The sequence below is a fragment of the Equus przewalskii genome, chromosome 19 (genome assembly GCF_037783145.1).
Source record: "Equus przewalskii isolate Varuska chromosome 19, EquPr2, whole genome shotgun sequence".
Taxonomy (NCBI): domain Eukaryota; kingdom Metazoa; phylum Chordata; class Mammalia; order Perissodactyla; family Equidae; genus Equus; species Equus przewalskii.
The window spans coordinates 56,373,644-56,517,822 of record NC_091849.1 but is presented as its reverse complement, the minus strand read 5'-3'; the positions used below and the strand labels follow the sequence as shown (position 1 = coordinate 56,517,822).

Here is a 144,179-nt window from a genome sequence, read left to right as displayed (position 1 = left end):
TACATATGCAGAGTAACTTCACCTTTTTATAATGATAAAATAAAATTAGTCCCAGTATCATCTAATACGTTTAATGCTTTTCCAAGCTGCAAATGTTTCCCCCTCCTCACTTCTCATCTGCTACTTTTTCTGTTCTTCTTTGGGACTGGTAATTTTCACTTAATATCAAATTATTTCTTCATTTGTCTTAACTTTGTCTTTCTCTGGCCTGAGTCCCTTGAATGCAGGATTCATATCTGATTCATCTGTGCATCCATGGATCCACTTGGGCACTTAGAATTTCTGTGAATATTGAGAGTATTCAGTAAACATTTTTGAGGTATAAGAGATTACTTAAAACTCTTTTTATGATTTTTTTCTTATGAGGCAAGAACAAGTTGTCAGTCTGTTTGTACTGAGGAATTACTGAACGATATTGTGATCTTTCCTTAGTAAGAGAGGAAAGTAATACTTCTGTTGAAGGTGTTTAAATTTCGATATTATGTATGTTTGGGCATAAATATATATTTGAATTAGAGCTTAATTTGGTACAATTTAGTGAGATTTGGTTATAAAAATATTCTAATGTTAATTTTGATCATTATTTACTTGTTATCTGTAGCAAAATCAAGCAGTCGAGCTGATAAACTCTTGCTAGTAGAAGTGGATCTTAGAAGAAAACAAACTAATGAAAAATAAACTCATATTTCTGATACAACAAAATTGATAGGAAATTGCATAAAAAATCAGTGAGGGTTAGTTGTATGTTTGATTGAATGATGAGCAAGAGCAGAAGCAGACGGTACCACGAAGGCTTGAGGTTAATGGAAATCTTGTGTGCATGTTTTCCTGAGACCCAGTGCCTCTTCTTAGGCTTTCTTAACAAGAAACCTGGAGAGAATCTAAGAGTCAGCAAGAAGGTCCAAAAGGAGCCCTTAATTCCACAACAGACATCCATCCTGAGTGGGTAATGACCCACTTTGAGAGTATCCTGCCCTAGAACAGAGGCAGTGGGAACCTGGTGCCATTTGTATTCTTTGTAAGTAACTGGTGTTAAGTGCTCAGACTAGTCAGGTCACTAGGTGAATAAAATAGGTTGTTTTTGCTTTATCTGATTAATGTAGAAGCCATCTGCACTATTAAAATGAATGGACCTACCAATAAATGTAATTTTCAACATTAAAAATTTGTTACAATTTACTTAAAGATACATTAAAATGCTATATCATTTAGGATGCTTTTGGCTGCAAGTAAAATAAATCTTTACTATAATAGCATTTCTTATCTCACAGAGCAGGAAGTCTAGACGTAGGATGGGGTCCTGGCCTGATGCTGTCAGGACTCTGATTCCATTTCTCTGCTGCACAGCATTTCGCTCCTTTTGCCCTTGATTTCGACCTTGCTCTTGGTCAGAAGATAGCTGCCAGCACCTACTGGGCGACATGCGACTTGTTCACCTCCAGTAAGAAAGACAAACTCTCTTCTAGAAATGTAAGTCCTGATTGGTCTATATACCACCTCCCAGATCAATAACAGTCTCTAGAAGAATGTTATGTACCATTGGCTTACCTCTGACTTTCTGAAAAAATATTGCCAAAGATTAATATGATTGACTTAGAATAATCAGAATACAGATTTTTTTTTTAAAGGGGAAGGAAGGAATGACATTGGTTAGATCACCTCAGGATTTATGGAAAGAGGACATGGCTATTGGTAATATAATAAGCATAAGAGTAGAGACGTGAAAGACAAAAAAACCCAAAAGACCAAATGAATCGTTGATTTTTAATCTGTTTTTATGCATTGAAATATCACCTAATTTTATGTTACTGACTGCATTTGCCCATCAAAACTGAGAGAGTTAGAGTCATGAACTTTGGAGATTTCTTCAAATTTTGATAAAATCTGAAGGTTAAAATTGATAGTCTTTTTCTTAAAGGAAAGATTCAAGCAAAGTCTCATCTTATATTAAGTTAAGCTGTTCTTCAATGTTTAGTTTGAGATGATGAAAATTATATATGAAAGCTTCCATATATTAATTTAAATTTAGTTTGAAAATAATAATGCCAATGTTTTCATTAATTCACATATTCAGATATCTGCTTTTCAACAATCCCAGTAGGAAGAAAAGGAGAAAATTTTTAAAAAGATTTAGTTATTCAATACATTCAAAGAACAAATGCCATTTTAAAAATGCCATGGGCATTAATCTCGATGCTTTTTAAAATATGTGAGAAAACACCTGAAAAGACAGCAAGATAATCTTATTGTCTTCAGGTGAACCTAAAAGTTTGACAATGCTATTCTGAAAGTTACCCTCTGCTTATTCTTTTAAAACTCATAGCACCTTTCTCCAGATTTATACAATTTGCAATAAGAAAAGATATAATAGGTCAGATGTATAACTTACTAAAGAAGGTTGAAATATTTCAAGTGATTTTTTTTTTTAAATGGAGCTTTTTTAAGTGGCTCACGTTGTTTGGGGACTCTTAAATCTTACTAGAGCATCCTCTGGGGTAGAAAAATATCTACTGGAATTTTTCACAATTAGCAGAGGGTCTTACAGTCTAAATGCCTATTTATGTCTAAAACACTTAACCTAAATTGGCTCCTCTGTGCAAATATTTTGTGTATTACAGGTCAAAATGTGTACTTGGAACCACCAGGTGTAAATCTGATTTGATACATAACCGGTCTTAGCGTTCTTTTAGAAGTCGTTACTGATTCGCTTAAATCTCTCAGCGATCCGGGTGATCGCCCATCGCCCCGTGCCTGTGCTGCATTTCTCGCACTGTGCACAAATCTGCCTGTAGCTACGAGGAAATAAGGGCTAAGGCCTACCTTAGAGAAAGTGTGGGTAAAAAGAAATTTTCTTTAAAATAGAAGTGACCTCATTTGGTGCTTAATTCTTTCATAGACTAGGAATTTTGTTCTCTCTCTAAATTCCAAGCCACAGTCTATGGTAATGACTTATAGTTATTAGGAAGCTGGAGGCAGAAACTGAATCGCAAAAGGGAATGGGTACCTCATTTTAGCATCTCCCAAACATTCGTCCAATTTCTGCTTGGAAATTTAATAGGCACCAAGTGAACAGAAATGATTCCACAGCAAAGTCAATTTCTTAACCTGCCTCTAAAACTACTGTATCTCCCAGTACTCAAATGGAAATGAGTTGAATAGAAATAGATGACATATAGTAGACAACCTGAAAGATATCTCTTTTTAGGATCATGTAAGCCTTTTAAAATGGATGCTCATAATGTTTACCCATAAATATGTCAGAACAATTATTTAACTTGAATAGCAAGGAACTTTGAAACTGAACTAGAGTAGTTAAAATTAAATCAATGGCTATTGTTTCTTTTATAGGGACTTAAATCTTGAGGGAGTGAAAGTTGGCAACACTTTATTCTGTACTGGGAGCTCCACAGAAAATATCTGATGAAATGTGTGGAAGATGAATAACAAAGGGGCCAGTTAAATTCACATGGCTTAAGTCAGTGAAACGCATTGTCCTCACTGATACTAGTCAGATATCTCATAGCAGTAAAAATAAGTTCCATCAACTCTCAGTAGACATATGCTGGACCTTTAAACCAATTAAATGAGTTTTCAACAAAATGACTGGTTCTTCCCTATTACTTAGACAGTATTTATTTAATTCTGACACTTAGAGATAAAATGGTAATCATTTTAATTCTTTTGGGGACATCGTAACCTGTTATGTTATATGGCCATTAGCTACTATGTTAGTCTTCCTTATTGTTTCAAAGAGGGATTTATCAAATCTCCTACAAAACTTTATCTTTTTGGTGTATAAATTAATAAGATAAAGAATCTGCTTTTTTCAAGTATACCAGGAAGTTAAAACCTAAATCAAACTCAACAGAAAAAAACAAAAATCCTTGTAAAATAATTTGATAGTCTGTCTTATGAAACTCATTAGAAAAGAAAGTGGTGTACTCAGTAGACTTTTTTCCATGTTACTATTTTAAATGAGAATGACTATATGTATTTAATACATAAACAATTTTAATATATTAAATAATATATCAATGTACAGTGTTAGTAATATATTAAATGTATACTGAATATGTTTAAAAACTCTTCCTCAAAGTAAATGATTATTATATTCTTTTTCATGTCTCAGAAATTTGCAACTAGATTATGAAATAAACAAACCGATGACAATCCAGCTGTAATCTGCACAAAGAAGCAGCATCAAACACAAATACTTTTTGAAGGTACTAATTTGGAAAAATAAAAGTCTGTTTTCAAATTTGTATCCTATGGTACAAAAACAAATATAAATATTTAGAATTAGTGCTTTCAAAATAGGTTTGTACTCAGTATTTCTGATTGAAATCATACTTAAGATTACATTAGAAAATAACTATATACTTTTTTTTCTTGAATAAGGTTTCCCCCTTTTTTTTCTCAAAACAAGTGCAGTGCTCAGTCTGTTTCAGTGTATTAGGCTGGAGTATTTAATGCTCCTAGGTGAGTAAGAATTCATTCATAGCTTCTGGGAGTACTGATGAGTTTATACTAAAAAAGAAAAAAATTTGATGACTGATTCCAAAAAGAGCAAGTAAGAGAGGGAAAAATACATCCATATCAGCAGATGTTCAGGAAAAAGAATGCTCTGTGCTCTTCACCTGACCTTTGGAGGGCTTCAGCGCCAGTCCTGGGTGGCATTTGTAATGCCTTTGTGAAGAGAACAGTGTTACCCGAGTGGATGAATCAATAACTCAGGGTGAATGTACACACAGTTGTAGCGCTGAAAAGAACCAAGCAGTCAATTCTGTCATTCTCACCTAGAATCCACGCTGGGTTAAAATAGGGACAAACATGGAAGTGCCAATCTCTACAACTATTAAGACATTTGAACAAGTGTTTTCTCCACTTCCACGCCAGTGCAGAAACCACAGATATAGCCCTCAACAACCTCAGAGTATACCAGATATCAGCAAATGCAACTTAACTCTGAGGGAACATAAAGGAATTGACTCCCAACCAAACTGAATTTAATGATTTAGGTATTTGCCAGGATTGGCTATCTGCCAATTCCTTTGAACTCACCAAGAAAGTATCTCAGAATGGAAAATCTGATTTAATTAGAGAATTGTTTTTTGGATTTGATTGGTAAAATTACATGATGTAAATAATTTTGAGGCTAATGTGAGGATCATACTAAAAAGTATATTTAAAAACATTCTGTGGATGGTATTCTTAAATGTAAATTGAACACACAGTATTATATTATTGGCAAACCTAGACTTTTTTAACTCTCTAAACATTTTTTCTGTGTTTCAGTTCTACGAAGCTCATTCAATAAACATTTATGGATCATACATACAGAATGCCTGCCATGTGTCTACGTACATTGTGCAGAGTTTACCATCTAATGAGGAGTCACTCATACACAGCTAAGTCTAAAATTGTGACCCCTGGGGATAATGTTTGGAATTACTAAAAGGAAGTTTTCTTGCATAAAGACTTTCTTGTGGCTTCAAGATTTTCTTTACTGGTAGAATCAGTGGCCTTCGTTCCCATAGGGAAATGAAGGGTGTAACCACACCCACAGGAACCCTGTCCTCTGAGGCCTACAGGTGAAGACAGCAGGCGTCTTCTCAATGACCTCAGGCAACATCTATACCATTCAGATTCCCTGTAAGTCTATTCCTGAGTTACTCAGAAAGGCTTTGATCATCTTTGCATGACAAGGACCTTGAGATTATGTGATGTGCTACATTCTTCTAAGCCCTCTGATTAACTCTTGTGAATTCGTTTTCTTGTCCTCCACATTTAGCCTTAAATTCTAAAGCTGAATCCTTTTAAAATTGAAAGACCATAACAAAAAATATTGTTTCCCTTCAATTTTATAATATTGCAAATATAAAATGGGTTGGCTTTAGATTCTTGTATATGTTCTGACAAAAGAAATTCATTGAGAAGCTGGCCCACTGGTCTAGTGGTTTAAGTTCGCATACTCTACTTTGGTGGCCCAGGGTTCCTTGTTTTGGATCCCAGGTTCAGACCTATACATACTGGTCATCAACCATGCTGTGGTGGCATCCCACATACAAAATAGAGGAAGATTGGCACAGATGTTAGCTCAGGGCCAATCTTCCTCACCAAAAAAAAAAAAAAAAAAAAGTTCATTGAGCTTTTCAATATTCTAGGCAGCAATTTTGCTATTCCTAGGGTCAAAAAATGAGGGAGAACCTTTGGGCTAGTAAAAAACTGAAGATGGAAAAGAGGGACTTTCAGTTAAAACCTTTACATATTATCCCATTCCATAACAATTGCCATATTTCTCCAAATTTTGACCAAAATAGATATAGCTTGCCATAAGAATACCTTTCACACTTTGTGAACTTGTTAAATAGTTTATAGAGGAGAAATTTTAAAAGGAGAGCAAGTGAGAAGTCATTCAGTGGTTAGCTGGAAAGGGGAATCCTTTATCAACGGCATTAGTAGAAATCTCCCATTGCTCCTCATTACCTCTTAAAAATTTTGGCTTCAATTGTTTCTAATACTTAACAATGCATTGGGGATATGATGCTAAAACATTGGAAAAATGTTCAGGTGTGGACATAAGTCAAAGAAAATAGTAACAAAGTACATTAAAGTGAATGATTTATATTAGAAAATAAGGGTATCCCAGAATTTGGGTTCTGGATACAAATACAGTGCTCCTCTAGTTTAGACATTTACTTTAGAGCTGAGGCGGCTGATGCCCATGATGTGGGGTCGGTGAGCCGAGGAGTCGAAAGAAAGATTTCTTAGACTCTCAAGATCTGGCAGTAGTGCTCTTTTATTTAGAGAATAGTGTGGAATAGCATGGGGACAGGACCCATGGGCAGTCAGAGCTTCTGCTGCCGCCGCTTCTGCTGCCCCCGCTGGCATGGGGACAGAGCCCATGGGCAGGCAGAGCTGGTGCGTGGGGACAGGACCCACGGGCAGTCAGAGCTCCTGCTGCTGCTGCTTCTGCTGCCCCCGCTGGCATGGGGACAGGACCCATGGGCAGGCAGAGCTGGTGCGTGGGGACAGGACCCACGGGCAGTCAGAGCTCCTGCTGCTGCCCCGAGTTGAGGGTTAGGGCTAAATTTAAGGCATAGGTATATGATTCATCTCTTTACAAGACAAAAGAAAGAACATGAAAAAAAGTTAAAATGGTATCAGTGCGGGTGGGGTCTGGTCATTGGGTGATCCCATGACTTTTAGACAAGAATCAAATCGGATTAAGTAAAGGTTAGAAAGGTTAGACGCCACCACCCTAAACCAGTTACATGAGATTGCCAGACAGCAACCAATTTAAGTTCTTGCCTTCCCCATTAAGAGCTTCTAGAGATAAGACCATTCCCCCTTCTTCCTGGCACAGAGAGGGAGGCATCTTCACAGATAGAGGTTTCCCTTAGAAATGTAAATGTTTCCCAACAAAGGGGCAAAAAAATTCCACTCCTTGGAGCCTGAATCTCATCTGTAGTTTTAAAACTAACCAGCCTAAAAATTCTCATCATAAACCATTTTAAAATTAAGCAGCCTAAAAATCCTCATCACCCAGACTGGCCGAGTGACCAAGGCAGGGAAACACAATGTGTGTCCATATTAAACATAAAGCTGTTCCCTGTCCTTCTTTCCTGTGCTGGGGAAACATCCAGCCTCAGATGAAGAAGCCAGAGGAATAAATAATCAACTACTCATACTCTCCTCCTTTGCTCTGATCTGTTGTGAGGCTCCCTGTTAATCAAACGTGACCACAAGCCAGAGGGCAAGGAAGCCTTTTTCCTGGGTGATGATCCAGTCTGTTCAGGTCAGAGACAGAGAACAGGTGGATGAGGGTGAGAATAAATCTGGAGGGAAACAGAGATAGCCAGCATGCCAGGGTTTTTTTTTTTATCTTTAAGTTTTAATTTAGTTAAAAACACTTCATTGAATGTTGTATCGTTGTCACTATTCTCTTTTACACTTATATCATCTTTTAAGATGTAGAGGGAACAAATATATTTTTCTTCAGAAAACCAGATCAACCTATATTTTCCCCTATCACTCTTATCTGGTTTAAATGGTTTAAGACAAAGATGCTACGAATAATTATGAGACAGAGTGACATCAAACTACTAGAGAATTAAGAGTCATGTGGTAGAGTTCCATCTCACCATGCTGGTAAGGGTGGCCTTCACAACTAGTTTAGCTCACTTATTGTTGTGTTTAAGAGTAATTCTAAATGCGAGGAATTTTTTCCATATTCTGTAATGTACCCTTTGTGCTATTTATAAGTGGGTTTTTTCCTCCTAAAGGTGTGTTTATGCTTGAGAAGTTAACGCCACCACATCACACCCCAAAAAATCAAATGCTGAAGACAGAGGCAGAAGGGAAATCATTTCTGACCCATGTAGGTGAATGGTTTGCATCCTGAATATAAAGTTTTATCACCCATATCATTGTCCCAGCTTGAAAAATATTTATGAGTGGTCATAAAGTTAGCTCTCCTTCGAATATTCCACCTGCAGCGTGGATGCGGCTGACCTCCAGTGGAAGATACTGCCTTGGTAGACTATTTTATATGTCTTAAAAACCACTTCTTTTTATTGGCTTGAAATTTACCTCACTTTAATTTTATTAAGTTTTTCATATTTTTCACAATTTCATACTATGATAAAATTCAAGTTGAGTGCTTAACTAGTTTTCAACGTATCCTTCAAAATAGTTTCCAGCCAAATACATTTTCATGCTTAACTGTTTCACACAGCTAAACTTAATGGATGTACACATGTATACAGAGAAAAACAGAACTAATTTCGGAGTATTTTCTTAATAGGAAACTAATTTTACCCCTTAGCATCCTTACCCTTTCTGTAGAAAGAAAAGTTGCCTTCAATGAAGGTCTTAATATAGAATTTATATAACAGGGACTATGTCCTAAAAAATATAGTAAAACAGTTCAAAATTCTGTTGTAATTTGATTTAGGTTCATTATCCCAGGAAAGAGAAAAATCTACATAACAGAAGTGAAGTGTAAACACTATTGTGTTTCATTTTTAAGTGCTATAATTAGACTTGGTCCTTTAGAAATTGAAGCCTGAGGCAAGGATTAAAGGCTGCCACTTTCTTTGGTAAGCGCAGGTCCAGGGTGGTGAGGATGAAGAAGAAAGGATGTGAGGCCAAGAAGGATATGACCCTGGCCACTGCATCACAATTAGCAAAGTCAAATAGGACTTTGTTCAGGAAGCAGGCCCGTCCTCTGTGCATGTGAGACTTTCTTTGGAAGAATTATAAGACAAAAATCACACTTTAGAAAAGAGTATGAAAGGAAAAAGGGAAGGGAAATGCATGTGTTTGTCTCTCTTCCATCTCCCATTTCTTGTTGGTCAAGGATTATTCTACGGAAGGGGATTTCTTGAATTTCTGAGTTATGTCATCCTTTCATTTGACAACCACTCAGGACGCAATAGCTCACGCTCAACAGTGTCATTCTGTCTAAATAAGAAAATAGCAGAAGGGTGAGGGGCTCTGTGATTACAGGGCTGGGTGAGTAGGACTTGATGACCAGATAGGTGTGGAGCTTACATTTGGACACTGGCTAGTTAGGTGAGCTTGTCAAAGGGAGCTTTCTTTGGAAAGAAGGAATTAAGGGAAAGAATCTGAGAAGGCACAGTTTGTTCATAGGAAAAATAAATGAACTGAAATGATTTGAAATCAGTAATGACTTAAGAAAGAGGGAACATTGAATACTATGAAATATCTAATATTTACTGATAGTTATATCATATTAGAATTACATCATGCTTGTCTCTCCCATTGAATTGTGAATATTTGGACAGGAATTTTTTTCTCATTTAATTTTATAATCGTCATATGATTAGGCTTTATAATAAGTGGACACAAATAAATATATATGTATGTATATATATATGTTTTAACATATTTTTGTTACCAAGATAATTCAAATAATGGAGTTCCAAAAATGTTTTGGAACTTCTATAAATTTATAATCTCTAAAGGTGGTAATTTGGAGGGGATATTCTATTATTTGATTAAAATTTTAGATAATATTTGTAGAAAAATCTTATTGGAGAGCAGAACATCCGCAAGATAGAAAAAGTTGGAAATTTAAAGCAGTAAATAAAGAGGTATCATACACCATCTCATTTTACAAGGTCTTGGTTGGCTATTATTGAAAACTATGATTTATTTTATTCATTAAAAATTCATTTAGTAATGTTCATGAAATACCTACTGTATTCTATATCTTGTACCAGCACTGAAGATCTCAAAATGAGTAAGACAACATTCTTTCCAGAACCATAGAGTCTAATGAAGGGAACAGGCAACAAACAATTCATTATTCATTACAATAACTTTTAAGAGTTTCTTTAATGGGAAAATAATGAGCAAGGATTCCACAAGCCAGCTTTTTACAGCTGCAAAATTACTCTGGACTAGTTCCACCTAAAGTCATAGCAATGACAAATAGAAAATCAAAACGATCCTGAACATTTACAACACCTCCAACCTATTTAATGAAGTAAACAGAACAAAAATACTAGAATAAAATGTGGTGCATAGTATCAGCATTGCATAGTTGTAATTTAGTACACACAGACAGCTATCATTTTCTATCAGATAAAATTTCCCAACATCAGTAGAAACACAAACGTCTGTATATACAAGAAGCCCATATAATTTATTAAAGAAAAAAACCAAGTTTCTATTTTACATATCACGTGGTCATAAGTTTCTCGGAGGTATTTTGTCTTATATTTTGATTCTGATGCCCAACAGCAAGGCATGTACTTGAGCAAGGAGAAAAGAAGAAATGCTAAATTATAATTTTGATAATATGAGATTAAAACAGAATATACTTTCTCTTCTTTCTTTTTCCTTCTTCCCTCCCCCAAAAAGATTGAAGGCAACTTATAAAGGTAAATCAAATCAGAAATAAAATAAACCTATAAATGAAAGGTAAAGGAAAAATAGGGTGGTGAAAAATGTTATAAACAGATTATTTAAGTTATTTGGGTTAGTATATAGAGTGCTTGCCGGGAGTGGGGCACAAATGTGATGTTAAACTGTTTAGCACCTTTGTGTATGTCTGTGTGTGTGTGTGACAGAGACATTGCATGTCCTAAAATTTATTAGTTTATTAGAGTTTATTAGATAACACTGTTTTCTAAAGAGAAACATGATTATTCTTGATACTGAAGCTGAAGTTATTACCATAAACCCGGTGACATGTTTCATAGGGCAGTTTCTTAATATGAGTTGCTGGCATAATATCAACACACAAAAGCACATTTATACAAGGAAAGAAGAACAAAAGTAATGGGACTCAGGTATGTGGCTCTTTGATGCTCCAGCTTATTTCAGGCATAGATTTTAAATTATCAAAAGAATGAATGAATTGGATATCTTTCCTCTTTATTGCTTGAATAATGAATTGAATATTCGTTAACTCCATTTCTCTCTACTGAGCTTTTGAAAGCTTTCTATTGAGTGACAAAGCTTTTGAAGTTATGCTCCTTGACAGGTAGCTGGAGTACTTGTATTTTTTATAATTAAAGAAGGAGGAGAGAGTCTGCATATGATGCCATTCGGAGTGTTCACAGAAGTGAGCAGAAAGAGACCTAACTGGAGCCACTTTTCTGTTTCGGATGATTTTTAGTTTAATGACTATCCAAAGCGGGTAAAGAGGCAGTTTTGTTTTATTTTTTATCGAGATACAATTTACATAAGACATGCATGAAACTAAGGTGTACAACATGTTGATTTGATACATTTGTATATTACAATATCATTACCACCATAGTGTTAGCTAACACCTCCATCACGTCACGTCATAATTACCATTTCTTTTTTGGGGTGGGAACAATTAAGGTGTAGTCTCTTAGCAGCTTTAGAGTTTATAATACAGTACTGTTGACTACAGTCACTATGCTGTGCATTAGCTCTCCAGGACTCATCTACTGGTTGGAAGTTTGTACCCTTAAACAACCTCTCCCCAATCCCTCTACACCCCAGCCCATGGGAACCACCAGGGGTTTCTATGAGTTTGGCTTTTTTAGATTCCATGTATAAGTAATATCATGCAGTATTTGAAGAGACGGTTATTTTAGTTGTAAGAAAAGCCAAGACAAACACACTCACACACACACATACACACATGTATAAAGCACCTAACAAATACTGAGCTTGGAGCTATATAAGTTATTTATATACTTTCTAAGACAAATTAGTGTCAAAATGTACATGTGGAGTATCTTCTTAGTTTTATTTGCTAAATTTTTTAAAAAATCAAATTTTAAAGATATTTACACAAATGGCTTTGGTAATAATTATTTGGTCAGTAATATATATTCAGCACTGGTTTCTGATGATAATTAGATAGGAGAAGCATCTATCTACCACAATATTCCTAATTCCTGATAATAACCCACTTCATCGCTACTAAACAGATAAATTCATATAATACACATAATCGGCAAAGAGCTTGCATCAGACCATCCAACATGATATGAAATAATTAAGAAACAAGTGAAAAACACAAGTCCGTTTCCATCCCTTTTTAAGTGAATAGTGGGATAGTATTTTTGAAATATTGTTTTAAAATCCCAGTAATTCATATTGCTTGTCAGCTCTCTGCTTATTGAAATCGAGGCATTCTTTGTTTTAGGAAAAGGAGATACAGCCAGTGAAAAGGAACAAAGAAGTTATAGGCAGCTTTGATTTTCAAAAACAATTTTTAACACCCAGAGAAGGAAAAAAAGTAGTCTTGAAAGTGTGGATTTCTTTTGCAGAAGCCAGAATTTTGAAAGAATAAAGACCTGTGGTTCTCTAAGCCAGAGTAAAGAGAATGCAGAAAATGACCTTAAGGGAAGTTTTGTGGCATGCAGAGAAGATGATGGCTCCTTTTTAGGCTGCAAAAGAAGAATTGAGAGAGAAGATCCAGAGAGATAAATAGGCTTAGAAGTTAAAGGTCTCACAGATGGCCAGAACCCACTGCATCCCGGGGCTACAAATTAGACTTCCCCGTTTCCAGAAGCCTCTGAAAGAGGAGCCCTGCACACTAGAGAATTAATTGCTTCCCTGAGTGCCAGGAAGTGGAGGCATCAGCTAATTACAAGGGGATTCTGCAGCAGAGGAGCCCCCAGATCAGAGCCTGGCTGGAGGATGTGGCTTTGCCTCACAAGGCAGAGCTGCCATCACAGCTTGAAGAGGACAGAGCTGGAAGGTATGGAGTTTGAGGGCTTGGGTATGCCAGGGATCAGGGCAATGGGGCAGCAGAGGTGCTAACATTGTGCATAGATTGCAGTGAGGGAACAGAGCACGTCTTACACATATCACAATTACTAAATAGCAGGTGAAATGAAGACAGACAATACTGTCACTATAAAGCATCATACCAGTTGTACTTTATAAGAAATTATCTGATTCATGTGGATCTATTCCTTATGATGTTGACTTGTTAAAATTTTATTGTAGATTCAATAGGATCCTGGGTAGCCACAGATCTATAGTGAACTCATGGAGGCTGGGTCATAACTGATTTCTGTCCACGGTGTCAAGGAACAAAGGAAGGTCACTGAGAGCTGTTTACAATCCTATATTATTCACAACAGATTTCTTTACAAAGCTCTATGTAACGTAAGAGTGATCTTTAGCAGCATATTCATGCTTAAGGAGCATCTGCTACTTGCATTATCCATTGGCTTGAGAGATTGGCAATTTAACAAAAGCAAAGGTTCATTAAGGCTTATATTTTTACGTTTTATCATTTACTACAACTCCACATATTTATGTAGTTTTTAAATAAGCAGAAGACACAGGGTACAAATTTTAAAGGTGCAAAATGTATACAGTGAGCAATAATATTCCTACCTTCCTAATTTTCTAATTTTTTATCTGGTTTCTCTCCCCAATGACACCCTCTATTACCAGATTCTTGTGTCTCTTTCTACTCATTTGCCTTTCAAATTGACCTAATCCAATCTGGTTTCTGGACCTATCACTCCATAGAAAAAAATATCTTGGCTATGGTTACTCAACCGCTAACACCAGTAGATGTTTGAAGTCTACATGTCCCTGGACCTCTCAATAGCAATCGTTGCTGATTCTTGGTCTGCTTGGCACTCCCACCTGCTACTGTCTGGAGGAGGTTTGAAGTCCCGACGGCTTGGACTTCTACCCTCCCTTAGGTAAAATCATCCACATCTGCATGTTCAATTACTATCAGACATAGGTGACTCACATTTTTAACTTATGCTCAAGTCCATATCTCCAGCTGTTCACTGGATTCTTTCTCTTGGATGGCTTAAAGCCATCTTAAAATCATCGTGTACAGGACTGAACTCAGAGCCTTCTCCTCCAAACTGATCTTCCAGTTTTCACACCTCATTGAACGTCATCACATTCCAGAATCCTTAGAGCAATCTTGGATGTCTCTTTTTTTCGATTGTCTCATTATATCCAAATCTTTAGTAACGTTGAGTCCCTTTATCTCCTTAATATTAGTTGTGCTTCCCTTTTCTACATTCAACCACAATTACACTATCCATGCTCCTTACCTTTTACACCTGGATTACTGCAATAGCCTCTGAAGTATTCGACTTATGTATTCCTTGAGCTCTACTCATATTTAATATACACATTTCAAGGTGTTATTTTCCATGTTACAAACCTGACCATGTCACCCTACCTCCTTAAAAAATTTAATATGCTCTCGTCCTTAGAATGAAGCCAGCGTTCCCTAAACTGGCTTATGAGGCTCTGCGTGATTTAGCGTCTACCCACAAAATCACTTCCAGCTAATGTAGCACCTTTGTGCAAATCAGAGCAAGGTGCCTCTTCTGGGAGATGTGCTCCTCTGGCAGTTTCTAACTAAGGTTCAAGGTAGAATTTTTATTTGTTTTTCCCTGATAACATAATGCTTTCCTGAATATCATCTGATGCAGGGAGAGCTCGGCCATTACTGGCTTTCTTCACGGAGCTCTGTGCATTCAACGCGCTCCTCAAGGAGGACTGAACGCCGCAGACCCTGAGTATACACACACCTGCAAGTTCCCTGTGATTACCGAGGACCGACATCTTCACAGCTTCAGCTTTGAGGACCCTTCGTATTTTTGGCACTTGGAAATTTTATGCCTTTTCCTTCTAGAAATCGGCTATACATTTAAAAATATTTGATAATATTTTACACAGCATTTGTGTTATCAGTTAGAAGTCCATTGATAGATGTCTGGTGTGGAAACTTATCTTTCTGGATAAATTTTGCTTGGACATGATGCATCATTTACTTAACATAGTTTTTTATTTTGTTTTGAAATATTTCATTTAATATATTTCACTTAAAATGATAGATGTGATTAACCTATTTTTTAATTTAGTTTTTCTTATATATTTTTGGAATAAACATTGTGTTTGCCTTGTAGAGTTGGATAGTTTCCCTGTCCTCCTCTCCCATGCTCTAGAATAATTGACAGGAGTTGAAATATCGGTTCCTTGAGCTATAGAAGAGTTTGTGTTGTAGGGGTATCTCTTTCTTTAACTTTTTATAAAGCCATCTAGGCTTTCACATTTTGTTTGTACAGACTGTTGGCTATTAGTTCAATATGTACAGAGGTTATGACCTATTAATGTTACATAACTAAGGTTATCAACTATTAATGTTACATCCATTTTCAACCAAGATGGAGTGACAGGCATTGGATTTAGTCTCCAGTCTGAAAAACTAAAAAACTGAATGAAATACACGAAGCAATGCTTTTCAGATATTGAGTGTCAGGCAATAAAGGCAATGATCCTGAGAGAAGGGAAATAAATTTGGGAAAACTTATAATTAGTCACAATTTACTGCCAGAGTGAGTTTCCTGAGTCTAGCACATGCAGGGATAACCCAAGCCAGGCCAGGTGGTTGATCTGAGACAAGGAGAACGGGTTGGGACACCAGAGAGACAAGCATGACTAGAGTTCACAGGGAAGAGTACTGGCGACAGTTGCAGAGAGAGGTGACATCACTACAGATTCTGTAGATATTAAAAGGATAGTAAGGGAATATTATGAATAGTTTTATGCTAATCAATAAACTTAGACAAAATGGGTAAATTTCTTGAAAGACAATCTACAAAAGCTCAATGAAAAAATTGATAATCTGATTTGCCCTATATCTAGTAAAGAAATTTAATTTATAGTTTAAAAGTGTTCTATAATGAAAACTCCAACCCCATACAGCTTCACTGGTGAATTCTACAAAACACTGAAGGTGGAACTAGCAAATCTACACAATTGCTTCAGAAAAATTGAAGAGGAAAAGACATATTCTTGCTTACCCCATGAGGTCAGGTTGAGAAAGGTACTTTGCTGATTTAGGATGCGTTTTGGGATCTATTAGTATTGTATAATGATAATTACTACTGTAGAACTTTTCAGGCTCTAGTCTGCTATAGCCTTGTTTTTTTGTTTGTTTTATGATATGATGCTCTTAGGATTTTATTTTAAATAGACCAAGCGGTATTTCATTCGAGAATTTGCAATGGAGAATTGCATCTTGATAGATCTGAATTCGAAATTTCTTTTATTGTCCAAAGTGGTTTGAGTTTGTAAGACCTTTTAAAAATATATATAAGGGGCTGGCCTGGTGGCACAGTGGTTAAGTTCACACATTCCACTTCGGCGGCCCAAGGTTTGCCGGTTTGGATCCCAGGTGCAGACCTACACAGTGCTTGTCAAGCAATGCTGTGGTAGGCATCCCACATATAAAATAGAGGAAGATGGGCACAGATGTTAGCTCAGGGCCAGTCTTCCTCAGCAAAAAGAAGAGGATTGGCGGCAGATGTTAGCTCAGTTGGCTAATCTTCCTCAAAAAAAAATATATATATATATATATTTAAGTATTTTTATTATTTGTATAGACCTAGACTAAACTCTATACATTTTATTATTACAAAGGTAGGGAATATTGAAAAAAGTTAAAATTCTTTTCTTATTAATTTGTTTAAATCAATCATATAACAGTTATTATTTCTAATCTAGTTTGAAACTGTTAGATCTTTAGTTCTCATAAGTTTCTCACTTTTTTATAATCTTAAAATGTTCCATAAATATTAGTTTAAATACATAAAATAAGGTGACATTCTTCCATGTTATTGTCTTGCAAAATATTGTCATCTGAATTATAAATATAATAGTGAAATCAAGTAATTTTCTTTGATAATTTAGGAAGAGGATAGCCATATGGGTTATTCTCTTTCTATAAAAACAATCAAACAGCAAAAATATCAATATTTGTAGAAGTCTCTTTTGGATAATTCTAAGACATAATATTACAGGGAGAATGAGAAAATTTACAAAGACATACCAGTACTCATCAGAAAAATACTATTCATTATAAGAGTACAGTTTTATTATTCAGCTGCACAGTACTAAAGTTTAGTAATCACTCAATTTGATGTCATGCTTTTTTCACAAATTCTCGGTATAATAATTTGCATTTGGCATGAGATTTTTCTTACTCAGGTATAACTGATGAAATTGTAAGATATTTAAAGTGTATAACATGATGATTTGGTACACATATACATTGTGAAAGGATTTCTCCATCAAGTTAGTTAACACATCTATCATCTCACATATTTACTGGGTTTTTTTGGTGAGAACATTTAAGTCTTACTCTCTCAGCAAATTTCAATTGCACAGTACAGTATTATCAACTATAGTTATCATATTATACATTAGATCCTCAGACCTTACTCACCTTACAACTGAAAGTTTGTACCCTTTTACCAACCTCTCCCTATTTCACCGACGCCCTAGTCCCGGCAACCACTTTTCTATCCTCTGTTTCTATCGATTCAACTTTTTCATTTTAGATTTCCCGTATCAGTGATACCATGCAGTATTTGCCTTTCTCTGTCTAGCTTATTTCACTCAGCCTAACGCCCTCCAGTTTCATCCATGTTGTCACAATTGGCAGGATTTCCTTCTTTCTCATGGCTGAATAGTATTCCACTGAATGTGTGTATATATATATATATATATATATATATATATATATGTATATATATCACTTCTTCTTTATCCATTCGATGGATACTTAGGTTGTTTCCATACCTTGGCTATTGCGAATAATACTGCAATTGACATTGAAGTACAGATATCTCTTTGAGATAATGATTTCATTTCTGTTGGGTATATACCCAGAAGTGAGACTGCTGGATCACAAGGTAGTTCTACTTTTCATTTCTTGAAGACCCTCCATACTGTTTTACATAGTGGTTGTACCAGTTTACATTCCCACCAACAGTGCACAAGGGTTCCCTTTTCCCATCCTCTCCAACATTTATCTATTGTCTTTCTGGTAACAGCCATTCTAACAGTGTGAAGTCATATCCATTGTGGTTTTGATTTGCATTTCCTTGATTATCAGTGATGCTGAGCACCTTTTCATGTACCTGTTGGCCATTTGTATGTCTTCTTTGGAAAATGTCTGTTCACGTCCTTTAATCATTTTTTATTCAGGTTATTTGTTTTTTTGCTACTGAGTTATCTGAGTTCCTTGTATATTTTGGATATTAACTCCTTACTGGATATGTGGTTTGTAAATATTTTATCCCATTCCATAGGTTGTCTCCTATGCCAGAGGTTCACTTTGTTGATGGTTTCCTTTGCCAGACAGAAACTTTTTAGTTTGATGTGGTCCCACTTGTTTATTTTTACTTTTGTTGCCTTTGCTTCTGGTGTCAAATCCAAAAAACAATTGCCAAGACCAACGTCAAGGAGATTATCTCCTATGTTTTCGTCTAGGAGTTTTATGGTTTCAGGTCTTACATTCAAGTCTATAATCCATTTGAGTTGATTTTTGTGTATGGTGTAAGACAGGGGTCCAGTTTCATTCTTTTGCATGTGGCTGTCCAGTTTTCCCACCACCACTTATTGAAAAGACTATCCTGTCCCCATTGTATATTCTTGGTTCCTTTGTCATAAACTAATTGATCATATATGCATGGCATGTAACGTGAGATTTTAAGCACTGCTTAGGGAAATTTATTGGTATTTTATTCTTGATTTGACTTAAGTTTAATAGAGATAAGTCATATCCGAAATGTAAACTAATGATATAACTGATTGAAAGTTTGGGAAAGAAAGTTGTTTTTGGGAATGGTTGCTGGATAGAAATGTTTTTTACTTCTTCTTTTTAGCATAGAGTTTATCATATTTTTAAATACAGCCTTCAAGGCCTAATGTTCTAGTTTTTCCAATGTCCTAGTGAGCCAAGCTTTGAGGAAGCTTCATCGTCTTTAGAATTGGCATTTTTGAAATGAAGTAAGGAAACCAGGGTGCCTTTCCTGACCATTTTTCCTGGCATAAATCTTCCCTCCAGTGGTAGAGGTCTTTTTGAAATATAAGCACCATGTCTAGAGTGAATCAAATTAAATCAATTGTAATAATTAATCTGATTATTTTTCAAAGAAGCTAGAGCCAGATTTCAACGCTTCTTTATGTGAGGTCTCATGTAGAAATAATTGTTTTTTAGAAACCTATCTCATGACTCTAATCTTTTCTAGAAGTAATTATGTCTATATTTAATTTTCTAATTATTTATTTTACTCATCAAGATATAATTTAAATAAAAAATTTGGAGTTTAAAAACTACTTAACATTTAAACAATGTAAACAATCTTAAAAATTTGAAAGATTCTTCTCTGAAAGGAAATTTTGTTTTTTTTTTTCCTTTTTCTCCCCAAAGTGCCCCAGTACATAGATGTATATTCTTAGTTGTGGGTCCTTCTAGTTGTGGCACGTGGGATGCCACCTCAGCATGGCTTGATGAGCAGTGCCACGTCTGTGCCCAGGATTCGAACCGAGGAAACACTGGGCCGCCACAGTGGAGTGCGCGAACTTAACCGCTTGGCCACAGGGCTGGCCCCTGGGAAATTTTGTGTTTTTAAGAATCATTTATAACTTGTAATTTTTAGTTGAAATACTCATTCAGATTTTCAACATGAGTTTTTTTTTCTTTTGGTGAGGAAGATTGGCCTTAAGCTAACATCTGTTTCCAATCTTCCTCTTTATTTCTTCTTTTTCTCCCCAAAGTCTGAGTACATAGTTGTATATCATAGTTGTAAGCCCTTCTAGTTCTTCTAATGTGGGACACCACCACAGCATGGCTTGATGAGTGGTGAGTAGGGCTGCACCCAGGATCTGAACCTGCGAACCCTGGGCCGTCAAAGCGAAGTGTGTGAACTTAACCACTGTGCCACCAGCTGGCCGCTCAATGTGAATTTTTAAGAGGGAAACAAGGAAAAGAAATGGAAACAGAATTCTGTTCATGCTATTTCAAATATTTACATATTTTTAAAACCACAAGGAGATTTTCTTTTCAAGAAAACTACTAAAGTAGAAATAAATTGTTCTGCTAAAATTATTTACAGTCCAAGTCATCCCATCTATTAGAAAAAATAGTTTATTGTAATTCAGATGAGCATGTTTGCAATAAAAAATAGCAAATCTCTAAATACAGTCCACTACATACCATGGGTAAACACTATTCAAAATTATCAGTGATTCATGTAGAGAAATTATAAAGCACTTTTATGCAAATATGAAGAAAAAATACAGCTTAGAAAATATCCAAAATATTTGACTATCATGGCGCCATGTGATGAATCAAACCAGACAAATCAAAACCTCGAGTGTCATGAAATTGTTTTTAAACCATCAATACCAGGAAATCTAAAAGTGCTCTGCTTTATATTGTTAACTACACATCAGATACAACGAGAATAAAACCAATCACCCATCCAGAAACTCGTCTTTAGTGAGGACTCATTAGATTTCTGTTTAAAGTTTTTCCAACTCTATTATCTATAATGATTCTATGAAATAGCTAACGAATATGGGTTGTACATGTAATTTCACTTATAAACTGGATATTTTGCGTGTTTAGTAGTTTTATGTTTAGTATGTAGTTTAAAGAATCTTTTAAAAAGTGCTGAATTTTAATTGATGAGATATTTGCCAACGTTCTTTTGTACTAGCTTCATCCATACCATTTTGCTGATTAAAATCTTTTGTGCATTTAATTTGTAAGCACTTTTCTTCAAATTGGTAAGTAGTTTAAAGGACATATACGCTTATTGTATAGTAGGCATCTTTCATAACGTCAACACTTCAAAATCTCCTGAATAAGATTTTACACTTTACTTGAAGGTAAGTGTGTTGTATGGAAAAGAAGCACTTAATTTCAAGTTTTCATAAATGGAGAATAAGCAAAAAATGTGTTCTACTTAACCATTGCACATATTTGAAATTTTATCAATTTCACTTGTGTAGTCACTTATAAATGTCAAAATTTTGAATTATCACAATAAAATAGTATATTTTTACATGCATAAGTTTTTTGGAGGGAGTATTTCTGAGTACTTTTTCCTATTTGAGTTACTACTTCACATATTTTTTGTTCAAGAGATATTTTCTTTTATTTGTCTATAAGTTTTTTTAGAAAAATTAAATCCAGAGCAGTGTTTCAGCAGGAAGCAGGCAATACCAGCCAGACAGTGACAGCTCCCCAAAGAGGCCATCTTGTACATCAAGCAGATCAATACAGATTCATTGTATTTTGAAAACTAAGATAAATAAAACAACAGATAAACAAATGCAAGTGCAACAGTTTTGCAAATGAAAAGTTTGTTTTCATGACTGAGTCAGAAAATTTCATTAACAAAATGCACATTTAATTATGTATGTTGAACAATATTGTGCACAAAATGGAGAAAGAGTAAAACTCATTACTAGTCTACAGATGTTTTGTGTAATTTTTCAACTGTACACAAAAATTGATGGTGCTTCTTTGACTATAAACCATCTGGTCATATTTTATTAAGACATCTGTCTGTTCTTTGTAGAAAATATGGTGAAAGCAGAATAGATTTAACTTCAATGCAAACTGTAGAAATTGAGTGTGTAGTTATTCAAAGAAAAAACAATAAAATAAAATATACTTTGTCTTTATTGGCAGTGTACCTAAAAAGTTGACATAAAAATTTTAGGAACAGCACAAGGAAATGTAAATCTTTTACCCGGAATACATTTGTTCCTTTTCCTCACCAAATCTTTCCTTGCTCTGATCCTATATTACTCTGCCTCTGCATACTCAAAGGTACCGAATCACTACATTTTAAAATTTTAATATAACTCAGCTAGTAGGCAACTCCTAAAAGCTTGAGTGATATAGTTGCAGTGAAAAACTTTGGAAAATATAGCGGTTTATTGAGGGGGAAGCATTAATCATATGCTATGTGAAAAAAGAGCATTTAGCTGGAAGATCTCTTCTTTCACCCATCTGTTTCTGAGCTCAGATATAGGATATGGAGCCTCCTAATTCCCAGGAGTCATTTGATGCTGAAGCCCAAAGCAGTTGAAACTCTTGGTCTGTTTCCTCTGTTGCCTCTGATGGTCCCTCTCCCCAATCTGAACTATGGCTTTCTTGTGAACTGAATGTTGTGTCCTCTCAAAATTCATGTTGAAACACTACCCCCCAGTGTGGTGATATTAGTAGGCGAGGTCTTTGGAAGAGAATTAGGATTAGATGAAACTGTGAAGGTGAAGACCTCATGAATGGGGTTAATGCTTTTAGAAGAGTCACAAGTGAGCTTCCTTCCTTTCTCTGCTCTCTACCATGTGAGGATACAACGAGAAGTCTTCAACTCAGAAGAGGGCTCTCACCAGAACCTGATGGGCTGGTACCCTGATCTTGGACTTCCAGCCTCCAGAACTGTGAGAAATAAATTTCTGTTGTTTATAAGCCACCCAGTCTATGGTACTTTGTTATATCAGCCCAGACTAAGACAGAAATTGGTTCTGAGAGTGAGAGTGATGCTGTAACAAATGCCTAAAAATATGGAAGTGGCTTTGGAACTGGGTAACGGGCAAGTCTAGACGAGTTTTGAGATGCATGCTAGAGATGTAGATGTTAAGCATGATTTTGGTGAGGGCCCAGAAAGCAAAGAGGAGAGCTGTAGAGAAAGCCTCAACTTTTTTAGAGAATACATAAATAATCATGAACAGAATGTTGGTAGACACATGAATGGTAAAGATCATTATGATGAGGTCTCGGACAAAAACAAGGAACATATTATTGGAAACTAGAAGAAAGGACCTTTGTTATAAACTGACAAAGAACTTGGCTGAACTGTGTTTGTGTTCTAGTGTTTGTGGAAGATAGAACTTGGGAGCAATGAAACTGGATATTTAGCTGAAGAGATTTCCAAGCAGAGTTGAAAGTTCAGCTTGGTTCCTCCTGACTGCTTATAGTAAAATGCAGGAAGATAGAACTGACTTAAAGCTGGAATTGTTAAGCAAAAAGGAAGCGGAAGAGCTGTAGAGGCCTGGTAGAAAGTTGATGCAGGGCCATTCTGCCAAACCACAGGAGTGGCTTTGCCACCCCATTGGGCAGAACATGGAGTCAAAGAAGATTATTCTCCAGCTTTAAGATTTCACGGACTTTGCCTTGATAGTTTTTGGACTTGCTTGGCATCTGTTAGTCTTTCCCTCTTCCCTATTTCTCTCTTTAGGTATGTGAGTATCTATCCTACTCCTGTCCCACCGTTGTATTTTCAAAACACGTGACTTGTCTGGTTTCACAGGTTCACAGCTGGAGAGGAATTTTTCCTCTTGATCTTGAGTCTCACTCATGTTTGATTTAGATATTTAGATGAGACCTTGGACTTTAGACTTTAGAGTTGATGCTGGAATGAGTTAAGATTTTGGGGGTTTTGGGAATGGAATGAGTGTATTTTTCATGTAAGAAGGACATGAATTTTAAGGGGCCAGGGGCAGAATGTTATGGACTGAATGTTGGTGTCCCCTCCAAATTCATATGAAGCAACACCATACCTCAATGAAATGGTATTAAGAGGTGGGGCCTTTGGGAGATGATTAGAATTAGATGAGATCATGAAGGTGGAGAACTCATGAATGGGATTAGTGCTGTTTTAAGAGTCACAAGAGAGCTTGCTTCCCCTTTCATTCCACCATGTTAGAATACAATAAGATGTTAGAGTCTATAGTACGGAAGAGGGTCACACCATAACTGACCGTGATGCACCTTAATCTTGGACTTCCAGCTTTCAAAACTCTGAGAAATAAATTTTTGTTGTTTCTAAATCATCTAGTCTATGGTACATACTTTGTTATAGTAACCAGAACTAAGATAGTGTTTATCCAAATGCTCTTGTTGAACACACCAGATGAGGCAGCTGACTTGTGTGTATGATCAAAGGTAGTTCAGAAGTTTTTGGAAAATGATGAAAATAGACAGAAAGACTTGTTAGAAATATATGAGGAACAAATAAAATTCCAAAGGCACACGGCAAAGGATGTATCAATTGAGTAATCTGTGACTGAAGGCAAAAAGCCTGTGCCGTGAAAGACAGGAAGTATGTCTGCGTGGTATACCTCCAGGCTATCTCAAAGGACCAGCTGAGGTCTAACTCTGCTACTTGATTTGCTCTCTGGAGGGAGGCCAGACAGTGGTCAGATCAGTCCAAGAATAACTCATTCCACATAATCTCAGGAAGTTGCTTTCAGAAACCTGTGGGGTTCTATTATTAAGAAGGTCTCTATCTCTGTGACTGAGGGTTGTGGAAGGAAACAGCTAGCTTACATGCTTTCTATTATTGGCTGACACATCCCAAGTAATAGCCCTATGCTTTAAGAGCTTCTGATTTAAGTTTATCCCCAGTCAGAGAAGGAAAATATAAATGATGGTAGATATAAAGAAAAGTAATTTATCTCTTGAGAGACAGAATTAATCTTGGAAAGAGTTTATAGTTCAGTTTCCATTAACTGTAGTGGCAAGGAATGTTGCCCTTCATCAGTGGGCCAGTGGGTAAGGGGACCAAAGCAACGGTGCTGATTCTCATTTAACCAGACCTTCAAATAAAAATCCCCAAGCACATATGGAAAAATCATTATTTTACTTTTGGGCTGGACAGTTAAGATGGGAAATGGCTGATAAGATCCAGATTGTGTATCTAAACCCAATCCAAGCAAATGGGATTCAGAATAGGGGATAATCTCCCCCATTACAAAACTGGCCAGAAGTCAGGAAACCAAGCCCTCCTGTATCACCAAGGCTCATGACTGTGGAATTAGGAAGAGAGAGCGGCCAAGTGGTCATGGGCTGCTGGATACTGGCCTGATAGGAATAAATTTCACTCTAGAACCCACTTAGTAATTCCTAACATAGTTACAGGCTTGGTTAGGATCAGCTCAGACATTGGCGAGGTCATTTTTCATCTTATATTTAAAAACTAGAACAAATCTTAAATCTGTTTATACCAGCTCCAAATACAATTTGAGAAAGAGAAATGTTCTGATGTCCCCAGAACATCATAACAGCACAAATAAATATTTACTGCATCATCTTAAGCTTTTTTTATTGCTTAAGGATAGCATCTGACCAAGCTAAGTAAATGCCTGAAATGATTATGGTTTAGTTTAGTAAGAAGTTAAAAATTGGATGTCTAAATCCAACTCAGTCATTTGGAGAGTCTCAGTAGTTGAGTTGGATTTGTATATCACCCATTCTTTTAAAACATTTTTCCTAACTTTTTTTCCCTGTGGATTGTTCCCTTCCATGGGTACTCCTTACGTTTTAAAACCTGATTTGCACAGATATGTCGTACTAAAGGTTGGCTTTATTCATCTTGGTAAGTGGAGCTTGGAAGAGTTCTGTTGCCTGCAAACCAAATCCGTAACATACATGACCCATCTGTCTGAAGGTTTTGGCTTCCATCCTGGTTTCTGCTCCTCTGGGACAGAAGATTTTTCTTACTTCCACATAGCCTGCCCTCCCATTCCTGGCCCTCTCCTCCGGTTTTCACAGTTTTCTAAACTTGATTGGTGTATTAGTCAGGGTTCTCCAGAGAAACAGGATTGGATGGATAGATAGATAGATAGATAGATAGATAGATAGATAGATAGATAGAGTATAGAAAGAGATTTATTTTGAGGGATTGGCTGAAGTGATTATGGAGGCTGAGAAGTTCTATGATCTTCTGTCTGCAACCCTGCAACCCAGGAAAGCCAGTGGTATAGTTCCAGTTCAAATCTGAAGGCCTGAGAACCAGGGGTGTCAATGGTGTTAAGTCCGAGTCCGAAGGCCTGATTCAAATGCTAATCTTCCAGTAATACCCTCACAGACACACCCAGAAGTAATGTTTCACCAGGGCTCTGGGCATCCCTTAGCCCAAGCAAGTCGACATGTAAAATTAACCATCACAGGGGCTGACCCCATAGCCGAGGGAGCTGGCACCTCTGGCTCATCTTTCTTTCACTACGTGAATAATAAAAGTCTGAGTCTAAAAGTGGCTCGTTACATCTTTACCAGTCAAATCAGTTAGACTCTGCCTTGCCTTGTATGTGAGCTGACCAACTGCAGCCAACGTGCATCTCCTGGAAACTCAGAGAACAGGATCTTCAAGGATCTTGCAGCCCAGTAGTAAAGACATTTGATTAACTTTGTTCAACTCAGATTTCCTAATTTATTTAAACTCAAAGCTTTGTTTCTCCCACAAAATCCCTACTAAAACACACGTGGAACCCACTCAGAATCAGTGGACAAAATGATGCTTTGCACTTAGCGTTATTTCTTCTTTGGGGAGGTTTATAAGTATAAATTCCATTTCTCATTCATTTAAAAATGACAATTTTCTCTTTTGTTCTCCCAAGACTATCTTTACACATTCAAAGAGAGAACCCCTAATTCTTTAAAGTAAATATCTGCATTTAATTCACTCTCCAGAATTTTTGTAAACACTCAACAAAATTATATCCTCTAGAATAAAACGGCACAGGTTTTTTCCATCCACATTCCTAAGTCTCAGGTTCACAAGGCAAAACCTGATTCTTGGAGAGCTGGTGCTCACTGAAACTGAGGCACTTGCTATTTCTGCCCAAACTAGCCTTCCTTAGAGATACCTCACGAAGGAGTTGCCTTGCCAGGTTAGTGGAGGGAGGGTGGGACTGTTATTACTATGTAGACATATCTTATATCTCCAAACTCCTAAATTTTGTCCTCTAGTGCATGATTTAAAAACAGTGTCTATTTAATCTATACATTTGAAAATCAAATTATCTTTTTTGACTAGTTAGGGATCAACTGCATTTGATCAGGTCAAGGGATAACTTTGGATGATAAATGATGCCAAAGCTAGTGACAGTTCAAGAAAAACTGTATCTGGAAATATTTCCATTAATTAGCCCATAAATTCTAAAAAGCCAAATTTCAAAAGGTACTCTCCAGAATCTGGAAAATGATATGAGGAATATAGATTAATCTCATAATGGTAGGTTTATATTTTATTCTTATATGGAGAAGAGAAGGTAATATCAATGAAGTGATATTTCAATAGCTGATAGAGTGAGTGGGTTTCACAAAGGCACATTGACATTTCACTCGCTGACCAGATTAGTAAGGACTTTTGGTTGGTATCTTATTGGTGTATGGATATTAACCAATATAAAGCTATGAATACAATAATGGCTTATAATAAAAGCACAGGCATAGATTTTTAATTAGTTATTAAATGTTTAATTATTTAATCAGCATTTTATGGTTAAACTGATATTTAAGGACAAAAGCCTCAGGCCTTTAAAAATGGACATTATGGATATATATAGAGAGATATTTATGAGGACATATAATTTTAGAGAACTCAAAATTCTTAATAATTAATCAGATTTGATTTTATAATATGAAATTTATAGAGTACTTAGGCACTTCATAAGATATTTGTTAAATGAGTGGATGATTTTAATATTAGTATTCAATTCTTACAGGCTATTGAGTGGAATAAAATCATTTTAAGAAATAAAGAATTTATAATACTTCTGTCCACTAGATCTCTCACTCCCCTTCTCTTCCTCCCATGCCCCCACCACAAACACACTTTTCAAACACAAGCACATAAATCCTTGCACCTGAACAAATTTAAAAGTTGCTCTAATGAGACCTAGAGCTAATTGAAAACCTGAAAACTATTGTCTAGCCAACAGTTCCCATCCCTGGAGGGAGGAGGCAGTGAATACACTGGTCACTGAGTTTTAGTTGATGAGGTGAGAGCGATTTAGTATAGAATAAAATATTAACATTTTCGTGGTTTATTTCACTATAGGGAGAGAAAAAAAACTTCTAAAAGAAGAAATAAACAATGTGCTTCAAGTTCCTTGAGGAAGGAACCAGGGACCATGTACTGTTGAATCTCAGGTGCCCGCCAGTGCCCGCCAGAGGGGATGCTCAGTGCTGATTCCGAACCAAACTTACTTTCCTAGAAGAGTGAGTGTTGCAGGGCAGGGAAGGAAAAGATTCAGGCATCTGGCTGCCTGCGTTTAAATTCATCTTCCACCACTTACAACTAGGTGACCTTGGGCGATTTCCCCATTTAATGAAAGGAGAGGATAATATTGTCAAGATTAAATGAATGAATATATGTAAAATGCTTAAAATTATGCTGGCATGTTAAATGCTATATTAAGTTTTATATGTCTCTCTTTTTTTTGCAAGTAACAAGTAGTCCCTATAAACTCTATGGAAACTGATAATGAAATAGTAGCAAATTGATCTATTTTCTTTTTCTTAGATTATGTTATTAAATGTTGACTGAAACTGGACATATCAAAGAAAGTTAGTAATCAAATGTGGGACCTAAATCACGGGAAAATGTGGTAAATTATTCCCAAAACTTCTTGTTTCAGGACTAAAAAAGATCGTGAGCCAGCAAGTTAAAGGTACTCTCATCAGATATGTATACAAGTTTTATATAGACAATATGAATAATGCATAGAAGTTGTTTGACCTTAAAATTAATTCTAAATATTAGTAATAGAACTTTATAAGGGTAAGAACCAAGAGATTCTTGTATTCCTTTGTTTTCCAGAAGAAAACAAAGACTCAAGGGACGTAATTAATATTTCAAGTACACATAGCCACGAATCTGGAATAATTCTAGATCCTAATGCCTTTCCATTACAACACGCTACATTCAACCACAAATCCTTTTTCTTGACTAACATGTAGCACTTTCACAGGAAAAACATGTTGTTTTGAGCCACATAAATCTTACTTTCTAACTTTTTACAATAATTTTGTTAGTTATCTAAAAATTATTAATGTACTTATAACATTTCAAGCAGTATAGAAAAGTACAAAAAAAGTTCCTACACTAAACTCAAATCCTATACTCCAAAATAATAATAATTATTAGAAGATGAATATCCTTCCATACATCTTTCTAAGGACAACCACAAAAACAAAATCAAATAGTAAGATTCAGAGAAATTGTTTTATAGAAATAATATTTCTATATAGTTATATTAGTATATAGTTAGCATATATTTTTAAATCAAATTATTAAATATATTTAAATTTAATTTGAAAAACCAACTAATTTGAAACTAAAAGAATTGTTGAATTATAGCTGGCTTGTCAAAACTCAAGTTCTTAATTTTGATTTATGTTTTGGTTAACTGAATTTTATTATTGCATTATTGAGGGTTCTTGCTTGCAAACAATCAAAACTGACTGGATAACATAAGGAGAGAATGACTTTATTCTGATGGCCTTGAGTAGCTCAAAGACTTTACAGGATTGTTAGAGAACTAGGCTCAGGCAGGGGTCAAAGAAGGCAAGTAGTGGACAAGATGCTGCCATGTGACCAGTATCCTCAGCATTTAACCATTGGACAGTTGGACACTTGCCACTGCTTTGCTCGTTGACGTGATTGGACACACATTGCAAAGAGGATGGACTTTGCTACCTTTGCGTATTTCTTTCCAAGCTTTTGGACACTTATTGCCATACAACGATACACTTCTTCTTTGACCCCTGTGTCCATGAAAATAACTAAATATCCTTAAACTGTATATCACACTCAATATTGAATGGAAGCACCTTGGACACACTTATTGCACGTGTCACCAGTCCAGCTTCCAGGGCATGGGGAAAGGGAGCAACTAATACTTGTGTCTGTAGATGTGACCGGGGACAGATCCCACCTATCCGGGATTCCTTCAAGATAGGTAGCGGTTTCAGGTGCTAGACATCCAGATTGATAATTATCCATTAAGATAGTCAAGTTGCTTTTTTAAGCATTCAAAAATTCCAGTATTTTCTGAGTTCTTTTTTGCTTAAGGACTACTCTTTGCTGCCCTATTTTCCTAGTGCATTCCAAGTCGGCTATTTGTAAAATTCTTGATTTATACTTGCCCTACAGATTTTGAAGATATTGCTCCATTCTCATCTGTCATCAAGGATGACGCCAGTTCTTTTATCATAACTTCTCTATTCAAAGTGACTTGTTTCTTCTCCCTAAGTATTCTTTGTTTATCCTTGAAAACCAATAACATGATGAGAAAATGTTTTGGATACAATATGATCAACATTATGTGTCTTAAAACATACTGTACCCTTTCAGTGTGCAGATTTCATTTTTTCCTTTTAATCTGGATAAATATTCTCCACTGGGGGTGTGTGTAGTCCTTGTTGAAAGCCTTGGCTTTTTTCCTGGAATTTTGTGAAATATTCCATACCAGAGTTCAATATATCAAATTGGAAAATTACCTTAGATCATCCAATATATTTTCCATATTAATTTATTCTCAATTTTTATAAAATCCCAATGGCATCTTTTGCAAAAGTAAAAAAATCCTAAAATTCATGTGGAAACACAAAGGACACCAAATAGCCAAAGCAATCTTGAGAAAAAAAGAACAAAACTGGAGGCATCATACTTCCTCATTTAAAAATACATCACAAAGCTACAGTAATTAGGGCAGTATGGTATTAACATAAAGACAGACATATAGACCAATGGAATAGAAAAGAGAGCCCAGAATCAGCCCATGCATATACGATCAACTAATCTTTGACAAGTGTGCCAAGAATATACCATGAGGAAAGGATAGTCTCTTCAACAAAGTGTTGGGAAAATTAAATATTCACAGGCAAAAGAATGAATTTGGACCCTTATCATACATCACACACAAAAATAAACTCAAAATGGATTAAATTCTAAATAATTTCACTTGTAAGTGGAAGATAAAAACAACAACAAATAAACACACAGATATAGAGATTAGATTTGTGGTTACCAGATGGGAAGCATGGAGGGTGAAAGGAGTAAAAGGGCATGTGTCCAGTGACAGATGGTAATTAGTCTTTGGATGGTGAACACAATGTAGTCTACACAGAAATCAAAATAGAAAAAAAAACTCTTAAATGTAAGACCTGATACTGTAAAATTCTTAGAAGACTACATAAGGGAAATCTTCATGACATTGGTCTTGGCAACGATTTCTTGGATATGACTCCAAAAGTGCAGGCAACTAAAGCAAAAGTAGACAAATTGGATTATAGCAAACTAAAAAGCTTCTGCATGGCAAAGGAAACCATCAGCAGAGTGAAAGGGAAATCTACAGAATGGAAGAAAATACTTACAAACGATATATCTGATAAGGAGTTAATATACAAAATATATAAGGAAATTTTACAACTCAATAGCAAAGTAACAAATAACCTGGTTAAAAGACTGGGAAAGGAATGCGGGAGGGCAAAACAGGCAAAGAAGTACATATGTATAGTGACAGACAAAACTAGACTATCGGTGGTGAGCACAATGCAGTCTATACAGAAACTGAAACATAATAATGTACACTTGAAATTTACACAATGTTATAAGCCAAGATGACCTTGATAAATTAATAATTTTTTAAAAACTGGTGAAAGACTTGAATAGACTTTTCTCCAAAGAAATGGCCAACAGGTATATGAAAAGATGTTCAACATCACTAATCATCAGAGAAATGAAAATCAAAACCACAGTGAGATACCACTTCACATTTGTTAGGATGGCAATTATGAAAAACAAAGACAAAATTTAAAAAACCAAGATAAGCACTGATGAGGATACAGAATCTTTGAACACTGTTCATAGGAATGTAAAATAGTACAGTCACTACAGAAAACAGTAGGCAGGTTCCTCAAAAAATTAAAAATAGAACTCTCATGGGATCCAGCAATTCCTCACCTACACATTTATCGAAAAGAATTGAAATCAGGATCTTAAAGAGTTGTTTGCACTCCCACGTTCATTGCAGCATTATTCAAAATAGCCAAAATGTAGAAAAAACCTAAATGTTAACTGACGGATGAATGGATAAAGAAAATGTGGTATATACACACAATGGAATATTATTCAGCCTTTAAAAAGGAGGAGATTTTGACATATGTGACAACATGGATGAACCTTGAGGACATTATACTAAATGAAATAAGCCAGTGGCAGAAGGACAAATATTGTATGATTCCACTTATATGAGGTATCTGAAATAGTCAAACTCACAGAAGAAGAGAATAGAATGGAGTTACCAAGAGATGGAGGGAGGGGGAATGGGCTTTGCCATTCAATGGGCAGAAAGTTTCATTTATGTTACTTATAAGTTCTGGAGATCTGCTACACAACATTGTGCCTATAGTTAAAAATACTGTGTTGTACACTTGAAAATTCACTAAGCAGGTAGATATCATGCGAAGTATTCTTATCACAGTAAAAAAAAGTTTATCATGGAAAATGGCAAGTCGTATTGTTTTTTTCTCTTCTTTGTATAATTCTAGAGATTTTGTGAATCCTAGGCTAAACTCTATACCTTAATGATTTCCCTTTTGACTTTTCCCACCTTCTCACCCTCTGGCACTTCTTTTTTCTGGCTGTTCTGGAGGGTGTTACAGAGAATTGCCAGAATTTTGTCTCTCCAGCTAAAAGTCCTCCGCTGCCTGTGGACAACAGCTTTGATCTTTGCTTGAGGACTTCTGTTCTGCTGGTTGATCTGTGATCTCCCTTCCTGACCGCCTGCCCTGTGGGTTTTGGACTTGCTTAGCCACTTCCTGCAATTGCTTAAGCTAATTTCTTGTAATATATATCTTTGTATATCTCCTACTGGGTCTGCTTCTCTGGTTGATTCTCATTCTTACAATTATGATTTCTTCAGAAGTTCTGTGATATTGTCATAAGATGAAACAAACTATGTGCCAAAATTGAAACAAAAAGAAAAATATTAAGACAATAGAGTGGTCACTTTTGAAGCAGAATTTCAATGGCCATACCATCTGCTTGTTAAATGAAGTAGTAATTTTTAAAACTAATTCCAAAATAATAGTATTGCACATATTTTTAGAAGCAGAGTTTGGAGGCAGCATCTTGATCATATAATCCACTGATGTTCAAACCAAGCTCTGCAAATCCTAAGAGTATGGGGAGCCACTGCAGGTGCTAGTGAGGGGAAGGGGCTGCAAGGCTTGAGCTGCCTGGGGTCTGAGCCCCTTCCTGCTCTCCTCCAAATCAATCTGTATTTATCTAATTGACATATAGGTCTCCTAAGTATGATTTTATTTGAAGAAAAGAATTGGTTTAAAAATCACTGGTCTAGTTTAACACCATTTTTTGTGTATGAGCAACACAAGGCCAAGAACAATTAAGTGTTTGGCCCAAACCTCACATTTAGTAGAGGTGGAATTAGAACCCAGCTCTCTTGACTCCAGACCCGGAGCACTGTTCATTCATTCCCACATGCTGCTAGGAACTTTAAGAATAAATTCCCAGACATCAGGATCTCCATATTTTTCTTCTTAAATACACATTAGTCATTTTAAATTTAATTGCAGAGATAAGAAAGCCAGACAGATTCAAAACAGTACATGAATAATGCAGAAAATAAATACTACTAAATGTCATAAGAAGAAAAAGAAATCAGTGTGGCGTGCAAGAGTTCATGGACAGGATTGACCTTGTGCTGAGTCTTAAAGTTTTGCTAGCATTTTAATATACAGGGATCAAGAGACAGGAAATTATGCACAGAGACTTCTATAAGATCATTTTGGAAGAAATCATTCAAATTTTCCTTTTTTTAAGGAAGATTAGCCCTGAGCTAACTGAATCCAATCCTCCTCTTTTTGCTGAGGAAGACTGGCCCTGAGCTAACATTCGTGCCCATCTTCCTCCACTTTATATGTGGGACACCTGCCACAGCATGGCTTGTCAAGCAGTGCCATGTCTGCACCCAGGATCCAAACCAGTGAACCCCGGGCCACCAAAGCGGAACGTATGCACTTAACTGCAGCACCCCCGGGCCGGCCCCTCAAATTTTCCTTGTAACAAAGATGAATTTTGTTCTTCTTATGTCCAGGAGCTATTCATGGTGTGAAACGCACATTGATGGTGATTGTAACAAAGAAAAATCCCTACCCTAAGAAGTTTACATTCTAAAGATGTAATTGGTTCTATTTTTAATTTTTTGAGGAACCTCCATAGTATTCTCCATAGTGGCTGAACGAGTTTACAATCCCACCAATGGTGTACAAGTGTTCCTCAAAAATTTAAAAACAGAACTACCATAAGATTCAGCAATCCCACTTCAGGGCATATATCCAAAGGAAATTAAAACAGATTACAGAAGAGACGTATGCATTCCCATGTTTATTCCAGCATTATTTGCAATAGCCAAGATACTGAAACAACCTAAGTGTTCATCAGTGGGTGAATGGATAAAGAAGATGTGGAGTATGTATACAACGGAATACAATTCAGCCATGAGTAAAAAGGAAATTTTACCATTTGCAACAGTATGGATGGACCTTGAAGATGTTATGCTAAGTGAGATAAGTCAGACAGAGAATGACAAATACTGTATGATATCTCATATGTGGAATCTGAAAAACCAAAATCATCAAAGCAGAGTTAAACACTGGTTACCAGGGCCTGGGGGCTGGGGGAGTGGGAGAGATGTTGTTTAAGGGCACATACTTGCAACCAGTAGATACAAGTCCTGGAGACCTAATACACTCTACAGTGATTATAGACCACAAACCTGCATTATAAACATTAGACTGGCTAGAAGACTAGATTTTAATTGTTCCCAACACTAGAAGAATGTGACATGATAGAGATGTTCGCTAAAATGACGATGGCAATCTTATCATAATATAGATGTGTGAAATCAATACGTTGCACACCTTAAACTTGCACAATGCTGTATATCAAATATAAATCGAAAAAATAAACAGGCTGTAGGGGCCAAATATATATATATATAAAGATGTAATTAGTGAGTACATTGGCAGACTTTTGGGTTGGAATTAAGACGCTAAAGGAGTAAAGATAGAAAAAAGAGTATGAGTTAGATTGTGAAGGGTCTGGAACGCTAGACTGCAGCACCTGAAATACTACCCTGACAAGCAGGGAGAGACATGGAGACCAATCGAAGGCAATTGCAGTCCTGTAAAGGGGAGAAGATCAGTAGATAAATTGGCTTAAGTGGCAAATTCATTTTCTACTCTTGTAACAAACTACCATAAAATTAGTGGCTTAAAGCAACACAAATTGATTATCTTACAGTTGGGTAGGTCAGGAGTTTGACATGAGTCTCACTGGGCTAAAATCAAGATGTTGGCAAGGCTTCGATCGTTTCTGGAGGCTCTAGGGGAGAATCCGTGTCCTTGTCTTTTCTACCTTCTAGAGGCCACTCAGGATCAAGATTTTCCCCCACACGGCATTATCTGCTCCACACATTTGGGTTTTAGGTAATTTCCAAGCAGATTCCCACAGGTGGCCACACCTGAGCATCATGGAAGACCCAGGGCAGTAAATAAGACCTGAGACGTGCAAGCCTGATGCAAGGCACTCTCCGGCTGCACCTGTGTGAAGCTCATGGAAGCCTGCATGAAGTAGGTTGCTACAGCAGTGACTAGATTAATAGGTAGAGCAAGAGGATTTGATTTTGTCATGATTCTTAAATGATGTGCAATACACTCCATCTATTGCACCATTCAGATCCATTTGTACCATTCATTACGTCCGGCCTATCATCTAGAGTCTCATTCCAGCTGGTGGCCAGCAACCATATTCACAAATACTTGATGAAAGAAGATTAATAAAAAAAAAAGCTGCATTCCTCATTGCTATAACTCGTCCTGAGGCTAAAGGCTTTTAATCATCTCCCTCGTCCTCCACTGATGCTGGATATCTCTTACCTTCACACAGTTCTTGAGCCAGTAAGTGTTGCTGTCCTTGTGTGGAGACCCAGACCCTCAACCCTAAATGAGCTCTTAGTTGACTCACCTTTGTTGTGCCATGGTTTCTTTAATAGCCCTCTAACCGTTATCTCTGGGTACAGACGCATCAAGAATCACTCTCATGAAGACCTTGGATGCCATATTTACTCCTCCCTTCCCTCATTTTTAGCAGCCACTGTGGGTCCTCATCAAAGTCAGAATTGATTAGCCACCCAGTTTAATAATTCCTCTCTTTGTCTGTTGATTCAGTCAGGGATCCAGCTGATCCAGAGTCTGAGAACCACGACAAAGCCAGATAGAATATAAGGTTGCTAGGAAAGAAAGGAAAATTCAGCATTTGGGACACAGGAAGTAATGGTGAGAGATCCCAGTCCGACGATTTCCCCTTGGTTTTGGACCATGAATTCTAGGTGCCTGGGACACAGCACTATGTATCAGTGGCTGGTCCAAAGTACACATCTATCATGGAGGGCAGGGCTTAACCCTGCTGAGAGTTGTCTGTGAGCTGTCTCTTTAGCTGAGCCTTTAACAAAACATTCATAATTCTGTCACACAGGCTGCTGTGGGTGAAACGGTATGTAGTAAGACAAATAGACTCCAAAGATATGCACCTATTGTTGCCGCTCCTTTCTTTTAAAGCAAGTCCCTTAATCCAAGGCAATATGGTGACAGCTATCACAACAAGAAAGCAAGCATTCTGTAAACCCTCAGATGAGGATATTGGTGGGGGCCTTAGGGACAGGAAAGGCAAACCATAATTAGATTCATCTTTACTATAGATAAACAGTCATGCTATACAGAGTGGAAGGGTTCTGAAACAATCCACATGCCATAAAATGACTCTGGACTTTCTAGGAATTCACCATTCTGAGGGTTCACCGTCAGTCTTTGCTACCAACAGATTAGGCTTGAGTACTGACAGTAATTAGATTAGCCTTGGTGAGAGGAAGCGCAATTGTTGGGGCCATGACTTGATTCCCACTACTATGCCTTCTCCATCCTTTGACTATTGCATCGGCACTGGGTTGACTGAAGAGAAAGGCTGGCTGTCATCCATAGGACAAGTACTCCTGTCCTGCTAGTTGTTCAGGGACTTCTCTGTGTGCAATGGATGTTTTCTGATGAGCATTAACATGAGACACAAAGATCTCCAAGCTCTGTGTCCACTCCCATAGGTCCATCTCCATGTCTCTTTCCAAGAATTCCTTGTGACCTGTCTTCATGAAAATGTGGACTTCCTTTTCAGATAATTAATTTGTGCCTGTTGGAAACGTTCAGGTACAATTCCAAATGTACCTTTTCTCCTACAAAATGGATGGCTTCTGCAACTCCTTTTATGATTTTGCAGATCCTTTCAGGAAGCTCTAATCACACAGGTATTGATGTCTTGTAATCACATGCTCAGTAACATTCCAGGAAATGTTTTGCATATGGAAAGCAGCTTTCTTCTTAACAAGATAAAGTCTTGCTCCAGAATCTCAGGAGTGTGTCCCGTGACTAAGATTTACTTCCAAATACGATATACGCACTCACCAATATCCAAAGATATCCCCAAAGCGCAACTCTTTATTAATTGTAGGAAACTCAATTTGAAGCAATTTGTCCTTGCCTTAGAGTGTACGTCCTGGCATTTTCCAAATCACTGGGCACTTACAATCTTCACAGATGTTGTGTTACTCTGAATTGCTAGGGAGTTCACCTCCAATCTTTTGGAACACATGCATCTCATTGTCTGTTCTTTAAGAGCCCTCCTAACTTGAAAAGTAAGATGGCATTTTGAGTTCTCTGTTATTAATGTCAGTTTAGGCCCCGTATTTAACAGGCTTCAACAAGTCCTGAGTATTCTCCTTTCTCCAGTGCACAACTCCCCCAAAAAATGGCTTTAAGTCCCCTGGGGAAATGATCAGAAGAATATTTGCTGTACATAGGTACAGGGGTATTATATTGACATTGGCCAAGGGGAACTGGTTTTGCTTTCAATCATTGGTTTTGGGTTTGTGAATGACTAACATATAGAAACTGAGTGATGAATTGCATTTTTTCAATGTGGCCACTAACATCTGCCTTCTGCTAACGGACTTTCCCTTTTTGTTTCTAAGTACAGGATCTGAGCCACAACTTAGTCATGTGTCCAATTATCATAGGAATGCTCTAGGAACATATTTAGCCCTGTGGGTATATTACACCTTGTGATAACAAATTCCGTGGTATTATAAAAAATAAATATTTAGTTTTTGTCCCTAGTTCCTGGAAAACAGCTTCTAAAACCTTTGGAATCTCCAAAGTGACAAGAGTGCCCTTTATATGCTAAGATGCCTGGTGACTGGGGGCCCCTAGATAGCTTCAAGTTGGTAGCTGGACACCAGAAAGACCAAAGCACGATTAGAGAGCTGGAAGTTTCACTTCAACTCCCCAACCTCCAAAGATGGGAGAGAGGCTGGAAATCGAGTTAATCACCAATGGCCAATCAATCATGCCTACTTAACGAAACCTCCATAGAAACCCTTAAATAATGGGATTCAGGGAGCTTCTGGGGTGGTGAAAACAGTGAGGTGTTGTGAGAGTGATGCACCCAGAGAGGGTTGGAAACTCCACACGCCTCCCCCATGCCTTGCCCTCTGCATCTCTTCCATTTGACTGTTCCTGAGTTACATCCTTTATAATGAACTGGCAATCTCAAATAAGAGTTTTTCTCAGTTTTGAGAGACATTCTAGCAAATTATTGAAACTGAAGGAGGGTTTGTGGGAAAGAAATGTGGGTACCATGGTACCTAATACTTGTGTTTGAGGTTTGAAGTGAGGACAGTCTTGTGGGACTGAGCCCTTATACCTGTGGAGTCTGATGCTAACTCTGGGTAGTTAATGTCAGAATTGAATTGAATTGCATTGTAGGGCACCCAGTTGCTGTCAGATGTTGGAAAATTTGCTGTTGGTGTGGAAAAATGCCTGCATACTTGGTATCAGAAGTATTGTGAGTAAAATAGCTCATATTCACATTGCTTTTGAAGACAAAGTACTGGCCTATGGCTTCTGCACTTGTAGAACTCCATAATTCTTCTTGACACCAGGGAGCATATTCTATGGTAATATTCCCCTCAGTCAACCTGGTTTATGGAGGATGGACACAACTGAGCTTTCTAAAGATACTGGATCTTCTTTTTTCTTTTTTTGATGAGCAAGATAGGCCCTGAGCTAATATTTGTTGCCAATCTTCCTCTTTTGGCTTGAGGAAGATTGTCCCTGAACTAACATCTGTGCCAATCGTCCTCTGTTTTGTATGTGGGTTGCTGCCACAGCATGGCTTGATGAGTGGTGTAGGTCTGAACCCAAGATCTGAACCCATGAACCCCAGGCCACCAAAGCAGAGCACACAAACTTAACCACTATACCACCAGGACTGTCCCAAGCCTGGGTCTTCTTTCATTAGTTTATTCTATATTATATTAGTTAAAGAATTATCCAATAGGCCCTTATGGAAAATCTAGATGGCGAGTGCCCCTGATCTCATGCAGTAATCAGTTCCAATTTTCCCATCTATTTGAGCCTTCTATTTTCTTCATTAACAGTCTAATGAAGTTCTAGTATAAACACATCATTTATCATAGGGCATGTCTTAAGAAGCCATTTCAGCTTTGTATTAGTCTACTCAGGCTGCTGTAACAGAACATCAGAGACTGAGTGGCTTAAAAAACAGATTTTTTTCCGCTCACAATTTTGAAGACTAAGTCTAAGATCAAGGAGTTGGAAGGGCTGGTTTCTGGTAAGAGCTCTCTTTCGTGCAGACATCCATCTTCTCCCTGTGTCCTCACCTGGCTTTCCTCTGTGTCTATCCAGAAGAGAGAGAGCGAGAGAGAGAGAGAGCATGTGTGTGTATTCTGGTGTGTCTTTTCTCTTCTTAAAAGGACACCAGTCCTATTGGATTAGGGCCCCACTCTATGACCTCATTAACATTTAATGACCTCCCTAAAGGCCCCATCTCCAAATGCAGTCACATTAGGAGTTAGGGCTGCAACCGATGAATTTTGGGGGAACACAGTTCAGTTCATAACAAACCTCATCTAAGGACGAGATCTAGATGTCCTTCTCAGAACTTTGACTTGCTAGTCAGGGGTGAGAGCCTTCACGTCCATAAATTCTCTTCCATCTGGCTCTTTACAGCATTACCAATACTCTCTCCCTGTCCACCATCCAAAATATTCGCTCCTGCCTTCCTCTCCCCAACCCCAGTCGGTATGTCTTGATGCATAGAGAGAGAATAAGTGGAAAATAGTGCTGACTAATCAGGGAAACAACCTCCACCCCCAAATCAATACAAGAACATTGACAACTTATAGAACTAGGCGTATATTGGGATGCGGGTGGCTTCCGGATGATCAATAAAGAAGTGTGGCAATGGTTTTGAGCTGTCATAAAACATAGTACCAAAGAAGACTAAGTCCCAGCAGGTATGAATGGAAAATGAAAGCGAAAGGAATAGAAACGGGAATGAAAACCCAACGGATGCAGCATGTGAGTGTATTAGTCCTTCATTCTTTTCAACTTAAAAACACAAAATACTAGCTTATTGCAACAAATTAATCAATACAGAGGACAGTTAATAAGGTCAAGTAATAGTTTCACCTCAGCTGCCCCTAATCTACTCCCTTGAATAATTATATTAAGAATTTGATGTATATCATATTTTACCTTTCACTAACCCATGAGAAGTGTGTGTGTGCATATATACTTAGCTATATTTGTATATATCCACATTCCCTCTCACTTCTTAACAAAATGCAATGAATACACAGCACCTTATATTTTACATATTTTACTAGACCACTACTTGTAGATGTTCACGCTTTTAAAATAGTTCCACAATATTCCATATCTTGGAATATGATGCACCGAATTATTTTCAGGTTGTTATTTTTTAAAAATGAACCATATCTCCAGTGAATTTCTTTGCACATCTATTCTAATACACTGGTGCTTTTATTTCTGAAGGACATATGTCTAAAAGTGGATTGCTAGGTCAAATGGAATGCATATTTTAAATTTTAACAGGCACTGCCAAACCAAAGCAAATATGATCATAAATGTAGACCTTGAATATACAGGTAGGATGTAACAGGGCTTCCACCAGCCCTTAGAATTCCTTTGAAATTGATGCCTCTTCCTCAGGACAGACAGAACTCCCAGTCCAGGTACATGGCTTGTGGAGCAGAGGATAAGCAGGACTTCAGACACCATTCAATCTTCAACATGAGTGCCCCTACAGAGGACACAACCCTAACTGATAGCCCTGCTTGCAGGTAATTAGAATGAAACCTGATTGAAGAACAATTCCAACCTAGAGAGGGATGCTTATGTAGTTTGTTTCTAGGGAAAAGGGGAATTCAAAGGAAAGTACAACCTGCACAGGGGACTAGAATATTTCAAAGAACCTGTGTAGTATTTTATAGCGATGGAGTCTAAGCTGGAGCATTACTTAATTTTTCAGAAAAACAATTATTTCCAGTCAGAAATTGAGGTTTGTAAAGTAATTAATAATACAAATATTTTTCATCCACCACTCAAAATTTGTTAATGTTTTGGTTTCAGATCTAAAGAAAGAGAAGTGTATCTTGTTAGCAGACCTGGTATTTCTAAATAAAGATAATTTTAAAAGGCAGCAAAAATAGCACATTACTCATCAGAGGCTGCCCCTATTTATGGGCTAATGTTGGTAAGTAAAAAGTTTAAGCATCAAACTAAGTAGCTATGGTAATTTGTTGGTTATTCTTTGCATAAAAATTTCTGGGTCTGCATACTCTCAAAGTGTTTAGTAGCAGTATTCAAAATTGTGATAGATATCTCATTTCTTAACTGTGTGTGCCAACTATGGATATATAGATTATGCTTATCTAAAATTATGGCTCAACACACGAACTATTCTGCTCAGTTTCCCTCATCTATATTCTTGGACATTTCAAACCATTTTGCTTTATTTAAAAAATGTACTCCTCATACACACTTGGTTATGATAAATTGTACCTCATAATTTCATGATAATTTAAGGTAATTGAAGTTAAACCTATAGTGTATGAAATCAATTATATGTAAAAAGAATAGCCACCTGGTGCTGGCCCAGTGACACAGCGCTTAAGTTTGCATGTTCCCTTTTGCTGGCCTGGGGTTTGCTGGCTCAGATCCCGGGTGCAGACCTATGCACTGCTTGTCAAGCCATGCTGTGGAAAGCATCCCACATATAAAGTAGAGGAAGATGGGCACAGATGTTAGCTCAGGGCCAGTCTTCCTCAGCAAAAAGAGGAGGATTGACAGCAGATGTCAGCTCAGGGCTAATCTTCCTCAAAAAAAAAGAACCACCACCAGCAACTCCATGCTAAGACACAGTTGACAGCTATGAGAAAATACTTCCTCAAATGAAATATCAAAATGAGAAAGGCATTGCTGAAATTTAATCAAGGAACTTAGGATATAAACTTCAGAAAGTATTACTGAAATACAGTTGATGTACAAAGAAGATATAATATAATCAATGTTATTTTGGAAGAGAGATAAGAGTATGTTAAGTGAAGATAGAAGTTCTCTATGGAATCCACGGAAAGGATAATAAAAGAGTAAGAACGCATCAGAGCAATCTCAGGACTGTGCAAGGAGAGGGACATATATTTCTGCTGGCTGCCTCGGACGATCACAACCTGATCACGCTAACCATTACGATCATCTTCCCAATTGCCCTTGCTCACCAAGCAGTCTTCTCCTTATACCTGCTCTCCATAAAGACTTTATGCTGTGGTCAGGAAGTACTGACCAGCTGACAGGAATATTCTTGACCTTTGAAAGTTCCATTTCACCTGAATTAATACATTAGCAATCTGTTTTATAGGTTAGTCTTTCAGGAGCTTGATTAATGTGAGCTTGTCACTGAGACTCATACATTGTGGGTGTCCTGACAAAATCAAATTTCTTTCGGATTTGGACCTGGGACAGAGGATCCTTCCACAGTGCTTCTGGCTTTGGGAGTCTTTTGGAGTCTTCTGCTTTCACAGCCAGACAGCCGTCCACTTAGACTTCTTCTTTCTCTGAAATGTAATATTCTGTAGACACATATTTTCTGTCTCTCACTCTAATGTTCTTAGTGGGAAATAAAAATGTCAGGATAAATGGACGATGCATGCATTCATCAAGAAAAAAAATTATTGAGAGTCCACAAAAAATTTGGCCCTATTCTAGCCATTGAAGTATGGTGGAAAAAAAGAAACAAGTTCCTCTTTTGTCTTTGGGTCTTGGAACATGACCAATGTTCCAGACTCAAGCTGTGTCATTAAGTTGGAAACATGCTCTGGATTGATTCTATCAATTAAATGAAGCATCGTCTGTGAAGAACCCAGCATGGTCCCTGGCAGATAACGAGCGCTCCATATTGGTTAGTTTCCTCCTTTTTTCTTTACATTTCTTCTCCTTATTTGCAAATGACTAAATATTGGGACTTTTAGACTTATTTATTTTTTTGTAATCACTTGTCTGTCTGAAAGAGAATAGAATAGTATACTGCACTTCTATTGGGTGAGATTTTAAGAAAAAATATTCAATATATTTTGGTTAATGTTTTAACCATCTGCGAGTCATTTAGATGTTCAACACCATCTTATTTAACTTATCTTCACCTAAATACATAAATTATCAATTTTCTTCATATATTTTTGTGAAATGTTTATTAAAATGTTAATCTTTTACTTCAGAATCATATGTGTAATTTGCTAATTATTCCAAATAAGCCAGGAGATCCAAGAAATAAACCAAGAGCAGTCATCACTCAAGCATTTGGAGGTTATTCTTGATATTAGTACTCTTTTATACCTCAGTAATTTACCAGCAACTTTTGAAAAAAAATCACAAAACTTAAGTGTGAATAGTAAACAACCTTCATAAAACTTAGACCTAAGATGTCAATTCAGTTGCTAGTTGAGAATATACAGCAAATCATAATAGAAAATTGAGAGTTAGTATAGTATTAAAAATATGTGACAATTTATGAGACAAAATTAATTTTGTTGCTCTTTCTCTCTCTCTCGTTAGTAACACCTTAATTGAGGTAAAATTGACGTACAACAAAGTGCATATAAAATGTCCCATTTGAGGGGCAAGCCCGGTTGGCGCAGCAGTTAAGTTCGCATGTTCTGCTTCGGTGGCCCAGGGTTCGCTGGTTTGGATTCCAGGTGTGGACATGGCACCGCTTGTCAAGCCATGCTGTGGCAGGCATCCCACATATAAAGCGAAGGAAGATGGGCACGGATGTTAGCTCAGGGCCAGTCTTCCTCAGCAAAAAGAGGAGGATTGGCGGCAGATGTTAGCTCAGGGTTAATCTTCCTCAAAAAAAAAAAAAGTCCAATTTGATAAGTCTCAGAATCTGTGTGTACACCTATGAGACCATCACCACAGTCGAGATACTAAATGTATCCTTCACCCCCAAAGTCTCCTGGTCCTCTTTTGAAGTCTTTTCATGCCCCTGCTTGCAGCCACCCCATCTCCAGGCAACCACTGATCTGCTTTACGTCCCTATACGTTAGTTTGCATACCATAGGCTTTACTATCAATGGCATAATATATTATGTAATATTTTCCCTGGTTTCTTTGACTCAGCATAATTATTTTTAGATGTATCTATGTTGTTGGATGTATCAGTGATTCACTATCTTTTACTGCTAAGTACTATTCCATTCAGTGCCATGATTTCTTTACCAAACGCAGTTCGTGGATATTTGGGTTGTTTTCAGGTTGGGGTTATTACAAATAAAGCTAATATGAATATTTGGGTAAACATCTTCATGTGGACATATGTTTTTATTTTTATTGAGTAATACCTTGTAGTAAAATAGCATGTTATATGGTAGGTATATGGTTAACTTCTAAGAAACAGCTAAACTCTTTTCCAAAGTGGATGTACCACGTTAATTCTCATTTGCTGTCCACATGAGTTGCAGTTCCTGTAAAGCCTCACCAGTGTTTGACATGATTGACGTTTTCAATTTCAGACTTTGTGGATGTAATTTTCATTTCTCCAATGACTAGTGATGTTGATCATCTTTGCATATGCTTATTTGCTATTCACGTATCTTCTTGGTGAAGTGTCTGTTCAAAACTTTTGGCTATTCTCTTTTTTGGGGGTGGGGACTGTTCATCTTAATATTGAAGTTCTTTGTATATTCTAGATACAAATCCTTTGTTAGAAGAATGGTTAGCAAATGTATTCTCAAGATTCTGGCCTGACTTTTTTTTAAAAGCAGTTTTATTGAGATATAATTAGCACACAATAAAGTGCACACATTTAAAGTGCACAATTTGAAAAGTCTTGAAGCCTTTTTCATTCTTTTAACAATGTCTTTCAAAGACCTTAATTCGTAATTTTTCAAAAGTCCAACTTATCAATTTTTTTCTTTTATAGAATGTGCTTTTATGTTGCAGCTAAGAAATCTTTGGCAAACCAAGGGATACTGAGCATTTCTCCTATGTCTTCTTTGAGAAGCCTTATAATTCTGAGTTTTACATTTAGGACAACATATTTTGACTTAAAATATTTCATATGGTGTGAGGTAGTCGTTGTTTTGTTTTTTTTTTTCATATGGCTATCCACTTGTCCTAGCACTGTTGTTTATTTCTGGAATCTGTATTTTATTTATTGATCTTTTGTGTATCTTTACACATTAGGAATATGTTCTAGATCCTTTGAATTTCCATACAAATTTTATAAGAGATTGTCAATTTCTAGAAAATGTCTGCTAGGATTTTAACAGGCATTGTGTTGAGTTTGTTAATCGGTTTGGGAAGAGTTGACACCATGAACATGATAAATAAATATCTCTACATTTATTGAAGTCCTTAATTTATCTCAGCAATTGTTTTAGTTTTCAGATTACAAAACGCATATATTTTGTAAAATGTGTGACTACTCATTTCATATGCTTGAATGCTGTTATTAATGTGATTGTTTTTTAATTTCAATCTCCATTTGTGGTCTTTATAAGGATATGAAAATATAATTGATTTTTGCATTGAGTTTGTATGTTACAACTTAACTAAACTCATTTATTAATTCTAGGAACATTTTTGCAGATTCTGTTTTTTTTTAATTGATGATCATGCATCTATAAATAAAGGCAATTTAACTTTTTTCCTTTCTGGGTATATTTTATTATTTTTTATTACTTTATTCCTCCCTTATTCCAAAGCTAGAATTTACAATATAATGTTGAATAAAAGTGCTGAGAGCAGACATCTTACACTTGATCCTGATGTCAGAGTGAAAGTATTCAGTCTTTCATTATTAAATCTGATATTGTGTAAGTTTTTCAAGATGCCCTCTATAAAGTTGAGAACATTCTGTTTTATTCTTAGTTTGCTAAGAGTGTCTATCAGCAATGAATTTTGAATTTTTCAAATGCTTTTTCTGCCTTTATTGAGATGATCATTTGTTGTTGTTGTTGCTTAATCTGTTAATATGGTGATTGAGTTTTCAAACATTAAATCAAAGTTGAGTTCCTTGAATAATCCCCACATGGTCATGATGGATTACCCCTTCTATATATCGTTGGATTGACTTGCTAAAATTTTGTTAAAATTGTTTTGTGTATATATATTCATGAAGGATATTGGTCTGCAGTTTCTTCTTTTTCTTTTTTGCAATGTCTTTGTGTGGTTTTAGTATTAGTTTAGTAACAGCCTCATAAAATGAGCTGTGGAGTACACTATCCTCTTCCATTTTTCTGGAAAAGTTTGTGAAAGTTTGGTATTATTTTTTTTCCCACAAATATTTGGTAATTTTTGCCACTAAAGCTATCTGGGCCTGAAGCTTTCGTTTTTGGTAAACTTCAAATTCACTTCCTTTAATAGATGTAGAATTATTAGATTATCCAGTTTTTAGGGGGTTGATTTTTTCAGTTTGTCTCTTTCAAGAAGTTTATCCATTTCACCTGTTGTTGAATTTATTATCATAGAGTTATTAATATTCCTCTGTTACTCTCCTAATATCTGTAGAGTCTGCAATAATGTTACCACTCGCATTCCTGATATTGATAATTTGTTTCTTCTCTTGAGCAGTTTTCCTGGAGGCTTTTTTATTAATTTTCTTGGAAATATGACTTTTCGTTTCATTGGTTTATTATATTGTCTCTCACTTTCCATTTCATCAATACCTGCCCCCATATTTATTATTTCCCTCTTCTGCTTACTTTGGGTTTCATTTGCTCTTTGTTTCCTAGTTTCCCATGTTAGAAGCTGAGCATTTGGATTTGAGACCTTTTTTTCCTAAAATCAACTTGTAGTACTGACACTTTCCCTCTAAATATCACTTTAGCTTCATCCCAACAAATTTGCTAAGTTGTGTTCCTTCCTGTTCAATGTAGTTTCTAGTTTCTCACTTGATTTCTTTTTGAAACAGGTTACATAGTTTCCAAATATTTGGAATTTTCCAAATATCTTTCTCTTATCGATTTTTTTCTAATTTAATTCCACTGTGGTAAAATAACTTTTATTAATTTAATCCTGTTAAATGTATTAAGGCCTATATTGTAGCCCAGAATATGGTTGATCTTGGTAAATGTTCCATATGAATTTGAAAACAGTATGTATCCTGCCATCGTGTAAAGTGTTTTATAAGTGTCACTGGGTCTTTTAGGTTATAGTGTTTTTCAAGTTTTCTATATTCTGATATCTTCTCTACCTCTTCCATCAATTATTGAGAGGGAGGTGTTGAAATTTCTAACTAAGTTTTTTGGATTTGTGTGTTTCTTCTTACTGTTTGATAAATTTTTCCTTCGCATATTTTGAAGCCCTGTTGTTAGGTATAGAATTGTGTAAGATTGTTATGTCTTCTTGACAAGTAGATGCTTTATCATTATGTAATGGCTCTTTTTATCCTTGGTAATACTTCTTGTTCTGAAATCTACTTTGTATGATGCTACCATAGCTACTCCAGCTTTCTTTTGATTAGTATTGCAATGATATATCTTTTTCATGCACACTTTTACTTTTAAGCTATTAATATCTTTATATTCAAAATGGTTTTTCTATAGGCTGTACATAGTTCTTACCCAATATATATTCTCCTTTTTTAAGAAATTAGGGAATTTAGGTTATTTACATTGAATTTGATTATTGATTTGGTTGTGGTTAAAGCTATTATCTTGATACTGGTTTTTATATTTATATTTGTTTCATCTGTTCTTTGTCACCCGTTTCCTCTTTTTGTGTTTTCTTTTATATTAATGATGTCTTTTTAAATATTCTATCTTCTTTGTTGACTTTGAGCTATTACTTTTTGTGGTGTGTTTTAGTGATGTCTTAGGCTTTCTAGTATATTTCTTTAACTTATCCCAGTGCACCATCAAGTAATATTATCATCATTTCACATGTAAAATCTTACAAGACTATACTCAGATTTCTTCTCTTCCTGCCTTTGTACTCTTTTGACATTTATTTTACTTACACATTTGTTACAAAATGCATTGCTATTACTGTTATCTTAAACAATCATATTTCAAAGGGATATTCAAAATAATAAGAAAAATCTTTTAATTTACCATATTTTTGTTGTTTCTGGTTTTCTTCATTCCTTTATTCAGATGCAGATTATCATCTGGTATCATTTTCCTTCTGCTTAAAAGACTTCCTGGGGCTGGCCCCACAGCCTAGTGATTAAGTTCTGCTTCCGCAGCCGGGATTTGGATACTGGGTGTGAACCTACACCACTCATCAGTGGCCATGTTGTGGTGGCGACCCACATACAAAATAGAGGAAGACTGGCAACAGATGTTAGTTCAGGTCTAATCTTCCTCACCAAAAAAAAAAAAACAAAAAAAAGACTTCCTTGGCCATTTCTTGTAATAAAGGTGTGCAGGGCTTGGTGTGAGAAGTCTGCTCTCTTTCTGATCCTTGTTTCTCTGTATTACATGTTTCCCTTTTCTCTGGATGCTTTTTAAGATTTTCTGTTTATCATTAACTGTAAGTGATTTTATTATGGTGTGTCTTGGTGTAGTTTTCTTCATGTTTCTTGTGCTTGGGATTTGTTGAGGCTCTTGGATTTGAGGATTTATAGTTTTCATCAAATTTTAAAAAAATTTGACCACTATTTCTTCAAATATTTTTTTCCTTCTCCTTCTCAATATATGTATTATATGTATTTGGCCTCTTGAAGTTATCTTTTAGTCCACCGATGTTCTTTTCATTATTTACTGTCTTTTTTTCTCTCTGTGTTTCTTTGGATAGTTTCTACTGCTATGTCTTCAAAGTAAATTAATATTTTTTTCCTGCTGTGTCTAATATGCTGTTAATAATATCCTGTATATTTTTAATAGAATTGTATTTTTCATCTCAAGAATTCAATTTGGATCTTTTAAAAAATATCTTCATATCTCTCCTTAAAATTATCCATCTTTTATTATCTTTTAGAACATGTACAATGTAATTATATCTCTTTTAATGTCCTTGACTAGTAATTCTATCATCTGTATCATTTCAGTTTTTGTTTCTATTGGTTGGTGTTTGCTTATCATCATGGGAAAACACTTGCCTATTTCTCTGCATGTCTAGTAGCTTTAATTGGAAGCCATACTTTGTGAACTTCACAGTGTTATCTGCTGGATATTTTTGAATTCCAGTAAATATTCTTGAGCTCCATTCTGAGATGCAGTTAAATTGCTTAGAAATAGTTTGATGAACTTTGGTTCTTAAAGCTTTCTCAGAAGGAACCAGAATAGTTTTTAGAGTGAATTTTCCCCCAGTAGTGAGAATACCTTTCTGAGTACTGTATCTGATGCCCCTAGATGTGTGAGGTTTTCTGCTTTTGCTGGTAGGAATGTCACTATTCCCTCCCGTGTGTAAGCTTCCAGGAGAGCTTGGGGTGGCTCATCTCCCAGGCTTAGGTGGTTTCCCCACACGTGCTGATTAATCAGAAAGAAGCTGATGACTCAAGGGGGCCCCCTGCAGGTCTCCTGCGCTGGCTCTATGTACAGCTGTCTCTTCTCTGACACTTACTCTGCAAACTCTGGCCACCGTCAACTCCCTGGACTCCCAGCTTTATCTTCTCAAGTTATTGAGACGGCTGGGCTTCACCTGAGTTCTCATGTCTGTGCAGTAGCCTGTAAACTCTCTCCCAGCAGCTGGGAAATCTGAGGGCTCGCTTCCTTGTTTTTCCCACTTTCAGGGAACGGCGTTGTGCTGGCAGATGTCCCAAACAGAAACCTGTCCTTTTGTATATTGTGTCCTATTTTTCAGTTGTTCTTGTCCTGTCATTCCATCTTGGTTGGGAGACTAAGTTCTTCTATGTTAGTCCATATAATGTTCATTATATGTTTATAATGAATAAGAAAATAACTACATTGTGTCTTAAAATTGAATGAATACTTCTATTGTTTATGCTAATTTTTAAAAACTAAAGCTAGTGAGCAGAATTATTTGCCAATTTCGTCAGTAAACTTTCTACCTGCATCATAACCACCAGGAGACAAAACTATTCAGATTTTATAAATCTTCTATTTCACAGCAGAAAAATATACTCAGCAGGTATAATTTTATGTGACTATGATGAAGTTAAGAGTAGCTTGAATATAATTTTAAGTTGTTTTCCCAATTAGAAAAAGATGGTTATTAGTTTGCCAATTACTCGTTCTTTATCCTTCTTGGCCTTGACATGAGCAGCTTAATGTAGGGGACCAATAGATACTTCGGAAAATGATACACAATTTCTAAACAAGCCAGGCAAGGTAAGAGATGATAAAAACTGAAGGATCAAGGTATGTGAGAGAAAAATTCCCCACTTTGCATAAGCAATCACCTACTGGAATATTCAAACACAGTCCTTAAGCTTATCTAAGTTTTATGAGTATGGCTTAAGTAACAACCTTGAAAAGCCTGGGCTGATGCTCTTAAAAGAAATTCTATTTGTAAATTCTGCTCAAAGCTGCCATAATAATTACTGCTTCAGTGGATAGAATATGAACCATATGCAGAACCTATCAAAGTTTTCTTTTTCTGTATATTATCTTGATCTCAATGAAATATCTTTCTTTCATTTTAGTTTAGGAAAACAAATTGCAATTAGTTTGAAATAGGTATTTTTGTGTGTATTGTTAAAGTCACCAGATTTGGCCCAAGATGGAGTTGCTCACACTAAGCCCTACATCAACAAACCAAAACTTAACTAAGTTTCGATGCTTGGCTCTTCCAGAAAAGGAAAACCCAAGTCAACCCCTCAGCATTCGCCAGCTCAAACAAGTTACCTCACCTGACGCCAAGACTTCTTTTTGCTCCTTGTGAGGGAAGTAACCCTGCTTTAACCAAGCAGCAAACACCCGGTATAACTTCCTTGTTCCTGCTCAATTTGACCTATAAAAATCTTTCACCTTGTACAGCTCTTCAGAGCGCCTTTCTACCTGCTAGATTGGATGCTGCCTGATCCCGTAATTATTGAGTAAAAGCCTAGATCAGGAGCTGACTGTGGAAAATTTTCTTTTAACAGTATCTACATTAAACCTTTCAGTTCAACTGAATCAGGGAACATTTCTTTATGAAACATAGTTATTAAATTTCAATAACTTGCATTTCTACTTCGAAGGCATACCTTTCCTAGATTGTTCTTAACTTTTAATTTTAAAAATTATACCCAGACTTTCCCTTTTAATGTTTTGTGATGCTTTTTAAGAAGAGGTAGAGTAGACATTTCCTCCTCACTTTCTTAATGACGATAGGGCAATTGAAACACAGGCTGTCGCGTGCCTCCTTTGAGGCTCAGACCACATAAGACAACTTGAGAAAGACTTGCTTCCACATTCAGAAATCTTAGGAAGAGAAGTTCTCTGTTCTCTGGATCAGTGATTCTCAATGTTTAGCATGCAATAAAATCACAATCACCTGGAGAGCTTGCTAAATAAACATAAGTTACTAGCCCCACCCCAAGCTGGGTGGAACCCAAGATATTACTTTCATAAAAATTTTTTTAGGAAGATTAGCCCTGAGCTAACATCCACTGCCAATCTCCTCTTTTTGCTGAGGAAGATTGGCCCTGAGCTAACATCCATGTCCATCTTCTTCTATTTTATATGTGGGACACCTGCCACAGCATGGCTTGACAAGTGGTGTCATGTCTGCACCTGGGATCCGAACTGGCAAACCTTGGGCCACTGAAGTGGAACATGCAAACTTAACTGCTGAGCCGCCAAGCTGGCCCCTTATGTTTCTTATAAATTACAGGTTATTGATATTGATGCTAATGTCCAAGGACCACATTTTGAGAGCTGCTGCTCTAATCAGTGGTTCTGAACTCTGTCAGCACTTTGTTGACACCTGGGAGTTTATAAGTCCAGGCAGTTCCCACTTTGCACAATAGTACAGGATGTAACAAAGACCACGCACCCAGAAACCATGCAAAGTGATCTTAACAATCAATCATTAGGAAAATTACAATTGCTCCCTGATCTTTAGATATTTTTGTCAAGATATTAAAAAAAAAAAACCTCTCCTCTTACGGTCTCTTTAGTGTTGGGTGAAATCTTTTAAAGTAAAACTAATATTTATTTATTACACTATAATTTAAAATGTTATAAACATTGAGAACGTTTTCGTTCTTTGTAGAAAATTCATCAGAAGGAATTTGAACAGGGCTTGCCTTCTTGTTGTTGTAACGTGATGCAGAGTGAGCATTTTTTTCCTATGCTTTGGCAAATTTTCATACTCCTTCCTGAGTTTAGCTCAGCTTCCAACATTTTATCCTTTGTGCTTTCAATGCTGTGAAATGTCTCCGAGAATTTCTTTAATGTGAAATTTTCTGCCAATGTCACTTCCTCAGGGACATCTTCATCCTTTTTTTCCACAACCACTTTCCACATTTATGCTGGTAAATTCGCTTTCACTAAGTTCCTCAGGCTTCATATCTAGAGTCTATGGGGCGGTGGCAGTGTCAACAGTCCCATGGTGAGCTGTTTCTTTTATAATTCCATTTACATTTGATTTGCAAATCAGTTTCAGCATTATCACTTTTCCTTTCTTTGCTGCCCTTTTATCTATGTTGGCCAATTTCCTTTTTCGATTATCCATTCTTACAACACGTCCTGTGGGTTTATCACTGAGAGACACACGCTGCTGCCTATGTGTGAACTGAGTAGCAGATGTGTGTCGGTGTCGCAATCCAATGTACACATCAGGATAGATGTGGAGAGGGCTGATGGCCACTCTGAGTTTATTATAACCAGCGTTTCAATATATACATAGCTTACATCTGTTAAACATACACAGGTGTTCTGGATGAAGTAATTAGCGAATGCCAAGAATTCTTAGTGATTTCTCAAGGAGCCCTCCCTTGGCCTCTGTTTTGATATTATCATGTTGTTGCTGTGCTCCTATATTTTTATCTCAGAGCAGGCAAGGTCTCTTAGGCAACGGTCCCTCTTGCTCCTGATATCGATATTGTTTCTCCATCTGTGTCCCAGGGGCGGCCGCCGCCTGGCTTAGGTTGCCCCCCCAGGGGGTCTTACCCGTCATTGGCTAACCAGCCTTCTGACCTCCGGGTCACAGTTTGTTGGCAAGCTTTTTCCAGTGATTATTAACCCTTCCTGTGTCAGGGGTGGCTACATTTCCCCGCCTTTTGTTTTTTAAAGCAAGGAAGGTGTCATGTTGTGCTGAGATCAGAAGGCCCATCATAACCAATGCTTGCTCTTGTTGACTTTGTTTTTTCAGGGAGCACAGCAGACTTAAAACATAAACTATTAACATGGATAATATCAAAATCACACCAGCATTAACAAATATGCGTAAATTGAGGCCCGAGAACCAATTGGAGGGCTCTAGCCAGTGTAACCCATTTTCAATGTCTTGAAATATTTTTTGAGAGAACACCTTATGCAATTCTTGTGACTGCCTCTCTAACCGAGCTTGTAGCCCAGTGATGTCATTGGCCAGGGAGGTATTAAATGCCCCCTGTAAATGTTTTTTTATTTCTTGCCAAGATGTCAGGCAGCTATTATACAGTAGGGGAGTAACGCATTGCATGGTAAATTGCCAGTCACATTTTAGTTTCATACGCATATATAATGCATTTTGCTGCTCTCCCAGCCACTCTACTGCTGCCTCTAATGCCTGCAATCCTGACATTAGCCCTTTATCAATATCCACCTCTGTCTGTAATTCTTGAGTGACATTTACCAAGACGGACTCCACCTTATGGGCTGTTTGAACACTGTTAACCAAGGCAGTAGTAGCTGTAGCGGCTGATGCAATGATAATCACCGCGGACACAATGAAAGCGATTAGCGTAGCCAAAAACCGCTTAGGGTATAATTTTCTCATGGACTCAAGGAGGATATGTAGAGCATGCTCTTCGGACCATGTCCGATTTAGACAAACAGGTAACCAAATGTGTGCTCTTCTTTTTAACACCATTACATAGGTCACATTCAATGAGGTTACATTATAATGGGTTAAACAATCAGAATACCAATATGGGGGAGAAATATTAACCACATACATACCAGAAGATTCTTGGATAGCAGGGACACTGTTTCCCCATAATAGCACATAAGGATGGGTGGTACAAATCATAAGGGTATGAGAAACATTTTTGACCAATGTTAGTAAATAATTGCCAGTTTCATTCCCATACTTGCCATGGGACGATTGTCGTGATATAAAAGGCAACCCGATCCTCCATATTCCTTTGTGAGGGGGCTGCACACTGTCTCATTGTAAGATAGTTGTAAAGGGGTCCAGATAGGCTGTGTTCGCTCCATGTTACAGGTTTCTGACTTGATCTGTTGAAGGCCCAAGTATGATTGTCACTCAAAAGATGTCCATGAGGTCCCTAATTCAGTACGTTGGCCCCAAAGATGTTGCCCCGCCTTGGATATGCTGTACGGCAAGGGGACCACTGTACTGAGTAATGTTTGTAACACCAATCAGTTTTTGGATGGCAAATTGGGATGGAAGGAACTTGTGTGGCATTACTTTTGTCTTCGTAAGATGTTGATATAGCAGAAATGTATGTCAGATTGGCTGCCTGTTGTCCTTTCTTAGGTTGGTAATAAAATACATTTGTTCCTGAAAGGCGACACGTGTTGTGCTTTTGTTTTAATAAACCATACAAAAAGGTGAATTGTTAGCATACATCACCAGAGGTTCTTCTCCCTTTTGGTGCAGGCCTGTATGTTGTTGTCGGGGTCCCCCGGTTCCTCCTGTCCAATCAGAATCATTAGAGGACAAAGGGGGATTGGCAAGCCACCAAGTAACCAGAGTAGAGAGAGGAGGATTAGGAATAAAGGCCCAATATGTGAGATTCTCATGCTCTGAAATCACCTCAACATGCATTAGAGAAGAAAAGAGGAAAAAGAAAAAAACTGATTTACTTATCCTTTTGTCCATTTTTTGGTTATTCCAGAGCAGGCCGTGTGCATTTTGATGGAATGCACTCAATGCCTTTATCGTCAAAACACAAAGAGCTCCTCTCTTCCCACATTTAACCATAAAAGGGCCCTCCCAGATATCCGTATAAGGAAGTTTTAATCCACACTTTGCAAAGATATTGTGTCAAAACAGGTGTGTGTCATGCGGCCTTTGTTGGGCCATATGGTTCTGAGTTTGACCCATATATCTTTCTGCAGCTGATGTGCCATCCTCTGCTAGATTCAAAAATTTAAAGTAAATAAGGCGAGATTGAGAATACCTTGCAGATCATTCTCATAATACTCATTTCCCCCTTTCATTTTTTGTAAAGCAGCCTTCAGGGTTCTATGACATCACTCAATAATAGCTTGTCCTGTAGAATTATAGGGGATGCCAGTTTTATGGATAATATTCCAATTTGCACAAAATTGGCAGAAAATTTGCGCTGAGAACTTGGGACCGTTATCAGTTTTAATGCATGTAGGAGACCCCACGAAAGCAAATATAGCAAGCCAATGACAAATGACTTGTTTAGCGCTATTTTTTGTATGTGCCGATGCGAAAAGAAATCGAGAGTGAGTGCCAACAGAAGGAAATGTGCACAGCTGCCAATTCTGCAATTTGAGTAGTTGAATGTCCAGGAGAGACTTTGGTCTGCCAGTCACTATTAGCAAACCAAGCTATACCGGCTTTTCTGGTTTTTCCGGAGCTGTCAGTGAACACGGTTAAGGCATCAGGAATAGGTTGGGAAGAGATAACTGAGGAGATGATAAAAAATGGTCTGAGGGTCAGCGCCTCACAATTGTAAACACCGCAAACGTCCCCTTTGAATAACCTCCGCTATTCCATCAAAATATGTATAGAGTACCTTAGCTGGTGTGTGGGGCAAGTATATCCACTCCAAGCATTTTATAACCTTGCCCGCTTTTTGAAAGACGATAACAGCAGGACTCTTAGGTGTGTTTATCATATAAAGGCATAAGGGAATTTCTGGATCAAAGCGATTTAAAAATTGGGAGGTCAGAGCCTTGTTTACTTGGCTTAGTTCTTGTTTTGTCTCAGGGATAAGAGTACGCATAGAAGAGGGGGGAGAGTCACCATGTATCAAGGAAAACAAGTGACTCAGAGAATGTGTCAGGATGCCAAGAAAAGGACGTATCCAATTGATATTTCCTAAAAGCTGTTGCAATGTAACTAATGTTAAAGTATTGGGTATGGAAATAGAGGGAATGCATGGCTTTACCAGGTATCTATCAATCATTAATCCTAGAAATTTCCAGGGGGAGGTAAACTGTACCTTATCTTGAGCCATAAGCAGGCCTTTGCCTTTTAGCAATTCAATTAATTGTTGGTATGCTGTTAATGAAAAATTTTTAGTTGGCACTGCTAATAAAATATCATCCATATAATGGTGAAGTTGTATAGTAGGGTATTTTCTTTGAAAAGTTAATAACACATCTCCTACTAATTGTTGGCATATGGTAGGACTGTTTTTCATGCCCTGAGGCAAGACCTTCCACTGCTATCTCTGGGGGACCTCTTGATTGTTATAAACTGGGACAGTGAATGCGAGCTTTTCCCTATCAGCAGTGCACAAAGGTAGAGAAAAGAAACAGTCTCTAATGTCAATAACAACAATTTGCCAATTCTCAGGTATTAAAGAAGGGTTTGGCAATCCCTTCTGTGAAGCCCCCATAGATTGCATGACAGCATTAATTGCCCTTAAGTCCTGGAGTAATCTCCACTTTCCAGATTTCTTTTTTATCACGAATACTGGGGTATTCCAGGGACTAATTGAGGGTTCAATATGGCCCAATTTTAGTTGCTCCTGTATTAGCATCTTTAAAGCCTGTAATTTTTCTTTTGGAAGGGGTCACTGATCTATCCATACAGGCATGGTAGTTTTCCATTGAATAGGTCTGGGAGGAATGTTAATAACATCAGCAGCCCCTAGGAAAAAGGCTTAATGAATGTTTAGAGATAGTTTCCATTGAGAAAGCAAATCTCATCCCTGTAGAGGAAAATAATCCATAACCAATCTACAAATGAAAATCTGGGTGAGTTTATTCTGAGCTTAAATCTGAGGATTATAACCCGGGAGAATCTTTCCACAAAGGAACAGAGCACTCCAAAAAGTGGGGGTACACAGGGAGGTTATTATATATCCTCAAAGAGTATGTTTCACATATGATTGAAATGTCCCTTTTACAATAGTCAGGAGGCTGCTCTGTCGGCACAGCCATTGATGGAAACGGCAGATAGGTCTGCTGTCTCAGTGAACCCCGCAGGCTGGCAGCTCTGCTGCCTCGAGCTGGGCGGTCACAGGTGAGCGCTGCAATCAGTTCCCAGGCTAAAGAAAGATGTTTAATCTTTAAGGAGACGCCAACCTTGGGAGGGGGAGGGAAGTTGCACCTTTATCTCAAAATGTCTAAGCAGATATACAATGCATGCTCAATGGCCACAGTCAGGCCCTTTTGGAAAAACAAAGTCAGGCCAAATTAGGTTTATACCCAATGGCTTCCTCATATACTCCAATATATCCTATTGCTTGCCATTTTATTTGTCACCCCCACAGGGAGTATGGAGTTGGAAGAACGCAGGGTGTAATTAAGGCAATTCTGTTTTCAGGTCCTCTGACTTTGAGTACGTGATCACTTCCCTCAGGCGTCATAAGGCCCCCTACACCTTGTACAGATGCAGAGGTTTGCTTTTTAGGCCAATGGGGAGGTCATGTGGGCGAGGCTATCCGGAGCCACTGGCCCCCCTCATGGCAGCGGAGCTCCCCAAACTTCGTTTTTCGGGGCACTGGGGAGTGTGCCCCGTTTCGAGTTTCCTGACGCCAAGTCATGGTTGATTAGATTACCATCTACATTAATTTTATAGCAACATTGATTCGCCCAATGGAATCCCCTTCAGCACCGAGGACATGGTTTAGAAGGCGGCTTTTTAATATCAGCTGGCCCTCCTTTACCAGGGATATCTTTTGGACTGGACTTGCATTGTTTTGCACGGTGTCCAGGTCTTCCACACTTAAAACAGGCATTATCAGAAAGCACCTTTGGGCAGCTGTGAAAACGCTGCTGCCATTACTTTGGCCACATGGCTATGAATTCCTACTTCCTGACATGCTGGCAGCATATCCCCTAAGGTGTGAGTTCGCCCTTTAAGGTGAGACATAGCAGACTGGCAATCAGCATTAGCATTTTCAAAAGCTATTTTCAACAGGATAATTTCAGCTGCTTCAGGATGAGCTATTTGTCTCTCAATTGCCTGCTGGAGACGGTCAATAAATTCTATGTATGGCTCGTTTGGCCCTTGTCGAACATTCACAAAGGAATTGGTGGCTTTGTCTGCCCCTGAAGGGGGAGTTGCCTTCCAGGCTGCTAATGCCACCTCTGAACATTGTCTATGCAACATTCCATTTGCCTCAACCTGTGCTTGAGGCGTCGCATATTGGCCGACCCCCTGTAACATGTCGGCACTGATTGGGAGAGGGGGGTTTAAAGATAGTTTATCCAGAGATCGGGATACAGATATCTCGTTATACTCAGACCTGAAAAGAGTATATTCAGCATGCAACAAAAGAGTCCTTGCGAGCAAAAGCCAATCACAGGGCAGCATACGATAACTGGCTCCCAATGCCTCTATCAATCCGACAGTGAAAGGTGACTGCACTCCATTCTCTCTAATGCTCTTTTTCAGCTCCTTAAACACCCCAAAAAGAAGGGATTCATGTTTTCTTCGCCCATGATTGACCATCATGGGGAAGGCACAGGAAAAAACATCAGGATCTCCACGATTTAATCCTTCCCGAAGGCAATTATGAACCACACTATACTGCCTGGAATCAACATACGGGGCTGGTGGAGCAGTAGGCAAGACAGGAGGGTTCTTGAAGGCGAAACACCTCTCTAAAAGAGGGGGGAATGGTAAATCATCATCGTCTGAGGACGTTTGTTCAAAATTTGTCTGAGACTTACTAACAGCCTTTTTAAAAGAGTCTCTAGGTGGCGAGCAAGGCGGAGGAGGCAGTGGTGGCGCCTCCTCAGCTTTGCCTGAAGGGAGCTCAGGTGAAGAGGCCGAGTTTTCCTCATCCGATAGATCCCACAAAAGGAACAGTGCAGTACGTATTGTTCCCCAAGTCGTTAAGATATGTACATCCTTTAAAAGACCATGCTCAAAGCGAGACTTTAGTGCCTTGCCAGCCCTTTCCCACAACTCAATGTCCAAGGTGCCATTCTTCAGGGAACCCGGGGCAATGTGTAGATATTGCAATATCCTCTGTAACTCAGCAGGAGAAACCGAAACTGAAATCGAGGCGTGAGCAGGGGACAAGTAAGGTATTAATATCAACTGAGCTATCCTCTTAAAAGCTTCTATCACATAATAACTAGATAAACGGAGCATGATTTTTATTTCACCTTGATAGTCAGCATCAATTACCCTGGGAATGATGTTTAAGCCCTTCAAAGCTGAGCTAGGGCATCCCATTAATAGCCCAAAATATCCTGATTGTAAAGGTCCCCATACATTGGTAGGAACAAGAAAAGTTTCGTCAACACAATCTATGACGACTGTCTCTGAAGCCGTGAGATCCACTCATGCACTTCCCGACGAGGCCGCCACTAAATCATTCACATAGAGTTGGCCTGCTGATTGAGAGCTCCGCAAATTTGGTTTTTCGGGGCACTGGGGAGTGTGCCCCGTTTCGAGTTTCCCAACGCCAAGTCACGGTTGCTTAGAGATATTGCCAGCAATATCCTCTGTGACTCGGCGGGAGAAACTGAAACTGAAATCGCCTTCAGCAGCCGCTGAAGTGTCTTAAAGTATAGTTTCTGCTGAATCGCCAATTGTTGACCCATCATTCTCACGGCGGACCGCCGAAAGGCGGTTGAAATTCCCCCATATCGTTACTCACCAATAATGCCGCCGATCTTGGATCACGTCGGGGTCACGATATGTCGGTGTCGCAATCCAATGTACACATCAGGATAGATGCGGAGAGGGCTGATGGCCACTCTGAGTTTATTATAACCAGCGTTTCAATATATACATAGCTCACATCTGTTAAACATACACAGGTGTTCTGGATGAAGTAATTAGCGAATGCCAAGAATTCTTAGTGATTTCTCAAGGAGCCCTCCCTTGGCCTCTGTTTTGATATTATCATGTTGTTGCTGTGTTCCTATATTTTTATCTCAGAGCAGGCAAGGTCTCTTAGGCAACGGTCCCTCTTGCTCCCAATATCGACATCGTTTCTCCATCTGTGCCCCCTGGCGGCCGCTGCCTGGCTTAGGTTGCCCCCCCTGGGGGTCTTACCCGTCATTGGCTGACCGGCCTTCTGACCTCCGGGTCACAGTTTGTTGGCAAGCTTTTTCCAGTGATTATTAACCCTTCCTGTGTCAGGGGCGGCTACAATGTGCAGTGACCAATCACAGACATGCTTTAAAAAAGTGACATGATTGGTCACTGGTCCCAATGATGCGCATCTGTTATTTACATAAGGATTGTGGACTGAAGAACTAGCAGTGAAATTTACACTTTATGCAATTACTCACAGTTAATATGCCATCACAACTGAAATTCCAGCCATGCTGTTGGGGACTGGCGTTAACTAAACTGTGATTACTGGAATCTGCCCACAAAGCAAGGGCTGCCTGTAACAGCATTGCTTGGTCCCCCTCATTCCAATAAAATTAGGATCTCTGAGATGGCACTCAGGCTACAATATTATTTAAAACTATCCCCCAGGTGATACTTATATGCAGCCAGGTTTGAAACCACTGCTCTAGAACAGTGCTTCTCAAAATTTAGTGTTTATAAAAATCATTTGGAGGGCTTGTTAGAAACACAGATTCTTGGGGCCCCATCCCAGAAGTTTGTATTCAGTGATCTGATAGATTGGTAAGTTACCTGTTGAAATTAACTGGTAAATTACTTAGAATTTTAATTTTTCACAAGCTTCTGAATGATGTTGGTCCATGGACTACACTTGGAGCCATTACCTGAGTGTAAGGACAATATGTCATCTGGAGGTAAAGCCTATAACAGTGGCGTCTACTTTTGTTACCTTGTACAAAGCCAGAAGAGAACATATCTGACACATGAAGGAGAACAGGGCTGCAAATTATTGTGAACTCAAGACGGAAATGCGATGACTTAGTGAACCACAAAATCAAACCACACCTAAGTTGCTTCCTTAGAAATTTGGTCATATAAACCAATAAATCCTGGTGAATTTCCAGCAATTTCAGTCAGCTCTTGGTATGTACAACATCAAGAATTCAATCTGAGCAGAGGGTAAAAGATCTTCAGGTTTTTTCAGGTTCGATGCAAGTAGGAGATGAGAAGACCCTGCGCAGTTTTTCAAGATAATAAAGCCCCCGTCAGGTCACGCTTCCATATCTCTAAGGATGATTTTCAATATCAGGAGTGAATATATTGTCCACAAATTTACTCAGTGACACTACTTAAATTATTTGATTAATTTTGAATGTTGGTAATTTTTTTGTGTGTGTATGAAGTTGATATAAACATTTATTAATAAAAAGTTATGATGAATATTTTAGTCTAATTAGCTAATAATTAGCTAACAGTCGACTTAACAAAATGACTAAAATGTCCAATTATTTGCCCTTTTCATCTAATTATGTATATCCAATAAATGTAATGCCACTGTGTATGGTGAGGTCCCAGTAAAGGTTAAAAATGTATCATAGCATAAAATCAACCTCCAAAAACCATTTTCTTTTTTCTAAGGGGAATGACAAATCAGCTGTTCACAAAAGAAAGGCGAATTTATACCAAGCCTTGCTACAAAGTTTCCAAAGGTGATGCGGAAATGTATGCTTTGACCTTGGCTGAATGAGAAACTTGTGAGTAATATAGCAAGGTGTGCTTGTGGTGGACATAAAGTGACTTATTTCTGTTCTGGGCAAACAAGTATTTCCTGTGCTTGGTACTTTATTCCACCTTTAAAATAAAGCTCTTAAAAATATAGCTACATTACACCACTAAATGATGACTCGGGCCAAGTTTGCCAGATGACACTGTTAAAAGCCTAAAGTCAGTTAAGTTTGTATGAACGATCTGCAAGGTAATGCATATTAGATGAGCCTGTTGTTTATACATACATTGAAATCCACAGTAAGAATGCCACTGTTAGTTATTCTCCTGGTATGAAAAATTACAATTAAGACAATAGCCAGACCTTGGAATTCTCCTATTTTTATTGAAAAAGATTGGGAAAACTTTTGATTCTCTTGTTTTGCGTTTTTAACAAATATGTTCACACATTTAAACATTCCCTTTTAAAGGGGGTTTCCAGCTTGTTTTCCTAATCTGACTTATTGCAATTTCTTTTTTCTTCCTTTTCCTTTCTTTTTCATCACAAAATTTTTATTTCTTTCCTCTAATTCTTGTAGTAACAATGATAACATATTTTCTTCTGTATCTTTTCTGATATTGAAATGTTAGTAAAAAGCAAGGCGTGTATTTGAAAAGATAATATTTCAAGCCAGTTTGTAACTTTTTGTGAAGGAATATACTTTATCGGGTACCATGTGGTCCCTGGCCATTGGTTTAAGAGCAGCACGTCCTAGAATGTTTTCCTGGCAATATTTGCTTTATGGAAGGCCTAATATCTTGTTAGGATCCTTCCATAATATTATGGGAAATAGTCAATTCATATAAAATACAAGTGAGATATATGACAAATAAAGATTACATATTACACCCAACACTCTCACCAAATCTTGATGTTACTGGATGTAAATTCACAGACTTGCAGAAAAAAACTAAGCCAAGTAGAGGGTGGCAGGTAGGGGGGATGAGCTGGGTAGCTCAGGAACCACAGCCTGTACCCCCAGTTGCCCATTTTCCACCTAACTTCCTCTCTGGGCCAAATTCAGCTCTAGTGGTGGCATTGCTGTTTATCCTTCACCCATTGTCGCTTTGTCTCCTATTATAATCATCCCTAAAGCAGTGTCTGTGCTCTGCTTTCTTCCCAAATGTCCTCATTCATTGCCCTCTATGGACAGAACTTGCTTGCTCCTGCCCCTGTGCCCCGGGTGATTTCCTGAGCAGCTCTTCCGACATTCTCGTTCATCCTGTAACAGCAGCTGCTACTGACCCTGCCTACTTTTATTTCACAGTAGCTCGCTCACACAGATCTTACACTTGACAAAAATGAAGGGAAAAAATAAGCCAAGCTATAATTTATTCTGATCAACAGATGTTTCCCTTAAAACACTATTGACTTTAAATTTACCAGATAATACAGCAGTTTCGTCCTTTGTTAAAATCTCCCCGTTTGGATATTTTGAGCTATATTCAACTAAATAATGATTCATCTCTATAAGTCTTATTCCTAACAACAGTTGTGGCAGAATCTTTTAAGAAAAATCAGGTGGCACCTATTTGGATGAACACAGAGAATCTTTTACTCTTCTATCCAATCGTTCTCAGATTAAATGATTGTTTCATATAGTTTAGGTTGTAAATAGTTTGGTCAGGTGTCAGCTGAGTTGATGCAAGAGATTATGGTATTCAAATGTGAAAATTGATATAACAGCTGGTTACTAGGAATACAGCTAACCTGAAAGAGCATTTATTTACCAATACCCTGAGAGCCAATGCTTGAAAATCTTTGTGTGAGGGGAAAAACCATTATGGAACTAAATTCTAGCAACTTAGAAGTCAATCATTAAAGTCTAGTAGTTGCATAGTTAGAAAAAGAAACCACTTCATTTAAACAGGGAGACCCACAGGGAGTAAGAGATTCATTTAAGTTTAAATGGCCAGTTCATGACAAAGCCAGGCTGGAAATTTTGTCTTCATATACTGCAGCAGTGCTCTTGCCATATATTAAGAATTAAAGATTTAATTAACATAACATACTCACAAGTGGTAACATGACAATCTTATATATGCTAGTTAATTAACATAACATACTCACAAGTGGTAACATGACAATCTTATATATGCTAGATGTCTGCCCACAAAATTGTTATTGTTATCTCAGTTTTAATGTTGTGGAATCTGAGTCCTGGTGACAGTCAAGCTTCTCAAGTTCACCCAGACAGAAAGTGACTGACTAGAGTTTTGGATCATGCTGCTATGCATCCAAACCCTGTATTCCCTTTCCAATGCAATATTGCTTTTAATCTCTGAGATAAAAGAAATACTGACCACTGAGTTACATTCTAAACAGACTGTTACACAATCCTAATAAGCTGGTTTTTTTAAGGTCCACCACTACAGCTTGTTCGAGGAAGTCAACCCTTAGGTGTGGCCCACTGTGCAAAGCTCCCGCAGCCAGGATCCTGGAGACCTCTGTCAGATCACAGGACTAGATGCCCAATTGGTTTAGATGAACTTTCAGTTCTAGCTTTCTCTATCAATAAAATATTGGATCGGGTGAAGATAGAGTTCAAAATCAGTGGCTGATTATTTCTGCTATCTGTTCCTTACTAAAAGCTGCAAACATTTCAGATTATCTCTGCTTTTTGGTTCAAATATCTGATTGCCCCTCACTATGGTTCAACTATGTCTACCATGTATTATTTGCTTCATGTCTTTATATGTTCACTACAGTTGCAACCAGCAGTTAAACAGATTTACCATACTCTTCCCGGTTATCACCTAGAGATCATCAGTGGTGGTACCAACCAAAGGCTGGCACAAAGCAAAGACTAGTGGACTCTGAGTGAGAAGGCCTGGATTTTAGTTTCTGAGTCCACCACTCAATAGTCATGTGACCTTGGATAACTCTTGTTAACCTTTCAATTTTTATATATGTATAAAACAGGGACAATAATTTTGTCTGCCTCACAACACTGCAAAAATAAATGGAATAACGTATTTTATAACATGCTTTTAAATAGTTATTAGATTAATTATTAAATATTAATTATTATTATAGAGTTAATATTAATTAGTACATTTCACTGATGAACCTACATTCCATTATGACTTAATTTAGACATTTAAAGCAAGCACTTGCCAAATGGTACCTCATATAGTAAGCATAGCTTTCAGAGAATGAATTACAATTTGCTGTTAGGAAAATATGACACTTTAATGTGTCCCAGAGGAATAAAAAGAATGATCATCATTTTTTGGAATGATTTGAGAAGAGAAAACTCTCTCACTGCCAAATTCCTTTAATATAATTGGCTCTTGATAATTACTATAATGTAACAGTATATAATTAATGTAAAGAAGAGAAAGTAGGGAATTAATTATCAAGGTTGTAGGAAAGCAAATCCACATGTTAGGATTAAGAAAAGTATATTTAGAATATTTTCATCCACGCATTCTATCCAAACTTTCAAAAATCTAAAAATATGCCCATTAATTCCTGAAGACTATAACTTCTCTCTATTTGTGTCACATAGGACACAAATTTGATTTGCTAAACCTGAGGTTGGCTTCTTTTAGAATCATTTATGGAAAGATCTGGACCTTACTGGGGAGAGGAGGTATGTTGGAAACTTTGGATAAAGAGAATAAAAATTCTCTTTTCCTGTACTTCTGCAGTTTGGTGCATCTTAAAGTAGACACTTGGGAACAAAAAACACTAAAAACATTGAGGCTGGAAATTGAACGTAGTCTGAGAGCTGCAATCTTATGCTGTTAAGATGATGAAAAAGAAAACTGACAGCTCAGTGCATGTAACACAGTTATTGCATTGCTTAAGCTGCGCAGAAACTGTTGAACCTCTCTATTTAACATGCAACTTTAAGAAGATATTTTAGTCCCCTCTTCAAATTCTAAAATTTGCCAGGTGTCATGTTTCACCTCCTCATCCCTCAGCATGCAGTGTTTGTCAATCTGGTGGTATTCTCTCCAATCAATCCTCATATTCATTTAATTTTATTTCTCACTCTTTTGCTCTAGACAGAATTTGAAGTGGATTATTTCAGTAGCCAACTGTTATGGAAAGTCTAGTTTAATTGCTGTCAAACATCAGGTGCATAAATAGCACGTGGGAGCTTGGTAAAATGCAGATTTCTGTCCCTGTTCCCAAAGAGACATTCCAAAAGCGAAGCTCATGAGTGAATCTGGTTTTCTTTTCATTCTGTTTTGTTTTTTTTAAACAGTAGAGTCATTCTGAACAAAATGATCTTTGGATATTATAAGAAACTATGAACTTGATACATATGAACACAAGTGAGAAGAATTTGGGATTTGGTATTTCTAAGAAATTTAAAAATTTGTCTCTAGGGAAAGAGGAAAAGATTAATATTGATTGAGCAGAGGCTAAGTTAGTGTGTTTAGAGCTTTACACATGATGTCTCGATTAATCTTGCCAACCCCTTCTGAGAAGTGGACATTATCATAACAGTTTTAGCATTATAAACCATTAAGTAGTGGAGTTGGAAATTAAATGCATTTTTTTAGCATCAATGCCTAACAAGATTCTGCTTTTTATTAAATACATTAAAAATATTCATACCTTAAAAACACTCACAAACACTATTAAGTAAATCTGTGAATGTTCAGTGTGATGAGGGCAAGAAAAAAAAAGACTTTCACAGGAAATACTTTCTAGAGATACCATGAATTAAATCCAAGAACTAGTAAGATGAAGAATTAGTGAAAGGCAAATTGTTGTAGTCATTATGGAGGGAGGTGGAAACAAATAAAAGACTGTAGGTTCTTTCAATAATCTCCTAATTTTGCACGTTGTGTCCCATCCTCCCAAAATAAGGGTGATGAGATATGTACAAATAGATGAAGTTGGTTAGGTTATGAAAGGGAAACAGTTAAAGCACTATTGAAATTCAGAGACTGGGTACTGAAAAATGAGCCTGGACACTTATTTGATATTATTGTCAATTAACATTACATTTGACGTTATACTGTTTGACACAATAACACTTTATTATCGATGGACTGTGTGTGTGTGTGTGAGAAGGGAAGACATGGCAAAGACACACCATATTTATTGGTGGGAAAATTCTGATGCTGATTCCCAGCCTGGAGCTGCAACTTTACTTCCCTTATTGATCTAAACTACTTTCCCCAATGTTCTATTTTTTACCTTTTATTTTGTCCCTGCTCTTTTCACGTTATAAGAAAAATCTCCAGTGATTTTTTGTTGCTCTCTGAGTCATATCCCAGCTTCTCACACTCCTCACCTCCCCGTTTTTGGACCATTTCTCGTGCTTGTCTGCATATCCCCGCCCAATATCTTCCTAAGTCTGAGATCCAACACCTGCAAGTTCTCTGCACTCACTTCCATAGCTCAGGCCTTTGGGGCTTTTCCAGAGCTCTGATTCACAAGTTTTCCCTTAAGTGTAAGAATAATTCTGAAGTTCAACCTCCTGCAAGTCACCTTCCAAAATTAATCCAAAAAAATGGCTTCTTCCCATAGCTTGCCCTTTTATCTAGGCCACTCCCATGATTACTCAACTTGAAGACCATCTCAACGATACAGTTGGCTTCACCCTCCTTCCTTAATTCAGAGTGAAAACAAGACTCATAAATGAAATAAATTTCAAAGGGAAAACAGTAGTTTGAATATAATCTGTTTAATTTTTCAATTAAGAATGTGAGTAGAAAACTAGTGACAGATGATCGTATTAACATTAGGAAGAGTTCAACAGAAGTCAGTGTCTTACTTTTTTAAGAATAATCAGCAATTATATATAAAATTTGTCTCTCTCAACCAGTACATTAATCATGTGCGATTATTACACATTTAGAAAGAGTAAAATTTTTTGAAACAGGAAGTGATAGCATATTTGTTCTTGAGTCAAATAAATGTATAAAAAGAAACTCATTTCCTTCTTCAACAAATTTCATAAATATATATCACAGGAAGGATACCTGCTTTCCACATCCAGCACGAACAGCTCTCAGTGCATCGTCTCACCAGGAGCTGGCTGGAAAGATCTTTGAAGGATGGGGTTATACTGAGTATAAGCAATCTATCTCTGAAACGATAATAGGAAGTCATTCACATTTTTTGTGAAAATGTTCAGTAATGACCACTTCACAAACTCTCAAAGGAAGCTATTTCCTTTTTCTTTTTTGATAGCTAAAATTGCTACAACATTTTCCTTAGTTTGAACAAAACTGCTCTTTTCTTTATCATGCATCCTTCCTCTTGGTCTGCTGTCTGGCATGGTCCGCTTCGCAAGTCTTCTCCCTTATTCACGGAGGGCTAAAGAGCTTGGTTCCTTGATAATTTTCTCACATAAAGTAGATTTAAACTGTAGGTATTTCACCATTTTGAATGCCCATTATAGAATGTACCTTAGTTTTTTGATGTTGATATTAATGTGGTTATGTGGCCTGATCCATGTAGTCTCCAGAGGAAATCATAACTTTTCTGTTAATTTAACCTAGTATTGCGATATATATGTTTCTGACATTCACACTAACTTTACAGATACAAAAAAAAAATCTAGAATTTTTATAAAAAACTGTCCCTTACTCGTAATTTCAAATGCTATGTTGAATCTAAGCATAGGATGTTTTGTGGATCTCTATTAAATTTAATCTTGGTCATTTTTGACTGGTCTAAGCTATCAAGATTTTCCTGAATGCAAATTTTTTTTTAAGATTCTGAATGAACTTTGAATGACTGAATTAAATGAATAAAAATAAATACATTTTGGTAAGGGTCAGGGTATATTCGTTTTAACTCTATGTTCACGTACTCACAAATACTTTATTTTTTACATTGCTACATTCCAAATGTGCCCCCGTAAATTCTTAGGTTGATCCTAACCCCTAAGGTGATGATGCTAGGAGGGGGGGCCTGTGGGAGGTGATTAGGTCATGAGAGCAGAGCTCTGATGAATGGGATTCATGCCCTCATCAAAGAGGCTCCGGGGAGATGCCTTGCCCCTTCCGCCTTGTGATGATGCAATGGGAAGTTGGCAGCCTGCAGCCCAGGGGAGAGCGCTTAATAGAACCTGACCAAGCTGCCACCCTGATCTTGCACTTCCAGCCTCCAGAACTGTGAGCAATAAATTCCGGCTCTTTATAAGCCACCCAGTCTATTCCCTAGAAACCTCTTCTCCTGAGAAAATTCCTCTGGTCGCACCTTCTTTGTTCTTCCGTTCCCCATTCCTTTTATCCGTCCGTCTGTCTCGCTGACTCCGCCTACTTCTGAATCTTGGTCTTTCAAACACTTGAGCTCCAGACCCTCTACTGCATGGTTAAAAGGTAACATGGAGAAGACAGAGAAGCTAAGAGACATTTCCTACTTCTACACAAAGAAGTTTAGGTTAAAACAAGCTCCATCTTGTTAAATGATACAGCATGAAAAGATAAAAAATAAAGAATAAGTATGCATAGCTTGTTTTCTTCACTATATAATAAAAAGTATGTTTCCTTTATCCTTAGGAACTGACAATCCTTAGATTACAATTGAAATGAACTTAGAGAGAAAAGCACAATTTCCTGAAAGGTAGCAGCTTACTATGTAATGGCCTCATTTTATTATTTTACTAAATTGCAAGAAAAATATCCCTTTCTCTTAACCAAAGATGAAAATACTTCTGAAATCATTGAGACCAAAGAACTATTCATTTATCTTTATGGGACATTCCATTATTGCTATAACGATTAAGTCAAATTTGCACATTATGTGTTGTTGGTGTGGAGAGCATATAGAGAAGTCAGTTGAAAAGATCGCTCGTTCCTGTGTGTTGCAGTGTTGCTTTTCTAGGTACAAGTGACATTTACAATGAAACCATATGATAAAGCAAACACTTCCTATGCTATGCAGCTTCCAGGCTTAGAATTTGGTTTGGTGAGTGGAGCTGGGTGTGGAGAGGACTTGAATGATAGGGACATGCCAGAGAGCAGTTAACCTGGACCACAGGGCCTTGGCCCCTCAGATAAGAGCTTCCAGCTTTAGCCACAGGCCCTCAAGAGTAGAATGACTTTGTTTTTTTAAGCTGGGTTTCTCATTATAGAGTCATTATTTGTAAAAATTCCTAACAGGAACAAACAAATACAACAAATACAGATATTCTGTTTCTCCTAATCGCTGGACCTGATAACTTACAGAAATAATTGACAGAAGACTCATCTTTCTTGAGCAGTAATGAGGTGAGTGGCTGTGTTGTGTGCCTTGTTTCATTTTAGCCCTCACTAGATTCTAAGGGCAGTTGTTATCATTCCACTTTTACAGACAGACAAACCGAGGCTCAGGTTGGTTAAATAACTTTCTCAAACTGATGCAACTTAAAGTATCAGAGTTGCAAGTTTTAATCTGACTCTATCTGTAGTGAAGTCCCCTGCTCTTTTCTGAAAAAGCAGCACTTCAGGCAGAGAAGGAGGTATGCTCTCTGGACTTTATGATATCAGGTTCTGACCATCCCAAAAGGCTAATTTCATCCAAATGGACACGGCCCCTTCTTCCTGGAGATGTTTTGCACCCAAGACCTGGCACATCAAAATAGTCAAAAAGCAGCTCTTGTTTTAAAAACCTGCAACTGCGAGGAGATGCGTCCCAACCTCTCTGCTGAGTTACTGGGGAAAGATTAGAGAGACAGGATAATGTTCATGGAGACAAATCATGCTTTATGAATTTAATAGGAGAAGACTAATCAAGAAAAGAAATTTAACACTGAATTTAATGTTTTATTAGTGGTTTTCACAGATTTTGTATCAGTTTTCCCCTCTCTAAACTCCAGAAAGGACAACTAATGATTAGAAAAGTTATGTAACTTTCCGGCGGGCCAACCTGTCAGTGATGGGGCCAGGATTTAAATCCATCATTCTAACTCTAAAACCAGTGCTTTTTGCTTCTGGTTAGTATGTATGTACTATTTTAGTTCAAAGTTACAATTATCCCAGATTGGATGAAATTGTTAAACTGATATTTATTTATTGAGTATTTACTATATGCCAGACCACATTTAAGGCTTTACCTGAATCAGCACTAATCCTCACAGCAGTCTTTTCACCTAGGTTTTCTTATTGTCCCATTTAACAGATGTGGGAACTCAGACTCAGGGAGATAAATAATGATGTGGCAAGTGGAAGAGCCCGTGTTCAAATCCAAATCAACCTCCAAATTGATGTTCTTGAATATTTGATTACCGTGCATTATAGATTTCCCTAGAGTAGGGTTTAAGGAAACAAGACAATTAAGAGCCAATGAAACATTGAGATTTTAACACAAAATAAAATAACCACTATGAAAAACAAGTAGAGATTTGGTGAGATATTTTACTATACTGTTAATTAATTTTTTTATTCATTTTGCTGAGGAAGATTAGCCCTGAGCTAACATCTGTACCGATCTTCCTCCACTTTATACGTGGGTCGCCACCACAACATGGCTGATGAGTGGTATAGGTCCATGCCTGGGATCCAAACCCATGAATCCAGGCTGCTGAAGCAGAGTACACAGAACTTAACCACTATGCCATGGAACCAGCCCCCTATATTGTTAACTTTTTTTAAAAAAGACTCCAACTATTATGTACCTGATTGCAACTATATAAAAAGTGGGCAAGAACTAGAAGATAGAAAAAAAATAAGTTATTTGACAGAATGGTGGTATTATAAATTAGTTTTGTCCAAAATTTTACTCATTGTTATGCTTATATTGCCTCTTTATTTAAGATAGCAGAAGAAAGGTAAAGATTGATGTCTAAAATTTAGATGAAGTTTAAACCAATCAAGAAAATACATATCTGTAAAATTATTTTTGCTGCAAATAAGAAAACGTTTTGTATCTGAGCTTGAGACCTTAAAAAATCTTTGCAATTTACACTAATTCCTTTGTCTCTAATTTGAATACAACTGAGTTTTAAAGCCTTTGCATAAACTTAATTTTACACCATTTTCTTTTTTTAAATGTCTCATATAGAAGTCGATGGTATATATAAGATGAAAATGAAACATTTTAAGTCCACTCAATCATGGTTATTTTCATTAGAGGCTACTTTTTCTAGTTCAGAATCTGCATGTAGAATTTTAAGGCTGAGTTTCTGAAACTGGCAAATATCTACCCAGTGTTTTCGTTTCTGTGATCCCTGTGGATCTATTGATCAGAACTTGTTCCTACGGCTTCAGTAATGAATTTAGGGGTAGATTTATGCTTTAAGTCACGGTAATTGGGAAATGTTGGCCAACTCTCCTACTGAGAAAAATGAGAAAAGTTGAGGACTATTTACATGAAGCCGTGAAAAACCAATAAAGCAGTGAAGAATGACAAAGCTAAGGTCTAGAAGAGGAGACATGTACCCAATATTTAGGGCTGCTTTTATCTCCAGGGTTTCTGTAGATTTCTGGTGAGGTGATTGAGTGGCTAAGAGACTTAAGGTGGCCTTTGAAAATGTTATGAAGTTGGAGGAACAAATTTCCAATCTAGGCACTCCAAATGAGAGCACATTAAATCTCCCACATTTGGTTGGGATCCTGAAGGGTTGCATTGCACACGCAAGGATACCAATCAAAATAGGTCAGCCTTGGACAGGTTGAAGCCCAGCATTGAATCATTTTAAGCCCTATTATTGGATGAAGATCCCCCTAGAATACACTCAGTCTACCAGAGGTAAATGTAAATCTTCTCTTGAGGATTATATCTATTTCATATTTTCAGTGCTTGACGCACTCAAAAATAACAGGCACACAAGTAGTTAAGACAACAAGGACAAAAATAAAGGAAAAACAATAGAGAATAGAAACGTATCCTTGGAGCTCCTGATAAAGGACTTATCAGACACAGCTGTTAAAATGACCATGGTTAACATGTTGAAGAGGATAACAGATGAGACTGGCGATTTTAGCAGAGAATTGCAAGCTATAAAAAAATCAAATGAAAGTTCTAGAACTGAAAAGTGCAATTTTTAAAATTGAGAGGTTAATGGCTGGGTTTAACAGCAGGTTGGACACAGTTGAAGAGGGAATTAATTAGCTAAGATATGACTTTGCTACAGAATCCATAGAGTCTGACGGAATGGGATCTTTAAGATGCCGAAATAAAATAACTGCGAGTGAGAGTGCCCAACCCAAGAGATTTTCCTTTAAGATTGAAGATGATAATTCTTGAACAACAAAAAAATTCTGAATTTATCACTGCAGATGAGATAAAGGAAATAACAAAAGATTGTTTTCTGATGAAAATAAGCAAATGCCAAAGGAAAGACTAATGATACAGAGGGGAATAAAAATAGTAAAATTATAATTATCTGGAAAAAATACAAATAAATATTAACAGCATAAAAGAGGAATAACAGTCATTTCTAGGGTTTAGAGTCTATGTAGAATGAAAAACATGACAACAATAACCCAAAAAATGGGAAACGGGACAAGGGACTTAAATTGTTTTGGCGCTTTGCATTATCTGATAACAGGGTGAGTGTATCAATTAAACTCATCCTCACCCAGAACACCTAATCCTTTTCCGGTCTCTATTTCTCTGCATAGCACCCTCAGCACCTGATTATCGGTATGAGTTAGGTACTCATACTTACTTCCTCTCTAACTCTTCTTGAGTGTAAGCTCATGACAGTGAGCTATTTTATTCATCGTGTTGGTGACACCTGACATCAGCAATAGCATTGTATGTGCCCTGTAAATATTTGTTGAATCACTTATTAATAAATATAATGGTAAAATATTTGCAAGTTTGCTTCTTTCATAATGTAGTAATATACAAACAATTGCTCGTATGCAGGAAGTACTGTTAAAAATAAATCTTAAAGGGATCATTTGGAAAAGACGTGTCTGTCTTTCTCTGTCTTGTAGCTTGGACTTATCAAGATCAGCTAGGTTGGTAATGTTGTATACTGACATAATCCAAGTCAACATGGCATTTTAATAATAGGCAAAGCCTGAAAAATGATGGTAAGACTGGATCATGATATCATGGCAAATATGATTAATGATTACCTCTATAAATGTTAATGTGTTTTATGCTGCAGAATATCAGAGCTATTCGTGTCACTTCCCATACATATATTTGCAAATTAATCTAACTGTAGAAGAAGGGAGAGGTTATCATCTTATCTTCATGTATGTATCTTTATGTAAGTATCATCTTATCTTTATTCTTTTTTTGTTTCTTGTTTTTTTTGAGGAAGATTGGCCCTGAGCTAACATCCACTGCCAATCCTCCTCTTTTTGCTGAGGAAGACTGGCCCTGAGCTAACATCTGTGCCCATCTTCCTCTACTTTATATGTGGGACACCTGCCACAGCATGGCTTGACAGATGGTGTGTAGGTCTGCACCCAGGATCCCAACCAGTGAACCCTGGGCCGTTGAAGTGGAACATCCAAACTTAATCGCTGTGCCACCAGGAATAAAAACAGTATTTATTTGTATTTCTAAATAATGACACAGACTTCTTGAATATTTTTGGAACTTTTCTCTCTACAACTACTTAGAAATGTGACCAAAAAAAGTTTATTGAATTAAGACGTTTGATAATATTAAGTTCTCCATGTCAACTACTTATTTTTCAATTAAAAATCTGTTGGTGGGAATAAATCTTTTTGGAAGAGAGAGTAAGTAAATAATATTTCCAAATGAATCTTCTGGAAGAAGTGAAAAAGCTGTAAAATACACCCTATTTAACAAAATGTCTTGTATCAGTCAGGGTGATTACAGGAGAAAAATGACATGCGTAAATGAGATAGTTAAAGAGAGCCATAGACAGGATATGGGACACTGATAAGGGATGGTAGTGTACTCCAGAGCCAGCACAACAGGCAGCTGTGTCCATTCTGAGTCTGGAAGAGCAAGAAAGAGAGCACTTATGAGACCTGAAGAGGTAGAGAGTTTCAGGAGGGAATGAACCCACGCGCGCTGAGGCCCTGTGTGAAGGTATGTAGCCCAGCAGGAAAGGAGCTGGGAAGTTCAGTCCACAAAGTTCAGTTTCCTGGGGGCTGAGGAGGGTGGAGGAGGGCAAGGAGTGCTTCTGGAGGGGCAAAGGCAGAGTATTCAGCACAGAGCCTCAAATAATTCAGAGAGATGAGGCTGAAAGGAAACAGGAAGTTATAAACAGTGTGCTGTGTTTTCCACCGGCACTCCATGATTCTGAAGTTATTCTGTGTAATTATATAAGAGGACATCATAACATTTAAAGTGAATAAATACATTTATCATGCAAAGAAAACCATTTCAGAGAAAACACCCTCCACAAGCTTGAAGTTGAAGGATTTTCCCATAACCATATTAAAACCCATGGAAATAAACCCTAGTAATGCCACTGCTAATCACTGAAATAGAGATTTGGGGAGAGTTAATGGATGCTAAAGCAAAGGATGAAATACATTAGATGAAAATGGAATCATTTCAGTAAAACATATTTAAAGGGTTGGGTATTTTTTTTAACAAATTGTAACTTTTAATCTCATCTAGATTAAAGAATGCTTTGAAGATATTTCAAGCCGGAAATTCACTCATTTATCTAAGCATTAGATCAGCACCTGCTATGTTCCTGGGATTACATTAGACCCGTGGGCTGCAAATCAATCCAAAATGGGCACAAATCTGTTCAGAAATGAACACAGTCTTTCTTGAACTCACATGCTTTGTAAAATATACCTGATACCTAAAATAATTGTTTATAGCTTTGCATATTAGAAATATGTCACATACTGCTTGAATTTATTAAATATTAGTATTGGAAGTGATGTCCTGATAGAGGCCCATGAATCTATCAGAAACTGGTACTGTACTCAATGGTATATTAACTCACCTCCTTTACCGTAAATGTTACCAAGAGGTAGTCCTTAATGATAGTGGTATACTCAAAAGGAACCAGATGAAGAGTGTTTCTAAGTTTTGTTGATTTTCAATCAACTTCAGAATCAACATGAAATATTGTTGTAACATTGAAATCACTATAAGTCATGCAAATTTGAGGGTATATTAAAATAGAAACACAGAGATAAGCTCAATGAACTCTTGCAAGATTTTAGGTAGCAAATAATTATTTCTGAAATTACAATCATTCCAACACATTAATGCCAATTACTAAGAGTTTCATGATTATAACATACATAAGTAATAAGATTGACCTTACTTATTGAAAGATTCAGGGGCGGCATCATGTTTGTAATATCATATAACTCTAAAGTGAAATAAAGACTAAAATTTAAGTTTTTATGGAACATTGCTTCCAGGTCGTGAGACATACCTAGTGAAGAAAAGATGTTCTCCTTATAGAAGAGGAGATTTTTCCTCAAGGAAAGCTTCATAACATGTGAAATTCTTAATATGCTGAATTTTATCCTTATGTTTGTACTTATCCTGGTGGAATATCTGAAAGTAGTATAGAAATTCTTAGTCCATGATTCAAAAAACAGACTAATCATATGTGTTGACTGTATGTGAGTCAGTGTCTCAGCAGAAAACACAATCCACTGAGATGGCTGAAATGAAGAGCTTTTAATTAAGGTGCATGTAGTGGTATAAGGACAGGAACGAATAAGGGATGTGATAGCATCCACACTAGCAACATGAGGAAACCATTACCACCGCTGGACAGAGATGAACACTTGACTGGAGCCCAGTGGAAGAGCTAGAAAGAGAGACATGCAGTTGCTGCCAGAGAAAAAGTGCTGACAAAGGGAAGACAACAGAAAGAACCATTCAACTCTCCTCTTTCGAGACCTTCAGTCTCCTGCTGTTGTCTCTTGGCCCAAATCCCTCAAAGCCAGAGGGCAAGGGACTCTAGATAACATCTTCCAGGATCAAAAAACAATTGATGTGGGAGGCATGGAGAATAATGAGCAGAATAAGTAAAAAGGCTTATTACATCCATCTCCACAAATAAATGTACAGGGGCATTTTTCCTTTTTTGGCTGGAAATTCAAACCATTATTTTCTTTGTTTTCTTATTGCTTTTGCCACATGGTGGTGGTGAAGAAAGCCATATTTGAGAAAGCAAAATACATTAGTCCTTTCCTTTTGGAATACATTTCTAATTTAAAAAATAAATCTCAGAACACTTCAATGGTATAAAAGCAAAAAAAAGTTTATTAATGACCTCAATTTCAAAGTACCTTTGATTAACTAGTGCCAAGTACGTTGAGAGGTAAACTACTTTTCATTAACGATTCTTTTTATTGTTTCTGTTACAAAATGTCTCTAATTGACAGCACATATTTTCCAAACAGTCTGTATTATTTGATTAGAAGGCTGATGCTATTCATATCTGAGTACATGAGCAAAAAATAATTAAATTTAATAATGAAAAGAGCCCATAGTAATCCATCATGTCACTGCTGTAACATGAGCAGTGAAGTTGAATGGGTGCCAAATTAGAAAATGAATCCATGAAAATAAGCCAGTAACCATAATAAAATTCCCATCCCAGTTCAACTGAATTCGAACCATGATCATCACCTCAAATCAAACTCCTTACAACATTGTTGTTTTTAAATATTAGTTGCTTTCCGAATGCATATTTGGTACGAAAACTTTATGAAAGCTTAATGAGAAGATGCATTTTTAGAACAACTATAACCTCATTGGGTTATATAACTCAATTATCAGAACTTACTCCTCTCTCTGAATGTCTGTGACGAACACATCTGTGATTTACTTCGTGTTACTCGGTATGGTCTCTTCTGAGCTTTACTTGAACAAATAGGGAAATACCACCGATAGAAAAATTGAGAGGATCATACCTAATTCATTATATTTTTTACAACACTAGATTCCTACCCAGATTTGAAGTTCTTACCATTTAATTAAGTAAAATACTGATAATAATCTTTAAGTTAAAAACTACTCTCACCATCAATCTTATATTTTAGGAAAAGAGGGCTTCTCCTTCCTAGAGAAGGAATTCCTGAATTTCATGGATTTGGGTTGTTATTCAGAATTCATTGAGAATTTAACTTAAATATATTTTCCTGTATCTTTGTAGTCATGACATGAAAATGAACTTACAGTCAAGTTCTATTTATAGGCAGGAATAGTGGAGAACAGGAGAGAGGAGAGAATCTAACTGGGCACTGATTTCCAGAGGCCCCAACATTTCTAGAACGTGTTGCTGGTCTGTAAGCGCCTGTCCCTTCTACTCGCTTGGAATTTTTCCTCAAAGCAAAGTGCTAAATTAATCTAAGAATTCTCTGTTTAATATCAAGTAAAATACATAGAGGAAGGGCTGAATTGAGACTCTTAAATGTTTAATTTGTAGAGGGAGAAAAATCTATCAGAGAATTTGCCCCTGGAAAAAATGCTGGTCTGAAGTTGAAAATATGCTTGTGTTCCTTAGAAGAAGGACACAGATATGGGACATTGATCAGAGGCTTGACACTCAAGAATTATTTGTTCAGCTCCAAATACAACTTCCTTTCTTACTGAATTGTTTTCTAAGTGTGCTATAAATGTTGCACTACATCCTTTCCAGAGTAGGTTTTAGGAAGAAACGAGTGAAGAGAACACAAGGAAATCAGGCCATATTCCTCTTAAAAGAAGAGGAATGTCACAGGTTTATAAAAGAAACACACCTATTTTACAGTTTCTACCAGGTCCAGCCTAGAGATGTCCCCAAACTTTGGTAGCAATTGAATCACCTAATAAAATCATTCAGAAACAAGGCAAATTCACAGTGAATTGAGGTATTTTTTTTAAAAAAATGGCTTCTTGCATTTTTCTCTTGCTAAATATGTGAGAATTCTTTCATAATTTTATACACTATCCCTCTATTTATTGTAAATATCAAGTTTAAAGAATAAAAGCTCTTGATTATTGAGTCTCATGTTCTGTGTCATAGAGGTGTTTTCTTTTCTTTTTACTGGGAAAAACTCACCCTGAGCTAACATCTGTTGCCAATCTTCCTCTCTCTTTTCCTTCTCCTCCCCAAAGCCCCAGTACATGGCTGTATACCCTAGTTGTAAGGCCTTCTAATTCTTCTATGTCAACCTCCTCCACAGTGTGGCTACTGACAGATAAGTGATGTGGTTCTCTGACTGGGAACCAAACCCTGGCTGCCAAAGCAGAGCGCACCAGACTTTAACCACTAGGCCATCAGGGTTGGCTCAAGAGGTGTTTTTCTCTTATATTTGGACTGGCTGGGTAATAGCTTAAGACGTTCACTTTTATTTTCTTACTTGCACACATCACATCATGTTTCCCTTTCTGCTCAAGACAGCATATTTTCTGCCTTCTGTTTCCAAACTCGTTAGCCTCAGAGTGGGGAGAAGGTAGACAGGGACAGTAAAGTGGGCTAGCTTAGACTATGAAGCCTGGCCTGGGTGCCAAATCTGGGGAGAATGATGACTCAGACTTGTCTAAGGTTGCTTGTAGTTTGGTTTACTACTAACCCAGAACCAAAATTTGATGCAAAACGCAAACACAAGGTTAGCATATGAGTAAGTGGATGTCAGGATCCGAGGATGCCTACATCCACACAAAGGTGATTCTGGGGTTAGAGGTCTTAGCAGCCTGCACAAAATGAGGAATATAACAGGTGAGAGAAAACCAGAACTGTGGACTCCCTCCCTCAATTTATTCCAGGCCACAGGATGGTGAGGGACCGTGGTGGCACTCCAGCTTCCACACAAGGTTACTATGCAAGGGAATTCTTGCTTGGCTACAGTTACATACTTCCAAATTCTTTTTCTTACTACATCATCAGATCTACCTGAAATTTTCATTGAATAGTCCTAGCTACATAAGACTAAAAGGATACTTTTCTCAGGGACAGGAAGAGGTGGGGGTGGGGGAGAATTTGGTGGTGTCCAGGCTTCCAGCCAAGGCAGCTCACCAGGAATGTAATGTAACTCAGAGGAAAATGCCTATGTCAAGAATCTAAGTTGATAGAAGTAAAGAGCCCCGTGTCTCAAAGGGCAGTGGGGATTGTCAACATCTGGAAAGGCCAAGCTGGCTATTGAAGTCTCAGTGCTGGGTGAGGTAGAGGTACCCTAGGAAACACAGCATAGCAGAGGGTTCGATTTCAGAATCATGTCACAGAAGTCAATGGCTGGGGGAGAGGATATGCCCCTGACGAACAGATTTTACTTATATTTTACCTGCCCAACAGAATAGAGGCTTAGAATCGAAAATTACGTTACAGGAAATAAAATTATATTTTTCTTAACACTTGAATTTGTGAACTGACTTTTATGTATTTTATGCTCATTAATTAATTATTAATTATTTTCTGTATTGTATTTGTGGAGTTAATGGTTTTTGACCTTGAGAATCAGCCTGCCCTTGAACTTAATCCTCTTCCTTCTCTCCTCATTGACTTTTCAAGGTGCTTTTTTATTTGATTTTATGATCCAAAGTCCATGCTGCCATGCCTGGCTTCTTGTTGCCAACCAGGGTAATTAAGCGTAACTCCTATTCTATCATCCAGACACACGATGCAAATATGTGCATGGATGTGCTCTTTTGTTAAAGTGAATAAAACGGAAAGCATTGAATGATATTTAACTTTTTTCTTTTATAAAATCACATTTTATCACCTTGTAAATTTCCTTAGATAAATAAATATTTTAGTGCTATCCATATTGAATCATTCAAAAAATATTTTCATTAGGATAGTATGACTTGTTCAGAAAATGAGTAGAAAAAGTGTAGAAATTGTAACATTAGGCTTTTTCAGTCATATTGTACCATACTCTAGAAAAACTTTATTCTTTGAATTGTTACTTTTTACTGGCAAAAACTGTATTGTGTAAATGTCATCTTAAAAATACGTTGCATACATCAATGTCAAGCCTGCATGATTTTTTCCACATGGAAGAGAATGTGTTTCATAAAAGTTATCTTCATTATGGATTGACTCTCCAAGACGACTTGCCGCTGTCTGCATGGACCCTTAAAACCTCTGTACAAGTGAACATGAATTATTTGAAACACTTTTATTGGCAATTATACTGTGAAATTCTTGCCTTGATTGTAACAATTGCTTTTTAAGCCACTTGGAAATATTTATTTCCTAAAAATATAAAAACTGTCGAAAGATTGATCTATAATTTTAAAGATAAATAAGTATATGTGTGTCTGTATAGTATTTACAGAAAATTTAATGTCTGGATGATGCTAGGGATTGATTATTACTTTAATATTTAATACGTTGTGAGATTATATCTTATGTTCAGAACAATATTTTCTCTATTTTCTTACTGAACAAAATATGATACTATGGACTATACATATTGTTTGAGTGTTTGGAAATCAGAAAATAGATATGAAATCCCAATGGTGAAGAGCTTCAAATTTTTATTTATATGAAATTAGTAAGCTGCTATATCAAAACATAAAATTAAAATATTTGGACTCACTGGATTATTAGGAAATTAATATTAATATATTATTAAAATAATAATTTAGTAATAATATTTAATAATATTATTAATACAATAATAATATTGTATTCTTGAGATGAATTGAAAAATCTCTACAAACTAAACTGGCTGAAATGGAAGATGCACAGAATTTATAGCTATCTCTATATGGAATAAACTAGGAAAGTTACCATTGTTCAGTGGTCATTTCTGTTGAGAAGAATGCGATGGCTATGCTTTTGACCAAGGACGTGTGTGTGTGTGTGTGTGTGTGTGTGTACTTGTGTTTGCTTGTGTCTAAATTTAAAGCCATGGATTTTTCCAGGATTGTTCTACTTTAAAATATCATCTCCCTCTGTGCCCACAAGTTTATTTATATTTGTCAACCAATTTATCTCAATTTTTGTTTCAGAAAAATAGTCACCACAGGCATACAACCTCTAGGTAAAATTTGAGCCATTCCTCTCTCCTGTTATTGCACACCTGGTTAACACCTAGCATACAAATTAGATAGTAGACACTCCCAAAGTGAGGACTGTCACAGAATAGACACATAAGGTCGAATAAACATTTGATACCTGGGTCAAAAGCCACATGCTGTGCACCAGAGAGCAGAGAATCAATCATTGTGCTGTAGACGTGAATTTGGATGCAATCCAAACTGAGGTGAATTAATAGGATGTCACACGGAGAGAGGTTTTAGGAAGATTTTAATCCAAGAGCATTTCTAAGTAAGCATTCAATTTGTGTTTTGATTTTTAAATAGACCACTTTTAGCAACAGATTTCAAAGCTGCACAATGGCAATACAGCGTTTTTGTCACCTTGAAAAATGGTCTTATTTAGCAATGAACACAAACTTTTAGCTAAACAAAGCCCACTTAAGATAAAGCTAATGAGGCGTTTAGTGAAGAAGAGAATATGTGAAAATTATAAAGAGTTGAAAAGAAAAGGTCTTTTATTCTTGGAGTTTAGGATACACAGAGTTATATGTAATGCTGTGAGGATTAGCTTTCTAAATGCCTTCCATTATCATCCTGTCTCCTATTGTGTGTGTGTCCTCAGATACGTACCATACATCAGAGTAAATTATTGGTGGAAGAGTAAGAACAAACAAATGGGACATCATATGCTACCTTAGAAAATTATATCCAGAATCTATACACAGAATCTTAGAAAATAGGTTCCATTCAAACATGAAAGGTACCCTGAATTCTTACAAGTAATGTTTATAGTCATTAAGAAACTTTTCAGTTTCTGTGAAGCGTTATAGCGCACCTACAGAAGGTGAAAATTGTCAGTGGATCTTTAATAATGACAGTGCTTTAGTTTTCAAAGCATCTCCCTGAAATGCAGAGCCATGGCATCAAGGCAACTACAAGACCTGAAAAAAGTTAGAGTCATCTTTATGTAAATATTGTATGCAAGAAAAAGAAAACTGCTTAGTGCACACACATGAAATGTTACCTACAAAAATGCCCTAAAAATTGGAGATAGTAAAAATAAAGTCTCAAATGCACTGCCCTTTACTCTGTAGCCAAACTCCAGGGCTGAGTTGGCTGCAGAGACTAATGAAAATAAACCTATTATTAGAGAAAATGGCCTGAAATCATATAAAGACACATTCCTTCCTCAGAGCTGGAGTCACTAAAACAGTGAGACTCTTAGTCACTGAGCACAGTGGCTCCCTTTGGGTGGTTGCATAAAAACTGACTTGCAAAATTTCCCCAGGTGGAAAAATGAAATACGTAGCTTTAAATATCAGTAGGACTAAAATGTTTCTTTAGATTTTAAATAAATGTACTATGTACATCTAAAGGCCAGATGGGTAAACATTAATGTTCCTGCCATGTAGATTGAAGAGAAAGGAGCAGAGGTGACTGCTCTGTGGGTTTTATGTTTACCCTTTATTTATAGTTTTCACAAAACCAGTGGACTATCTTTCACTTGTTTACAGTGCACTGTGGGGAATATCCCAATAATATAAGCATAAAAGGATGCCAAATCTTAAGGTTTTGAGGTAGAGTCCACACTCAGGCCTGTCAAAGGGTTTTTGTGTTGAGATGTGGTTTACTGATGAGGAATTGATTGTTCAATATATATAAAAAACAATTTCAGGACTTTATTAAATAAACTCACTTAAATAGTGTACAGGAGAGCCCCTTATTATTAAATTTCATTTTACAGAGATCATTGTTACTTTGTGTGAATCAAATGAAATTAATTTAAATGTCAATAGATTTTCCAATAATGACAGCTAGCAGACTGATACGAAAAACACTCAAATGTTGTTTATAATGAAATAGTCTGAGGTGGAACACTATCAATTGTTTGCCAAAGGCTAGATTAACAAATACCCTACATTTACATATTTGGTGTAATTTTCTCAATTTTTCCTTACAAAAAGCCTTTGAAGTATAGATTAGAATTCATGTTTTATAGATTATAGGTTATGAGTTTCTCAAAAACTGCAGAATCTCTTACAGAATCAACAAGAGGTAACAGGATGCACGGAACGGTCAGAGGCATCAGGTTTTAGGATGGTGACACAGAGTCAAGGAAGAGAGTGGCCATTGACAGATGTCTCATTTTGTAGTAAATAGTGTAAGTAGCCTACACGTAGTCAAGACTCTTAATAACATTTGTAAGTGCAGATATTTACTCATTTCTCTCTATCTGTTCTCATCTATCCCTGCCAACTAATTTTGTGCATTAATGTCTTAAATTGATCCTATGTCCTACAGCTGTAGCCACATTATCCTCCTGACAATTCCTTGAACCTGCCAAGCTTTAATGCTCCGAGCATGCTGTTTCTTCTACCTGAGACGCTGTTTCGCCAGATATCCACAAGGCTTACTACATAATTACTCCACATGTCTCTTCACTTCCCTGGCCACTAATATAACAAAGAACCACACTCATCCCCTTATTCTGCCTAAATTTTCTTTTATATTCTACCAATCACTTCAGAACTCTCCCCCAAACAATCACATATATTTTTTACATGTTCAAAATCTATTTCCCTCAAAAAATATTATATTTAGGGGCTAGCCCAGTAGCGTAGTGGTTAATTTTACACACTGTGCTTTGGTGGCCTGGTGTTTGCAGGTTTGGATCCCGGGCACGAACATACACACCGCTCATCAAGCCATGCTATGGCGGCAACCCACATACAAGTAGAGGAAGATTGGTGGTGGATGTTAGCTCAGGGCCAATCTTCCTCACAAAAAGAAAGAGAAAGAAATATTATGTTTATTGCTATATTCCCTGAGCCTAGAAGTATCTGGTTTACAGTGGCAGCTCAATAAATATGTTTTAATAAATGAATGAATTTCAATGGCTATTTCTTAATGTTCTTGCTGATGATGGCACTTAAGAAGCCTTGTAAAATTCTCCACGTTATGGGAAAGTTTTGTTTTTCCCGAGAGAGGGTAGTTCAAGACTGCCATGGGGTAGTTTAGAGAAGGTGAACTTCAGGTGAACATTGGGCACTTTCACACTTTCAAGAAAACAAACTCTTCAGTAGTCACAAATTGTTCTGCTTACAGGTTTTAGCTGAAGAGGTAATTTGCCAATCTTTTTGTATTTTTTGCATCTCCACCTTTTCCAGGCTACATATGACATAAAACAGCAAGAATTTTTATATTAGACTAGTGATAAAACTATTTCTTTCTTAAAACAGGAAAGAAGTTAAATGGACCAGTGACTGTTTGAAAAGTTAAGCGTTACTATCCACTCAGAGAAGTGTAGTCATAAACTCATGTTCCCCATCTATAAAGAGGAGAGTAGGATAATTTAATCTACCTCAATAAGATATTTTGAAAATTACAAACACGTGAAACAGTTCATTTTAATGAAGCCATTTTGGCATAGTCTTGTCAAAACACTCTGGTTAATTACATAAAGTGACTGGATTATTTTTTGGTGATTGAGTTAACATGGGCAACAGACATCTCTTTCATCTTATTTTTCTATTGTCTAAACTTTTTACTTTGATCTTTTTATAACAAGTATTATGTTGTTTTAAGTCTGTTCTAGCTTGATAAGTGAGATAAGGGAACATTCTTCACTGAACAAACAGAAAAATCAGTGGACAATTATCAATGTGGTCAACCTCCTCCTGCCTTTAGGAAATCTTTCACACTTTCTTCTCACCCTCTGCCTGACACTCCATAATGAGTCTTTGACTATGTGAGTCCTCACCATGAAATTTATTTCCTGCCTCAGCCCCTGATATTGGCTATCTTTCTTGATGACTCCCTTTATCAAATGAAGGGAGAAATCCATCCAGAGATTGGAATCACTTCTCTGTCTGCGCTCCTTTTCCAATCACAAAAGTAATTCAAAGTCTTCCCCCAGAAAGACAAAAAAGTGACAATCCTGTCTTCATTTCTTCATTGCCAAAATCTTTATCACATCTATCACTCAATATATTTGCATTGAAAGAACAAATGATTGAATGAGAGAGTAAATACACAAAAGTGATTCATTCTATATCTTTGATGCTGCGTGCTTATTGGATTGTATGACGTGATTGATGTTATACTTATGTGTTTAGACGAACACTGTAAGGGGAAATTGGGGCTATAGTGTAGTTTTCTAAGAGAAGTTTATGGAACACAGGACTTCTTAGTGACTTTAGATTAGACTACGGGGAGCATGTAGCTGAACAGGCTGTATGTTAGTTTTGCCCATGACAACTATAATGCTTAAAATTAGACTATTACGTTTCAAACCTTGTCAGCACAGAGATACATTTTTAAATAGATTTCAGATGACAGAGTCCTTCCTCCCCTTTCAAATTTACTATGCAAAAAATATTAAGCCATCTCGTTAACATTTAATTTTCCCCATCTGGGAGAAAAATATAAGGTGGAAAAGCCATATAATTCATCCTCAGAAGGAGTTTACTGGGATAGGAATCCAAAAGGAAGAAAATAGTTAGAGAACCAATTTAAAGTATTATAAAGTATTAAAGGTTTTTATTTGTTTATTTGTGTCTTTGCTGTTCACAGTGTTAAATTTAGGAGTATCACATAATGGTAAAGAGCGAGCTCTGCAACAGACTTCTGTCCATATTCCAAATTAGAATCTTGACTCTGCTGCTAACTAGAGCTATGAGTCTGAGCAAGTTATTTCACCTCAGCTTCTTCACTGTCATTGGGTTTACAACCAAATGGTTTATTTTAAGGGATAATTCTTGTTGAGTATTAATAAAATAATTATTATCCATTAGAATAGAGATCTCTAGCCTTTGGATGGAGAAGTGGTATATTTCTAACAAAACAATGATTGATTGTTATGCTATGACCAAGGGTAATGCCAAAAGCACATGAAAAGTGGAATGTGCATTAATAGTGAATTTAGTATGCAGGATGGGGATGCTTTCAAAATTCTGGTCAAAAGTGAAAATGTCAAATAAGCAAGGACCTATTGCAACAATTTTCTGCAACCACAAACCTTGTGCAGTTTTGGTAGAGGTTCTGAGCAATAGTTTCCACCTTGTATTATTTTCCAATCCCACTGGCCCAAATCCATATTTCTTCACCTCATGCCACTCCCTCTTTCCCATCTTCAATGACCATGGTAATCATTTTTCTTAAATATATTTTTATATCTGGTTACTCTTTCTTTTTCATCTCCTTGGTCTTACCAAAATTCCCATCTTCCTTTGTCTGGATTATTGCAAGGGTGTTCTAACTGGTCTCCCTACTTCCAAATAAGTCTACTGCATTCCATCTTGCTCACTGCTTCCAGACAGATTGTACCCAAGCTCTGTTCTGGGAGTATTCTGCAATGGTTGCTCACTGCATGTAGCACAGAATCCAAACCCTTTCACAAGATACTCGAAGCTCATAGATTCTGAACTTTATCTACCTCTACTCATCTTTTACCTTTCTTTACCTTTCTATTGGATGGAACTGTAGTACTTGAAGTTTTGCAGTACTTTATTATTTCATGAGTACGTGTCTTTGCCCATTTTGGCAGTGAGACCCAGGGGTAACCCCCAGTAATTCCCAACCTCTGGTGGCCACACCTTTGCATAATCCCTTTCCCTGGAGTGTGGGTGGAAACTGTGATTTGCTTCTAATCAATAGAATATGGCAAAAGTGATGGGACATCACACCTGTGATAAGGTTACATTAGATAGTAAAGGTAAAGGGATTTTGCAGATATAACTAAGGTCTCATCTCTGTTGATTTTGAGTTAATAAAAAGGGAGAATATCTCAGGCAGGCCTGACATAATCAGATGAAAGCCCTTCAAAGTGAGAGATCCCTTTGCTGGCCTTGCAGAGGCAAACATCTACATTTGAAATGCCCATAAAGAGATCCATGTGGAAGGGAGCTGGACGTGGCCTCTAGGACCTAATGGCAGCCTCCAGCCAGTAAAAAGTCAGGACATCATCCATAGAGCCACAAGAAAATTGATTCTGCCAATAACCTGAACGACCTTGGAAGCCAATTCTTCCCTAATTGAGCCTGCAGACGAGAAAGCAGACTAGGACAAACCCTTGATTGCAGCCAAGTGAGACCCTGAGCAGACGACTCAGCTAAGCTCGCTCAGACTCTTGACACATGGACACTATGAGACAACAAATGTGTGTTGTTTTAAACTAAGTAGGTTGCATGCAGAAATAGGTAACTAATAAATCATACAATTATCTTTACCTGAAATATGTTTGCATACTACTCTCTAGTCAGTTCTACATCCCACTGAAATAATCCTTTAAGAATCAACCTAAATATCACCTCCTCCATGAATTATCTTCTTATTCACTACCACTGGTTAACTATACCTGTCTTTGTCCTCCCAAAGTGTTTTCTGCATAACCTTCTCAATACTAATCATACCACACTGAAATTTGATTTTACATGTCTATGTTCTATGAACAACAACTTCCTCGAGAGGAAAGCTCATGTCTAAGCAAACACTCAATATATGCATTTGAATACATAAAACAATAAGTTAGTATTAAATCAGATGATCTAATGGCATTTGGTATGTTTATCAGCACAATTTTATAGATTCTCATATACTTTGAACTATCCATTTATGTCACAGAGTTCCCTGCCTTAAAAAAAAGGAAATAGAATTCTGCAAAAGAACACATAACAGAAATTGAGAAAGCAGTAAAATTCAGGGAGAAGAGACAAGATTTCATCCTAAAGGATGATTTTTAAAAAATGATAATTAGGAGAGAAGATCCAAGATGGCGGCGTGAGTAGTCTTCTTCGTCTCTCCCCCTTCGAATCTACAACTAATTGGACATTCATCGCTTAACAAAGGATATCCATATAGCATCTCAGGACGCCTGAGAGACCCACGCTGCTATACTTCAGAAGGCGGACGGAGTTCCCTCCAGGAGGAGATGGAGATAGGTGAAAACTCTCCGACCCCGACCCCGAACAGCCTAGTACCTGCAAGCGGCTTTCTTCCAGTGGATGCCCCCAGAACATCGACACACACCTAGGGCAGGAGGGAGCGCACACCAGAGGAGCGACGGTGGAAACAGGTGACCAGAGCCCTACCTAAGCCCTCCGCAATTACACCTAAGCCCAGAGGGAAGCTCCAGAGTTACACACCTGAGTCTGTGGGAAAAACCTCTACCCGCCATTAGCGGGGAGGCCCCGCCTACCATCAACAATGCCGGGAGGGTCCCGGAGAGAATCCCAAATGGCGCGGCGGCCCACCAGATCCAGCAGCTCGGGGGGAAGCTCTGGAGTTCTGCCCGGGCAGCAGACAAAGTCTCTGTCTGCCATTGGCGGAGAGGCCCTTCCCAGCATCCACAATGCTGGGAGGGTCCCAGAGAGAATCCCAAACAGCACGGTGGCCCACCAGCTGCCGCCGCCGGCTCCACTGACTGCTGGGCGGGGCTCAGGACTACCGGAGATCTCTTGGGAGAGCACTGGGGCTGGGTGGAGCTCCAGCAGCTGGCTCCACAGCCAGGGGGGCAAGTTCCGGAGTTCTGCCCGGGCAGCTGGCAAAGTCTCTGCGTGCCATTAGTGGAGAGGCCCTTCCCAGCATCCACAACTCTGGGAGGCACCCAGAGAGAATCCTAAACAGGGCAGCGGCCCGCCAGCTGCCACTGCCGGACCCACTGACTGCGGCTATCATGGCTTGGGGCTCAGGGCTAACAGAGATCTCCTGGGAGAGGACTGGTGCTGGGTGGAGCTCCAGCGGCCAGCTCTGCGGCCTTGGGGGGATACTCCAGAGTTCTGCCCCGGCAGCAGGCAAAGTCTCTACCTGCCATTAGCGGAGAGGCGCCGCCCAGCATCCACAACACCGAGAGGGTCCCAGAGAGGAGAATACCAGGCAGGGCAGCAGCCGGCCAGCTGCTACTGAACTCAAGGTCTCTGGCTATCCCCCAGACAGGGCAAGGGGCTCCCCGAGATCCTGGGGGAGAGAACTGGGGCTGGGTGGACCCGGCTCCATAGCCCAGGGGGAAACCCTACAGGCTCACAGCAGCCTCAGTGAAAGCCTCTGCACAGCACCCATCCGGCAGCCACAAGGCTGGAAGACCCTGGGACAAAAGTAGCATAGCTAGGTGAGCTAACCACAGACTGCAGAAGATGCCAATAGCTCTGCTGTGACCCATAGTGGACAAGTGAGATTTTGTGGGCGCCGACAGTGATGGAGCTGCAAATATAAGTGATCCTGCCCCTGGCCGCTGGAAAAGCCCATAATACCGCTGCAGACCCCAAGGAGGGAGCACGTCTAGGTGGTCTGCAACAGTGGCACCAGTAGCCTGAAGCCCCCCTGTGACGACCCCCACAGCTGAAGAGGAAACCCACAGGACCACTGTGACTATGAGGAGGGGCCCAGGCCCAGTTAGCAACAGCTGATAGGGTTCCTGTTTGGTGCAGTATAAACAGCTGCTCCCCCACCACACCAGTAGAAACAAGTGGAAGCAGTAACTAAACTCTATCTCTATGCGGAGGTACAAATCTACAACATCAAGCAATATGAAAAAATATATTAAATCTCCAGAACAGAAGGAAAATAACAAATACACAGAAAACAATCCCAAAGAAAATGACATATATAACCTAAATGATGATGACTTCAAAACAGCCATCATTTAAAAACTCAGTGAGTTAAAAGAGAATTCAGATAGACAACTCAACGAGTTCAGGAGCTATGTCACAAAAGAGTTCAATACTATAAAGAAGAACCAAACAGAAATACTGGAAATGAAGAACACAATAGAGGAGATTAAGAAAAATCTAGACGCACTGAACAGTAGGGCCGATAAAATGGAGGAAAGAATTAGCAATTTGGAAGATAGGAATATAGAAATGCTGCAGGCAGAGGAGGAGAGAGAAGTAAGACTAAAAAGAAATGAAGAAACTCTCCGAGAATTATCAGACGCAATTAGGAGATGCAACGTAAGGATTATAGGTATACCAGAGGGAGAAGCGAGGGAGAAGGGGGCAGAAAGCCTGTTCAAAGAAATAATGGCTGAGAACTTCCCAGGGAAATTCATTGCAATACAGGCTCACCTCACTAAACAAGAAAAAGCTCACATAAGCAATCTCAAACGACACCCAACAGAATTAGAAAAAGAAGAACAAACAAAGCCCAGAGTCAGTAGAAGGAGGAAAATAATAAAAATAAGAGCAGAAATAAATGATATTGAAACAAAAAAGACAGTAGAAAGGATCAACAAAACAAAGAGTTGGTTCTTCGAAAAAATTAACAAAATCGACAAACCCTTGGCCAGACTCGCCAAGAAAAGAAGAGAGAAATCTCAAATAAATAAAATTAGGAATGAGAGAGGAGAAATCACAACAGATACCAATGAAATACAAGGGATCATAAGAGAATACTATGAAAAACTATATCCCAACAAATTGAACAACCTAGAAGAAATGGACAAATTCCTAGACTCCTACAACCTCCCCAAACTGAATCAGGAAGAAATGGAGAATCTGAATAGGTCAATCACAAGTAAAGAAATAGAAACAGTAATCAAAAACCTCCCCAAAAATAAGAGTCCAGGACCAGACGGCTTCTCTGGAGAATTCTACCAAACATTCAAAGAAGATTTAATACCTATCCTTCTCAAACTATTCCAGAAAATTGAGGAAGATGGAGTACTCCCTAACACATTCTATGAAGCCAACATCACTCTGATCCCCAGACCTGACAAGGACAACACAAAGAAGGAGAACTACAGGCCGATATCACTGATGAACATAGATGCAAAAATCCTCAACAAAATTCTGGCAAACCAAATACAGCAATACATCAAAAAGATTATACACCATGATCAAGTGGGATTTATACCAGGGACACAGGGATGGTTCAACATCCACAAGTCAATCAACGTGATACACTACATTAACAAAATGAGAAACAAAAACCACATGATCATCTCAATAGATGCAGAGAAAGCATTCGACAAGATCCAACACCCATTTATGATAAATAGAATAGATCAATAAAATGGGTATAGAAGGAAAGTACCTCAACATAATAAAGGCCATATATGACAAACCCACAGCCAACATCATACTCAATGGACAGAAACTGAAAGCCATCCCTCTGAGGACAGGAACAAGACAAGGGTGCCCACTTTCACCACTCCTATTCAACATAGTACTGGAGGTGTTGGCGAGAGCAATTTGGCAGGAAAAAGAAATAAAAGGAATCCAAATAGTAATGAAGAAGTAAAACTCTTGCTGTTTGCAGACGACATGATCTTATATATAGAAAACCCCAAAGAATCCATAGAAAAACTACTAGAAACAATCAACAACTACAGCAAAGTAGCAGGGTATAAAATCAACATACATAAATCAGTAGCATTTCTATACACTAACAATGAACTAACAGAAAAAGAACTCAAGAACTCAATCCCATTCACAATCGCACGAAAAGAATAAAACACCTTGGGATAAATTTAACCAAGGAAGTGAAAGATTTATACAATGAAAACTACAAGACTTTCTTGAAAGAAATTGACGATGACATAAAGAGATGGAAAGACATTCCATGCACATGGATTGGAAGAATAAACATAGTTAAAATATCCATACTACCTAAAGCAATCTACAGCTTCAACACTATCCCAATCAGAATCCCAAGGACATTCTTTACAGAAATTGTACAAAGAATCCTAAAATTCATATGGGACAACAAAAGACCATGAATTGCTAAAGCAATCCTGAGTAAGAAAAACAAAGCTGGAGGCATCACAATCCCTGATTTCAAAACATACTGCAAAGCTACAGTGATCAAAACAGCATGGTACTCGTACAAAAACAGGTGCACAGATCAATGGAGCAGAATCGAAAGCCCAGAGATAAAACCACACATCTATGGACAGCTAATCTTCGACAAAGGAGCGGAGGGCCTACATTGGAGAAAAGAAAGTCTCTTTAACAAATGGTGCTGGGAAAACTGGACAGCCACATGCAAAAGATTGAAAATTGACCATTCTTTTTCACCACACACCAAAATAAACTCAAAATGGATCAAAGACCTAAAGATTAGGCCTTAAACAATAAGTCTTCTAGAAGAGAATATGGGCAGTACACTCTTTGACGTCAGTTTCAAAAGAATCTTTTCGGACACTATAACTCCTCAGTTGAGGGAAACAATAGAAAGAATAAACAAATGGGACTTCATCAGACTAAAGAGCTTCTTCAAGGCAAGGGAAAACAGGATTGAAACAAGAAAACAGCCCACTAATTGGGAAAAAATATTTACAAGCCACTTATCCGACAAAGGGTTAATCTCCATAATATACAAAGAACTCACACAGCTTAACAACAAAAAAAACAAACAACCCGATGAAAAAATGGGCAGAGGACATGAACAGACATTTCTCCAAAGAAGATATAAGTTTGGCCAATAGACACATGAAAAGATGTTCATCATCGCTAATCATCAGGGAAATGCAAATCAAAACTACACTAAGATATCATCTTACACCCGTTAGACTGGCAAAAATATCCAAAACCAAGAGTGACAAATGTTGGAGAGGTTGTGGAGAAAAAGGAACCCTCATACACTGTTGGTGGGAATCCAAACTAGTGCAGCCACTATGGAAAACAGTATGGAGAGTTCTCAAAAAGTTAAAAATAGAAATACCCTATGACCCAGTCATCCCATTACTGGGTATCTATCCTAAGAACCTGAAATCAGCAATCCCAAGAGTCTCTTGCACCCCAAAGTTCATTGCAGCATTATTTACAATAGCCAAGACGTGGAACCAACCTAAATGCCCAGAAACTGATGATTGGATAAAGAAGATATGGTATGTATACACAATGGAATACTACTCAGCCATAAAAAGGACAAAATTGTTCCATTCGCATCAACATGGATGGACCTCAAGGGTATTATGTTAAGTGAAATAAGCCAGACAGAGAAAGATGAACTCTATATGACTCCACTCATAGGTGGAAGTTAACATATAGACAAGGAGAACTAATTGGTGGTTACCAGGGAAAAGCGGGGGTGGGGGGTGGGCACAACATGACTAACAATAATGTACAACTGAAATATCAAAAAAAAAAAAATATTGCTCAAAGTACAAACCTAAAAGAAAAAGAAAATGATAGATATGACCATATTAATTTAAAGAAATGATTTGATGTTGATGAGAATGACCTAAATTTTAGTTGCTCTGAAAAGAAATAAAATGAGATGAATTAAAATGAAAAGAAGACGACGAAAATAGTTTCCTAGATCTTGAGTTCTGACACAATATGAATGATGTTGGTTTCATAGTGTCTGGTCTATGACATATGAAATAAAGCTTCAAAACCCACACAACAGATGGCTAATTAAAAGGCTATAATGTATGTTAAAAGCTCAAGCTAAGATAAAGTCCGGTACACGCATGCTGGGAAGAGTGGTATGACCGGATTTACACACAACCACTACACTCCAGAGGAAGAGGGCAAACATTTGGCCTCTTCTACTGCTGGCAAGGCTTCCTGAGATGGCCATATGTTTTGATAACCCACGGAATCTAGTATGTCACCATAGTGCAGAAGATTTCCCTCTAATCAAAGGGAGATTCTTTGCTCACTTTTAACATAATCAGCCATGTAAAATGTGAAATGTCTAGAACTGATAGAATGTTGGTAGAGTTATCCACCACGGTGATATCATATATTCTATGAAGTGATTTATCCTCAAATCAAAGATTTAATTTTATGAATGGAAAGAGCACACAAAAATACCTTCAGCTATGCCATATTCAAGGGCTTCACACTGCACCTTATTTCTGGTTATAAAAACTCACTTCCACATAGGTATTCTGACAGTCATAAAACTATAAATCAGATAAGATATTAATACATTTATTTTTCAGAGTGATTATTTTTTGCTCACAATTGTACAGCTAGTAAACAGCAAAGCAGAACACACCTCTACAGAGTGGATTCTGAGATCTTTTACTACGTTGTCATTGACCACGTGCCAATCAACCACTCCTTTGCATGAGGTAGGGAGAATAACTGTGTAAGCATCTTCTGTTATTTCTGTATAGTTGGGTGATTCTCTGAAAGAAAGGTCTAAGCCACAGAACCTTTGGGAGAAGTGTCAGGCTATGCATTAGCATCTAAGGTCTAGGAAAATGTCTTCCAAAAAGTTCTAAGAAAAACAAAGGCAGTAGAAGGAGACCTATATTGAGGGAGTTCTTGCTTTGCTACAACTCTCTCTAAAACTGTGGGTATAGCACTCATCACTCCTAAGCCTCACTTTCCTCATTTGTAAAATTGGGTTAATTACTGCCGCCCTTCCTATATCACAGAACAACTGTGAAAACATGATGGAATAATATGGATGATACTTATTTGAAAACTACATTATGCCTTAGAAGTGTATGTTACCATTTTCACCCTATATAGAAGTTATTCCTAAATATTTGAGTTGAGTATTCAGCAAAACTCCTTGAATCATGTAAAATAGCATATTGTTGAAGCTCTTTCTTGCGTTCACTAAAATAGACCATTCTATTTTATGCTTCATAAAATATTAGTTTAATTTATCCTTTAAAGGATCAGGATTAATCAGTAACAAAGGAAAAAAATGAAGTTCTTGTCTATGGTTGTATTTCTCCATATGTAGGCCAACATGGCCCTCACTTAGCTGACTGAGACTGACAAAGTACAGATACCATTTTTTAAAATTCTCCTTTAGTATCCTTAAATTAAAACTTTATATGTATAATTATATACTATATATAAATTATATACATGTATACATATTTATGTCTACAGAGAGAGAGAGACAGAGAGTCTCTACCTTTGTTGGCCTTGAAGATGAAAGAAGGGGACCGTGAGCCAAGGACTGTGATAGCTTCTAGAAGCTGGGAGTGGCCCTCAGTTTACAGCCAGCCAGAAGCCAGAGGCCTCAGTCTTGCAACCACAAAGAACTTATTCTTGCCAACACCTCAAACGAACAAGATATAGATTCCCCCTAGTGCTTCCAGGAAGGAACACATTCTGCCGACACCTTGATTCTGACTCAGTGGAGCCTGTGCTAGACTTCTCCCCTTTAGAACTGTAAAATAATAAGTTTGCATTGTCTGAAGCCATCAAGTCTGTGGAAATTCGTTATGTCAGCAATGAAAAACTAACACAACTATGTTAGAGACTATATATACAATTAAGAACAGTTTTCCATCCTCGAGAACTGTACAGTCTTTCAGTTACTAGGTAACGGTGGTCATTGGCCACTTGCAAAACTGGTTGTATTAGCCATTAGTGCTGTTCAGAGATATTCTGTGTCTCTTTCCAGGCACACACTAAGATTCAATGTCTCTGCCTCCTTGAAGTGAGGCCCAGCCATGTCATTTGACCTGATCAGTGGAATGTAAACTCAAGATTCATGTGTCATCTTCAGGTGAAACACTTTAGGAGCAAAAACTTTCTTTGCTATGTCTTTTTCTATCATTTACTATGACTGGAGATGTTCCAGATCGATCTGAATCTTTGATAAGATCAAGGAAATCTGAGTCCCCCCCAACCTGAGACACACGAATTGTGAGTAATTGAAAAAGAACTTTTGTTTTAAGTCACTAAGTTTGGGATTTGTTTGTTTCCGTAGTGTAACCAACCTTGTCTATCCTGGTTGATACATTAACCAAAAGAAAAAGAAAAAAAAAGTTCTTTCAGAGTTCTGGACTTAATAACAGCCAAGCCAATCAGTTTCATGGTGTAAACTTAGATTCAGTCATAAGCATGGGGAGGAAATACATTTCTTTCATTCTGTTTTGAAAAATTATGTAGAAATATAGCAGTCCAGACACATTAGGTAAAGTTATAAGAATACCAAACCAAAGTAAGAGTTCTGCCTCCAGCAACAGTGGACTAGTTTAAGACGAACTCTACTACTGATAACAACTAGAAAAGCTAAACAATGTGAAAAAACCAGCATGAAGGCATCAGGGGGCTACCAACGGAGTGAAGAGATACGGGATTTCAATCGATGAATTTGGGGGAATATGATCCAATCAATCACACGTATCACCGAACCAACAACTGTGCACTTGAAATGTTTGCCGAGGGTGACACATACGGGGCCATAAAACTAGCCTCAACGGAGTGAAAAGAATTAAGAACATGAGTCAGTTAAATTAGAAATTTCTTTAAGAAAAAGAAACAGATCAGTTCTCCTTACTTGCCGCAGTTATAGTCTGTGAACTGAACACTGAATAAGTGAATACAGAACCTTTGCTCCTAGGGGAAATATATACATCTCTCACATCAATTATACTCTTAAATGCTAAAAATACTCATTCTGGTGGATTCTATCTTCTTTATGTTTCAAAAGAGAAAACAAGGTTGAGAAATGTTAAGTGACTGCCTGGGACTGCCCCACTAACAGGGGCCTGAGTCGGGATTCAGTCCCTGTCCAGCTGGCCCCAGAACCAGAGCTTCTTGCCCTATCCTTCCTTACGCCTTACCCCGTCCATCCTCTGGGCATTTCTATATGAAAGCGGAAACAAGAAGGCAGTGTGTTGCCTTGTTCAACCTTAGCTGGGAAAATACACATCAGTTTAGTCGAGTTTTTCACACCCTGTGCAAGCCCACCAGTGACCAGTAAAGTGACAGGGTATGGATTTTAGAGTTACAAATAAATTTTAGTGAGTAGGCAAATTTTCAAATACAGAATCCATGAATAATGAGGCTAGACTGTAACTAGAAAATCTTCATATATATAGAAATTAAGCAATATACTTCTGAGAATCCAACAGGTCAAAAAAATCACAACAGAGATCAAAAAATAATTTTAACATCATCATAATATGCAACCAGCATATCAAAACTTGTAGGATGAAGCTAAATCAGGACTTTGAGGAAAATTAACTGCATTCAAAGGCATATATTAGAAAGAAAGAAAAAGATGTGTCAAAGATAATAGCTAAAAGTAGTTAAATTGATCAAACATACAATAAAGCAATTGAAACAAATGCATTTGGATTTTTGAAAGAACCAATAAAACTAATAAAGTTTTGCTTTATCAATTTGGTGAGGACAAAAAAGGAGAGAAGACACAATTAGTTCAAGAATGGAAAAGATGATATCAATTTAGATCCTAAAAACTTTACATTGTTCATAAATTTTGACAAACTTTTTAATACCAGTGAACAATTTTATGGCAATAAATGTTAAATAACGTGTGAAATATAAATATCCTAGAGGAAAATATCCTGAAAAAATACTATTTATCAAGAAGAAAAATGGAAGATCTAAATAATTTTTCTATATTTAGTAAAAAAAAATTGAATCTACAATTTAAAGCTTTTCCACGAAGAACCACCTTGTTATAGTTGTCTTCATTGCTGAATTTTTCCAAACAGTTTAGGAGAAAATAACAGACACACACACACACACACATTTTTCTGGATATTACTAGACAGAGAAAGAACACTTCCTAACTCATTTTATGAGCCAGCAGAAGTCATGATAACAAACCCCAACAAGAATATTACAAAAAAAAAAAAAAAAAAAGAAATAGAGGTCCATGTCTTTCATGAAAATAGAGAAATATAACTTAGAATAGAGTCCATAAACTGACCCAGAATGATATGCACACTTGATTTATAGAAAAGGTGTCATTGCGGAGAAGTTGAGAAAGATCTTTTCAATAACTTGTGCTAGGTAAAATGGATATAGATGTGGAAATAAATCTGACTCCTGCTTTAGAACAATCAATTTCGTATGGATAAAACTTGTAGATAACATAGAAGAAATCCTATGTTACCTTGGGGTAGGCAAATATTGCTTAAACAAAATATGATAAGTGATAACTGAAATTTGGGAAAAGATTGGTACATTGAACTGTTTTAAAATTAAGAACTTTCTTTCCGTAGAGACACCATTAAGAAAGCGAAAAGGCAAGGCAAAGAGTTAGAAAAGATATTTAGAACACTTACACCTGAAAATGAGCATATATCCAGAATGTATTAAGAAATCTTTCCAATACAATCATGTGCCACGTAACAACGTTTCAGTCGATGACAGACTGCATATACAATGGTGGTCCCGTAAGATTAGTACCATAAGCCTAGGTGTGTAGTGGGTGATACCATCTAGATTTGTGGAAGTGCATGCTATGACGTTGGCACAAAAGAGAAGATGTAAAAGACTGGACTGTTAATACTAAGTGTTAGCAATGTTGTAACAATAAAGAATTTACTAGATGCTCTAGGAAGTGTAAATTATCGTCAATCCCTTTGGGAAGCTGTTTGGCAGCATCTCATATAATTGAATATATCTGTGCAATTCATTTCCTAGGTACACACAATTGAAATTCATGAAATAGAATCCTAGTAGCAGCATTGTTTAAAAAAACCCAAATATATATCAAAAGATAAATAAGTGGATAAATAAATTAGATAAATGGATACAGACTATTCATATGATGGTATTCTATATAAAACAATGAAAAAAGAATGAACTAGATATAACCACATAGAGTAGTCTCACAAAAATAATGATAAGTGAAAGAAGCTTAACAAAGAAGAATACTTACTGCATAAGTATTCTTGCGTATTCAAAGCACACTGTGCTTTGGTGGCCTGGGTTTGGTTCCTGGTTGCAGACCTACACCACTCGTCTGTCAGTGGCCGTGTTGTGGTGGCGGCTCACTACACAAAGAGGAAGATTTGCAACAGATGTTAACTCAGGTGAATCTTCCTCACCAAAAAGCAAAAAAAAAAGTTACACAACTGTACACCATTCTAAGTTATTAGAAGTTTTGCAATAATTTAAATTTTAATTGAGAGGGAACACAAAGGCTGATGTTGTGGCTTGTAACATTCTATCCATGAATTTACAACGTTGGTGACTTGACTTTGTGGAAACTGATGGAACTGTTCACTTATGGCTTGTTTACTCTTCTGTAACTATGGTATAATTCAATAAAAAATGTTAAATAACTTTCAAATACTAAAGTAAGATTTAAATTATTAAAAACAATGAGGCAGTCTGAGAATATACAGCAATTTTAGAAAAGAATCTTTAGAAATCACCCTTCTGGGGCTCTGCTTTGCTGTTAGAAGATCTATAATACATTATTTGGGCTTATAAACGGCAAAAAGTTTAATTATTTAGATGAGTGAACTAGCAAAAAAAAGTCAGCATAAATATTGTAACATCTAATTTCAGCCTGCTATCCTGGAAAATTAATTTTTTAATTAAAATTGTAAATGTTATTTTATAAATGGATTGCTAGAGTTGATTTTGGTTTGGAAATCTTATTGAGTACATTTTAATAAAGTAGAATAAATTTTGCTAGAAAACTCTGTCACTTTTTAAAATTAGCAGCTCCCAATATCACATATTGTTAATTATGAGTTACCTGAAAAAACGTCTTCTCTTATCTAGTCATTTCCATATACTCTCAGTAATGAAATACATATTAATGTAAAGTAGTTTTAAATAATTACTTTCTGAAATAGCTCTGATGTTAGAAGTTTGTTTACTACGGACAAAAAGAAAATAAAACTATTGAAATTGTCTCTGAGGAATGAAATTAGGGATGATATTTCTCTGTTTTGGACTCTATCCCACGGTTTGGATGCTAAAGGATCAAATGAAACTAATTATGAGGCTTCAAAATATTGCTACGCTATCAGTAAGGAAGGTAGTCATTTCTCACCAAAATATTATCGTCCTTAAAATTGTCACATACTAAAAAATGAAGGATCAAAGGAAACTCAGACCTTTATAATGTTCATTGTATTGAGCTACTTCACAACAGTTTACCAACCATTTATCATAGAAAAATACAATTAATTATATTTGTATACATTTGATTGTAATGATAGAGCTCCATGTGGATAACTACTCACTAGCCACCATTGAAAAGATTTGCATCAAGCATGTCCAAAGTTAGTCCAGTCGTGCCCCCTTTTCCCCGGGGTAGATGTTCCAAGACCCCCAGTGGATGCCTAAAACCCTGGCTAGTACTGAACCTTAATAGATACTATGTTTTTTCCTGTACATACATATTTGAGGTGAAACAGCAAAACTAGCACGAATTTCTTTTTCCTTCTTCACAATATCACAGATAGAAGATTCACTTTTAGCATAGATGTTAGCAACATCAACATACAATTTTTTTCCTTTTCTTAAGTGGAGAACTTTCACCTTTTCGCTTAAAGGAAGCACGTTATGGCATCTCTTCGGCATCTCCAAATTGCCGGCATCACTACTCTTGAGCTTTGGGGCCATCATTATGTAAAATAAGGGTGACTTGAACACAAGCAGTGCCACTGCGATGGCTGACAGTGGATCTGATAACCAAGCCAGCTACTACGTGACTAATGGCAGGCAGTGGATAAGCTGGACAAGATGAGTCACGTCTCAGGCCAGATGGTGTGGGACGGCAGGAGATTTCACTCAGAACAGCCCACAACTTAAAACTTAAAAATTGTTTATTTCTAGAATTTTCCATTTAATGTTTTTGGACTGCAGTTGAGCACGGGTAACTGAAACTACAGAAAGTGAAACTGCAGCTAAGGGGGGACTACTGTAATCTTATCACCTCTTCTTATTCCTAATCACTTTACACACATATGTGCACACACGCATACTCCCTGTTTTCTCTTTGGGTCTCAGTAGACATTATAGACTCAGCAGATGTTATAGCAGAAACAGGCAAAAGATGTGCAACGAATACTGTGTTCATAACGGGGAAATAAGCAAGTATTTAACAGACCTTAATCTAGATATTTTTCATTGATGAAACAATTACTCATTGATAAAACAACTACTTTTTTTTTTCTTTAAACTGGACCTTTTACACATAGCTATGCACAAATGTACGAGTAGCTCTGAAGCCCAGAGAAGTAATGCCAAACTTTGGAACCACGGAGGCTCCACAGGTCATACTGGGCTTCAACCAGCCATTAAATCTTAGGTAACAGCATCTACAGGCTCGGCCTTAGAATTGTGCAGGAGAAATTCAGTTAGGAATATAAGCTTCATGTTCCAAAAATAACAGCGACAAAACACAACACTCCTGGGTTGAAATAAGATTGAGAAGATACACGCACTTTATTCTTTGCAGATTTAACAAAACATATTAAAAAGAAAACCAGCATCCAAGATAAGAACAAACCTTTGCTTTTTATAACAATTTACAGTATATAAACCTCTTTCAGATTCCTGATCTCATTGTCTCCTACAACAATCTCAAGTGCTTGTCAGGGAAGTTTTATAGAGAAAATGATACCTCGGAGAAGCTAAAGGAGTAACTCAAAGTCATATAAACTGGTGAATGTAAATTGTAGCTGGCATATTTTGATAACCAAATCAATGCTTTCTCAATATATTAGTTACTTTCTGCATTTACGTTGGCATATCACAAAAATCACTGTGAAAAATTATGATAATAATAGATTTTGTCTGCTGCCAAGAATGAATCATACTTCTAATGTCTTCAGTAAACAATGGCTCAGAACTCCTTGGTTGTAATCGTTGTGTCACTTTCAAAGCCCCTTCAGTATCTTCTTCAGGGATCTCAACTGCATGGATGCACAGATATGGAAAATTGGACCTTGGAAAACTTCTTAACTGATTGGAACTTAACATTAAACAACAGATGAACTACTTGGAAATAGTTTTTACGAGATTTAAAAAATATAACCAGTTGAGAGAAATGAGAAATCCAGTTCTTCTAAAGACTGGCTGTTGAGAAATATCCATATCTGAAAATTGCAGATAAAAAACCAGATGAATAGCAAGTTGTTGCTTCCTTGAAAAAAGGATGGTTTGTTTTCGAAAAGAAATGTGTTCAGAGATTCAATCAACGAGGAGCATTTTTAACATACAACATGATTACAGGCACAGAAATGTAGTTCACAAGCTGCTCTTCAGTAGAGTATCTGTTTTGAAAAGGCGGTGAATCATGCAACAGCTACTGGCTCTTGGCCGTGAAAGCAGATTAGTGGTCCTATCCAAGGTCAAATGGATACTTGAAACTGGAGTTGGAACTAGAGCTGAGGTACAACTCTTCCTCAGTTATTGATTTTTCCCCACATTTCTCCGAAGAGCAAGACCACTGCTGTCTCACTAGCCAGTCTAGAGAAGGGGTGAGGCATGAAGATCTGGAGATGGAAAGCGCTATTTCCAAATCCATTAGCTGTGTGACCTTGGGCAAGTTTATTAAACTCTCTGAGTTTCAGTTTCCCCATCTATAAATAAGAATAATAAGAAAACCTATGTTAAAGGGATGTGGGAAAACTAAATGCAGGGAAAGTCTTTCTCAAAGTACTTGTCAATACTAAGTACTCAATACATAATAGCTATTATTGTTGTAATTATTCTTAATATTATTTCTGTTTCTTTTATTCCTTTAATGGAACAAGTGCAGAACCACAATCTCGCATCCTCAGAGTCATGCTGATCTCGTATTTTAGGTTCTCTGATGAGTTTAGTGATCTATGAGAAATTTAGCTGTTTTGTCCATTCTACCCTTTCTCATATTTCTCATTGGTAAGGATGGACACATTAGCTAGGTTTTTCATACCTGGGAACACAAGTGTCTCATGACAAGATCTGGGTAGTTTTGCAAATTAGTTTTCAAGAGATTGCTATCTGCATTGGAATTGTAGGGGAGGAAGACATTTCCTCTACCAAATGTGGGTCTGTCTGGCTGGAGAACGAATTAAATTCACATGAGACAGAATAGCAAGAGAAAATTAAACAAAGCTTTATGAGGACCATGGCCCAGGGCCTTTCTTCCTGAAGGAAGAAAGAGCACCGAAGAAGTGGGGTGCACAGAGTGGTTATATACCCCCAAACAGGGTGTTTCACATATGATTGAAATATCCCTCCCACAATAGTCACAAGATTGCCCTGTCGGCACAGAGCTTGATGAACACAGCAGGTAGTAGTCTGCTATCTTGGAGGGCATAGCAGGAGGCAAGTCTATTGTCTTGAGCTGGGTGGTCCCAGGTGAGTGCAGCAATCAGTTCGTAGCCTAAGGAAAGGTGCTTAATCCTTAAAGAAATGCCAAGGTTGGGAGGGGGAGGGAAATCAGTTACAGGCGGTTACCAGAGAAGCACAATAAACAAATGCAGATTTAAGTCCTTGCCTTTCCCATTGATTAAGAGTTTCTAGAGACAAGGTCATCTCCTTTCTTCCTGGTACAGAGGGAGATATCTTTACAGATGGAGAGTTCCTTTACAATGTAAATGTCTCTTACAAAGGGTAAGTAAATTCTACTTTTCAGTTGCTTTCCTGTCTGCAAAGTAACTAGCCTCAAATAATCATCATGCCAAAGAGACATATCTTGGGGTGGCCAAATCCAGGTCCCCACAGAATATACTCAATAAACTCTAGGGAAGGAAAAGTTTTCAATCACACCTCACATTATTGTATTTTACCCATTGGAAAAAAGTGTGGAGGTTGTTCTGGTTTGAGAAAAGGTTATTTTTTAAGGAGTTGTCAGAAGTGCAAATTAGAATTAAAAGAGTGAGACCAGATTTTAGGGAGTATGTATTTAGGACATTAAGCTGAAGGACTTAAATGACAGTAAATTTATTTCATCTTTCTGGTCTACTCTGATGGATTATTAGAGGCTTTCAAAATTTCAGAGTTAAAAATGATTATAAGTGTATGTCTTGGCTCTTCAGGAAAACTTACTTTCATCAATTATCAATGTCTGCCTTGAAATACGAAAGAACGCATGAGATGTGTCTGCAATACTGAGCTAGACTATGTAGTCAGAAATAGGACTAGAGAAATCTCAGATTCCAGAGTCTTTAAGGAAGATTGGCTTGGGTAAGCTCTGTAGGACACATTGAAGAGGCAAGGCTGAATCAGAAAGACTAAGTGGCCATCAAAATGTATCAGACAGAACCTTCACAGCATCTTTTTTGTTTTTCTAGGGTATGTATTTTGTGACTAGAAGACTTATAGTTCCATCAAAGTATCTGAAACCAACCTGCAGCCTGGAAGGTTAGCACTGCAAAGTAGGTGTGTCCTCAGTCAAGACAGACTTGGTTCTGGTGTATTAACAACCCACTCCAAAACCTCAGTGGCTTGAAGTAAGAAATAGTTATTTTTTCCTTCATGATCTATGTTCATCGCATGCCAACAGGAGACCCCGCCCACATCTTCCAGACTCAGCGACTCAGACTGATGGAAACTCCACCATCTAGAAGGACCAGGCTGAAGAGACAAGAGACTGATACAGAGTCTTACATTGGCAAATAAATGTTCTCCTGTAAAAGTGACACTTTAGCCCAGGACCACTGGCCAGATTGGTCACATGGCCCTGCCCAGCACAAGAGATCAGGAGCAGTGAAATAAAATCTTTCCATGTGCCTGGCAGCAAAGATGAAGCAGATATAGGTGAGTATTAGAGAAAAAGCTTTACTATATTATCATAGGAAAAAAGTATTTAACTTAAAAGATAATGGAAAATGTCAATATTTCTGAACTGGTGAAAAGAGAGCTCCTTGTTAGAAAAATTAATATGAAAACAATGGCTGATAACCTTTTCTAAGGTTGTCAGATACCTTGCCATGTGTCATGACTTGATCTTCGTAACAACTCCATTCGAGCATCATCACAGATAAAGTATTAATTATTGAATTGAAAGGGAAGCTGAGGCTCAGAAAGGTTAAGAGATTGGCGCTAGTTGTGTAGCTAATAAATAAAGCAGCCATTGGTCTCCTATGTTCAAATCCACTAATCTTTTAAGTTAGTGTTTCTCCAACGTTAATGTTCATACAATTCACTTAGGGGTCATATTAAAAGAAGATTCTAAATCGGTACTTTTGGAGCGGGCCTAAGAAGCTGCATTTATAACAAGCTCTCGAGTGATGCCTCTGCAGCTGATCCATGGACCGTACTTTGAGTAGCAAGCCTTTATTATTATTTTTTTTAATTTATTTTTTTAAGAAGATTAGCCCTGAACTAACTACTGCCAATCCTCCTCTTTTTGCTGAGGAAGACTGGCCCTGAGCTAACATCCATGCCCACCTTCCTCTACTTTATATGTGGGACACCTACCACACATGGCTTGACAAGCAGTGCCATGTCCCACCCGGGATCCGAACCAGTGAAACCTGGGCCACCAAAGTGGAACGTGCACACCTAACCACTGTGCCACCGGGCCGGCCCCTGAGTAGCAAGCCCTTAGATGAACCACACATCATTTCCTGTAGCATCTCAGTCACCACGATCTACATTCCCTCTCTGCTACCCTTCCATGAGTGAAGGCCCTTAGAGGCAGAGCCGGAAGTGTATGATAAATTGCACAAATGTCCTTGAACTTTGTTAAACTCTTAGTAAAACTTTCCAAAATGTACAGATGATAAGAAAAAACTGTTATTTGGGGGGACTGTGTCATTTGATTCACCTTTGAATTACAATGAAAGTCAGCTGATGGCTGATGTGTGACTGGTCATGTCCACGCTGCCTTCTCTACAGCAAGTCTGCACCCAAGGAGGTTACAGTTAAGGAGAAAAGGTAATTGAGTGCTGACTCAGTACCAATTGTAAATTTCATTGTGTTTATAACACATTGGTAGCTATTAAAACTGGTGTTTTGTGAAAATTACATTTATTACTTTCGCACTTAAGTCTCCACAGAGAAATCACTTTTTGCCACCTGACTACACATTTGACATTTTGAAAGGTAAGTGTGGTTCTCTATCATAAATAACATCTCGAGGTCGCTGTGTGCTATTCAATTCAAAGCAGAGGGGCTGAACAAAACAATCATGGTGCTTCAAGGACAAACCAACAGACAATTGACTAAAAGAATCTCTTTGGGTCTGGTTAGGCTGAGGGTCTCGGGGAAAATTTTGTCTGAGACTTTGGTGATCAAGTTGCCTGCCAGACTCTGAAGGGACCCATCAATTAGGTTTGACACGTTGCTGACTGCACCATTAAATCACCATCCTGGGCTTGATTTGTCTCATCAGATCAAGTGAAAAAAATTTGATGGTAAGCTCTTTTTCAAATTTTCTTGTTGTAGCTTCTCCAAATAAATCTATATTTTTCATTGAGCTAAGCTAATTGACCATAAAGTTCTGTCCTTAATAACAAGATATTTAGAGTAGGCACCACGCTTCCTTAAGCAGGGGCAAATCACTGTTTTTAGCAAGTTGGGGAAACATTCATGAGGTTAACTTTCCAGAAAGATATGGGAGGGACTACAGGTCATTTTGGTTTTAACTATATAGGAAAAGGAAAAAGGTAAAGGTTATCATAGACTATGGGACAAATGACCAATCATCCATCACATCTACACTTGAATTCAGTTGATGTTATAACTTATCATTCATGGAGAAAGTCACAAGTCAATTTTTGGTTTACATTATATTTAAATGAAATAATTTAAGATGCTGAATATTTATGACTTAATTAGAAGCATAGGAGTACAAATATAATTTTTCCATATGTGAAATGCTAGTAGACTTTAGGAATTCAGATACAATTATTCATTTGTTAGGGAATAACAAATCTGAGATCCTCTCCATTCCAAGACACTAGAATAGGTATTAGGGGGATAACAAAGACAGAATGTTGATAATAATACTCAATCTTCATTATAGTGATAACTGTCATTCCTCTAAGATCTTAGATATATTCAAAAGCTTATCACTAACTACAATAAATAGGATGGTACCAGTTTACACTGCCACCCATTGTATATGAAAGTGGTCATTTGTACATTCGTCAGTACTATTACCATTATTTAACCTTTTCTAAGAAAGAGAAATCTCAATTTAGAGAGGTTTTTGCCATATGTGTTTTCTTATTTGTGTTTATTTTGTGCATTGCTTGTTCATTTTACCATAAGTTTTCATCTTTTTCTTATTTTCTTAGAAAACGTTTCATTATTATGAATCTAACACTCTGCCATATTTGTAAACTATTCAAGAAATATAAGAATTCAAAAATCAGTCAGTAAGACTGTCTTAAGAGTTATATTAGATTATATTAGATGGCCATGTTGGTACAATCTGTAAAAATAATAATGCTTACTTTTGTAGACAAAATAGTGAAGGTGATATAAATTACTAGATAATAACAGCCCAGATTTTAGAGATGTGCTCTTTAAACATTAGGGTGCAGATAATTCCAGTCTTACCTTACGGAAACTCTGTCAGAGAATAGAGAAGCAGATAAAATTCCCCAACTATTTTTATGCGTCTGGAATAACTGCTGAACCTAAATCAGACAAGGACAGGATAAGAATAAAAAATTGTTGACTAATTTCACTTATAGATGTAAAACCTCTCATACAGTCACTGTGGTGGGAGAATAAGAGTGGGGATAACCCCAGAAACAAAAGGATTAAATGAGAGGAAAGAAGAATTTTTTTTAAAACTCTCTGGTCACATAAATAAATATAAAAAATACTATTTGACAAAATCAATAACTGTTCATGATAAAATCTATTGCTAATTAAAAATAAAAGCAAAGGAGGGAGCTAGCCTTGGTGGTGTAGCAGTTACTTTGGAATGCTCTGCTTTGGCAGCCCGGGTTCGCAGGTTCAGATCCCAGGTACAGACCTACACACTGCTCATCAAGCCACGGTGTGGCTGTATGCCACATAAAATAGAGGAAGATTGGCACAGATGTTAGCTCATCGACAGTCTTCCTCAAGCAAAAAGAAGAAGATTGGCAACAGATGTTAGTTCAGGACCAATTTTCCTCACAAAAGAAATAAATAATAATAATCAATAAAAGCAAAGGAAAGACCCTCAACATATTGCAGGATATTAACTCATTCGAAGGCTAGCTACTAAACACTTATGAAATGTTATCATTAATGGCAAAATGTTAGAAGTATTGTTTAAAATATGAAAATAAAGATATTTGTTATCCTTGATTACAGGCAATATTATTCCAGAATGTCCTAGTAAGTACAGTAGCACAGGAAAAATTAGTAAAATATACAAGGAAAAAGTAAAGCTATCATTATTTCCAGATGATGCAATTCTCTATATAGGAAACGTAAAAGAAAATGCAAGCATACCTTTGGAATTAATTTTATATTCTAATATATAATAATCAATTGCATTCTTATGTAACCACAAAATTATTAAATATGTAATTCTTGTTTGTAAAATATATGGGATTTTAAAATATACATCATTTATGATAGCAGCAAAAACAAAGAAATGAGAGCTATCTATGAATAAGCCTAACAAAATATGTGTATTACTTTAATGGAGACAATTATGTTATTTTTTACTAGATATTTACAAAATTCTAAATAAATGAACAGATAAACTATGTTCGTTTTGACTCAATATCATAAAATAATCAACTTCCTCCTAAATTACTTAAATGTTTAATGCAACTCTATTGAAATTCTGACATAGTTTTCACAGGCATTGTTAAGGTGATTCTGACATTTGCATGGAAGAGTAAAGGACCAAAAACTACCAAATTTTTTTAAATTAAAAGAATGAAATGAGGATATTTCTCCTACTAGATATCAAGATTCACTATAAAGCTATAGACAGTTGTATATTAGCCCTAGGGATAGACATATTGATCAACTAATTAAATAGAGAATCAAGAAAATTTCCTCTATAGATGCAGAATCTTGTATATGGCAAGAGTGACGTTTAGATCAGAAGAAAAGAATGTACAAGTCAGTAAATGATCTTGGAACAACTCATTACCTATATTTTAAAGAATTCATTTACTCCATAAATAACATAAGAAAGAATTACGTGAGAATTAACTAAAATTGAAAAGCAGAATGTTACAATTTTTAGAAGAGAGATAAATGCCTTTATAATGTTGGGGTAAGGATTGTTTTTAAAAAGTACCAATTGTAAAGGAAAAGATTGACAATTTGATTGCATTCGAATAAGGAAAAGAACTCTTGTATGTCTAAAAGCATGATAAAAATTAAAATTATAATCCACAGATTTGGAGACTATATTTATCATGCATGAAATCATCATACACAAAGAGCTTCTACAAATTAATAAGAAGAGACAAACACCTCAATCAAAACAAGTGGGCAAAAGATAGGAATAGGTAATTCATAGAGGACAAATTGAGTAACCAAAAAACCCTAAAAAGATACTCAGCCTTACCAGCAATCAGGCAGATGTGAATTAAAATCACAACAAAATGATCTTCATACCAATCAGATCGAGGTGTGGGGGCATGAAGGGGAAGACATGAAGACATGGCACCTAGTATTGGCAAGCACTGTGAGAATCAGGAACTCTTGCTCTCTTGTGGTGGGAGTGCAGTAGAATTCTTTGAAAATGCAATTTGACTATTACTTAAGAAAGCTGAAGAGGTGGTATTCCTTGGGCCCAGTAATTTCACTCCCAAGTTTTCTTTCACGTGAATGCCAAGAAGACATCAGCAGGGTCTGCACTGGTAAAAACTAGAAGCATTACTACTACTCCTCAAAACCTGGTTCTCTTTTCCTTTTGTGGTTTATGCAAACTACTGTTCTGAGCTGAACCACATGATGGGTTCCGGCCAGCAAACTTGGAATGGAAGTGCATTGTACAATCATTCTTGTTTCTCTCCCCACACCATGATGAGCATGGTTTTCATCATCATGAAAAGACTTTATCACCTGGATCCCTAACTAGTCCATGGAAGTGAACCTCTTCTTAAACTATAGCAGACTGCCTGAGCAAGAAATAAATTTGTTTCTGATATTTTGGGGTTCTTTCCTATTGCAACATAAACTTACCCTCTCCTAACTGATATATAATTTAAATGTCATCAAAAGGAAAATTAATAAATAAATTGTAGAACACTAATACAATGGGATACGACTCAGCTATGAAAACTTAATGAACTAGAAGTATACCTCCAAACATGAAGAAATCTCTCCAAAATAATTATGAGCAATTGCAATGGAATAGAGAGAGGATGACATCACATATAAAGATCAATAACTTGAGAGATGATATTCTCTATGATTAGTAATGCTGTACACTTATTAATGAAACATAAAGAAACACTAGAAATTGAGAAACTCAGCTTCAAGGTAGTGGCTGACCTCCCAGAAGGGAGCAGAAACGATCATGTTGAAATACCCATATGCTCTTATCTGTCCTTGTAACGCCTTGTTTCTTATACTTGGTGGTAAGTTTATGGTGTTTGCTACATTTTTTTCTCTACATTTATAGTTGCCTGAATTAGTTAAGTCTATTTTTTTTAAAAGGAGACTTCTAGATCTCCATATACCTTCAAAGATACTTGTTTGGGGATAAAATATAAGTTTTACTTATTTATTTATTTTTCATATTTCTCTCCATTCTGCAGATGCACTGCTTTAGGTTTGGAATTATTTCATAGTTGAGAATCTCCAATTTTGTCTTCTGGAGTAGCAGCTTGACTAAATATTTTTAGCATCAACTATAATAATGAGTTCTTAACCTTAAATCAAAAGCTATTGCTCAGTTTATGACCAAAAATACACACAAATTCAAGCATGTTGTGAATAACTGCTCTTAATCATACCATTCTCGGAGTTGTGTTTACTTTGCCTTCCAAAAATGTGAAACCTGTGCTCAAATAGTTATGAAGAGCTTCTAGTTTTATCCTCTGGAAGGCAAAAAAAATCTGTCCTATTGAAAGGGCTATTAAATTTATCTCCCATATATTGAAAATCACTTAAAAGACGGTAAGTCAAATTGCTGGATCTGATGTTTTTGATGACTATTGGAATGATGGAGAAGGCTACATGTAGATTATTAGCAGAATCTGATACCAATGTAGTGGGGCAAAATATCAGATAGTGCTTTTTCTAAATCAAGTCAACAAAACCACATGTTTCCAAGCATTGCCCTGTGCATAAAGCATTCATATTTTCTTTTGGATCTAAATTTTGCCTGTCAGATTTCAGCTTTTTTGATCAACATTGCACTTTGTAAAAGGATACTGTCAAATAAGAATTTTTTTTGATAGAATGAAAGTTCTCAGAATGAATGAAAACCAGGATCTGGCTATCTCGGGAAAGTGAATATTTTTATCAAGTTACATGCCGAGTAAAAATGCTATGGCTGCTAACTGACCTACTTCAAAAGAAGGGAAAACATTATTACTGAGCCCAGAGTAAACGTTATTTCAGAAAGGCATTGTCACGATTTAATTTCTTTGCTTTAAGCCACAGCTGACAAAAACATCCAGGGCACGTGGTTTTACCAATAGCTCCAATTGTGCCTGCCTTCCTTTGCTTGGCAGTGCAGAAAAATAAATATTTAGATTACTTCCAGACTTGGCTCTTTTGGAACAGCAAATCAAATTTTGCTAAAGTCCTATCCATTCAAATGGATCATTCTCATAAAAAAAATCCGCACAATCCAAAAAATTTTCAGGTCATGTTAAAAGTAAAAGTATACATGAGTTTCGTTTTCCTTAATAATATTTAATATATTCTAACTTGATTTGACGTCATGGAAACAAAGATATGTTATGATCATAACGTTACAACAGTTTTCTTTAATTCCTTCAAAGGGAACTATTTTAGGAGTGAAGATGGGTGATATCAAATATTTCTTTCTAGATTAGTAGAATCTTTCATTGAATTATTTTGCCTTTAATAGAAAGAATTCAATGAGAGATTCTGCTACATGTGAGAGAGAGTGTGTGTGTGTGCGCGCGTGTGCGTGTGTGTGTGCATATGTGTAGGTACATTCATATCATGGGTAATTACATTATCTACTGTTATTTTTCATCATCATAGAAATGCTTTCTTAGAATATTAAAAAGAAGCTACTCCTAAGTTTGAAAGTCGTACAATCTAAAATACGCCTTAAAGATTTGGGGTTTGTGAGCATGTTTAATTTTTACTTTATTTTTAAATATTCACTTTGATACGATGATATTCATTTTTCCATGCCTCTTGATTCACTCCAAGGAATTTAGCCCTCAAAAGACTGTATTATTTTTATGGTTGTTTAAACAGAATATGAAATAAACATTTGAAAATATAGTAGCTGAATTTATCATTGACTTTCAAGTGTTTATAAGTATAATCAGAAAACTAAAATAAATGTTAAATTCGCATTGTACAAACATTTTCTTATACATACATATTCAAACCTTTGCTTAGGAAGAAGCAAAAATGTACTTATTAAATACTTCCTTCTTGAATATTCTTGAATATTTGTGACTGATACTCTCACATAATGATTCCTTCACAATAGATAATTCAGATCTTCTGAAAATTTATTTGTTTTTATCTTAAATATTTTATAGTCAAAGTGCAAGATGTTAGAGCATTCCTTTTGTAAAGTGTGAAAAATGTTTATGGCTCCAGCTATTCCAACAAAATTTTTAAATTTTGGTGCAAATATACTACGGGGAATAGCAGACAACATCATAAAAAAAACAATGAACAGTCCCGATATTCCACAGCAGCAATTTTTCATCAAGTGTTCTGAACATGGGAGTGATGGTAGATGAGCAAAAACGTTAACTCCTGAAGGTTTTCGGTTATTCCACAATTTAAAAGCAAAAAGAGTAATTGCGATTTAATATTAACAATCATGAATTCTCATTTTTTCATTCAGTGTGATGACATTTTAAACTTTTAGCACGTATTTTTAACTTCTGGTCTTTAGTCATGCTTGCCTTTCTTAGCCGTTGACAAGTGTAAACAACCCTTTGAAGTAATGGAATATTTTGCTATAGGGATAACTTAGTGATATGGCTTCAGAATAATTTAACTCCCTTGAACCAGAAGGTCAAACACTTTGCCTTTAATCCTTTAAATTGAGTTTCATGCCATTTATTCAGATTTTGACGAGGTCTTACAGTGCAAGTTTCTATACACTCCATGAGAATACTGAATATTTTTGGATGTCCTACGGAAGACAACAGAATGTTCACTAGTGTTGTTTTGTGTCCAACAGGGCATAATAGCAAATATCCCAATATTAGTGAGTTAATTAAGCACCAGAAGTATTTATATAGTATTTACTATACAGATTGCAGTTTGTAAGGCAGGTTCTGTATGCAAAGTAGCGTAAGTCCTGCCGCCAAGGACCTTGATAAAATCTGTGAAACGAACCACAGCAAATCTCTATTGAGCTGTTGCCATATGTTAAACTCATTGCTGGACACTGAGTGTACAACAGTGGGCTTGGCATTCGAAATCTCTGCCTTCACAACGCTGAAATATGCAGGATGTTCAAAGGATTGGAACACGATCAAGTGATAAACTACTGGATGGTTACTTTACAAATTTAATTTTAAAGTGTATAAAATGGTGTAAATGAACTCAAACCGGTGGGTGATTGAGACTTGATTGCTTTTACATTAGCTTGCAAAGGCATTACTCCATACAGCCTATATAAAATGTTAATTAATTAATTTTAATAATTGAAATAGAGTTTATTATATAATTTTTTCTGTAGTCTATTCACGAGGCCCTAGATTTCTCTAGTTCATTAGTATATTAAAATCCTGATACTTTTAATTATAAGTCATTTGTGTGATTACAGGAATTAAATACTTTCTCAACATAGAGACATATATTAAGTGTTGGGACCTATAACTCTTAGAATTAAAAATATTGCCTGTGTTTAAAAAAGTTGTTTTTCAGCTTGCATTTGGTTTTATATTTTTATATCTATAAGAAAAAATAGGTGTATTTATATTTTTTGGAATAAACTGGAACTTGGTTTATTTATTAGTGTCACTTAAAATAGAGGTTATTATCTCTGTAGCTCTAATAAAAGATTATCACACTGTACTACAAAAGTAACACAAATGGTAGCAGATACGCAAAGTCTAAAGTGTGGATAATTACATCGCCTGGAAGATCCATCTGAAGATAGCAAGTAGGAGAACAGAAGTCTACAGCTTAGATCAAGAGGAATATGCCTCAGAGTGTTAATCTCTAAAACACTTAAAAGCCTCTCTCTCTTCTAAATGACAAATGGGTTATAGGGTCCTCTGTAAATCACCAGGCTGATAACACTTTTGATTTCTTAATCTTTGCATTGTTGCTGTAACTGTAGGTATGGGATTAACACGGCCTTGGACGTTTCAAAATTTAATCAATCGAAAAAGCAAGGATTTATTGAGCATCTGTGAAATACCCAGAAAATTCCGCTATATAGAATTTGAACCTTAAACTGCTTCCAGTCAAACCCTGCTCTCTCGTTCCTGTTTTGTATCAAACTATCGGCTTTCCTTTTAATAAGTGTAAGAAAAAGCCACTTGCTTATCCAAACAAGCAGTTATCATTAATTTTGAGGGGGTGTAAACGTATATTCATTTTATATATTTTATATGGACAAGAACAGGTTAAGAAAGAGAAAGTGGAATATGGCTATACATTACTGGACGTGTAGGTTAGTGATTTCAGAGTACATTTTCTATTTACTTGTATGTTCCACATTTTTGAACACTCACTGTGTAACAAGTACTATGCTACGCATGCTATGCACAGGAGATAGAATGTAAGATAAGATGCAGTGCCTGTCTTTGAAAGGAGTGTTGGCAAAGGATTTAGAGAAGAGAGGCAATGATGAGTTCACTTCTTTAAAAGTGGCTACTCCACTTGTCAGGAAAAGCGTGTGCACCAATGAAATACCATGCACTATCTATGTGAAGCACATGCTTGAGGTGATGATTCTAGCCCTGTCTTGAGCTATTTCACCTTTATTTGCACATTTATTTCAATATATCTTTATCCTCTATAATTATTTTTTATTTTTGTGAACTGGTATAATATATATGATGTCTGCCAATTCCAGTTCACTCATCAGGGAAATAAAATCTTTGACCTTGTTAACGACTAATTGCCCCAAGGAATTCAAGATTGGGTTTGGAAGCATTTAACTGTTTTTCCTAATTGTTCTTTTCTCTTTTGTTATGTTAAGGAGATGCAATCACCAACCTCCCTGAACCAGATCAGGCCTCACCACAAGAGCTATGCCTTATCTTTAATGCTAAGTTCTCTCCAGGAGGAGCTGTGGCCTTCTAACCATAACGTGCAGTGTGTGTGGAAGCAGGTTTTCCATCTGAGCCTGCGTAAATGAATACCCACCGCTCCCTTTTGAATATTCATTCCCCATCAGAAATAAAAGGTCCCTGCTTCCCCTTGTTGGGGACACCACGACTTTGGAAATGATTCTGCATGGTCTCCTATTTGCTGCAAATATTCTTTACTTTGTGAGACAACTAATTCTGGTGGAGAGTCTGATTTAACTCACCAGGAGGTGAATCCACTTTGGTTTCAGTAACAATATTGGCTCATTTTTATATTTTTATGAGAGTCACAATTTTACTATGTTTTGAAAACTATGTTTTACATGATACATGTTTGGATTAGATATGACAGTTCAGATCTCAGAAGTTTGTTGGTCGAAGGCAGCTGAAAATTCATGGGAGCAGGTGAGAGCTCCCAGGGAGAGTGGCTAGAGAGGGAAAAGAAGGATGAATACAGAATCTGGAGCGAAGTTACAATTTAAAAAGCAAGTTTTTGGAAGAATTCCCTTATAGCAAACATTTTTTTCCCCACTTGAATTTTACTAAAAGAAATATAATTTTCACTTCTCAATTCAGATTAAGTTTTCTTGAGTAGAAACACATAGCATACGTTGTTATAGAAATTTAGAATGCCAAATTTTAAAAGCAAAATTTGCGAACCAGAGCATGTCTTGAAGAGCTGCTTTCAGCCTTGGCTGTGCATTGCAATCAGCCGTGAGGTTTTAAAATGCTGATGCTTTGATTCCACCCTCAGAGATTTTGATTTCTCTCATTCAGGGTAGGGGCTGGGCAGGGGATTTTTACAAGGTCCCGGTAATTCTAATGCACAACCAAGGTTCACAAACACTGGTCCAGGAAGGGATGGTGAGGATGCTAAGGGCCAAGGAAGTGACAATTGATGAGGATTATTTTAGCCTGGTTACTATTAAAAACTGCAGATGAGAAGGAGGCTCTGAGAAGTGGAATTTGCTTGCCCTTTGATGAGAGACATTTGCATTTGTGCAGGAAGTCTCCATCTGTGGGGGCTGTCTCCCTCTCTGCACCAGGAGGAAGGCAGGATGGCCTTATCTCTGGAAACTCTTAATGGGGAAGGCAAGGACTTAAGTGTTTACTGTCTAGCAACCTCATGTAACCGACCCCTCCACACCAACATCCTCCTTTGTCTTTAGCTGAAGATAATATTTAAGTGGTGGCTTCTGCCATTTGCTTAATCTGGTTTGATTCTTATCTAAAAGTTATAAGACCACCCAATAACCAAACCCTACCGGCAAGGATATCATTTTAACGACTCTTTTTACATATTCTTTCCTTTGTCTTGTAAAGAGATAACTCACATACCTATGGCTTAAATTTAGCCCTACTCTCAACCCATGTCTGCAGCAGCAGCTCCTCTTGCCCATGGGTCCTGTCCCCATGCAGCAGCTCTGACTGCACATGGGTCCTGTCCCCATGCTATTCTATACTATCCTCTAAATAAAAGAGCACTACAGCCAGACCTTGAGAGTCCAAGAAATATTTCTTTCGACTCCTCAGCTCACCGACCCCGCATCAACAATAAGGAATCCTTTAGGGTATGGTATGGAGAGGCGAATGGAAGGAGTTAGCTGCAAGAAAGAAGATTCCAAGGACATGTAGTTGTCTTCAAATGTTTAAAGGGCTGTCAGTCAATGCTCCATTTTGTTCCACACATACAGGAGTAAGAGGTGGTTAAATGGAGGTAGTTTAGGCTTACACTAAGGAGGAAACTTCAAACAATTTAAAGCATATTAAAATAGTACAGACTGCTCTGCAAACAGCTAAGTCAACACTTAAGCATTCGGGGATTTCTAGTACAGTTCTTTCTGTGATACAATATTGTAAATTTGTCCAAATCAATCAATCAGCTTATTCAAAAACAAAGATTGACCGTGGAAGTGTGAAAGAAATTGGAAATGTCCCACTGAATATATTCATTATCTGGGGAACTTAGTACATAAGCCATGATAAATCTAGTGCCAGCCACTTTCTCTTTCTCAAGGTCAAGATAGTGCCATTCCCATAATACACACAGATCTCAGCCTTGTCACAGGTTTAAAGAAGGACTCTGAGGAAGTGGCTGGCCAGATATCTTACCTAGAAAAGGGACAGGGTGGAATGCCCCTGAGCAGGATATCCAGAAATTTTCGAGAACACAAAAGTTTTGTTGGGCTCATAATTAATGACAAAGAGGTGTCCAGATAGCTTTTTGTTCTGTGGGCATCTATAGCAAAATATCAACAAAGAAGAAAAGGAATTTAAGAAGAAGCTGCAGTACGCGAAACAACATGAACTACCCTGACAGACAGTGGGGGCGGGGAAGTGCAATACGCAGCATGAATCTCAAAACAAAAACTCTAGGGACAATGATAAGAATCTTCTGTTGCTACAATTTCCCTAAAGGTGTGGAGTGAAATGCCTATTGTTGACAAAGTAGTCTCTTCAGTCACAGCTGCTATGGAAAGCCTGATCCCTGTCAGCAAGGCCTCCAAAAGACAAGACAGCGCTACCTGTGTACTTGTTGCAGGAATCATTTACTTTCTTGCCTTTCTATTTACTATAAGATAACAGTCTCGGAAGTATCTGCTTTAGATAAAGTACTTCTTTATATAAAGACGTACTCCGAAGATGACATTGTTTAAAGTAAATTTCAAGTATACAATCTTTACTAGCTGCACATTAGACCTCTAGAACTTACTCGTCTTAGCACTGAAAGTTTGTACCCTTTGACCAACATTCTCCTTTTCCTTCTGCCCTCAGCCTCTGAGAAGCACCATTTTACTCTCTTATTCTGTGAGTTTTAATTTTTTAGATTCCACTTAAGAGTGAGATCAGGCATTATCTGTCTTTCTATGTCTGGCTTATTTCACTTAGCATAATGCCCTATATGTTCATCCACGTTGTTGCAAATGGGAGGATTTCCTTCCTTTTTAAGGCTGAATAATATTTCCGTGTGTGTGTGTGTGTGTGTGTGTGTGTACACCACATTTTTTTAATCCATTCATCCACCAATGGACAGTTAGGTTGTTAGGTTGTTTCCATATCGTGGCTGTTGTGAATAATGCTGCAATGAACATGGGATACAGATATCTCTTTGAAAAGATGATTTCATTTCCTTTGTATATGTACTCAGAAGTGGGATTACTGGATTTTATGGTTCTTTTTTAAAAAATAAAATAAAATACATTTATGAGTAAAAAAAAAGTAATGAGAAGATTCACAGTAAAGTTGATAGTAAGTAGAGAGAATTGAAGGAAGCAGGAATAGGGGAAGTGGAGAGTTACCCTTTAATGGGTTCAGTTTGACTGGACGAAGAGTTGTGTGGATGGAGAGCCGTGATGGGGGCACAACTCTGTGATGTACTTGATGCTGCTGGACTGTAGACTTACAAACGGTTAAGATACAGAAAATTTTATGTTGTGTGTATTTTACCATAAAATAAGTAATGATAAACTAACCTGTTTTTTTAAAAGTTCTTCAAATTTTTTGTCTTCTTTCATAATTTGTTTCTGAATTTGTACTTATATAATTATTTTGGAGATTTCTTTTTACATTTTACTTGCCTGAGTACCCAAACACCCTCTGGGTTGTTTTTTTACTCATTTTCATTAGTCTGTCTCTCTTAATTCCTTCCTTCATCCCTCCGTCTCTCCCTTTCTGCCTCCTTCTCTCCCTCTCTCCCTCCCTCTCTCCCTCTCTCCCTTCCTGCCTGCCTTTCTTCCTTCCTTTCACGCTTTTGTACATACTTTCACTCCTTCTGTCACTGTGCCTTATTCCATCATTCTCTTCTTTCCTTTTAGTTTCTATCTTTTCTTCTTTTATATCTTTGGCTTGACTTAGAACAACTTTTCAAAAGAGTCCAGTCGACTTGAAGGCAACTTTTCTTTAACTGAAATGCACTCCTCAATAACAAGATTAGAAGAAAACATTTATATGATGAATAACTCCTTTCTGAACTATTTTCCTTGTCTTTATCTTCCTTGACATTTTTATGATATATAAAGGGAAATACATCTACCATTTTAAAACTTTCCTTATTTTTAAATTCCCAATATATAACACATTGCTTGTTCATTCCTACCTAATTTGAAAGCCTTTCCAATCTCATTTTTGGCTCCTTATCCTGCTTTCTCATATTTCCCTGCTTCCCCCGTTCCCTTACCCCAAAGCTCTCTGTCTGTTTTTCTTCTCTCAAATAAACTCAAGAATTCAGTTTTCATTTCTAACCAAGTAGTTCATAGCTTAGCATCTCCTGGTAATTTGTCTCCATCCCAAGCTTGCCTGTCTAATGACCACACGTTGCCTTCTTTTATGTGACTCTTTGTCTTTCTCCCCCATGGAAAAGCAAGGAGTTACCAATCTTTCTAAGCCTGGTTCCTCATTTAAAAAATGGAAAGAATAATAGTACCTGAATCACAGAATTGTCAAAAATCAAATAAAATCATGCATTCATAGCACTTTTTAAAGTGCCTGCATGTAGCAAGTGTTCAGCAAATGATACCTGATGTCATAGTTGTGTGGGTGCTGAGATGTCACCATCCCAATGTGAATTCCTCATTACCTTATGCCTAACTTGTGAAAATATTTTTCTAACTGGATCTCTTACTTCAAGTCTCCTGTCTGATTTATTAGGTACTTTATTTAAAAAATAATCTTCCTAGAAACCACTTTTATCATTTACTCCACTCTGCTAAAAGCTCAAAAGAGTCCTGATTCCTGATTTTCTCAAGTATTACTACCTATATAACATTCTTCTCTGAGTGCTATGGTCTGAATGCTTGTGTCCCCTTAAAGCTCATGTGTTGAAGCCCTACTCCCCCAATGTGACAGTATTTGGAGATGGAGCTTTCAGGACTGTTAATTAAGGTTAGATCAGGTCGTGAGTGTGGGGCACTTATGATGGAATTAGTGGCCTTATAGGAAGAGGAATAGATCTCACCCTGCCCCCCTCAAGTGCATGAACTGCAGAAAGATCATGTGACGACACAGCAAAATGTTGGCCACTTGCCACCTAAGGAGGGAGCTCTCACCAGGAACCAAACGTACTGGCAAGTCCAAGTCCTTGATCTTGGACTTCTAGCCTCCAGAACTGTGAGAAAATATATCTCTGTTGTTTATACCACCCAGTATCTGTGGCATTTTGTATGGCAGCCTGAGACAACTAAGAAAATGAACATGGTGACACATCTTGAATTTTAATTTTCCATCATGAGAAATTCTAGCACGTGCATGTCTGATCTTCGTAGCTTTTCTGTATTTTCAAATTGCCCTTCTGAGTAAGTTAATCTTAAGCCACTTCCACTGAGAATAATTATTTAAAATAGAAACCAGCTGTCAAGAAGAGAAAAATGGAGATGAAGTGTGACAGAGCAGATTAGATATTATGTTTATTTGCAAAAGAGTCAGGTGAGTAATCAAGTATAAAGTCAGAATAGCTTGGGATCTTGAACTACATTTTTTAATATTTTAGGAGAGAGAGAGCAGACCCACCTAACAAAAGCTAATTAGAATGTACTGTAATAAATATGCTCATTAATTGGCTTAGAAGTAGCTAAGAGTGTAGAATACAGGGTACTGAAAACAGAGGAGTGATGAAAACTAACAAACACAAAAAATAATGAGAAAACTTTCATTTATATTGAGGAGAGCAAATTGAATACCATATATTTTTAAATTTAAGGCAGACTAGATTGTAAGAAGCAACATTTTTAAGAATAAACACCCTTCTGTTAAACTATGAAACATGCTTTCTTTTCACTTAGAAATTTTGTATTTATTGAGCTTTATATATATATGAAGCTTTTAATCTTAATTTAACATAAATTTTATTATATACTTTTGTGCATACATAGAAAGGAAAAATAAGCAAATAAACTGTTTAAAGTATTACTAAAGGTTTGGCATTCAGAGTCTAAGTCATTTTCAATTCATAGACAATGTTTATGATTTTTCCCACCATATGATCTGCTCTGTTATCAAATGCATTGGAGATGTAGCAGTTCTTTAATAATTTCATAAAAAATTGAATTTGTTAGTAGTGTGTGCTCAAAGCAGGATTTCTGACCATGTAGAGCTCACCTTCTGTCGACCCCTGCTTAAGTAGTGTTCATAAATATCCTAATCACCATTTTTCTTATCCCTTCCTCAACACTCTTTGGTTTCTAAGGGTTAACAGATGACTTCACTATCATTTCTTGGATAGTTTTATAAGTTGTAATGCAATAGGTAAGATTTGATGCTGGAGTACTTGATGAGTGAGCATGCTCCAATAATGAAAAATTAATGAGATTGTTGCCTTTCCAACAGTGACGGTAAAATACCTTCCATTGTAAGATGCCATGGATTCAAAGATATAGTCCAATTTCAACAAGTTGAAAGCTTAAAAAATTTGTGCCTTGGTGTCTATGAAATTTGGTAGATATCACTGAAAACTCTTCCCTCTCAAGCATTTACATCCTTCTTGATCTCTGGCTGTTGGAATTCTAGAAGTGGAAACAATTCCAAGTCAAGAAATCTAAAGCCATTAAATATTTGAATGCCGGACTAGAGTACAAGAAAGGCAGAAAATAAAAAAAAGCTTCTGGGTATGCATATTATCTGTAACAAAGCAAATAAGCATATCATGGAAACTGTTAGGAAGAACCTGAAGTCTCAAGAGCACTAAGGTTAGAGATGAAAACTATTGGAGGAAAGTTGGGGGAGGATAGTAAAGGGAACTGACTTGTTCACCAGCTATGACGTTCGAGGTATTATACAGATGGTTTATGTATTTTGTTAATTTAATCCTCAGAAAAGTCCTATGAGATAGGTGTCATGCCCATTTTTTGATAATGAAACTGAAGCTTATACAGATTGAGTCATCGTACTTGTAAGTAACACAGTAACATAGCAGAAGTGTCAATACCAGCATTTAGATGCCCAAACTTGCATATTTCTCCACTGTGGCCTAGAGCGTTAGTTTTCCATTTTTTAATTTAATGAATACTTATCAATTATTTCTACAACACATTTCCATCCTTAACTTCTCTCAGGACATTGATTCTCAAGGGATGAAGTGGCAGAGAGACAGAGGCCTTATTTGAAAATTCCCTGGGTGGAGCACAAAACACATCGGCCCCTTTGATAATGTATTTTCAACAAAGATAAGTAAATCTATATTGGAGAAAGAAGTAGTTATAAGACTGTCAAAAGATATTTTAAGAAATCAGGTGTGTGAGGGTGTAAAGCAATCTATTGCATTATGGATTTAAAAATAAACAACTGTGAAAGACAGACAAGAAAAAACAGTGTTTATGGAAGAGAGAAATGAAGAAAGTACTGTACCAGTTTGCAGTGTACACATGAGTAATTATCTCACTCTTCATTGACTTGGTTAGGCTCAGATAGGAATGGAAAAAGCAAGCTAAAAATAACGGTGATGATTATTGTTATCATGATCACTGTCATTGTAGCTCTATGAATATGCATTATGCATCAGGCACCATGCTATGGATGCTATGTACCTTATAACATTAACTCATTTACTCCTCACAACAAACATATCTAATAGTTAACAACCAAGTCTCATGGAAGATTTCTCCAACTAAAATATAACTCATTATAAGGCAAAATTCACAACTCTTAGATATAATAAATAAAATTTATTATTGTTTTCAAAATACGTGCTACTGATCACATGATAATTTGTGGAAAATCCAATATATAAGCCTCTACGACTTAAAGGGCTTTTGATAATGGTTTCATGAATTCTAAATATTTGATTCTCAGGTGAAATGTCTGGGAGGAAAGACACCGTGGATTTTATCCCACATCACTGAAACTACATGGGCTGTTCTCCAGTGGCTTGGAGAATGAGAATGCTGGAAGGCAACGTTCTTTAAATTCTCTCTCATGAGAGAAGGCTCCATGACTTCCTTGTAAGATTTTCTGGCATCACAGGAGGTTCGTTCAGTTCTGCACTAATGATGGAAAACCTTTCTCTCCAGTTTTACTGTGGAATTGTATATATTTTCACGTGTTTTGTAGCTGTGGACTAAAAAAAAAGAGACATATCTTAATTTCAGGAAAAATACACAATGTGCTCCACTTAAACCTTCGGCAATCAGATTTTAGTGATTCCCGCATGCTATGCTCTGTTCTAAGCAATATATTAGGCGCTGGGTCAAATTTAAGTATCCAAATCACTCCACCTCCGTCTCAAGAACTTGCACTCCAGCACTAGCCCCTGGGGCAGGAGAGGAAGATAACTTGCATCTATGAAGAGCCGTGTGAATTCTACAGTTTGTTTACATTTTTAGAATCTTACCTTTCTTCCACTGTCGATGCTTTATTTTCCTTAAAACGACTCAGCCCAACTTTGGTTTTAACGGTGTGTGTCTAGCACCAGCCATCAATTGTTCCTACTAATTTGCAGCTTGGTAGCAAACATTGACACATATGTCGGAAAAATAAACATGACTTAAGGAATGTTTAAATTGAACCATGACCTTGAAGGGCTTGTACAACATTGATAATTTGTCATTTCTAAGTTGAACAGCATCTTAATATAAGCAGGGAGATCTGTACACGGAAGATAGCCTCCCATTCCTAAAATATAGCATTTGACAGTACCAGTGTTTAATAGATACCTACACCAAGTTAATGACAATCATTTGTTTCCTTAAAGATGAGAATCCTTCTTTGCAGGAATAATTGCTACTGTGAAATTCGATTTCCCTAAATTGTTGTTACTTACTTCTTAATTAGTATTTGACTCTTATTTATTTCATCATAATCTATTATTTTATGGATTACATATATATCTGATTCATTAAGACTGCTGAATTAACAGCCCTGATTACAGAATGTATCCTGAATGCCCTATCTTCTTCTCTCACTACAAGCAGTAAACATTTAAAATTATCCTACAAGAAAAATTCATGCCTAGCATTCTTCATGCTGTAAGATACTTGACAAAAATCTATTAAACTCAATAAGTTATTGCTGAAAGTTAACTTTAAACTCAGGACTATATCCAGTAAAAAGGCCAAGTGTAGCAAGAGGTCAAAAGAAATTAATGATAAGTTGGAATTTACTCTTTGATTGGAGAGAGAAAGTTTATATGTCATCTATATTCACATATATATTATTTTCTATATGAAATTTATATATGATGAATATACATATGAAAGCAGATATGTGCATGCATGTGTATGTATGTATACATACCCATATCCACGTATATATGTATATATATATATATATGTTCAACAGTTCAAGGTACTGAAAAAGGTTTTATTCTAAAGTGGATGGGAGAGGGTGTTTTTGTTTGTTTGTTTGTCTAATTTACTATAGTTTGAAAGGAATGTCAAGCCAAATTTATAATAACACAACTGTTAGCTGCTAATAGAGTTTGAAATTTCTTTTTTGAGGAAGATTAGCCCTGAGCTAACATCTGCTGCCAATCCTCCTCCTTTTGCTGAGGAAGATTCACCCTGAGCTAACATCTGTGCCCATCTTCCTCTACTTTATATGTGGGACGCCTGACACAGCATGGCCTGACAAGCGGTGTGTAGGTCCGCACTGGCATCCAAACCAGCGAACCTCCGGCTGCCAAACCGGAACGTGCGAACTTAACCACGACGCCGCTGGGATGACCCTGAGTTTTAAAACTTTTAGATCTGTCATTTCTCCATTGAAAACATGAATGAGACACTTTAATTAGAAATTTAATATAAATATGTTTTTAAACCAAAAATACACAGAAAAATATTTCTATCATCATAACACTTTCTCTTTTGCTAAATTTTCTCCAAAATAGTTTTGTTGCGTAAATCTTATACTTTCCAGGTCGAGTGCTGATGTTTCTCATACAAAACTTCCCATCAGACTCAGAACTCATTAATCATTCATAGTGCAACTAGCTTTCATCATCTCCTCCCTAAGTCCAAGACACTGGGGTGGAAATGTAAATTGAAAGATGTCCAGGTCATAAATTGAAAGCTTAAACTAATGATATACTTCTAATGATTTCATTAATCATAATATTTTTACATTGGAAGAGGCTTTTAATCTAGTCCAAGCTCCCATCCAAAGCAAGAATCCTTTTTGGAACATTTCATTTGCATTGTCATTTAGCTTCTGCTTTAATTGCCTTAAAGACAATTATTTCCAATAACAGATAACTCAAATTGTTAGGAATTCTTTAAGGTCTCTCTTGAAATTTCTGCCCACTTGTCCTAATCCCACCATTTACACATAGTCTTCAAATGTTTAAAGTCAATAATTATCTTTCCTTCTATGGCTCTTGCTCAGGATAAGTACATCCTGTATCATCAACTATTCACTGTGTGAGTTGCTTTACAGATGCCCTCAATGTCTTACTTGAGTGCCTTCCTGGGAACATATTTCAGCTGGTTAATATCTCTTGACCATGGAATTTATAATTCAGCCTAATACCTTGGTTTTGGCAGAATGTAGTTTCAGATTACAAAGAATCTATTACTTCTCCATTTTGGTATTTGTATGTGTGCAACTTGCATTGGGTTTTTCATAAATATTTCGTATTGCTGATTCTTAGTGTGCTTTGTGTCAAATAAAATCCCTTCATGTACATTTACGTCAAGACAAGATTCTCCCATTTTGTAGCTAAGAGATGAGAGGTGAACAGAGAGAACCAAGAACAATGTGATCGAATTTAGGAAGGGAGATTGGCTCACAGCATTAAACGCAGCAGCGTGATTGAGGAAGACGAGGCCTGAGGGGAAAGAGATTTGACCCGAGGAGGTCAGGGCTCGCTCAACCTTAAGATAATAACTTCAGTACAAAGGAGGTGATATAATACAGATACGAGGGGATTAAGGAGTGCAGAGAGAAAGTATGAGAAATCCCTTCAACGATTTGGCATTCTAAAGCAGGGAAGGAAGAAGTTCTGAGAAAAAAAACTGCTTTCGTCGTTTGTTTTTGTTTTGTTTTGCTTTTTCTTGGGACAGAGGAGACAGGAACAAGTTTACAGCTAAGGAAAAGGAGCAAGGGATTATCCTGCCTTCTTTCATAGTTAGTTATTTGTGTGCTGACATTCTCTGTGCTCTGTTATAAGCATCTTGAGAGTGGGACTGATTCCCATTCGGCTTCTTAGCACTGTGTCATTCACATAATAGGCACAACACTGATATTTGTTGAATTGAATCGTGTCATTTCTCCCAGTGGGCATGTTTCTTCAAAGATTGCTGTGACTAATTCTGCAATCACAGCAGCAACTTTATTTCATTTTCTTGTTTGTTTCTACCTTGGTCTATAAAAAATAAAAATAAATAAGAACTAGAAAGGAAAAAAAAAGAAAATGAAAGAAAGAAAATTATGGAAACACATGGGCAAATTTTTGTTATTTGGTATTCTTTAGCATCTGGATAATATATAAAGTCAAGAGACAGCATGGAGGGAATGAATGTAAATAGAGAAGCGAAAAGGAATGAGGACTGAGCCCTGGGGCACTCCAAGAAATGAAAGAGAGGAGGATGATTAAAGTAGCTTGGAAATGAACAGCCTGGGAGAGAGAAAGAAAATAAGAGCCTGTGTGGGGATGGCCCTGTGGCCGAGTGGTTAAGTTCACACGCTCTGCCTCAGCGGCCCAGGGTTTCACTACTTCAAATCCTGGGTGCGGACATGGCACCGCTCATCAAGCCATGCTGAGGCAGCATCCCACATGCCACAACTAGAAGGACCCGCAACTAAAAATACACAACTATGTACTGGGGGGCTTTGGGAGAAAAAGGAAAAATAAAATCTTTCAAAAAAAAAACAAAAATAAAAAAACCAAGAGCCTGTGATACTCTGACAGTCAAAAGAAGAAAGTATGTGAAGAGGAGGAAATAATCGCAGTGTCAAATACTGCTCATGATTTAAGGAACAGAACTGAGAACTGACGATTAGATTCAGCAACCTGGAGGTCACTGGTGACTTCAAAATAAAGTTCTAGAATATCCAGATGCTGCATACCATCGTGACAAAGACTGTGTGGTCTATTCTTATAGTTGCTTTGAGACTGGGTTACATCCTCCTATTATGCCTTTCCAGGACTACACATTATTATCTCATCAATTTTAGTATTTGCATTATTCATAAATTCATTCCACAAATACTTGATGAGCACCTACTGTATGTCGGGCACCGTGTTAAGCCTTTGAGATTCTGCACTGGATAAGGAGTGCATGAGATTTGCTTTTATGAAACTTATAGTCGATGGCAAAAGTTACTATTTGTTGCCTTTCCAAATGCCATTTTCCTCATATTTCTCGCATATAGAGTGTTCTTTTTTTCAGATGTTGGGCCGGTTTGTGCTGTACTCACTCCAAATCACAAGAGAATGCTGAATTGTCACGGCCCATTATGGTAATGCCATTCCTCTAGCCAGCAATTGGTTAAAAATGGGCATGTAAACCAAGCATGGCCATGAGACCTGAGGGGAAGTCAATGGATGGACTTCTGCAAAGGATGCCCAGGTTTTAAAAAGAAATCTGTGAGAGTAAAGGAGCCTCTTTCTCCTAATGGACTGGTTTAAATGATGAGGTCAGGATATGGTATCGCAAAATATGACACCTTGGCATATTGAATATTTTAAGCTGAAGGAGTCTGAGAAAATGACAGAAGCAGGAAGGCCACTCTGACCTCCTCTGCCTCTCACTCTTCTTCCCTGAAACAGGTCATAAAACCCTCATGTAAGAGGTGCCCTCCCTATCTGCCCCGCTCCTGGAGGAAACGAGCGTCCTTATCTCCCAAGACAAAGGGACCCCAAGAAGAATCTGAACAACAGGCCTTGCTAAGCGTCCACAATTCACTACAATTGCCTCCTATTCTTTCACCTATCATATTCCTCCATGACTGTCCACTCTTCATCAAACCCAGCATGAAATACTCAGGTCTAATTATTTCTTCAGGTCTTCACTTCTTCATGAAGGATCCCATGTCACGTAAAATTTACATTAAATTAATCTGTATCCTTTTCTCTTGTTAATCTGAGAACAATGAGATTATGAGTAAATCACTGGAGGGAGGAAAAATGAAAATGACTACTCGGTGGAAATAGGGAAATTAACCTGAAGTAGTCCTGAGTACACATAACATTTTCTTACTTGAGCTACTCAAGTCTTTAGTGCATGTGTACTATTCAGATGTGTCTGGCAGCCAAATAACTTCTGATATCAATTTTGTAGGCATAAATAAAAACATTCTCTGTTAGTTAGAGGATACCTGGGAAAAGTGATGAGGTAAAGGGACAGTAAATGAACCGAGTAGTAGTAAGAAAGTAAAGCCGTACAAAATAAAGTTAAACAGAATATATTCGATATACTGCAGGAAAGATGTACAAAGCAACATAACAGAAAATAATGAAACCAGTTCTGAAAGCAAATTACAAGCACAAATCATTTATGACAGGAAATTTATATAACCCACCTGCTGCTCATCTTTTCTCAAAGAAAGACTCACCTGTAGGAGAGACCCACCACACCTGCGGCCTCTATTTGGATAATGAATTCTACTATTAACCTGGAAGTATAAAGGTTGGATAGAAGAGCATGTTAAATAATAAATGCAATGCCTTTAGAGTCCAAGAGTTGCCAAAGACTTTCACTTGTAAAGAAATTCCTTTGAAGCATGTATACTTAATGTAACTTCAAAAACTAATTTGCACAGTAAGCTTGTGCAATCTTCAGCCTAGTGAAGTTAGAGCATAGAGGGAGATTTGTGAATTCCAAATTTACCTGTGTTAGACCTTTGAGGCAGAGTGAATACACTGGGAAAGGCACATGCCAAAGTAAATACACACCGAGAGGGAAAGAAAACATAAGGAGGAAGGGGTCGAACAGCAAGATAAGGGAGTGCTGAAGAAAATAACTACAAATTTAACTTCAGCATGTTCTCAGGCCCTTGTGATCAGCTTTTAATTATAAAGTGGCCCAGACTGAGACCTTTCTTATGGGAGCTGATTTTTCTTCTAATACCATTCAAGTTTAGTTTAAGCCTCGCATTTCAACAGGAAAGTTTTTTCACTTATAAAACAGCACGTCACTTTTAGAAAGCCTGCAAAAGTTGTGAGATAATCTGTTCTTAGAGTAAAATCAATTTTAGGCTAAAGAAGTTTAAAAATTTGGCATTTAGTTTTACTGTCCAGAGATTTCTATCTTGATTGTGATAAGGAGACAATGAAAATATACTTTTAGACTTTAAGATAAATATTTTTAATCTTCAGCACCTTCTAAATGGCTAGTAATAAACATCAAGTTTATAGCAGTGGAACACAACGTATGATTGCTCATCAGAACAAATCCCCATCAGGAGCCGTGGAATGTGATGGAAAGAGCTCAACTGTTCAGAAGGTGATGAATCTAAAAATCACAAAGTTCAATTATCAGGAAAAAAGAGCAGAGATTTTGGAATACTTTATGATTCAGCAAGAGCACTCACTTTAAATAGGAAAAGAATATGTTTACATTCAACCTCTGTCCTTTTAAAGTGATTTCATAGTTTCCATTCTCAGTTTTAAATTTTGTTGATCCTAGGAGATTCGGTGGAAGTTTGAACAGAGAGCAGCAGCATTCGAGAGCATGCCACACTTCAGTACCACCAGACTCGATACCATCCTGCCTTGTAGCTGACCCCCAACTTCTTAACTGCTCAAATCGACAGTCACAGAATTCAGAGAGAAGAGGGTGGAGTGGAGAAAATGATCCTACCTAGTCCTTTCTCAGGAACAGTATAAGTGACATTTTGTATGTTATTTACTTGCTGAATATTTAAAATAATCATACAAAAATCACTCGAGTTTCAAAAACACTTTTTCGTTTAAACCCATTTGTGTCAAATAAATTGAGGTATTGAAAATTGCACAATTAACCAGAAAATTTGAAAAAGACTATTTTATGTAGAGAGAAAGATGCCTCTCAGCTAGATATCCTAATTAAATTTTTTGATTCCAACTAAAAAGGGCATCCAAACTGAATGCCACAGCTTTGAATTAATTTGGTCTGCTTCCTCTCATGCACGAAACCATACTTTTGCTATCTTTCAGAGAAATTGACTGATATGTTCAATTTAACTGTAAAGTCTAATTGAATCTGGATTAATGAGTACCTGGGGGGCTGGAAAGTCTGACCAACTCAAGGAACACTGATTACCACTGCAGTTTGATTGGCAAGTGAAGGAATGGGTTATTGTTTTGGTCAAAACATTGAACTGATCACGTCATTTTCGATTTCATTTTGCACGTACGTGATTTAGTTCTAAATAATTAATTTCAAGTGGAAATGCATTAGCCACACTTAGGAAAATAATGCTGCCCCTCTCTCAGTGCACCTAAGGGATCACTTGACCTTCCTGGCAGGTAAAATATAATTTAGAATTTAAAACATGAACGACAAATACATGATAAGGTAAATTTGCAAGTAGAAAAAGAATCCTGAGTGTCTACCGAAATATGAATACAAGATTTGAGGAAATTTAGATTTGAATCAGCACAGCTGTCATATCTGTCGTGAAAGATTTAATGACTGCAAAAAGAACCAGTATTTCAGAAGACACAGCGAAAGGAAACCAGCTTCTTTTGTTGTGCTGCTGCATGAGGGCCAATAAAATAGAAACGACAAAAGCACGTTTACATGATTCCAACGCAGCGTTCACGTACAACTCATTTCATTGAACAATTTAAGTGTGATGCCCACAAGGCAGAGTGAAAATATCTATTCAAAAAGTCTAGGTGTAAAAGGAAAACAGGGAGAAGAATTCAAAGAGAGGGCAAGAGATAGACATTTAGGACTTTATTCTCTTATCTACATAGAGCAATTTTATTTGGTCGTTTATTCTCCGATGTCTATAAGAATATAGTCACAACACATCAACAATAAAGACAATTGAAAGCAGTTTTTCATGTATATTTATGTAACGTACATGTGTGTACATATATGTAAATATTATATAAAATTGAATTGGCAATTGTTACAGACTGAATGTTTCTGTCCCCCAGCCCCCAACATTCATATGTTGAAGCCTTAACCTCAAAGGCGATGCCGTTAGGAGGTGGGGCCTTTGGGAGGTAACTAGGTTTAGATAAATTCTCAGAGTGGAATCCCCTTGATGGGATACGTGCCCTTATTAGGAGAGGAAGAGAGAGAAATCTCTCTCTCTCTCCACGTGCATGCACCAAAGAAACGCCAATGAGAAGGCAGTTGTCTACAGTGCAAACCAGGAGGAGTCTGCCAGCACCTTGATCTTGGACTCTCCAGCCTCCAGAACAGTGAGAAATAAATGTCTGTGGTTTAAGCCATCAGTCTATGGTACTTTGTTACAGCAGCCTAAGCTGAATAAGACGGTAATACTTGTACAATTTGAGCTTCTTCTCTATATCATTTGTTTGTGTGGAACTAAAGAAGTTTTTAAAGACAGTGGAAGGAACACAACTGAGATGCATTAGATATGAATTCTAGGACTAGTACTTAGCTATCCATATGCTATACTATTATTTTGTAGTATTTTCATTTTACCTGGAAACAAAGGTTTTAACTAGATAAACTTTAAAGTATTTTCTTGCTTTAAAAGTGTTTGATTTTATGGGTATCCATTGATAGAAAATTAGTTAGATCTTTTAAAAATTCTTGCATACAACAGAATGTGCTGGCTTGAGGTTGAAGAAAAGAGTTTCACAAATTTTGAATCGGCTGTCCCATCAAATATCATAGAATTAGTTATAATTTGCTTCCAGTTTTTCCTTTTCTTCTGCCATGTAGACGCATCTATATACAACCAATGCGAAGGAGGGTAATAAATAACATACCTATGTCTACTCCTAAGTTTGCAACTGATTGAGTTTTTAATTGACATGGCTGCTGACAGGAAAAGTCTCTGATCTGCGGCCAAGCCAGCTTTCTATTGTAGCCTCCCCACGCCAGGGCACTCACCCCTTTACCCTTCGTATGCGATTCTTTGGCATAATACATCTGAGACTAAAAACGAGTCTGTAGACACATGTGTCTCCTGGATGGTTACCTCACAGAGGCTTGGGAAGAGAGAGCAGCAAAGAAAACAATTACTCAGTTTCTGCAGAGTTTGACTAGATTACTGTCTCACCCAAGTAAGAAACATGGTTCAATGGACGTCAATAAACAGTCAGGTAACTAACATTTTCTCCCAGTGGGCCAAGGTAAATAAAGGTATCAGTGAAGAGATCAGTAGTGTTACTCTAGCAGATGTTGCTTGACATGGAAAAATGAGGAATGGGTAAGAAGTACGCTATACCTCCTGCTCAGCACTAGGTATTCTCGCTATACCCTCTCCCTCCACTTGCTTCTCCTTCCGTTATCATTCCTCCATCCTCCTTCAGTATGAATACATATGGAAGACCTTTCTTGTTACACGAATTAATGTGCCTTTCCTTTTCATATTCAAGTATGACATTATTTACGTATTTGCAGATGTAATAAGTCAGGACATTTTCCCCATTGATTCAGTCAACAAACATTTAAGTACCTGCTAGGTCACAGGTGCTGATCTAGGTTCAGGGAATATAGAAATGAATAAGAGATCATAGCCATGGAGAAATTTGCAGCTCAGTCACCTCTTCTGTGTGTGTGCATAGCCACATTTATTTTACAACTATAAGATATATACAATGAGATAAACATAAAATATTTTTATATAAATTGTTTGAATGCACTGATGTTTATGTTAAAAATAAATCTTCCAAATTAATAAAATCATTATTTAAATTTAAATACAATAGGTATTTAAATTTTTTACAATTTAGTTGTGAGAAATGTTTTAATAATAAGACAATGGATACTTAGGGAAGCAGAGATGTTTTTAGTCATTGTCAAGTTTTTGCATAGCAAAAGAAAAGGAAACTGTGTAATATATTCAGATGAGATGCAGCATCTAGCTATCAGTAAAATTCTAATTTTTACTGAATTCTCCAGCTGAACTGATGTACGAGGAAGTCAATTGACTTTCCAAGGTCAAATGATGAATCAGTAGTTGGTGAGGAAATGGGAAAGAAGGCACTTTCAATTTGTAAATTCTGTACTGTAAGCACCTGATAACCCAATTCTACTTGGCAACAATACAGTGCCACAGTTATTGGTTTTGTACATTTTGCAGCCAAATAAAGCAATAGTAAATAGCAATTATTATATTTCAGTAAAATCCTGCAAACAGGATTATCCTCAACTCTTCTTTCTGCAAACCTCAACCAATATGAAGTTTCAGAAAGGAGCAATTGCAATTTGTTGAAATACATATTTTTTAGAAAAGAGAAATCTGATGAGAATATCCCCAATATATCACAAGTTAAGGCAGTTTGTGAAGAATACTGTGACTATATATAATATTGCATTCTGTAACTGGAATAAAAAATACAAAAAATAAAATTTGACTACATGGCTGCAACATAAAATCAACAGTATTTTTCCTAACTAAAAGAACCTGTGCAATCTAGTGGTCTAAGTACTACGCATGTATTTTATCTTATTTACTGGATCCCAATCACATCTCCCTGTAGTAAGGTTTTGTTACAGACAGTAAGTAGAGTCCAGTAGACATGATGCTTTAGATGAGAGAAGGGGTGTCAAACCTGGCACAGCCTGCCTTTTAAATATGATGGGGACTGGAAATAATGGTCTACACTTCGTGTGGCGTGTTCTCTATAGACATAAAAGAGAATTTAATTATGTAGTTTCTATGAACTATTTAATGGTCTAAGCTATAGAAATATTTAGAACACTACCAAAGAGACAAAGAGGTAATTAGCCTAGTCCAGGGAACTGGATTAGGGAGACAGAAAGCTTCCTTGAGGAGGCGATGACGCTCAGCAGCATATCTCCTTTCTTCCTATTCTTTTTCTTTATTTCATGTGGAAAGTAGCATTCTACCATCCAACAATCCCAAGACTTATTTATTTTTTCTCCTTCCCTTCATCTTTTTCTTTTTCTCTTCCTTTCTGTCTACCCTCCATCTCCACCTGCCAAAGTTTTGAGACAGTTTAAATAGTAAGAATAGACGGAAGTAAAATGCCTAGGTTCGAATCTTTTTGTATAGTGTTCTGTGAATCTAGTTAAGTAATAATTCCATAATGCTTCTGGGTGTTGGTGTGCCTTCAAGAATATTTACACATAAACATACACACACACGCACCCACCCGGGAAAGGAATGCACTTCAGGAAGCAATTTTCAATCTGTACTTTGAGAGGGTCCAGGAGAGTGCCATCAGGGACTCTGTGTGTGTTTGGGGTGGTGGCGATGGGTACACATTGGGATGATGTGGATGCCACCTGAGTCAAGTCAGAAAACTTTCTGAGCCTAGGAGTCACAGGTACATTTTTGGCTTGAATAAAATGTTCCAAACCTTGAAGAAACTTTGAAAATTAATTCCCTACGAGTTACATTTGTTTATTAATAGTGAAGTTCACATCTCATAAAGTATGTGTGAAAGAAATTAGTGGTGTAATGTTATAAAATTGCTCTTACTGTATTTTTTCAAATGCTTACTGAGTTTCTATGTCCATGACACAGTACTAAAATTATAAGCGAGGGAGACTAAGATTACCAGGGGAAGATTTTGCTTCCAAAGGTTAAAAATCTTCTAGAGGAGATAAAACTTAACATAGCAATGAAGAGAAGACTTTGACCCTTAAAGAAAAAGTAGATTTTGGACAGATGAAAGGGAAAAATGGTAGTGAAAGGCACAGAGCTAGGAAATTTTGCATTATAATCAGGAAACCTTCTAAGGAACTCAGTTTGCCTCACCAAGGACCTGCAGTAGCTCAACTGTACAGCACAGCAGCGTGAAAACCTAACCGACATCAGCAAATCCTCCTTTAACTCATGGGGACCTAGACTCTAAATATTTCAGGATTGACAACCAGGGCCTCCCATCTTCTTCCTCAGTAGATGGTACTATGCATCCCTTTCTGTTTGTTGACTTTATACAGTTCTCAAGAGTTTGGTGACTAAACTGCACATTCTACATCGTGCTGAGCAAAAATCCACTGTGACACCAGAACAATGAGTCTGCATAAACTTCATCTTCAACTTTAAGGACTTATGGCCGCACGAGCTGATGTGGCCACCACCACGCCATGAGAGAATGGGTTTACTCTCACTGTGTTTACAAGATACATTTCATCTACTGCTGAAACTGTGTACGACAAAACTTCATCGTAAATTATTTCATTGAAGACTGTTCATGTTGGGTAGAGAGTATTAAATATTTAACATAGGTTTTGATTTATATCTGTGATTTTTTAAATTAAAATGTAACTTTTCTTTTAGTGCTTCCTTTTTGGGATGTGGAACTGAGATATATAATGTTCTGTTGTAAAGAGTGGAGCAAACCCTTAAAACAAGATGACAAAAGTAGAATAGGATTACAATTTAAGGCTACAAGGTATACAATGTTCTAGGTCTAACCAGTAGAATAGAAACACAGTTTAAGATTGAAATTCAGAAAAGTCATATGATATGAATCCTAGGGCTGTAGGTGGCTCTCTGTACCACCAATTTGATGCATTTGTGTGAAATTTGGAACTGTGGGCTTTTTCTGCAATAATATCCAACTTTCTGGTCTCTGGCTTCATGGATGCCAAGCAGCAGAGGACATGAACAGCTATAATTGCTAGAGTGGTATATTCTGGGGGTGTCTCTAAATTCTCCACCATCCTGATGGGCAGCCTCCCCTGGTGAGCCAGTTTGCTAGTGTTGTTCTGAAGGTCATTTTGGAAAGCCCTGCGTCTGACCTGTGCAATCATTTTGTAAGCATCTACTTCCTTTTCTTAAATCAATTTAAGATAAATAGAGAGGTTTCTGTGCCGTGCAACTGAATCCTAACAGAAATATTGAAGTTTGTAGACAATGAGGAGATTCTGAATATTTGAAGACTTTTGAGCTAATTATATAATATCTTATGCTAGCTTGACCTTCTCAGTTATATTTCACTTTAGCCAGTTAAGACTAAATTACATATCATGCTGGACAGTGTAGGAAGGCAGCCCAGAAGCGTTCTGCGAGGTGCGGAAATACTACTATGGGAGTTAAAAATAGATGGCGCTCCAAAGGCAACACATATCTTAGTAGCAGAGTGCTGATTTCGGATCTAAAATCTTGGGGCGTTGTCTTTCTAATGTAGCAGCACATAAGTGGAATGAGGATGATATATTAAGTCCTCCTGACCACAGGAACAAAGTTATTGGGAGAGTAGCTTGATTTCTTCGCTCTTACCTAGAAAGTTCTGTCATTTCTTTTTGCACGTGGAGGTAAAAAGAAAACCTAGAGCAAATCTGTACTTGTAAAGCATTCTGGCCTTTAATTGCCTTTTCTTGCTGAGAAATCATAACAGTGATGGGAAGAAATAATGACAAATGGGTTGGAATTACTTTTTAACTGTTTTGAACCCAGTGAGAACAAAATTACGTCTGAAAGAAACAATCAATTGTAGATTAGGAATTTTAACTGTTGTTAGTTCTTAAGGAGAAAATACTAATAAAGAAAAAAATTAATGAGGTTTCTAATACACCAGCTTTTCAGTAATTTAGCTCCTAGGTCAGGAGAAAATAGACTGAATACATTCTATGGCAATTGTATCAAAAGGGCATTAGATTGTTGATGCCGATGAAACCATGAACAGAGAAGTGAAGAGAGCTAGCATTCATCTTGAATGGATTATTCTGATTTTCCCCAACCCAGCCGGTTTTATGTCAGGGAAATGGAGCAGTGGCCATGGAGCTGGTGGGAGACAGCTTCTAGCTGCCTGGACACTGCAACTGAAGCTGGCTTATCTACGCCCTCTCCTGGTGTGACCTGGATCAGAGGAATTCTTCAGCAGAGCCAAGTGTTGACAAGTTAGAAGACTCCTCTGACACTCTCCTTCTCCCATGGCGTTCATGAGGCCTAGAACATTCACCTAGTATCTTAGTTCTCATGTATGGAAAAGAAAGAAATCCTCATTTATGCAATGAAAGGCTTGCAGGGACATTAATTTATAACACTGTGTTTTCAGCGTGGGCGCAGAGCCCAGGAGACTAAGACTCGTTATGTTTCTGTGTTCCCATTAAAAAGTTATATTCTCTAGACCAGAAATTGTAAACCTTCAAACTCCAGGATAAATACTTCATAAGCACTAAAATTACTTCGGACTAAGAAGAAGGAAGTTATACATTAGTTATGATGGTTTTCACTATTAAAAACATCCAGCCAAGATGAAACAAGTTGGATGAGGAAAAAAGTAACATAAACTCCAGAAAAGTGTAAGAAATTCACTACTGGGTTGAAGGACATTCTTAGTAAAGTATTTAGAAAATACTTTAAATAAATGAGTTTCATGGTATTTATACTAAAAATAAAAATATGAAAAATATCGAATTTATTTGTTACCATGTATCCTTTGGAACAAAAGCACATGATCATTAAAATGGCTGTAATTTACTCTGCACGTGTGTGTCCATTTCAGACCTGCTTCTAGGTCTGAAAAACTTAACTCTCATTTCAGTTAGAAAAAAAAAATCCATCTACTCCTCTGTTTTCAGAACAAAACTACCAGTAAAAATGTCTTTTCTTGTGCAATTAACTTTCCAAATAAATACCTAGGGGAATTAGCAACCATAAATCCAAACTTTGTTTATAAGTTAAGCAAGTTGGCACAGAATGGTTAAGTGATTTCTTTAAGGACACAAACAGTTGGTAACAAGCACCAAATCTTAACTTCGTGAAATCATCAGCTTTGAGGACAATAGTGTCATCGGCATTTATCAGCTGTATGTCTCCCTGCATGCTATGTGATCTCTCTATGCCTCAGGTTTTCACATATATTTCATATTCTCCAATTTCTTCTCTTTCCCAGGGATTAGCACATAAGGGTACAGAAAACTATCTGTTATTAATTGACAAATTTGAACTCATTTATTTTCAATTTTGTGCTTTTCTAAAACATAAAATTTAATATGGTTATTTCAAAATTGAATTATTCAATGCTGTTTGTTTTAATAGTGAAAAGTGATTTCTTACAGTTAACCAGAATATTTTTTAATAAGCAGGGGGATAATTAGCCATGTCTAACTAAGCAAATAGAAAATCAACCAATATTAACATCATTATATTTTCATTATTTCTACTCTGAGATAATTTTTGAATCAGATTTTTAAAGATTTACTTTTTAAAAATTAAAAGTAAATCACAAAAGTTCAAACAATAAAAAAGTCTTTCTGAATGCAATGGAAAAGACTCTACAGTTTTATCATTAATTTTGATGTCTGCTGAGGTTTCTGTCAGGTACCATTTATCAAGTTAGAGCATTTTCCCCAGCCAGTCCTTAGTGAATGTTCTTATTTTTTTAAAAATGTAATTTAATTTTATCAGTGTTTCTGAAATGTTTTTCTCCTTTTATTGGTATGTCTTGTTAATTACATTAACAACTCTTTCGATGTTCAGAACTTGTTGCTTTTCTGAGATAAAACCCGCAGGTCAGGGTGTATCCTTCCTTCAATGCACACAGCACAGCTAGATCACATATGCTGATATTTTGTGACAATTCAATTAGAACATTCTGTGCTCCCAAATAAGGTTCGTCTCCAGCTTGTGCTTTTGTGTTGTTCTTGGAACCACAGCTATTCTGGCCTTCAACAACCGACTGGGGACCTTCCACCCCTTCTTGCTGGGAAGCAGTTCATATGTCTGCAGCACTGACTGGTATGCTCGCATTCAACAACTCAGGCCGATGCTTCTCTTTCATAGTAACACGGCAACACCATTTTCACTCTCTTCTCTGTTATTGTTCAGGGTTTCTACTTTATTTGAGTCAATTTTTATGAAATTATTCTTTTCATTTAGACTCTCAAGTTTACTGATGTAAAGTTCCATATCATATCTGCTATAATTAAAAATAAATCAAAACAAAACCTCTCTATAAGCATTTATGCTCTTCTCATTCCTAATAATGTATGTTTGTGCTCTCTCTTTTTTCTTGATCAGCCTTGCCAACTAATTTATTGGTAAGTATTAAGACCAGCTTTCAATTTTGTCATCAACTCTAATAAATTATTCTTTCTGATTCATTAATTTCTGCCTTAATTTTTCTTCACTACTTTTATTTTACTATCTTTGTGTTCCTTTTACGGATATTTTTATAGTTTGTTGAGTGAGAAATTGTTCAATTGTTTTAAATGTCCCTTGCATTCTTGCAGAGATTGATGCTCTAACTTTCCTACTGAGGACTTTTTTTCTCTGTGTCTGTTGGTTTTGATATGTAGGGCAGTCATAAAATTTATTTCAAATATTTTAACTTCCATTTTGATTGCTTTCATACAGAGCTATTTAAAAGAAAGCTTTTAACTTTTCAAGTGGATAAAGTTTTTCTTTTTAATTTTCCTTTTATTGTATTTCTCATTTATTGTTTGTGGAAGGTGTGAATTTTGCATTTTAGAAATTGTGGAAATTTTCTTGTGACTTACCGAGTGGTAACTTTTAGTTAATAGTTCACTTATGTTTGAAAAGAATGTGTATTTTATGTTTGTGGAATATAAGGTAGTTAGAAATACCTATCTGTGATCTCCAACTCCTCTAACTCTATTCCTATACATTTCAGTTGTAACAATTTTTGTCGCGTAATCTATTGATTTCTGGAAACAATATTTTTAAATTTTCGATTATCTTTTTGAATTTTAAGATGTCTTGTTTCTTTCAGTTTTTGCTTTAAATATTTGATGCCTGGTGTATCTTTTCTTAATCCTACATGGTTGGTCTTACTCCGTGGGTGTGTATTACTTGTGTGAAGTGTTTGGTCTTGTTAGATGGCTTGCCTTGGTAAGAACACATAGCTGGATATTTTTCCAAGCCAATGTGAGAAGCTTTCTCTTTAATAGTGACACTTAACATGTTTACATATGCTTAATCACATCATTTTGATTGAAAATATGTTTGCATTTATTTCTTCAATTTTATTTCATTTTCCTTTACCATGACCTTTTTTGGTTTCTGCTATGGACTGAGTGTAGGTATCCTCCCAAAATTCGTACATTGAAACCAAATTCCCAACGTCACAGTATTTGGAGGCGGGACCTTTGGGAGTCATGAGGGTGAAGCCTTCACGAATGGGATTAGTGCCCTTTTAAAAAGAGACCTCCCCCACTTCCACTAGTTGAGGACACAGAGAAAAGTCTGTAGTCTGTGGACTAGGAAACTGGCTCTCACCAGACAGTGAATTTGCCAGTGCCTTCATCGTGGGTTTCCCAGACTTCAGAACTGTGAGAAATTTCTGTTGTTTGTAAACCACCCACTCTGTCTGTGATATTCTGTTACTGCAGCCCAAATGGACTAAGACAATTTCCATTCTTTATCTTCTTCCCTTCCTTCCTTTCTTTCTTCCTCAAAGAGATTTCCCTAGCTAATAATTATATAGTTACATGATTTTAATTTTTATATTATTAAAGTTTATGAAATTTTATAATCTTTCCTCTGACTTCAGCTCTCATTTATATAATTTTAGTTCTATATCCAAACATATCTTATGCTCCCTTTAGTCATTTTGCCATAGCTGCTTTTTTCTTTCTTGAATTCTTTATTTTAATTCATCTTTGATTGGTTGTATTTTGCCATCAATGATTTTTCAAACAACAGTTTGCAGGATCTTGAATTATCGGGTTGAGATATATATCTGTTGCCTTTATCCACAATTCTGAAATTCAAAGGCTTAGAAAATTGAAAGGGGTGTGTGTGTGTGTGTGTGTGTGTGTGTGCACGCATGTGATTTTAAACCAATACTACAATACTGCTTGGGAGCAGCTTCTGCCACGAACTGATGAAAGGTTATTTATCGCCGTTGTTCGTGTGGTCCTAGCAACCTTGTGGACAGCAGAGCAGAACCCTGCCTGGTCTTTCTGCGCCATTGTCTCACCTTCCAGCGCTGTATCAGATAATGCTCCCCTGCTATTCCCAGGGTTTTCATGGCCCATTTTTCAGAAGTGGGTGGTAAGGCCCTTCTTCTTAGTCTGTCTTAGTCTGGAAGTTCTGGTGAAACCTGTCACCGTGGGTGACCATGCTGGTATTTAAGATACCAGTAGCAGAGCTTTCAGCATCACAGCAACAGGCAGCCACCACAGTTTGACAACCAACAGATGGATGGTGTGGTTCCCTGATGGGGAAACTGGCCAGGGCCTTGGTGGTGAGAGGCCAGATCTTTACCGCTAGACTGCCAGGGCAGGCTGAGGCTATTTATAGTCTATATTTATTTTCTGAAGGTGAGTACCGATAAGTGTTTCTGAAGAAATTTTGATGCATGTGATATGTGATTTATGGGATGTTAGCCCATGGCTAGTCTTGCATAAGAAACAGTATTAAAGTCATATAATCTTTCTAAAATCCAACAAATTCTGAATTGCAAAACACTTCTGCTCTCAAAGGTTTTAGAAAAGGCATTGTGGACCTATACACAAGGGACTATGTTTGGGGGTTAAAAAAAAGAACCTGAAGTATATTGTTTTCTTTCTGAATTTTGTAGATGTAATTTTAACGCCTTTTGTTACTAAATTTTGATATAGTCTGAAGCCACACTGATTAATTTCTATCTTTTATGTGACTTGTTTTTTCCTGCCTGAACAGATGAAGTTTTCTTAAAAAAAAAAAATTAAATTCAATAACTTGTTGAGAACACGTCTCAGTTTTTTCTCCCTGTACTAGCATTATAGCAGTTAGCATTGGTTAACTATATTCGCAATTAGCACCATATTAGCAGAGGGACTTTTTGATCCAAACCTTCAATTTTTTTCTCTATTTTAGAGAAATTTTCGTCATCTAATGTGATTCTGGATTTTCTAATCTGTTTTTTATGTTCTCTAATTTAGAGAGACAACAATCCTTATGTTGGATCATTTTTGCCTCTTTTTTCTTTATCCACTTTAATTATCTCATATTTCTTTTATTCCAGAAATTCTCTATTTTACTATCTAGAATCAGTGTGTGTTGTCAATTTAAATTTACTTATTATCTTTGTAGGAGTGCATCGATGAGCTAAGCAGTTTCTATTTGATTTCTGTCATGTAAAAGAAAGACATACCACGTCTTTGACATGTGACAAGCTGTCCATATTTAATGTATATAACTCTATGAGTTTGGGGATAAGTATAGACTTGTGAAACCGTCACCACTGAACAGTGCCAGTAGCTAACAATACTGCATTGTATACATAGAATTTTCTAAGAGGTTAGATCTTATGTTAGGTATTTTTACCACATGTCTTGGTCCATTCAGGCTGCTATAACAAAGTATCAGAGACTGAGTAGCTTATAAACAACAGAAATTTACTTCTTACAGTTCTGGAGGCTGGAAGTCCAAGATCAGGGTGACTGCATGGTCAGGTTCTGGTGAAGGGCCTCTTCCAGGTTGCAGACTACTGACTTCTCGCAGTGTCCCCACATAGTGCAAGGGGCTTGGGATCTCTCTGGGGTCTCTTTTATATGGACACTAATCCCATTCATGAGGGCTTCACTCTCATGACCTAATTATCTCCCAATGGCTTTACCTCCTAATGCCATCACCTTGGAGGTTAGGACTTCAACATACGAATTTGAGGGGGAGCACAAATGTCCATGCCATAGCACCATACAAAAAAAATAACAATAAAGAGGGAGGAAGGACACTTTGGGAGGTGAGGGGTATGTCTGGACTGGTTTCTTGATCAGGCTTTTGCATACTGTATTTTTTCTCCGATTGTTTTGGCATGCATGGTTTCTGTGCTGTTTCTTTACATCTTGCTCATACTTCATGGGAAAGATTCATCCCTCTATTTGTCTGATTCACTGATGACGAAATTCCAGTGACAGCCTTTTTACTTTTTCTAGTCTTATTTGTCTTCTTATCTAAGCCAGGGATTGGGGATAGGGTATTGTGCTCTGTCTACATTTTGGTAGCTTGACAGCAAAAATAATGTATCAAGAAATCTCAGCAGTCTTTTATAATTTACTGAAAAATCTGCTGTTTTAGGA

The 144,179-nt window shown here is 37.1% G+C and overlaps 1 long non-coding RNA gene across 2 annotated transcripts in view; it reads left to right on the top strand.

Annotated features, from left to right (window-relative positions):
* The first annotated feature begins 139,768 nt into the window (after positions 1 to 139,768).
* LOC139077367 (uncharacterized) overlaps positions 139,769 to 144,179 on the top strand; it is a 21,526-nt gene continuing 17,115 nt past the window's right edge. For both annotated transcript variants that reach the window (XR_011529822.1, XR_011529821.1), the window contains exons 1-2: positions 139,769 to 139,890; positions 140,173 to 140,192. This is a non-coding gene — a long non-coding RNA (uncharacterized lncRNA). The remainder of the gene's footprint in view (positions 139,891 to 140,172; positions 140,193 to 144,179) is intronic.